General features: G+C 35.3%; 6 protein-coding genes across 8 annotated transcripts; 3 read left to right on the forward strand and 3 right to left on the reverse strand.

Moving 5' to 3' along the window:
• Window positions 1-3,202: 3,202 nt before the first annotated feature.
• On the forward strand, window positions 3,203-6,596 carry LOC138307616 (uncharacterized). The gene is made up of 5 exons (XM_069248421.1): window positions 3,203-4,219; window positions 4,662-4,893; window positions 5,105-5,573; window positions 5,783-5,930; window positions 6,301-6,596. Exons 3-5 carry the CDS (start codon window positions 5,318-5,320, stop codon window positions 6,344-6,346), a joined length of 450 nt encoding a protein of 149 aa, XP_069104522.1. The 5' UTR covers window positions 3,203-4,219; window positions 4,662-4,893; window positions 5,105-5,317; the 3' UTR covers window positions 6,347-6,596.
• A 5,621-nt stretch (window positions 6,597-12,217) lies between these two features.
• LOC138307656 (sodium-coupled monocarboxylate transporter 1-like) lies at window positions 12,218-39,066 on the reverse strand. 2 transcript variants are annotated; one of them, XM_069248474.1, is made up of 18 exons: window positions 39,027-39,066; window positions 37,085-37,156; window positions 35,065-35,210; window positions 33,952-34,020; window positions 30,299-30,350; window positions 29,544-29,611; window positions 28,396-28,476; window positions 27,762-27,835; window positions 27,431-27,568; window positions 24,600-24,735; window positions 23,406-23,494; window positions 22,983-23,095; window positions 22,630-22,700; window positions 22,091-22,177; window positions 20,642-20,898; window positions 19,935-20,035; window positions 18,799-18,917; window positions 12,218-12,979 (listed from the first exon to the last, which is right to left on the reverse strand). In XM_069248474.1, exons 1-18 carry the CDS (start codon window positions 39,028-39,030, stop codon window positions 12,800-12,802), a joined length of 1,857 nt encoding a protein of 618 aa, XP_069104575.1. In that variant the 5' UTR covers window positions 39,031-39,066; the 3' UTR covers window positions 12,218-12,799. The 2 variants fall into 2 exon arrangements, with proteins under 2 accessions (XP_069104575.1, XP_069104574.1); XM_069248473.1 differs by having other exon boundaries at window positions 34,945-35,210.
• Window positions 39,067-39,947: 881 nt separating this feature from the next.
• Window positions 39,948-45,139, forward strand: LOC138307785 (uncharacterized). The gene is made up of 2 exons (XM_069248668.1): window positions 39,948-40,894; window positions 42,391-45,139. The coding sequence occupies exons 1-2, from the start codon at window positions 40,793-40,795 to the stop codon at window positions 44,482-44,484; spliced, it is 2,196 nt and encodes a 731-aa protein (XP_069104769.1). The 5' UTR covers window positions 39,948-40,792; the 3' UTR covers window positions 44,485-45,139.
• Window positions 45,140-51,576: 6,437 nt separating this feature from the next.
• Window positions 51,577-72,881, reverse strand: LOC138307875 (WD repeat and FYVE domain-containing protein 2-like). The gene is made up of 12 exons (XM_069248793.1): window positions 72,715-72,881; window positions 71,195-71,262; window positions 70,070-70,143; window positions 69,214-69,268; window positions 68,548-68,698; window positions 67,779-67,891; window positions 67,029-67,155; window positions 63,561-63,666; window positions 62,966-63,067; window positions 60,179-60,309; window positions 58,711-58,819; window positions 51,577-57,839 (listed from the first exon to the last, which is right to left on the reverse strand). Exons 1-12 carry the CDS (start codon window positions 72,864-72,866, stop codon window positions 57,810-57,812), a joined length of 1,218 nt encoding a protein of 405 aa, XP_069104894.1. The 5' UTR covers window positions 72,867-72,881; the 3' UTR covers window positions 51,577-57,809.
• Window positions 72,882-99,218: 26,337 nt separating this feature from the next.
• LOC138307416 (kyphoscoliosis peptidase-like) lies at window positions 99,219-112,528 on the reverse strand. 2 transcript variants are annotated; one of them, XM_069248158.1, is made up of 6 exons: window positions 112,426-112,528; window positions 112,158-112,279; window positions 105,566-105,944; window positions 103,862-103,977; window positions 103,279-103,404; window positions 99,219-102,975 (listed from the first exon to the last, which is right to left on the reverse strand). In XM_069248158.1, the coding sequence occupies exons 3-6, from the start codon at window positions 105,920-105,922 to the stop codon at window positions 101,670-101,672; spliced, it is 1,905 nt and encodes a 634-aa protein (XP_069104259.1). In that variant the 5' UTR covers window positions 105,923-105,944; window positions 112,158-112,279; window positions 112,426-112,528; the 3' UTR covers window positions 99,219-101,669. The 2 variants fall into 2 exon arrangements, with proteins under 2 accessions (XP_069104259.1, XP_069104257.1); XM_069248156.1 differs by having other exon boundaries at window positions 112,158-112,499.
• Window positions 112,529-123,727: 11,199 nt separating this feature from the next.
• Window positions 123,728-134,254, forward strand: LOC138307549 (methionine--tRNA ligase, mitochondrial-like). Its single transcript, XM_069248350.1, has 12 exons — window positions 123,728-123,991; window positions 124,336-124,451; window positions 125,204-125,275; window positions 126,056-126,142; window positions 126,758-126,886; window positions 127,959-128,064; window positions 129,419-129,552; window positions 129,752-129,867; window positions 130,999-131,098; window positions 131,786-131,897; window positions 133,112-133,303; window positions 133,851-134,254. The coding sequence occupies exons 1-12, from the start codon at window positions 123,799-123,801 to the stop codon at window positions 134,219-134,221; spliced, it is 1,728 nt and encodes a 575-aa protein (XP_069104451.1). The 5' UTR covers window positions 123,728-123,798; the 3' UTR covers window positions 134,222-134,254.
• The last annotated feature ends 4,862 nt before the right edge of the window (window positions 134,255-139,116 follow it).

Consider the following 139,116-nt stretch of genomic DNA (forward strand, 5'->3'; position numbering starts at 1 on the left):
CTGGGTTCTGTCCCCTGGCCGAGACACACCAAAGGGCAAAAGTTCAACTATACAAGAAGACACAACATGAATATACCGCAGTCTCCCGAAACACGCACCTCGCACAACATACACACAACACACCGCATACATGGGATGCCGTCCTTACATGACCATAGCTGTTAATAGGACGTTAATTAATCAAACAAACAAACAAACAAAAGTCTGTAAAAGTGGTAGTTTCTGCTCCTGCTTAGCGCTCAGCAAAAAGGGAGTAGGACGACTGGTTCGCCCGTTGTCAGTATAATGTGACCGGGTGGGGTGTGTTGCTTGGTGTCTTCGGCGGCATGCTTCAGTGATATAGCACTATAAAAAGGGCAAAAGTTCCACTATACAAGAAGACACAACATGAATATACCGCAGTCTCCCAAAACACGCACCTCGCACAACATACACGCAACACATCGCATACATGGGAGGCCGTCCTTACATGACCATAGCTGTTAATAGGATGTTAATTAATCAAACAAACAAACAAACTGTTACGGCCCACCCTGTTGGGAAATGAAGTTTGGGATTCAGATGCACCATTTATAACCTTTTAATTCCCATTTACTCATATATATGAGACCCCTTAACATATTGTTACAATCCTTACCTTCCTCCGAGGATGTTTCTGGCCCAACTTAAAATCCATTCAGAACTTTTTCGTTTTTTCATAGTTTAGTTACTTCCCAGGCTGAAAGAGATCCTTAGTGTTGTCATTTTTTGGTAAGCAAAACTCAAATAACGTCACAACTAATACCTAAAAGTAAGAGCAGATAACTATGTAATAGGTCAGTGGCCATTTCAGAAGAATGATGATGAACATGTCATGAAATAATCTCACAATTTTATGTCATAAGTAACAATATGATCTTTAACTTAAAGATGCTCCACCGCTGACAAATGGTATTCTTTTACTATTAAAAACAGGAGCAGACGATTTAGTATTTTTCTTTAGTTACAAAAGTTACTTACGTTACACCATTACCACCATTGAAAAGTTTGAGCATATTATTTTACTTCAAGTTAAAAATATGAAAAATCATTTATTGCATCCCCAAAAAAATCCGTGGCACTATATCCTATATGGAATGAACTACTGAATGCACCAAAGGCAAAATGAATAATTTTATATTGTTTTTTGTGTAAATTATACTATTATATACACGATTACACACCAATTATTGTTCAAATGATTAATATCATTTATGCTCGGTCGGCGGTGGAGCATCTTTAAAATACAACAAAAATGAACTTTGACATAAACCGGATCCGTGCTGATCTTCAGTGAATATACTATAGGAAAAAATTTGAAACAGATTATTTAAAATATATTTAATCTCATTCGACCAAATTCAGTGGAACTGGAATAGTTTTGAATTTAAAATGTCAGGATCATTCGTTTTATATATAAATTTATTACATGTACATGTAATATAATATATCAATTTAATCAATGATATCAGCTATATAGTTAATATAAAAATAACAACAAAGAGAAATGAACCTAAACAGCTCAATGAGGAAGTCCAGGAGATCTGGGTTCCCAATTTGAAGTGGTAATATTTGCACTTTATGCATTAAAAATTTGATTCAATCTACACATTGAAAAACTTTGCATCTGTTGTCAGGATCATTATCATTCAATTTGTTTAGTGTTACATCAATGGAAACAACATAATTTGTATCAGTAAAATACAACAAAAACAAAAGTGGACCTAAAAATGGATCCCTGCTGAACTCCAAGAACAAAGTTGATTGTTTTCATAATTATGGTATGATTTAAACTACATAATGAAACCAAGTACAGGTAAATCAGCCAGTATTTAAATAATTATAAGCAATTCAATTTTGGACAATGAAAGACTGTGGCGGTATTCTTTGATGCTGGTCGAAAACAATAAAACCGGTCAACAAATCTGAAGGTCACCAGAAATGTCCTTGCAAAATTTCATTGCGATCCGACTTGAAGAATTCGAAGATAACACAATACGTTCCCAACTCCGTTGGATGAACTTAATTATGAAAGGCGATCAAAAGATAAAGAACTTCATATAGGATCTTGAGGGCATGGAAGGCAGGGCAAAAACTGTGTTTGATAAGAGGATTATGAGAAAATCCAATAGGGTCATGACTAGGTGACCTTTGAAAATGATCATGACCAATCAAATTGCTGCTTGCAAAATTTCGACAGTGAATTTTAGGGGACGAAATAGATTGAAAACGATGTCAGAATTATGTTCATCTCGCCCAAAGAGCACAACAAAAATAATTGTATATGTATACTGGGGCGAAATGACGTTTTCAGTTGATGTAGCAAGGTGCATAACTTCATTTGATCTGAAGCAAACATGATATATAGGTCATCGGAACGTGACCACCTATGTTAGATTCTCTATTGAACGGAGTGGTTATAAGGATCTGTGTTTTAATCAGATCGGGTAAAACAGGAATTAGCATGGACAGGACGTTACTTGATCACTGCTTAGTTAACAAATGTGACAATTACTATTCAAAGAGGACCCACAACTAGTTCAATAATAATGTTCACTTAGACCATCTGAAACCATATCCAGAGAGTTAGGTAGAAGACTCAGTGCATGAGTCTGGAAGAGGTTGTTCATAGACCAGGGTGTGGAAGACTCCGCACTTGAGTCTCAAGAGGTATTGGGGGGAAAGGCACCCTACAGATAGTAGTAGTGACCAAGACAAACCCAGAAACGATACTCCAGTCTCAGAAGTAGGGAATAGAGCTAGAGTGGGAAGAACAGTCGAGCCACAGCAGATTCAACACCCCCACCCTCCCATAACAAGGTCTAATCCAGCCTCGTTTTTTTACCGTTTATCGGTAAATTTCCCCTAGAGAAATAATTCCCCTCGCTCATGAAAATTCCCCTACAAGCTTCAAAACATTCCCCAAATAAAGCATTTCCCCCCTTCTACCACGTTTTATATTTTTGTGCAAATAAATGACGAGAAAACGATTGGAATCGGACAGAATTAATATGTCCAAGAACGAACGTTTTGTGGTATAAACATGGTCGCGTTCGATTAACTTTTTTCATTCCTCAGCTTATACAAAGTACTGTTTGTAAGCAGTAGGCTCATTCGAACGCACCCCGATCAAACGCATATGTGACCATACTTCAAGCGTGTAACTGACACCGAGTCAGCGTAGCAACATGTCGCACAAGGAAGTGTTTTAAGTGAAAAACTCAAAAAAGCGACGCAAAAGATTGAGTTATTTAGCACAGTTTCAAAACAAGAGTTGCATGCTTGCAATTTGGATCACGATCAACAACAGTTACAATCGCCCAGCGATCATGAGCCTGAGGCAAGACCCAGTATATCTTTTAGTAGCTCTGCCGACAGTCTCGGTGAGCAATCTCATCGTGTTCAGGATAGGAGAACTTTTCACACTGAACTTTATGAAAGCAAATATCAGTGGCTGTATTACAGCTATCCTCACAGGGGTTATATGTGTAAAGTATGTGAGCATTTTGGCCGGAATAACATATTTACAGAGGGTGCAGCATTAGGGGACCATCCATCTCGGACCTTAGAATTCTATGAAAATAGTAAAATGCATAAAGAAGCTGTTAAAAAACCCAGACTATATCAAAGAGTAAGCGTGTCGATGTCATGCAAATGATTGTAGACTTTAGTGAATCTACAGTTGCCTCTAAGGTAAAGACAAACAGAGAAGTTTTGAAAAAACTTATCAAATGTGCAAAACTTCATGATTCGTAGACGTTGGGCTCTTTCTGACAATTTTGAAAAGCTGGTAAAGTTTGTGGCTGATTAAGGTGTTGAAGATCTAAATCATCATATTACTCATGCCCCCAATAATGCCACATATCTTTCACCATATTCAGTGATTGACATTATAGATGTGATTAGCAACTTCCTTGAGAAAGATCTTTTTAGATTCGTTGAAAGATCAAGAATGTTTCACATTATTAGCTGATGAAAGTACTGATGAGAGCGGGAGGGAGCAGTTTTCTCTGTTTGCCAGATGGTGTCATCACGGGATTGTCGAAGATCATTTTTTAAGGCCTGGTACATGTCGAAAAGACGGATAGTTCAACACTTACAGAAGCTATACAACAGTTTTTCCTCGCAAAGGATGTCCTTCTAAGCAAAGTTAGATTTCTGGCCTTTGATGGCTCTACCGCCGTGAGTGGAGAAAAATCAGGTATTTTAGTATTATTATAACTGTCATATTATGCAGTAAACTGGTCAAAATGATGTTTGTGAATGATACAATCGATAATTCCAAATCAAATAATCATATCTAATTCTGATGGTGTCCTATCATGAATGAAAACTATATGAATTATGAGTTACAATTGAATCAAAGTTTATACATACCGAACTAAGTTAAAATTAAAATGAATTGAAATGTATTATGAATTACTAACTTACATTTCTCGCACAAATTGACTACGGGCCAATAAATGAAATAAGGCATCATAAATATAATCTCAAGGTCCTTGGCATGGACCAACAAAAGGTCAGTTATCTAATATATTTGAATGCAGTAATGTTAACTAGGATATTGTGATTTACTCATTAAAAAAATTCCTTAACCTTATGTGTTCTGCTATTAAGTAAACTTAACTTTGATTACTTTTTAGGTGTTCAACGCAGACTTCGGAATATTTACATGAATTGTAGGTGTCATAAGTTGGCACTATGTTTGGTTCATCTGATGAAATCCGGAAAGTACAATCTGCAGGAAGTGGATGCGGCACTGCTTAGGCTGTGGGAAATGTTCTAGTACAGCCCCCGGAAATTTGCTGTTCTAAGCAATCTACAACAGCTGTATGGGCAGACTCCTCTTCATCTTATCAAGGCAGTAACAACAAGGTATTTTTTTTTAAATCAAACCCGTGACTAAGTGACAGAGTGACAATGATTTTCACAATTAATCCACATTTACAATACTAAGGCCTTGATAATCAAATTTCGTAAATTAAGCCTTTAGTTTTAGCAGGTAATATGCATAAGTTTATTTATTTTTAACAATAAACTTAATCTTTCTATTATTTTAATCAAGTATTCACAATAAAATTTCTAGGTGGCTTTCCCATGGTGCAGCTTGTGATCGTGTTGTTGCGAGATATGAAACTATCATCGACTGTCTGGACACACTATATGAAGAAAGAAAGGAGCCAGAGACATATGGACTTCGTTCAGTTCTCTTAAGGAGAGATGTCACAGGAATGATATTCTTGCTAAGTGATGTATTATGAACTTAGCTTGTTCCTTCAGAAAGCCAATCTAAATTTCAATGATGTTCCACATAAGGTTTCCAAGACACTTTCTCACTTGGACAACATTGTTGAGATGTATGGAGAGAGAGCTTCAGCAGGATGCAAACCCACTGGACTCCCCTGAAACATTCCTGAGAACTATTGGGTTCCCCTTCATACATGCCTTGCGCAATGAAATTGAAGACCAGTTTGTGTGCTCACCAGTTCTGAAATCCTTTGCTGCTTTGGATCCAAGAAATTTGCCAGAAAACATCTGTGATATCACAGACTATGGTAAGGTAATTCAATTCAAAACTTATGATACCCTGTCCATCTTTTATACTGATGGACACTGAGCCAATCTGTACAAACAAATACTACCTAAGTCGTTAATGCCGAGTTCCAAGCCAAGCCATATTTGTGTATTTAATCTAAATGACAAACACAACCTAGTATTTGGTTTTGCAGTGATAATAATACACGTGTTGTTGTATTACTTTTAGGAAGATATGGAAAGACTTTCAGAGTTTATGACAGACAGCAGAGTGATACATTCCAAGGCCGCACTACTGTCTCACCTGGTGACCTTGACTCTGCAGAAGCAGTCCAGCTTGAGTACCAAGCTTTCAAATCCCACATGTTTGTAGAGAGGTATTATTTAAGTCCAATATTTAAATTTACAATTGGCATTTTACCTAAAACGAGTATTCACTTTTAGTTTTCTAGTTCAGTTTTACCTGTTTTGTTTTTAAATGAACCATTCTTTTAATGCAGTCAAACCTGTCTATGAATTTATGAAAGACACCTATTTAAGAGACAGAAAAAGCTGTCCTTTATGCAAGTTATGAACAGGTTTTCTTTATATAGAGATCATTTATATAGTAAAATGTATTCAGGGACTGGTGAGTTTGTCCTTTAAAGACAGGTTTGACTGTATATTTACTTATTTATTTTGTTTGTTTGTTTCTTAACATTATTCAATTGCATGATGTGTTACTTGTTTTTGTTTATTCTTCTTCAGTTCATCAAAAACTGCACAAGTCAGTGCTACCTGGCTGAAACATTGAGATTAATAACCAAAAAAATGTTTCAAAATAGTTTGACTAAACAGTAAGTTGCTTTCTGTTGTCATGGAGTTAGTAACCAAGTTAACCACACAAGGTGAGATTGAATAAAGATTTGATAAATGGTAGTGATATTTAAATTTCTTTTCTGTTGATTACAGTAATTGAATTCATTTCCTGATTCTTATTCACCAAAGAAATGGTTTTATACAGTTTCAAAATTAAAAGTTGTGAGGCCTTTTCACTAGACCTTAAGCTTGTCCATTCAGATTTAGATATGTCGTAATTTATTTATTTCATTTCTAAATATTTCAACCCAATAAGAACACAAGACAAACATACAAAAGCCATTGGGATTGTTACAATTTATAGCCGTTGATACACAGAAACATTGCATAGGAGATGATTATAATTCCAAGTTTTGCGAAACAGATAGTCTGTGAGGCAAATCATCTAAGACATAACCATCCTTAGTGAACTCTGATTTCCATCTACCGTGTACCTTAAACAACCGGAGAGTGACATCACAATTCGCTGCTTGAGTAGCACCTCCACACTCAAACTTACCTTTATCCAACCCAATACTAGAAATAACATCTAGAAAAAGTTCTCTCATATTTGTATATTGTATATGACAAAGGTGTTTTCGCCTTACAGAGGTAATGATGGTCTTTGATCTTAGAATTTTTCAGCGCCCGGAAGAAATATTTCTCTGTGCCACTTTCTAACTCAGCCAAATAAATCTATCAGTCCAAGTGCATGACAGGACAAGATAATGACCCTGTTCTGGAAATCAATACTTTTGATTTGCACAACATAAAATGATTGATAGTTCAGGATATTAACACTACAGATGGGACCGCCCAATAGTTGTTAGCGGATCAATCAAAAGCAAATAGGTTAACCACACTAGAACCTGGGCATGCGTACTTGGAAAATAACGTAGTGACTTTGTTATTTTAGTTGTAAACGAGCAAATAACGCGTTAGCGGGCCCCATTTACTATCAAATAGGTGAAAACTACTATCATGGACAGCCCAGTCATCAAAATCTATTAATGCTAAAGCGCTCTGATTGTCTGTGGAGACAACAACACTCTTATTAAATAGCTTCTGGTCAAGACTTTGGAGCGAATTACTATAGCTTTGAGTTCTCTCCGTGTGGAGCTTTTTCTAGCCTCCTCTAATGACTACGTATTGTAGACCATAGTGTCATTGAACTCGACACAGTAACCTGCTCCAGCATAAATACTAGCGTCAGTGAAAATGTGTAAATCAAAATCAGGATCAAAATGTTCTATTCTACGAGGAGGTAACTGTATTATATTGCCTAGCCAGAATCTAACATCGTTAAGCGCTTTGTCATTGAGCTGACCAACAGTGTCCCAGCTCCTCATTTGACAATTGTTAACGTCAAGTGATCTTGTTTTAAACCTACATACATTACCGATGCTCTCCATAACTGTTATTATCTTGCCAATAAACCTAGCTATATCCCAAGCTGTAGTCTTGGCCGCTCTGTCTACAAGCCCCAGTGCTACTACCTGACTATCTCGCCGTTTAACTATATCAATATCAAGAACTCCCTCCGTGGGATTCCATACAAAGCCTTCCCATTCAAACCATTGGACTAGTACTGGGTACCAAACAATTTTCTGTTAATTTGATATGAAACCGGCGGCTTTGAGATCTGCCTTTATGTGACAGGATATTCCTAGATTGTAGATGTCTAGTAATGTGTTAAATTATTTAATATCAGTATTGTGTTTAAATTAATAAAAGTGGTAAGAATGTTCCTTTAATGATTATGTAGAAATGTGCTGATGTCAGCAGGTAGGGCGTTAGAATTGTACCTGCTGCCCCCATTGCATGATCGTAAAAGGCGACTAAATTTAGGATCTTTTCTCTTCTTCCTATCGGACTTTATCTTTCCTAATGCCTCCCTTAATACCGCCTCACTTTTGGCCTTGAGTTGAGCGTTCGCCCCTGTGAGGAAGGCTCTGGGTTATGTCCCATGCAGGGTATATTGCAGGTAGGGCGTTAGAATTGTACCTGCTGCCCCTATTGCATGATCGTAAAAGGCGACTAAATTTAGGATCTTATCTTTTCTATTCTTCCAAACTGACTTTATCTTTCCTAATGCCTCCCTTGGCACCGCCTCACTTTAAGCCTTGAGATGAGCGTTCGCCCCTGTGAGGAAGGTTCTGGGTTCTGTCCCCTGGCTGAGACAGACCAAAGTCTATAAAAGTGGTAGTTTCTGCTCCTGCTTAGCTCTCGGCAAACAGAGAGTGGGACGACTGGTTCGCCCGTTGTCAGTATAATGTGACTGGGTGGGGTGTATTGCTTGGTGTCTTCGGTGGCATGCTTCAGTGATATAGCACTATAAAAAGGGCAACAGTTCCACTATACAAGAAGACATAAGATGAATATACCGCAGTCACCCAAAACACGCACCTCGCACAACATGCACGCAACACCGCATACATGGGAGGCCGTCCTTACATGACCATAGCTGTTAATAGGACGTTTATTAATCAAACAAACAAAAAGTATATCAGAATGCATACATAGCTACTACTTTCAAAGAATTTCAGTTTTTAATGAATATATATCATAATGGACACAAAAGGTAATTAAGTTTTGAACATAGCTACTACTTTCAAATACAGTTCATGTAGTTAAATGAATTTCATTTTTATTAAATACGTGTATAGCTCTTTACTTTAAATGCAGTAAATGAGATGCAGCATCAGCATGGACAAGCGCATCGATTTGTCCATTTCTGTATCTGTCATTCAGCTGACTTAACTCATATATACAAGTTTTAAGAACCATTAAATTATATATATATATTGTAGTATCTATAGCAGAAAGAGAGAGAGGGAGAGACAGAAAAAAAATTGGTCATAACCTGACAGCAATTTTTTTTTCTAAATCAAATATTTACCCAAATTATTTAATCCCTTTACATTTTGTTTATTTAATATTTGAATTAACTTTAAAATGCTACTATTTCTGAAATAATATGGTTTTATAAATTTTACTACGTATATTATTCTCTATATTCGAATCATTGGCAGATAACCGAAATTTAGATATGTTTCTCTTAACTTTAATGTCAAAAGATTTATTTAAATAAGGTTAACAAAAATAAGTTGTAATAAATGTTTGTATACATTTCTTTTAGATGTATCATTTATCAAACAAATACATTCCTGTCTAAAAAACTTTCTAACTTTGGTTTAAATAGATCAGAATCAGATTTAAGAAACGATTCCAAATCATGTATACAGCCCAAACCACAATTATTTAATTCCAATCTCAACTGTAAAATCCAGATATGATTATTTTCTTCCATTTCTAATTTTTCCGATAATAGATAAAGAAACTCTTCAAAGTTCAATATATACCATAGCATTAGTAGTGTTTTACTTCACACCAAGTACTCTTTCTAAGAAGCTGTTGTGTACCTTTTCAATGTCAGGAGCTTTATGAAATCCCCATATTTCACATCCATAATTCAAAACATTACTAACGTAAGAACTTACTACATGTATTTCGATTAATCAATTGTAACAACACTTGCATGTATCTCATATATCAGGCAAACATGTACCATTATTGTGCAAACAGCCTCATTCTCTATGCTAAAACAATATTGACAGAAATAAATACAAACAACATCTTATTATTTTCATTCTATAGAAAGGCTAACGAGCAATATTATAATGAACAGAAGACATCAAATTAAAATTAGAATTCATTAATGTTATTTGTTTTCTTTTCTAAATTGATCGTTTTGTAAAAAAAAAAAAAAAAAAAAAAAAATAGAAATAATTTACCATCTTGAAATGAAGGTTCGGTTATTCATAAATAAAAAAGAATGTAAAAGAATTATTAATACATTTTTTTCCTGAAAATGTAAGTTTACATTTCCTACACAAATCCATTTTAATCTTCAACTTGTCTTTTTCATAAATACATATTTCCTATCATAGAAAGTAAGAACAGACTATAGCTGAAACTCACTCAGGTGTAAAACTTGACATGTTGGCCAGGTAACAGGTAAATTTCAGAATGTTGGCTAAGTGAGAATGAATTGTGTAGACTGAAGGGAATCGCTAGTGCCCAAACCATCATCAAGGTAAACAGCCGTGCTAAATCCAGTAGACCTCCATTTTTTTTACTAGCGGCCCATGTAGTTTAGCAAAAATGTGTGGGACCGACGAAAGCCCAAACGGTAGACTAGTGAAAACATAAAATTTCGAGACCCCTTCTTCCAAAACACTCACCTCGCATAACATACACGCAACACACCGCATACATGGGAGGCCGTCCTTACATGACCATAGCTGTTAATAGGACGTTAATTAATCAAACAAACAAACAAACAAAAAACTCAGATCAGGAAAACCGAAGAAATTGAAAATGATCAGGATGCATGTCTTCGTGATGATAACCCGACTTCAGATCAAATTTGAACATGTAAACTTAAGAGGATACTAGATTTAGGGCCTCCTTAACCCCTTCAATTTTAAACGTTTTTCTGTCCAAGAAGGTATTCACATATCGAAGATCTAAAATTAATCTTTCTTTTCCTTTAGCGTTAACATATACGGATAACGGATTTACAACAAAAGGTGCGGGCTCGCACTAGAACTACACCAGATGTGACTGTAAATCAGTTATTGCAGAGGAAACAAAATCACCATGCATGAGTGCAGATTTGTTGTTCCTAGATTACGAAGTATTAGCTTCCCAAAAAGCTAAGTGAGCTACGCGGAAGCTTAACCATGGAAAGCCATTTTAAAATTTGTGAGAATTTGTTAGTGCAAGGTATACATACATGTATTGTTCCGCTTCCTTTGTTGATTTTATATTCGTAATTTGAGCTTAACCCGCGAAGGGCGTCAGAGCGCTTGTTTTCAACGGCAATAAACACCGTAGTAATAATGAACAACCAAGTAAGGCAACAGTAAATATTTGCATAATGGAAATAGGGACACAAAAAGTCGCTTTTTTTAAGTAAGTTACACTACATTAATTTTGCTGGAACACTTAAAAAATCGTTCTGATTTCAGAAGAATTGGAATTATGAAGATACCTCATACAGTATTTTCATTCTTATTATTATATATAATGTAAGTTAATTATTATTTTTATTCTTATTTTATTCCACTTTCTTCCGCCGCGCGGGTTTCCGCAGCTTTTCTCAGAAACTACTGGGCCGATTATCACGAAAATTCACATACATACTCATTAGGGTGTGGGATTGTGCTAAAGGTTTTTTTCCTAATCGGAAGTCCAAAGTTTGTCAGAGCCCATTTCTGGTTTGAGATTTTGGAGTTGGATTTCGATGAAAATTAGTATATAGTGGTTATTTCGGACACCGAATGACATGGCAGCATTTTCGAAAAGCGCAGTTGCCATGGTAACGAAATAAAGGCCTTTGATTGGTCAGAAATTTAGATATTGTCTTAAAATTGGTACACAGGGATTATGAGGTATGCTTATCGACATGGCAACAGGTTTGAAAAGCTGTGTTGTCATGGTTACCTAATGGAGGCCTCTGATTGGTTGAAATTTACATTTTGTCCGATTAAGCTGAAAATACGTACACGGGGTTTAAAGAGTATGCCGAATAACTTGGCAGCGTTTTCGAAAAGTTCAGTCGCCATGGTATCGAAATAAAGGCCTCTGATTGGTCGAAATTTAGATTTGTTCATATATCACACAACCTGATCTTTGTGATCATTTCCTACTGCACAGTTCGTTTGGGGGACATCTGTAATGGTCCTCCATTACAATCACTACTTGTTCATAATCATATTTACCTATATGGAAGATAAATATTAATAAAATAATGATACATCAATTGATATCCATCGGTTACTTTTATTTGCATTAGTTCCAATTGTATTATTTCATGTATGTTTATGAATGAAACATTCTATGTTATGAATATGTATCAAGAAAATGAAAAAGAACTTTTATTTGTATTACTATTGTTTCTTAAAGATGCTCCATCGCTGACAAATGGTATTTTTTCACTAACAAAAACTGGAGCAGACGATTTGGTATTTTTCTTCAGTTACAAAAGTTGACTTACTTTACACCATTACCATCATTGAAAAGTTTGAGGTTCTAATTTTTACTTCAAGTTAAAAATATTAAAGATAATTAATTGCATCCCGAAAAAAATCTGTAGCATCTTATATGGAACGAAGTACTGATTGCGCATGCACCAAAGGCAAAAGAAATTATTTTACATTATTTTTTGTGTTAATTAGACATATATATACACGATTAAACACAAATAATTATTAAATGATGAATATCATTTATGCTCTGTCGGCGGTGGAGCATCTTTAATTTAATACTTGTGTACATATGTTTACAAACATCGATCAGAAACAAATTAAGCTGTTACACAAGAAATCGATGGTTAATGATCATTTTATGTTTGTGATCCTTCCACATTTACGTCGCTTTCGTCAACGTCAGAAGGCTTAGTGTGCGAGTTCACTTCGGTTAATGGAATAGCATTGGAATTGACCTCTGGTTCGATACTAAATTCTCCAAACAGATCTGTGGGTTTTAATGTCTCCACATCTTGCTGTTCTAACCACCTTTTTCTCTGTAAATATAAATTGAAGAATGAAAATATTTCATGTCAAATATATAGTAAGTTACCCAAATACTACCTCGCAGTTCACACACGCAAGACACCTCATACACGAATACAGGAAGACGTCCTTAAATGTCCCTGGCTGTTAATGGCATGTGAGTTTAATAAACAATCCAAAGCCAAACCAAGCCAACTCAGACTAAGTCGAAATATGAACATGTATATCCGTACGTTGGTTGAATGGTAGAATGGTTTTATTTATGCCCTTTTAGGAGCTGGGTCATATAAGGACAACCTCTCATGTATGCGATGTGTACATATGAATGTCTGTATATCTTAGGACTGAGGTTGTGGTACGTTAATATAATCAAACAAACACTTAAGTATAAAACCAGATGTTGTAAAAGAGTAGGCACCAGATTATTTTACGTAAATCCAGGTAACAAACGGCGACAAAGGAAACCAAACGTATCCTTAATAGATAGCATGATGTCGACCGTCAAACATTTATTTAGTCTTCATCAACCATTATTTTTCTAATTTCTAATTAATCTCTCCCAACGGTAGCAATGATTGTTATTTATGATAAATGTATCTTTCATTCAAAGTTATAACTAAAAATTGGAGAAAGCGATGTAATAGCAAGATTCATTAACCATGCCCATGATGTGCTCGAAATATGTGTTATTATTAAATAGGTTGACAATACCTCTTGAACCAGGTTGCTTGATAATGCAGAAAACTAAATCAGAAATTTGGATACATGTTCACTTTAATGTGTCAAACATTTGCTTTCATCTTTGAATTGTATCTAAAAAGGAGCACCGGTTGCCTTTCACACTTACAATAGACAATTCTGCTATGCCTGTATATGCGTTTTTAGGTCACCTGAGACGAAGTCTCAAGTGACCTATTCTAATCGCCTTTTGTCCGTCGTCGTCCGTCGTCCGTCGTGCGTCGTATGTCCGTAAACAATTTACATTTTCGACTTCTTCTCCAAAACCGCTGAAGCATTTTCAATGAAATTTTGCACAAACCTTTTAAGGCATAATGCCAATCAAAATTGTGAATTATATGGTCCCCACACCCCAGGGAGCTATGGGAGGGGCCAAAAGGGGTAAAATTGACTAAAATTTCAAAAATCTTCTTCTCCACTCACAGATGTGATGGAATTAAATACTCTTCATAGATAGAAAGGTCCTAAGGTCCTTTACAAAAATTGTGAATTATATGACCCTGGGGTCTCAGGTTTCCCCCTGGGGAGGGGGTTAAAATTACTATAGTTTTATATAGAGAAAACACATTTTTGAGTATTATTTGATCATTTGTGATAGGAAATGATTCAAATATTGTCAGAATTATCAGTATGAGATGGCCATTGAATCCTATTAACCAATTTTCCATGACTGATCCCCAGGGGCTTTAGGGGCGGGATCAAAAGGGGTCAAATAGGCTATAATTTCAAAAATCTTCTTCTGAAATTCTGGAACTGATAGAATCACATACTCTTCATAGATGGAAAGGTCTTAAGGTGTTTTATGAAAATTGTGAATTATATGACCCTGGGGTCTCACGTTTCCCCCTGGGGAGGGGGTCAAGTTTAATATAGCTTGTATAGAGAAAACACATTTATGAGCATTTTTTGCTCAATTTTCATAGGAAATGAGTCAAACTTGTTTAGAATTATTAGTCTGAGATATCATTTTAATATTATATCTATGTTGGTCCTGGTCAACCCCCTCGGGGCAGAGGTGTGGGACCAAAAGGGGCAAATAGGCTAAAACTTTAAAAATCTTCTTCTTAAATACTGGAAATGGTAGAATCAAATACTCTTCATAGATGGACAGGTCTTAAGGTGTTTTATGAAAATTGTGAATTACATCATCCTTGGGTCTCAGGTTTCCCCCTGGGGAGGGGGTTAAGTTTACTGAGTTTATATAGGGAAAACACATTTTTGAGCATTATTTAGTCATTATAATAGGAAATTTATAGTCAATTGTTGTCAGAATTATCCCTATGTGATGGCCATTGAATCTTATTACCAAATTTTCCATGACTGATCCCCAGGGGCCTTAGGGACGGGGCCAAAACGGGTCAAATAGGCTAAAACTTCAAAAATCTTCTTCTGAAATTCTGGAACTGGTAGAATCAAATACTCTGCATAGATGGAAAGGTCTTAAAGTCCTTTACAAAATTGTGAATAATATTACCCTGGGGTCTCATGTTTCCCTTCTGGGGAGGGGGTCAAGTTTACTATAGTTTATATAGGAAAAACACATTTAGGAACATTATTTGGTTAGATTTCATAGGAAGTTAGTCAATCTGGGTTAGAATTATTAGCCTGAGATAGCATTTTAACATCATATCCAAATTGGTCCTGGCTGACCCCCAGGGGCCAGAGGGGTTGGCCAAAAGGGGTCAAAATGGATAACAATTTAAAAGTCTTACTTCTGAATTCACAGATTTGATGTTACCAAATAATCTTCATAGATTAAAAAGTCAAATTTATAAAATCACTGACTGACTTCAAGGGCCTGATGGGCAAATATATAGTGTTTATATGCATTTCTTTGTTTCATTCTGTATCTGATATCAGGTGACCGCGTTTCATTCTGTATCTGATATCAGGTGACCGCTAAGGCCCATGGGCCTCTTGTTGGGTCATCTGACCCGAAGGGTCAGGATGACCTATAGTCATCGTGATTCATCCGTCGCCGTCCGTCGTGTGTAAACTTTTTCCTTTAAAACGCTACTCCTCCTTAACCGCTAAGCGGATTTCATGCATATTTTGGTGTGAAACATCATTGGGGAAGAACAATCATATTTTATATAAATGAGCTTGGTCCGACCCCTAGGGGCTGAAGGGTGGGGCCTCAAAAGGGCAAATTTTCTTATTTTAAGCTTTAAAGTCCTACTCCTCCTTCATTTTTGGGTTGATTTCATCCATATTTGGTGTGAAACATCATTAGGGAAGGACAATCATAATTATATTATATATCATTATATAAATGAGCCTGGTCCGACCCATTGGGTCAGAGGACAGGGCCCCAAAAGGGCAAATTATCTTAATTTTAGCTTTAAAATCCTACTCCTCCTTCATCCTTGGATGGATTTCATCCATTTTTGGTGTGAAACATTATTGGGGAGGGACAATTTTTATATAAATGAGAAATGTCCGACCCCTAGGGCTGAGGGGTGGGGCCCCAAAAGGGCAAATTTTTTTAATTTTAGCTTAAAAATCCTACTCCTCCTTCATCCTTAGATGGATTTCATCCATATTTAGTTTGAAAGATCATTAGGGAAGGACGATTATTTTTTTTATAGATGAGATAGTTCCGACCGCTAGGGGCACAGGAGCGGGGCCCCAAAAGGGCAAATTTCTTAGTTTAAGCTTTAAAATCCTACTCCTCCTTCATCCTTGGAAGGATTTCATCCATATTTAGTTTGAAACATCATTTGGGAAGTACAATAATATTTTATATAAATGAAATAGATCCCACCCCTAGGGTCAGAGGGGCGTATCCCCAAAAGGGCAAATTTTCTAAATTTTAGCTTTAAAATCCTACTCCTCCTTCATCCTTAGATGGATTTCATCCATATTTGGTGTGAAACATCATTGGGAAGGACAAGCATTTTTTATATAAATGAGAAAGGTCCGACCCCTAGGGGCAGAGGGGTGGGGCCCCAAAAGGCAAATTTTCTTAATTTTAGCTTTAAAATCCTACTCCTCTTTTATCCTTAGATAGATTTCATCCATATCTGGTATGAAACATCATTGGCGATAAACAATCATTTTTATATAAATGAGCTTCTTCCGACCGTTAGGGTCAGAGGGGCAGGGCCCCAAAAGGGCAAATTTTCTTAATTTTAACTTTAAAATCCTACTCTTCCTTCTTTCTTGGATGGATTTCATCCATATTTAGTGTGAAACGTCATTGGGGAAGGACAATTATTTTTTATATAAATAAGATAGGTCCGACCCCTAGGGGCAGTGGGGCGGGGCCCCTAAAGGGCAAATATTCTTAATTTAAGCTTTAAAATCCTACTCCTCCTTCATCCTTGGATGGATTTCATCCATATTTGGTTTGAAACATCATTTGAGAAGTACAATCATATTTTATATAAATGAGATAGGTCCTACTCCTAGGGGCAGAGGGGCGGGGCCCCAAAAGGGTAAAAAAATTAATTTAAGCTTTAAAATCCTACTTCTCCTTCATCCTTAGATTGATTTCATCCATATTTGGTATGAAACATTATTGCGGAAAGACAATCATTTTTTATATAAATGAGTCTGATCCGACGCCTTTCAATGAAATTTAGTATAAAGGGTTATAAGGGAAGCTTATCAGTATGATAAAAATTTTGAAAGATTTTTTGTCAAACCTCCTGTTTTCAAATTTTCGTCTGCAATTCATTGAATGTAAAAGTACCTCAAAATTTCTTTCAAAATGTTCATTCACTGCAACTGCAATCTTAATTTGTTGCAGGTGGAGATGGGAAGGGGGAGGAAGAGGGTCATTTGGGGGATTATGTACTAGTGTCCATTACAATGAGTACATGTACTTGTTATAGCTTTAAAATTCTACTCCTCCTTAACCCTTCATATTTGAAGTGGATTTCATACATATTTTGTGTAATAGATCGTAGAGGAAGGACTGTCAGAATGGGGAATTTTGATTATATTTTGCTTTAAAAGCCTACTCCTTCTTAACCCTTGAGTTGATTAATGCATCCATATTTTGTGTAAATCATCACTGGGGAAGGACAATCATATTTTTGATAAAAACGAGTTAGGTCAGGCCCTAGGGGACAGAGGGGCAGGGCTCAGACGGGGGAACATATTTTATAAACAACGAGGTAAGACCCATGGGGATAGAACGTCAGGGGTCTAAAATGGGAGCTTTGCTGAAATTTGGCTTTAAAATCTGACTCCTCCTTCATCCTTGAATGGTTTTAAAACCATATATGGATGAAGAGCTACCAAGTGTTTTAACAAATGACCTTTACCTATTTCAGAAACTTATATATTCAAAAAAGCAGTTCCTTGTATTATATTAATTGTTAAACACTCCATTATACTGTGACTGTTATTTTGTGCCATGAGTCAGATGACCGTTAAGGCCCATGGGCCTCTTGTTAATTGATGCATTATAGGCCATGGGCTAGGAGGGTCCCACATGCACCCCCCCCCCCAAACCTCCGAACCAATATTTTTCTGAACCCTTATGACCCACTGATCACAAATCCAAATGTTAACATTGCATAAGTTGGGATGAACTTCCGGTTATGACGTCATCAAGATGGCTGCCATCTCGAATTTCACTAAAAATTGAAATATAGTCATAACATTAACATTTTTCAACCGAAGTAGACAAATGAGGTATCAAAATGACCACAATAGAACAACAAATACATATCAGGACCAAATAATCCAATATATGTAGTGATTTCTACGCAGGAAATGAAAAAATCGGATTTAAAGCTCAAAAATGGTGATTTTTCAGCAAATTTTTCATATTTTGTTTGACGCAGCAAAAATGTTTCCCAACAGCAATCTATTATTTCTAATAAGTTTTTTGACCACTTGTCAATCAGTTTAAGCAACAAAAACAACCAAAACCAATGTTAACATATTTTTCAATTTTTAGTGAAATTCGAGATGGCGGCCATCTTGATGACGTCATAACCGGAAGTTCATCCCAACTTATGCAATGTTAACATTTGGATTTGTGATCAGTGGGTCATAAGGGTTCAGAAAAATATTGGTTCAGAGGTTTGGGGGGGGGGTGCATGTGGGACCCTCCTAGCCCATGGCCTATTAAACTTACCTTTCCAAAATCAACACCAAACTCTAGAAATCGTCGAGCTTTCTTAGGTAGATAAGGGAATAATTGGTCCCCCAAAGGTAATACATATCTTACATCTACTTCCTCCTTAGATGGATGATCTGTAATAAAGATAAAAAATCTTCTTATTTATTACTTTTGTCAAATATTATAAAAGACTACAATGATATCTGTCTAATGTGACACCAGACTATGCAGACAGTCTGGAAATCTGAAACAGATCTAATAAGATACAGATTCTTATTATCACTACGTTTGATCAGAGGATCTGACAACATCCCGTTAGGGGTCGCGTTCTGGTGACCTTTTAACTAGTAGTTAAGCTGTTAGAATTATTCGTGTAGGTAGTCATCTCGTCCACAGAGCACAACAAAGGTAAATGTATATGTATACTGGGACGAAATGGCGTTTCAATGTAGCAAGGTAAAGTCATCCTAACATGACCCCTAATGGGATGTGGTCAGATCCTTTATTGACTGCCGTAGTTATCTGTATTTTAATCATATATGTACATATTCTCGTGATCAACAACAGTCAAGAACAATACCTGACTTTCCGACTTCTCTCTAATCCGACAAACAGGCCGACCCTCCCCCATGGAGCCTGATTAGACAGGTTTAACTGTAATACTACATGTATATCGTGTGTCATACATTTACGTCCTCAATAGATAGGATAGTTTTATATCTTGTTCGTTTATATAGCAATCCATATTCAGCTTTAAATCGTATCTTTAAAACTAATTAGTTCTATATTATGTAATATCACAATGCAATATGTCTCAATATAACTCCAAAGGTTTTACAACTTTTTATGATCCCGAGGTTTTTTGCGTTATTACTTATATGGGTATCCACCATTTCGGAAAAAAATCGAAATTCGCTAAAGAAAATCTTACGCGAAAGACTTAAGGTAGTTTCAAGACATAGATTTATGATTCTGTATTCCTTTAAGCATGAATGATGCATCAACCAATCAGTTTGTTTACTAGTTTCCTGTAATATATCTATAGTGTTTCTTGAAATGATTTAATGTTTTAGTATTTGATACTAAATGCCACTGAACAGATTAAGCTCATCACTACTTGAACTTGAAGGACATATTAATTTACTACGTACCTGTGAAATAACTGACAATGGCACCTGTAAGAATGGTCATAATGACGCCAATAGCTCCAAACCAACGGAAGGAGACTGAATACAGTTTATCGAGTCCTTGGCTGGATAACAAACAGAACATAAAAATGACGGAGCATAAACATGTCAAAAGGAACTCGGACAAGATTGAGTATGCCTACGATAATTACGGACTTTACATCTATGTTATCGGAAATACAGCATAAACAAAAATGAGACTGACTTCAATTTATAAACAACATATATAACACAAAACCCAAATACAACGTTGTATCCAGGCCTTGATATGGTTATTGAAAAAAAACTAAAAAAAACTATAAATTGTAATTAGGTGATCAAAGACAAGTACTCCACTGCGTCGATAATCAAAACGTTTTCTCATTGAATGGTTCGTTTACAAGGTGGACGTTACCGAATATTGAAGGGCACGTGGGTTTGGATGTTACAATTTGGTGTTTGTGCAAGATGGCGGACGCCGTAGAAAAATTAATGTCGATAATTTTTTGTGTCAATGACTCTTATAAGTGGTCAACAAAGAAGAACGATATCAGTTTTATGTTCTAAAAATGTAATGCAATTGTAGTGTTTTGCTTCAGAAATGTTATGTTTTGTTCTGTCCTTTTTCATTGAAAATAGCCGGTGTCAGCAACTCAATATCTAGTCATATAATAGCTATATAGCTCACTTACGGTTTGATTGCGTTGAAGTCTGCCATTTCTTTATGGTATACATCTATTCGTTCTGCAAGATCTCTAGTCGGTAAATCAGTAAAATAAGACGCATTCATCAACGTAGTAGTGTTGTTGAATATTGTGGAATTGAAATCACATTTGTCCGTTGGATTTGATGGTAACCATGGCTGACTTGGTGCGGACGTAACGAAGTTTAAACCCAGGGATAACCATAACACGAATAGCATTCCAATTATCCCACCAGCAAGAAAACCCTGTAAATAGTGTGGAATATAGTCCTTCTTTGCCGTCAACAAGTAATGTTACATGTAATATAACACCGAATTTTAATCTTAGTTTCCTGTAACATGTTTTGCACTAATATTTTTTCTGTATGACGCCAATTAAGCTATTTAGACGAATCCCTGAAGTCATCATTACGCTAAGTTATTGCAAATCGAGGTTGCGCTAAAACTTATTATTGTTAATCAACTAAATATATGAACAGTTTCAGTAGTTGTTTAGAGCTTCAGAGATATTTTTCACAAAGAATTTTAACAAAATCTTAATGAAATACTGATGCTTACAATTACTTAGAACGAATATACGTACCCGGCCTACTATACCTTTCGGCCGGGCACGAAATGGTGCCTATGTGTCGTAGTGGAGCACTGTCCTGACAACAATTTTTTTTATATACTTTTTTGAAGTTTTTATATATTATTTTTGTCCAAAACACCATAACGCCCATTCTTAATATCTACTTTACCACTAATAAGACGTAAAATTCATAACTTATAGACTTTACGTATTTATAATTTTCCACTATACCTTTCGGCCGGGCACGAAATGGTGCCTATGTGTCGTAGTGGAGCACTGTCCTGACAACAATTTTTTTATATACTTTTTTGAAGTTTTTATATATTATTTTTGTCCAAAACACCATAACGCCCATTCTTAATATCTACTTTACCACTAATAAGACGTAAAATTCATAACTTATAGACTTTACGTATTTATAATTTTCCTTCGAAAAAACCATCATATTTATATGTGAAAACAATTGTCTTGCTGTGAATTTGATGTTGTATACGATTCAGTTTTATCGCCTATTAGGAAAATGATATAAAACAAGTACGATAAAATAGATTCAGACGTTTAAAAATGGTTTGCACAATCATTCCTTTGCTGCATTAGCAGTTATAGGGATCAATTACAGCTCTAAAGACGACACCATTATCTGCATTAAAAGTCTTTTGAGCTACAATATCGCAGCTCATAATTACTTCGTTTAATAGAGGCGCTGGCAGCATCCCAAAAAGGGTCATGTTCCAGTGATCTTACGGATTGACCAATCAAATTACTACATCCATATGTCTTGACGGGGACGAAAAAGTTTGTAAAATATGTCATGATCTTTAAAAAAAAGAAATATTGAATGACAGGTATCCGTTAAATGACACTCACCTTTTTGGTAGCCCAAGGACAAAATATAGAAAGGAAAAACATGCCAGATAGTGGCCCTGCAAAACATGTTAATATGGACGCACTTATCTGAAAAAGAATCGGTCGATGGCATTAAAGTTCTGATCAAAAGACACATTTCGAGGCGGCACATTCAGATTGATAATTTGTTTTATAAAATATTTGATCACTAATAGATCTCTTAAATATAAGGACTCAATGAAAGGCACCGAGCTACAGTCAGTGTTTGCTACGCAAACGATCTGACCTCGCTATTCAATATACATAATTGATCTCATCTTGTTATCATTCAAGTATACTTAAAACTGAACATTTTAATAATTGGAACATGACTACTAAGCAAAATATGAAAGAAATTTTAATTTTAGAAGAACAAGCTAGAACGAAACGAACAGCTCCTATTGTCTTATTCCTTACATGCAGGTGGATCTTTGTTATCTATTTTTTTTCTTATTTCTTATTTATTTCTTATTTATTTATTTTATTAATTTATGTTTTTGAAATAACATATTCCCTTTTACCTGACTGAGTGATCCCGACACATTGGCTGTTAATGCTGTGATAGTAACAGATAGTGCACCGTAAAATATAACTGAAACAAGAAACACAAAGGACACGTTTGATACATATCTTTTGTCGAGGACCAGAATGATACTTACAATGTATGAGTTGAGAAGAAGCTAAAATCACAAAATATAATCTTAGCCTTCTATATTTCACGAATACAAATAACAAAGCATAGTTTACTTATAGTAATCGTTTGAAATGCAAAAATAAACGTGTAGAATTCTGTAACCAGTTTTTTTTCCAGACACAATAAAGTGATGTATAGTAGTTGAAGGTATAACACTTTGATCTCTAGAGGATAACCTACCTGATACCTTTGCTATGGCAGTTGCTTTTGCGTCAGACATATTCTTATAACGTGGTTTTATGAAGTCTTCTATGGTCTGGGCACTAAGACAACTAAGCCCCGAGGATATCGTACTGAAAATCAATGTTTTCGGGTCGGTTATTTCATTGTTGATTTATATATATGAATATAATGGTGAAGTGTGAGTGAGTAATGGTATAAATAAGACTAGCTCATCTTAAGTTATAATTTAGTTTAGTATTATTTTGCGTGAGTTATACCACTTTCCAAAACACAAAACTGTAACCATGGTAAATATTATAATGGCAAAAAGATTCAATATAAGGCTTCCTTACGTAACAGAAATATATTTTTCTTAGATAATATTTATTTCTTGTTCTTGAAAACAAATATTTAAAGGTTTCCTAAAACAAACATTCTAACCTTAAAGAAGCACTGAACAGAGATGCTAGAAATAACCCCGCAAGTCCGGGAAATCTATGGAACAACCGCACTACCATATATGGTAATAGCTAGAATGAGAGGAAAAGATACAGACTTTTAAAAGGATGTAAAAGGTAAAATTAATAAAAAAAAATATATTAGTTTTCAAACATATGCTTCAGCTAAAATGTTTTTTCGCGATATTGATTATAACATTTTTATCAAAGAAATTCTCGCATATTTGATGTATTTATCTCAGTATTCTGATATACAGTGCGTATAATTTATGAAATAATGTATGTCGTTACAGTAAGCAGTGAAGTGAATAATGTATCAAAGCAGGGATATCTATATAAAGTAATAAATAAAGTTAAAAACGTTTACATTCTGATATGTAACTAGGATCTCGAGCTACAGAAAAACTTTCTTATAACGAACATGCTTAATGAGAATTTCTGCTTCTTACTAATAAAATTCAAATTCCGGTTTTGGCCTCACTTTATTTATTCAATTAAGCATTGAAGTCACTATTTTCTAATTTCATCGGGGTATGAAAGAAATTTCGTTTGCAAACTGTGTGAATCCGCGTAGCGATTCTAACAAAAGTTTGCAAACAAAATTTCTTTCATACCCTGATGAAATAAAAAAAATAGTGACTTCAATGCTTATAATTAATTTTCCAAGCTACTTTATAAAATGAAATACGTTTACACGTACTATTTCCATTGATTTTTTCCAAGGGATTATTTTTTCCAAATCAATACGCAACGTCAATGTTTCTATTGTGACGTCACGATAACGTCGGGTTTCCGCGCCATTCTCGGGTTTTTTTCATCGTGGAATGAAAAATATGAATAGGCTTATCAGAAAGCCAGAAACAAAGAGAAAATTAATTATAAGTATTTATAGCGAATTTCCGTTAAAATGATTTATCAATACCATGGGATTCGGTATACCAAAGTTTTACTGCAGTATTCTGTATTTGCATATTACAGAGTTATCTGCCCTTGCGGATAGGCATTGATTGAGACGTCATGTGTTTGCGAGCATAACATCATATTTTCGGAGAAAACGACGTGAATTGCCCTCACAAAATAACAACGTAACAATTGATACCTACCCTAAAACAAAACAAAATAATCTAAGGAGCTGGTAGTTATAACTATTTCATGTCCGGTATATATATATATATACCTGGTTGGCATTCTTGATGGTGCCAGCCTCGAGCGGATCACATCCCACAAAATTGAAGTAAGCAAACATTACTAATCCTTCGATATTTACAAGTGCGCCAAACAGACAGAAAGCTGGGCCGGAAAAGTACAGAATCCTGAAACGACACGATAGCATTACTTAAAGTGAATAGTCGGGCAAAGAAAACCAGTCTAAATGCGTTCATTGGCCTTCCAAAAGTTCTCGCATATTAATACGACGGTCAAGTTCCGCTTAGTTTCCCAGTTCTGACCATTAAAGTAAAGAAAAGTTGAAAGCATTGAAAGCTAGACTGTGTGTTGAAATGTAACCACGGACATAGTGAGCCGGGAGGACGTTTTAGAATTCCCATACTTTAAATTAATTTCTTCGTACGCAGACAGATTTTGACGAGATATTTTATTTTTCCATTTCATAAGAAATTATACTGGATACATTCACACCATTTTTACCGACTTTAGCCATCCTTGCCCGACTGTTCACTTTAAGTAAATTATTCATATTAAACAACCCTATTTTTTGCATTGATAATAAATCCTTTTTTAACAAAAAATGGTTTGATAAGGGTGTTCGAAATGTTTGTGATTTATTAGACCAAGAGAATAATTTTCTTTCTTTTAATGATTTCAAACAAAGATTCGTTAAAGAGTCAGAATTTTTTTCCTTGTCGAAGTATATGCAGTTGTATCAAGAAAATATGTAAGAACCTAAATTTAAACCTTAGTATGTTAAATAAACGAGATAGACCATTCATACCTAGCCATATTCATATTTTATTTTAAAGTATTAAGGGATGTAAAGACATGTATTTTTGGTTTAATTAAAAAAGATAAATGTTTGATAACATCAGAGCAGTAATGGAAGCAACAAGCTGTCTTTAGAAACATACACTGGAAAAACAAATATAAAATACCATTTCTAATTACCAAAGATACATCATTACAATGGTTCCAGTATAGACTACAACACCGTATACTCCCTTTGAATAATTACTTAAAAATTATAAATATTTCTGAAAATAATATATGTAATATCTGTAATACAGAAGTTGAAACCATAGAACATGTTTTTTGGTATTGTCAAAAATCTTTTGAAATATGGCAAGATATGAAAAGAAAAATATATGAAAAAACTAATAATGTGGTAGAATTTAAATTAGAAACAATACTGTTTGGTGAGGCTGAAAATTTTTCAATACCTCTCAATTTTATTATTCTTTATATGAAGTTTTATATTTTTCCAGTATCAAGAAAAAAACAAAACATAAATATGCAAGGTTTGAGTGAGTTTTTGTTAACAAAATATGATGTTGAAAAAAAGCTATCAATTAAAAATGGATGTATTGAGAAATTTGATCAAATATGGGTCAATTGGAAATATATTTTTGAATAGTTCTTGAAATATGCCCATCATTGTTTGTATGATGTTTTTATGTTGTAGTACTTAAATATGTATGATTTGAATCTTTTTTGTTTTGTTAGTGTATTGTCTATAATTCTTTATATATGTGTGTGAGTGTGTGTGTCTTTTTGTGCCAGTTTTTGTTTGTATATACAAATATTTTTTTCACTTCACCACAAACATTAAACCAAAACAATTAAATTCCAAATCTTAATGTGAACAGAATACTCAATACACAAGTAATTTTCTTAAAAAGTTTTTCCTTTTTTTTCCCTTTAACTATAATGGCTCTAAAAATATTTATTGTTTAAATTGATGCATGCTGTGCGAGGACAGTATTGTTCGGGGAGTTGACCCCAGGGCACCCCAACCCTGGCAGCTCTCACCAAATTACTGATGTGTATATACATTTGTTGCTATGCCACGAATGTATATACACATCATATACAGCTGGGGGAATAAAATATTTGTACTGTGAAAAAAAAAAATTCATAGTAAACAAATTACCATTGGTGAAATGTTACTCGTATCATGTTATTACATGTAGTTACAGTCATTTGTGGCCGAATAAGGAAAACTATCGAATCTTAATGAAACTAATCTTAATCTTGATAGGTCCTTAACGGATTGTGTAGTGAATTGTTAAGAGTCCCAAAAATACGCAAAAAAAAAGACCAAGAAATTATCTGCTTTGGTGATTTTAAAGTCTCGTAATTCTTGCAAATATTGACTGATTTCTACCAGTATCAAACTCATCCTAGATCTCAATAATAAAAAGCAATCTACAAAATTTAATTGAAATCTGACAATACATATAAATATATGTACATTTGTACTAAAGTTATCGAGCGGAAACTGTGGAATTGTCTGTTTTGACGATTTCGAAGTCCAGTAACTCTTGAAAATACTTCTTTATTGACGGATTTTGACCATTATAAATCTCATCCGAGATATCATTGATATAAAGCAATACACCAAGTTTGGTTGAAATCAGACAATAAATACTAAAATTATCGCATGGAAACAGTTTTCCGGACGCCGACATAGTGATACCTAATTGTCGCACTTGCGTTGTTGGCGACACAATAAACCAATAAACAAAAGGAAAACAATATATTACATCATTTGTTTGCTTTTGTAGGGCAAGATATATGCACTTGTTCCCATTTCCCGATCCTTATGCATATTGGTTTATCTAAAGAGGCATTTAATTTGAAGTAAATGCAGTTTTAACAAATCTTATTACATTAAGATAGACTATTGCATCGAGGTAAAACCCAACATCGCAAGGAATGGGACGCGGTTGGACGAGATGAGACGGAACGACGTGATATATCTATACACTTTACCCCCTCCCCAAAACCATGGCAGGAACATGAAAAGAGTTTCATATATAATTTTTGTGAGCTTACTTTCGGGCTTCTGCCAGCGTCTTGACGGAACTAACTCGCTGTACTGTTGCTTGGTTGAACGTCATCCCGAAATAACCAATGAAAGATCCACCAAGAAGGGTCCAAAAAGTATGGCGAACTGTAGGGTCGGGGTCAAAGCTAAAATCAATTCAAAATCAGATTTTTTCAGAGTTATAAACATGTATATGTTCATGCAATACTTCCTCGAAAATAAAAATTTAAACAAAACGTATAAAACAAGTCATTTTGATCAATGAATGGCGCGGGATTCTGATATTGTATTTCGAATTAACTTTAATATTATTAATACCTTGATACCTATTATACTCACTTAAAATAGTTAATGCGTAAGTTGTCTTTGTTAATTTGTAATACTTTTCCAAAATCGCCAACGTCTATTGTTCCCTGTAAGATAAGAGGCACTGGCGAATTTAAGATAGAAAACCAACTGAATTAAAAAATAGGTTTTCCCAGGCGGAAAATTTGCTCCAAAATGTGATAGAATGACTTTATCTAATTAGGAGTTTAAAGATAAAACTTTTCGACCAAACCAGATGTAACTGCACATTAGTCCGCTAATCCGTATATTACACCAATTCTGTCACTATAGTGAAATTTTGAATAGTAGAAGCAACCGTAAAGAGTATTGTATTCAGTGGTTAGTTTTTCAACTAGAGAGACTATGTATCAATGATTGTTTTTGAGATTTTACATCTATCGTATAAATCCGAGAGGGCCAGAGAAGGTGAATACAGGAAGATTTGCGCATATATATCTGTCAGTTGATGTCGTCCAATTATTAAAGTATACAAGATGAATTTGCTGAAATGTAAAATAGATATCGCAGTGCTTTCAGTAAGATGCGATTATACAATTTTGTGCCTGATAGTGGATATGATTTGTCCTGAGATATTTCCCTGTCTATAACTTATAATATGAAATAATATACAAGTGATAATACATACCTTGATGATAACAACAACCATACCGATCGTCATAATGAGGCACTGTAATACGTCCGTCCACACTACTGCCTTTAGCCCACCCTGTACAAAATATAAATGTTAAAATACGGCCGTCCACAAACCACCACATACAGACCACCCTGTACAAAAATATAAATGTTAAAATACGGCCGTCCACAAACCACCGCATACAGATCACCCTGTATAAAAATATTTGATGTTAAAATACGGCCGTCCACAAACCATCGCCTTCAGGCCCACCTTGTACAAAAATATAAATGTTAAAATACGGTCGTCTACAAACAACCGCATACAGACCACCCTGTACAAAAATATAAATGTTAAAAACGGCGGTCCACAAACCACCACATACAGACCACCCTGTACAAAAATAAATGATGTTAAAAGACGGCCGTCCACAAACCATCTCCTTCAGGCCGCCCTGTACAAAAATAAACAATGTTAAAAATACGGCCGTCCACAAACCATCGCCTTCAGCCCATCCTGTACAAAAATATAAATGTCAAATTACGGCCGTCCACAAATCATCGCCTTGACTCCGCCCTGTACAAAAATATCCAGTGTTAAAATACGGCCGTCCACGCCACCGCCTTCAGCCCATTCTGTAAAAAAAATATAAAAAATAAAAAGGTATCCGTCCACACCATCGCTTTGCCTCCTCTCTGTATAAAAATGTAAATGTTAAAATATGTCCACATCGGCTTCAACACGCACTGCATAACCACTCTCTTATGTCCGCCCAGTACAAAAATATAAATTGTTAATATACGTTCGTCCATACCATCGTCTTGGTCCCACCCCGTACACAAATATGAAACATTGAATTACGTCAATTTTCAAAGTTCCAATATATCAATATGTCCGTCCTACATATCTGTTCAAGGATTTATTAATATATAATTCTAAAGTAAACATTGTTTTGATATTGGCAAGTTTTTATGATAATTGGCATTTCACACAACACAATACTTTTAGAATTTAAAACAAACCTTTCAATGAAAACGCTTTAGAAATAAAAGAAACTTTTAAAATAAATCGAAGAAAGAAAGTTATTCATTAATGTGTATAAATTCACATGCATAATAAAAAAAATTTTAAATGTGTAAAATAACTACAAACAAACTTACGATGGACGTGTAGATGATAGCTGTGCCTGCCACTATGAAGACGGAGGCCCAGAATGGAAAATCGGTCACTGAAAAGTATCAAACTGTGTTTTAGTATACCAGGAATCATCCTTCTTACGGTGTGAATCAAACATTCTTTCGCGGCAACTTAATTTCTCGGTTTTCATTTCAATTCAAGTCCGCGAACATAAACGTTTGCGGATTTAAAAAAATCAATTGGAATTCCTATCTATGTTAGTGATTTAGATATTAATTCGCAAATATAGTATTTCGCAAATCGGCTTGAATCCTGAAATTCTTAAAAATGTTTATGGTCTGTAACTTTAACAGTTTGTTTATTGATGGATTTGGTGCATTTCAAATATTATGAGGAAAATTGGAACGCAGTCATATTTGATCATTGCCGAAGTTATTTGAGCTATTTAACAAAATGTCGTTACATTAACTACGATAAATGAGAATAAGGAATATTATTTATACGGATGAAATATGGGGGCAAAAGATCTTCATTTCCAAAAATAATGCAAATCTTGCCCATGCTTCAATAAAGCTATGCTGGAAGGCAGTAACTGAGGCAAGCATTCCACTATTACAAGTAGACACAACACGAATATACCGCAGACTCCCAAAACACACACTTGCACTTCACACACCGTAACACTTCGCACACATGAAAGACCGTCCTTACCTGACCCAGACTGTTTATAGGATGTTACACCTAATAAAATAAACACATTCATGTACAGAGTACATACCTGCCTCCAGTGCAATAGCCGGCCCGTAAAGCACTATACCCATGTAAAATATCTAAAAATAAGAAAAAAAGTCATATCATGAGATATTGACGTAGAAAACGAATCGAATGTCCTCTTATTGACTATCATCATTAAGAAAGAATAAATCACATTTATTTCACAAAAATAAAGATGCATAAAGATGCCCCACCGCTGACGAATGAATGGTAGATCTATTTTTTTCTCTATCAAAAACGTTTTTTTCCCTGTATCACTATCTCTGCCACCGTATCACTGTCTGTGAGCAAATGATCAAGTATTTTTCTTCAGTTACAAAATTTACTTACTTTACACCATTATCATCATTGAAAATTTGAGCTTCTCGCTTTACTTCAAGATAAATATATGAAAAACTAATTAATTGCATCCGGAAGAAAATCCACAGCACAATGCCCTATATGGAATGAAGTACTTATTGCCCATGTAGGTAAAGCTAAATGAATGATTGCATATGCAGTTTTGTGTCAATTAGACTCATATATACACGAACAAACATCACGTATGTTCAAGTGATGTATATCGTTTATGCAATGTCAGTAATGGAGCATTTAACCAAGCAACAATCTTAGTGTCAAATAATTTTAAATATAAAAGATGGATATATCCTAAGCAAACAGGAAAAATATTTCAAAAATTTAAAACTGGTATTTTTATAGTGTAGGGAAAGTTTTTTGTGGTTTTTATTCAAAATATTTTGAATTCATCAAAAACATGTTGATCAATCATCAATTAAACAGAATCATGTTTTTAACTTTGAAAACAATGTTTAATATAAAGACTGAGATATTTACTTCCGTATTTCAATATCTTTTGCGATGATTTCATTTGACCTTGTATTAGTGTCATCTCACGTTTCAGTATAATGCCAACGGTTTTATAGTTACACACTTCACTACGTCATTATGCCCTATCACGGAAACATTATGAAGGTTGTACTGTATAATGGTTATACAATACATGACCTTTTTTACATTAACGTTTTGAATACAAAGCGGCTTTACACATAACCAGTATTCCATGAAATATGATGTTTAATGCATGCTCGTATAAATATTTCTTCATCATTTTCGGAGCGGGACAGTGGGATTTAGTTTTCTAAATCACGATCTAAAGGTCATTGAAAAAAATCGGTTCCACTCAGTTTATCATAAAGTCGAAGTTCATCATGATTTAATTTGCAAGGCTCTTAGATATATCTATATTTGAGGTTGCAACTTCAAATTAAATTTCCATTGAACCATTGCTATAGAAAACACACTAAGTCAGCGAGTAAAACATTTTGAATAATTTATAGTTTTCTCGCTTAGCATACTGGGACGACTGGTTCAGTATAATGTGACCGGGTGGGGGTTGTTTCTTGTGTCTACAGCAGCATGCGTCAGTGTTATAACACTAAAAAAGACAATAGAGCCTCTATTCTAGAAGACACAACATGAATATACCGCAGTCTCCAAAACACACATCACGCTACACATCGCATACATGGGAGGCATCCTTACATGACCCAGGGTGTTAATAGGACAGTCATTCAATCAAACAAAAGAGCAAACAAACTCTCTTTTCATTAAAGGCAAGGATTGTCTTTTCAGGTCATTTGACCCGGGTCAGGATGAACTATTGTCATCATGTTTCGTCTTTCGTCGTCTGCGGTGCGCAGTCCTCCGTGCGTAAACTTTTCTCATTTTGAACTTCTCAAGTTCTACCAGTGCGATTTGGTGGAAACTTGCATGAAATTATCCTGACATGGTCCCGACAAAGTGTTGTTTTTTCGGGTAAATTCGAAATCCAATATGGCAGCCATAGCCGCCGTCTTGAAAACACACATTGAGAACTTCTTCTCGAATTGTACCAGTGCGATTTGGCTTAAACTTGCATGGATTTATCCTGACATGTCCCGACAAAGCGCTGTTACATCTCTGGTTGATCCCAAATCGAAGATGGCTACCATGACATTGTGTCTATTTCCTATAAGATTATTGCCAAGGTACTCAAGTGACCGTTAAGGCCCTTGGGCCTCTTGTTTCATATATTGTCATATAACATGTACGTACGTAATACAGCATTCCAATCACCGTGCCCAATGTCCGCGGTGCTTTGCTTTTGTACCGACTGGTTCAGTATAATGTGACCGGGTGGGGGTTGTTTCTTGTGTCTACAGCAGCATGCTTCAGTGTTATAACACCAAAAAAGACAATAGAGTCTCTATTCTAGAAGACACAACATGAATATACCGCAGTCTCCAAAACACGCATCACGCTACACATCGCATACATGGGAGGCATCCTTACATGACCCAGGGTGTTAATAGGACAGTAATTCAATCAAACAAAAGAGCAAACACTCTCTTTTCATTAAAGACATGGATTGTCTTTTCGGGTCAGGATGACCTATTGTCATCATGTTTCGTCTTTCGTCGTCTGCGGTGCGCAGTCCGCCGTGCGTAAACTTTTCACATTTTGAACTTCTCAAGTTCTACTAGTGCGATTTGGTGGAAACTTGCATGAAATTATCCTGACATGGTCCCGACAAAGTGTTGTTTTTTTCGGGTCAATTCGAAATCCAATATGGCAGCCATAGCCGCCGTCTTGAAAACACACATTGAGAACTTCTTCTCGAATTGTACCAGTGCGATTTGGCTTAAACTTGCATGGATTTATCCTGACATGTCCCGACAAAGCGCTGTTACACCTCTGGTTGATCCCAAATCGAAGATGGCTACCATGACATTGTGTCTATTTCCTATAAGATTATTGCCAAGGTACTCAAGTGACCGTTAAGGCCCTTGGGCCTCTTGTTTCATATATTGTCATATAACATGTACGTACGTAATACAGCATTCCAATCACCGTGCCCAATGTCCGCGGTGCTTTGCTTTTGTACCGACTGGTTCAGTATAATGTGACCGGGTGGGGGTTGTTTCTTGTGTCTACAGCAGCATGCTTCAGTGTTATAACACCAAAAAAGACAATAGAGTCTCTATTCTAGAAGACACAACATGAATATACCGCAGTCTCCAAAACACGCATCACGCTACACATCGCATACATGGGAGGCATCCTTACATGACCCAGGGTGTTAATAGGACAGTCATTCAATCAAACAAAAGAGCAAACAAACTCTCTTTTCATTAAAGGCAAGGATTGTCTTTTCAGGTCATTTGACCCGGGTCAGGATGAACTATTGTCATCATGTTTCGTCTTTCGTCGTCTGCGGTGCGCAGTCCTCCGTGCGTAAACTTTTCTCATTTTGAACTTCTCAAGTTCTACCAGTGCGATTTGGTGGAAACTTGCATGAAATTATCCTGACATGGTCCCGACAAAGTGTTGTTTTTTCGGGTAAATTCGAAATCCAATATGGCAGCCATAGCCGCCGTCTTGAAAACACACATTGAGAACTTCTTCTCGAATTGTACCAGTGCGATTTGGCTTAAACTTGCATGGATTTATCCTGACATGTCCCGACAAAGCGCTGTTACATCTCTGGTTGATCCCAAATCGAAGATGGCTACCATGACATTGTGTCTATTTCCTATAAGATTATTGCCAAGGTACTCAAGTGACCGTTAAGGCCCTTGGGCCTCTTGTTTCATATATTGTCATATAACATGTACGTACGTAATACAGCATTCCAATCACCGTGCCCAATGTCCGCGGTGCTTTGCTTTTGTACCGAAGCTCGAAATACTAAAAAATAAGCAGATTTGTTCAATACATCAATATTTATATAAATAACTGTAACAATCTGTTCACAGGGTATGTACACCTTGCATGAGTATATAGTGAATAAATGCCAATCTAATTAAAATTCGATATTCACCATCAACTTTGAAAATATCCTCGCTTGAAATTCAACATCTGAAAATATTTGTGATTTCAAATTTTCTTCAAAAAATCTTTTATTATCAAAGCACAAAATGGCAATTTTAATTAATCATATTCATATAAAAAAAGAACGAAAATGCTCTAGATATTACTGACACGATTTACATAGCATACACACTTCAGCCAACATCGATAATATCGTGTGTGACATTTTACACAGTTCTATAGTCATTCTTGTATGTAAACGCATAAATTGTAACTAAAGCAAGTACCGAGAGGACAAATTCTCTGATGTCAAACGATTTCCGCAGAAATGTTGGGGGACTCCAAATTGAAAATCAGTTATAAGTCAGTGAAATATGTCAGTGGAATCGTCGCTTAAGTAATTTTAAAGCAACAATAACTACTGTATATATCGTTCCGATATTGTTTGTACAAGTGTACACTATATATATTTAAAAATCACCTTCAATGCATGTCATTTTATGGAAATATTATACAAAAGTAAGTGTGTACTTTGCATAACCAATGAATGTAGACCGTGATTATTGTGTTATAGTTCCATAACATAAAAGACCTTATTCAAGTTATAAATCAATATTATCCTGTGATATTCCAAATGTCTAAAATGATTTATGTATTCAGTCAGTAAGCTGTTGTGTCAGCCAGTCAGATGCGGCATTGCAAACAGTGTCTTCATATTTTTTACGTTATGAGATGATGACATAAAATTATGAGCCAATGAAAATGCTCGTAACAAACAACATTGAGTTTTATTCCATTTACCTCAAACACACTTGTAAGTTTGAGGGGATGGAACAATGGTACTACGACTCTCGTGGAGACCAGCATGGCAATCATCAAGCCAACACTCGCCCACATAAGGTCTCCTCCGTATATATAAACCTCGGCAGGAAATCCCAGGACCAAGATGGAAGACTCAAACGAGACCACGAGAGAGACAGCCACGGGTAGCATCTTCAGACGGCGGTTACCGAGCAGGTACTCCAGCGTAGTCTTCTGTCCGCCCCCAGAACATGCCGAGTACACACCTGGGAATGTAGACACCTGCCATATTTATCCATTTTTTGTTTTATCTTTTTTATTTGTTTTTATATCCAATGACACTTATATGAACTGCCTTATAAGAAGCGGAGTACTTGGCGTATCTGATTGTTAACAATGGCTGAGACATACCAATATTTCTCATCAGCCATAAGTCGAGTTAGTGACGTACACTTTATTAGTACAATGTACTCTATCACATGTCGAGTGACTTCGTCCATGTACCGCATTCTGATTGGCGGAGAGATATTTAGCATGTCACGCTGTCACACGGCAGTTATCATTAGAACAATAGAAGACAATAGCCACGTTCGTAGCAGACCCTAGCACTGGATGATAGTGTATTTTTGACAAAATTAACCGCACGAAAAATATGCGCACTCGCTTCGTTTTCGACGCCATGTTTGTTGTGTTGTTTATTTTGAAGCGACGCTTCCAAATCTTGCATGAAATTATTTATTACTAGCTTTTTTCAACAATAGTCTGTTTATCAGCATCATTTTTCAAATAAGGTCCGGAGCTTTCCGTTGATACCTTTTGGCTTACCGTCCAAACTACATGTTTTTTTTTATTATCCCGTCAGTGATTAGCAGAACGGAAGACAATAAGCGTCGTCTTCGTGGCATTGATGATGTTGTAAACAGACGACGGGACGAAACCAAAAATCATTGAGATTTACAAAAACGTTAAAATGATGACATAAAAGTGTATGCCAATGAAAATGCTCGTGCTCACAAGTGCATGAAAGAAGACAACAATAATATATTACTGAATGTTTATTGTGAGTAATGTATGTTCTTTTACTACCGACGGCGAGTTTCGACTTTTGCTAAAATAAGTAAAATGTGAATACAAATACCTTAAAACTAGTTTTGTTTCTAGACGTTTGGTATAATAAAATAATAGAATAAATACTACCTACATTACAGGGTCACAGTGCCTTGTGTCACCCCACGGCTTCGCATTGAGTGATATCCTCGGGCTGACACTAGGCACTGTCTGCCTCTAGTACAGGTTGTATTAGTATAGATGGAAATCAACTATAACGTCAGTGAATAGTGACATGACGACAGGCTCTTACGCGTCGTCACAAAATAGGCCTATCTGCTTCCGCTTGATTTTTGCAGCACATTGAGACGTTGAAAGTTTTGACAGGGCTTGCCAAAGCTTGCAAAAATATAACTTCTACAACTCATTTCATAAAACCTTATATGATATGGAAACTCTTTTAGGATCATATATTTATTAACCCTTTAAATTAAATTGATAACATGAATGCGTTGCTAGCGAGCCTGGGAATGGAAGTATGTGTCCTTTGGCGGAGTCACCAAAACGACTTTGTACTGTAACGTCCTGAGACATGATGTGGCATTTAAGAATGCTTAATCACAATCTGATTAAAATACAGATCCTTATTATCAATACGTTAGATAAGAGGATCTGAGAAAATCACATTAGGGGTCATGTCCAGGTGACCTTTGTAAATGGCCAATCAAATTGCTGCTGGCAAAATTTTGACAGTGAATTTCAGGGGACGAAATAGTTTGAAAATATGTCAAAATTATTTCCGTGTACGTAGTTATCTCGCCCAAAGAGCACAATAAAGTTAATCGTATTGATATGTTGGGGGAAATGGCGTGCAGAACAACGTGCAGAAAATGCATTTGATCTGAATTACACGTGGTATAAAGGTCATCCGAACATGACCCTTAATCGGATTTTCTCAGATCCTCCATTGAACGGAGTGGTTATAAGGATCTGTATTTCAATCAGATTGGCTTAATCATAAATATACAATATTGTAAAAACGTCAAACTATTGTACTACAAGTCGTTTAGAGGTGAACTACCCACTGACTTACCAATCCCAATAGAGAATGATATCATTCCAGCAAATATGACGTAATCAACCACGTGGAAACCGAACTCGGACGCTAGAAAGAAAGATGTCTTCATTACTTTAAATTATCTTTTCATATAGGTCAGAACATAATACTGATTGTATCGTCATTACTTCTTAAAAGAAACTTGCAATTTGGTTAAGTTAAGGAATTAAGAATAAAAAATGATGACATAGCTCTTTTATACAGTAAGAATACATGACACATAATTATCTCATCCAAATTTTTAAGATTATCAACAACATCGATAAAGTCGACAAAGATAAATTGTTTACAATGTCTCCCATCACCTTCACAAGAGGTCACTCTAAAAAGATCGTGAAGCCAGTATCCAGACTAGAAGTAACTAAACATCGATTTAACAGCAGAATTGTAGATATTTGGAACAATTTGCCAGAAAATGTAGTGTCTGCAAAGTCGGTGAACTCCTTTTAATCACGCCTTAACCAGCACTGGCACAATGAACCCTCCAAATTATCTCCTACTTGTTATAGTGCTACCTGATCAATTATTTGATCATATACAAGGATACGCCTCCAGAAGTCATAATGACTTAAATTGGTGTTTTAATTACATGATTACGTGATAATAAGTATAATTTACGAAACAATATTTATAGAAAAGCAAATATAACTTTATATTGAAATTTCCGTATGTTTACTGATATTGTAGCCTAGATATTACGATGATTGTCTAGAAAATGTCGTCTATGAATCCGTAAACGTCTGTTTCTGTGAACATCTGATTCTATTGATCTTTTCTAATCTTCCTCACCAACTTCTTCCTAACGTCTCCATTGACACCGCCTAACTTTTGGCCTTCAGTTAAGCACCCGATCCTGTGAGGTAGGCTCTGGGTTCTGTCCCCCGGCCGAGACACACCATAGTTTATAGCGCACAACATAACAGAAGTGGGAGGATTGGTTTGTCCGTTGCTAGTATAATGTGACTGCATGCGGTCTGTATTTTCGGTGCCATTTTTTCAGTGAGATACAATGTAGTACTATAAAATGGTTAATAGCCTCGCTATTACAAGGAGACACAATAATATACTGCAGCCACCCACAACATACATACATCCACACTCCCATCTATTTACATACAGGGGTGGCTCAGCTTAAACGTCAATAGCTGTTAAATCTTATCCATCCAATCAATTTTTTAAGCTTATCTCCGTTCATATTGCTGTTTTACTTATATTTTACCTGGTTTGAATTTTATACTTTTTGTGTTATACCATAACTGATATCTTCAGAAACGGTTGACGAGTTAAAATTATATGTGTTGTAACTGGATGAAAATTTTGATATGCAATGTTTTGTTCTGTAATGTATTGAAACCATCAAGTTTAACGAATTAAGCTGTGATAACCATTCAAATGGACTGACAAACATGACATGTGCCTTATGAATATAAGTTTCAACACAAAATGTATGCACTGTAAAATTCTTGTGTTTTATGCCTTTTGTATGTCTAGATGGAAACATATATACAGAAAAAAAGACATTTACATTTACTAACAGCACTGTTAAAATGTGCAATGCAAATGAAATAGTACTGCCAAAAATAATGTTCAGCTCTTATTTGTACTTGTAAAATTGAAATGTATGCAATAGAAGTATTTTAATTCTTCTCAAAATGTTGGTAATGTGGGCTACTTAAAAAACTCATTTTGATTTGTGAGTATTACGGCATATACAACTTCACAGTATTCATATAATACAACAATTATGTTTCTGAATGGTTCACGCAAATATATAGTAGTTATACTTATTATCGAAATAAACTGAAGTCGGATTACGTTAATCTTGTAAAACAAACAAAAGTCTATTACGTTTATGAAATCAAAATTGGATGCGTATCTAGAAATTAAAAATTAAAAATACATTATATAGTATACATACCCATGTCTGCTTGCCTGTTTCACAACAGAATGTAGGTAGGTACTAAACACCTCAGTAAAAATGTTTACCTTAATTCATTCCATCCCACGACTGTCATAATCTATGTATTATCATCAACTAGTATAGTTTGATGCATCAGCACATGTCACAGGGGATGAAATTCATGTATATGTTTTTTCTTTTGACCGTGATTTAATTCATGAAGTTTCATAGCTGTTAATAGGACGTTAATTAATCAAACAAACAAACAAACCAAGGTAGATGTAAAAAGTTGAAGTGTTAATGTAAAGTGGCCTTGTGCAACTCTTACACGTCTAGACGTTGATATGAAAAATATTCTTATTGCAAATTGTTGAGTCGACTATAAAAACAATGCATTTAACATCACTTTTCAACCCTATGTTTAAGACCATTTATTCGTTTTAATTCCACGAATCTCGGTAAAATGTGCATTGTTTACGCTCACCTATCTAAAAATGCAATATTTCCTTATTTATTTATTCTTTTGGTTAATTTCCACTACCATTAGTATGCTACGGATATGATAACTGCTGTACAATTTATGAGAAATAATGGACTATATAAGTAACAGTTTAGAGCACAAACTGGTAGATATGTTGCTTTATTTTAGTCTATATTGGGTACCATGATAAAGAGACACTAATTATAAGTATTACTTCAGGCACCAAAAGGCGTTGAAGATTTTTTAAATGAATTTAACTATGACTCTTTTAGTCCTGGTTAAGTATTCATGCTCTCCCATTTACATATATAAAGCGGAGTGTAGCTTTACTGAGTTGCTATCTGAGGCTAAACAGCAACTTAAATCATGTATTGTTGAGGAGATATATTTAGTAGTTATACTCGTTTCGCTCTGATAATCTTTAATAATCTGGGGTATGTTTACTTGTCGTATACCATCCTTTCTATCCATTACGTCTGTGTACGTAATACAGCCACAATTGTATGATTGTGTTTTGCGGAAAACTTACAAAGACCAGAAACTTGTTATGATGGACAATAATGGTGCTTGTATTATGACAGTTTAACAATGGTCATTATGTATTTGTAAACACGGTGTAAGCAGTAGGTAGTGCACAACGTTTATCTCCGAACCTTTGTATACGATTGCTTTATACGTTGGTGATAGTGCTACCCTGCAATGACGTTCAATGTCACTTATTGATTCAAACGTATGTTCAGTCATATTTCAAGTTTGGATGGAGAACCAACAAACATCAACAGATCACGGATTATATTTCTACGGACTTGTTCTAGTGGAGAATCGAAGGACAGCCTAACTAAGGCACATCGGACGTCATTCGCTCGCGTTCGTGGTCAACGGGTCACGTTACCGAGTTGTTTTAAATGACAGTAACCCGGAAGATAAACCTAACATTCTATAGTCTGCAATGCTGTGAAGATCCATGTAGTCGTATTTAAACCAGTTATCAAATCTATGAAGATGTGTTCTTACATTATTTAACCAAAATTACAGTTTATATAGAACATGGATATTTTATAGTCCGTAGAGTAGTTAATGCTACGGGGTACAACTGTTGTAGTGATAAATAATAACCAATGAAAATAATGTATTGGAGAGGAGAAATGTAGCGCCCAGGCCGGGATTCGAATCCGGGACCTCCGAACTTAAGCCGGTTGCTCTACCGATTTAACTATCTGATCACCGATCGTTGATCGCCCCAGTCCAGTTCCGCTAGCTAGTTGAAACTAAGTAATATTTTCTTCTAGGTGTGAACACCGAAATGGCTGCCGGCGGTGAACAGTTATATGAGATTAGTAAACTTAATTTTGAGCACATTAAATATGGTGAACCGTGTTCCTTAACGGAATCAGTTATACTTCAGGTAAGTAAATGTATTTTTCAGACATTCTCCTGTTTGTATAAATCTATGTTGATGACACGATTACATATGTATATATGTTGTTAAACCAGTCCACACGCATATTGTTGATAATGAATCGCTCACGACCGTGATATGCTGTTTCATAAGTAAACAAACACTATTATCTGTGCATATTGGTGATAAGAAGTGATTGTAAACAAGAGGCCCATGGGCCTTAACGGTCACTTGAGTTAGAATATAAAATGAAACAAATAATGAAACAAATTAAAAACATATAAAAACTATATGCTGGGCCTTGAATTTGGTCAGTGATTTATGAATTTGACTTTTTAGACAATGAAGAGTATATGTTTGCTTCCACCAAACCTGTGAACTACGGTATTTTTGAAATTTTAATCATTTTGACCCTGTTTGGTCCTGCCCCTCTGGTCCCCCAGGGGGTCATCGAGGACTGGTATGGATGTTAAAATGCTATATCTTAGGCTAATAATTCTAACTAAGTTTGACTCATTTCCTATGAAAATTTAGCAACAATTGCTCATTAATGTGTTTTCCTATATAAACTATAGTAAACTTGACCCCCTCCCCAAGGGGAAGCATGAGACCCCAGGGTCATATAATTCACATTTTTTATAAAACATACTTTAAGACCTATATGTGAATGTGCTTTCCCTGTATAAACTATAGTAAACTTGACCCCCACCCCAGGGGAAACGTGAGACCCCAGGGTCATATAATTCACAATTTTTGTACATGACCTTAAGACCTTTCTATCTATGAAAAGTATTTGATTCTACCATTTCCAGAATTTCAGAAGAAGATTTAGCCTCTTTAACCCCTTTTGACCTCGCCCCTAAGGCCCTTGGGGTCAGTCATAGAAAATGTGTTAATAGGATTTAATGACCATCTCATACTGATAATTCTGACAACATTTGCCTCATTTCCTATTTCAAATGACCAAATAATGCTAAAAAATGTGTTTCCCTATATAAACTATAGTAAATTTAACCCCCTCCCCAGGGGGAAACTAGATACCCCATGGTCATATAATTCACAATTTTTGTCAAGGACCTTAAGACCTTTCTATCTATGAAGAGTATTTGAGTCTACCACATCTGTGAGTAGAGAAGAAGATTTTTGAAATTTTACTCAATTTTACCCCTTTTGGCCCCTCCCACAGCCCCCTGGAAGGTGGGGACCATATAATTCACAATTTTGATTGGCCTTATGCCTTAGAAGGTTTGTACAAAATTTCATTGAAATTGCTTAAGCAGTTTTGGAGAAGAAGTCGAAAATGTAAATTGTTTACGGACATACGACGCACGACGGACGACGCCGGACAAAAGGCGATTATAATATGTCACTTGAGACTTCGTCTCAGGTGACCTAAAATCATAAAATGCAAACATTACGTCATTTCCAGGAAAATGTGACCAAACTGTAACGTAAAGAAACAAGGTGACACAAATAATGACTTCTAATTAATCACATTACAGATGTCGAAGGATGTGCGGTTTCAACGAGAACAGAAAGACATTTCACAACTGCTAGCACAGTGTTTGGATGTTTGTCATGGAACAGAAGAAATGGTGAAGAACAGACGAAAGGTTTTAACTATTAGAGATTACATACAAAATTATGACAACGAATCATTACACTGGATGAGTGGAGGCAGCGTTGGAGATGGTTTCCGATTCAAAACGTCCGATCATGATGCCATGCATACCATGAAGTATATAGTGGCCGTGTACGAAGAGCAGACACATCTGATTCCGGTAGAAGACCAAGGAAAGCAAGTTGTCTACGTCAGGGAGATGGATTGTAGACCTGGGTATGTCAATCTAGAAATACCAAGAATTTCACATGGATCTGGGTTCACGTCCGTATTTCTTAACGCAATCGTTCCTTTAAATGACTCAATGTATCTATCTAGTGATATATATAGACAAACTAAGGTAGATGCCTTTCAAAGAGTTTTGAATGTTGGCCATGTATCGCATGGGCCGTGCTCAACTGTCTATTCCAAACATTTCGGGCGCAGTGTAGACCTTACAGATGCATTTCATTGTATAAGTTGGCCGAAAGCAGCTACCGAATGGATACATCGACCTCGATTCTATGGCTGGCCAACTGAGTCAATGATTGAAAAGATTGTTAGGGGTGGATGCCATCTCGTCCCAGTCGGTGACAAATGTTCACCAGACACGTTACTACAGTGGAGGATTTCTTTTGCCAGTGCCGAACAGATGTTAGTCCATTCCCTCACACACCCACAGTTCCGGATGTATGGCTTACTGAAGCACTTGCTTGTTCAGATCGAAGACTTGCTTGAGTACATTATTGGAGACAGCGATATCGTGTGCTCATACTTCATAAAAACTCTTATCCTCCACGCTGTCGAAACTACTCCATATTTATTGTGCAGCGAAAACAACACGTACCTGTGTTTTCGATTCTGTCTCTCCATTCTGATTGAATGGGTCCGATCCGGTTACTGCCCAAACTATTTTATCCCAACTAATAACATGTTTTTGAGGAAAGTGCACGGGGAAGCCCGCCAAAAACTGCTGCATTTACTCAAGGATATGTATAACCTAAATTGGATGTGTCTTTGTGTGGAATCACCAAGGGAAATGTATATCGGGAAAATGCTTCAACAGAGCCAATGTAGTATTTCCACACAGCGGGCGGAATACATGAGAGACGTAGACTTATTTCACGAATGTTTGTTTTCGTTACATGGGCAAACCAACAACAAAGGTTTTCTCTCGTCCATGAACCGTCTACTTGTGTCTCAAACGGATGCGGATGACTTTATAGCCTACTTTGCCATGGCAACAGCACTGACTCGGATAGCCGGGGAATTATTGCTCGAGTATAACACTACTAGGAGTAATAAACAGAAGTATATTGTCATGAAGAAATGTAGAAACCTCTTAAGGCCATCAGCGTTGATGTGCGACAGTCCTGGAATGATGGTTTTAGCCACTTTCTACTATCTCACAGGGAATTACAGAATGGCCCTTCAGATGTGTGAACAGACAATGTCATCTTGTAAGATTTACATTGGCAAGTCAATACAAGCGACTAACGGTGCGGTGGAGTCGCTGGAAGACACTTCCAATACCAGAAAATATGTCTCAATGACACAGCATAGGAACTGCAAACAGGGCTACACATTCTACCACAGATTCAAAGACGTCTTTTACTCGTGTTTAGTATTTACCAAAAACAACAATGCATTCTGCTTGCCTCAGCTGCACCAAGAGGTCACTAGATACGCATATGGTGTTTATATACCACCACTACCGTACGCAGCGTTCTTATCTTTCTTGTGCTATCATGAACTGGGCGACTTTAGGAGACGGGACAATGAACTTCTAAACTTGCAGATAGCAAACTACGATCCGTTCCAAGGAGGACATAATTACTGGGTAGTTCATACACTACTGGGAATATGTTACCAGATTGTGGGAGACAAGAGCAGTGCCATAGCAGCGTTTACAGAATCTCTTCTTGTGATGCCTGAATTCAACCCCGCCATAGAGAGAATAGAAGATCTACGCAATACTCCTGATCCTGTAGACTGACTGAGAAATGGACAGCCGAACTAGAGGATCAATAACATGCATGTATTCAATAATTGCGGAATTACTTTGATTTTTTTTTTCAAAGGACATTTTAATCTAAGTGACCTGCACGGAAGTTGGGTTTATATCGGTAATAACCGGTTGGAATAACATTTTGCGTATTTGGTATCACTGTGACAATCTCGCATGCCTACTGTTGTCAGTGTGGTGTGTGGAATACGAGGAACAGCTTACAAGTTGATCGCCGTCATTACAAATTGATTGCACAAATGTTGCTACCGTGTTGTAGGACAAATTAAAACGCAGAGCACCTTATTATACCAAGAATTTCTGAAATCGCTTCCATAGTGTTGTAGACCGTCAACACAGTAAATATTACTAAACAAGCATTCGTTTTGTATTTCGTTACAAAGAGGATCGTATGATGGACCCAGTTTCATCAACATTCTTTAACTTTTAGTAACCCCTTAAGCTAAATAAGCCACACACAAAAAACAGCAGAAATAAGGAAAGTTCCTTAAGTTAAGATTTTTGTCCTTATGTTTCTCTTATGATCTTATATCAGGAATTTCGAGTTATGGAATTATTTGCCGTTAAGTAACGTTGGTGAAATTCGGACCGGCTGCAGCATCATTAAACACCTTTCACTAATGTTGCTTTTTGTTATGAATGTTAAAATATGTTAACATCAGCAATTTTGTTCTGATTTCCAACATTTGCCAAAAAAGTAAATAAATGTGCAGAATTATTTGTGTCATAAAAAAATTATTTAAAGATGCTCCACCGTCGACGAATGGGATATTTACTCTAATAAAGATAAGAGCAGAGGAATAAGTATTCTTCTTCAGTTTCAAAAGATAATTACTTTACACCATTACCATCACTGAAAATTTTGAGCTACTTATTTGAATTCAAGATTAAAATCTATAATTAATCAATTGCGTCCCGAAAAAAAAACATGGCAAATTGCCCTACATGGGATGAAAGACTTATTACACATGCAACAAAAGCAAAATAAATTATATACATTTTTATGTTAGATACATATATATACGATTATACATCAGTTATTGTCAAAGGATGGGTATCTTTTATGCTTTATTGGCGGTGGAGCATCTTTAATGAGGCTTTCAGCAACTAGCCATAAAAATATATATTTTTCCATTTGCTCGGGACTGACACTATATAAACTTACCAATCAAAAAGGGAATTTATGAGATCATAATTCTCCTATAACTCAAGTTGGTGTAGTATTCTGAACGATGTCATGACATAACGACGCAATGACGCAGTGCGCATTTTCATACGTACTTACATGCTACCTGAATGAAATACCCCATTTATTTGCAACAATTTCCATGGACTTTTTTTTTTTATCGCAAATGACATCTGGGATTTTTATGGCGTCGGAGGTAATTACGGCGTCACAAGAAGAGGCTCAACTGACGGGGGCATCAGCGATAACGTTGTGCATTACAGGTTGGCTTTAAAATAACAGAAAACGGAAATATAACCATTAAACTGCCTTCTTGGGAATTTATGGTCCTATAATTCTCCCAGGATTGCAGACAAATTAATCATAGCCATAACGCGCTAACGCACGTTATTCAATTTGTCTGCAATCTTTGGAGGGTCCTATATCTCCCAGGAATGCAATTTAATACTTAAACAATGTGAATGTTTAAGGAGCAATACAAATCAACATATACTCACATTTGAATCCTTTCGTTCTGGATCCAAATGTAATCAACACTGATATTGTCAACTAATAATACGGATTAGAGGAGCATTCGAAAGAAAAATCAAAGTACTGAAAGTACTGAAGGAGGCGTAGCTCAGATTCTAGACAGGGTAATAATATATTGAAATATTAAAGATAAATCATAATAGAGGTAAAAGTTCATGTTCAGGTTATTTTCAATCAATATGGATTGAAATAACAGATTGAAAATTCCGTGCTTTTGCAGAATGACTGTTGTTTATTATAGGATAATGTGGATCAAATATTTGCAAATTGGTTAAATCATGGAAATGTTTAATCTTATAAGGTTGTTAAAAATAAATGCCCCAAAGATCTTGAAAATATTGTATGGGAATACATATGGACAATGAATAATGATATATAGAAAAAAAATGATGCAAGACTAATGTATATTTATTTTGAAAGTTTGTGTTGGTTTTTACATTTTTAAATGTCAATCATGGTTTGAACTTTCTACCATCTGGGCAAAGTGTATGAAAGTGGTATTTATGTTCCTGCTGAGCTCAGCATATACTGGCAGTAGAACGACTGGCTGACCCATTGTCAGTTTAATGTGACCAGGTGTGTTGGGATGCTTAGATGTCTTCAGCGGCATGTTCCCGTGATATCATTATACATATAGCACAATGAAAGGGCAAGAGTTCCACTATACAAGAAGACCCAACAAATACAGCGCAGTCTGTGCATGCTACACACAACGTACATTGGACTCCGTCCATGCCATTATGAACCCAACAATCAATTATTGCCAAATCCAGTGTAAATCTGTCAATGTTAAAGGATTTGTGCAGTCAAAAATGATAATTTCAGTTTATGCTGGAAATGGCTTTATTAGCACGTGTAGAAACCTCTTCGTGCCGCGCGCGACCGGAATAATCTGTAAGCCGTCTATATCGAGGTCCAAAATTATGACCACCCGATTATGACCACCCGATTATGCATATTTTCTAGCTCTAAACCATGTGACGTCATAATAGTCCGTGGCTTATAGCTATACTATAACTGATGTTCCGGTTACAGGAAAAGCCGATCAACATTTTTTTATGAATACTTTTGAGTGAAGTTAATCGTACAATAACTTTGGCTCGAATTTATATAACTAAAAGCGTGAAATTCGATGTTTCAAATACTATAATTTATGCTCTAATAGCAGTTATCTTCGTGTAATTATGAAAGAAAATCCACATAGAAATAAAAGTTTCGGATTTTTTGTCGAGGAGTTCAGCAACGAATAAGCTTTAATTAGATAACATTTTCCTGTAGTCTGTATCTTTGATACACTGTGAATTACAAAGTTTGGGACTGTAAAATGAAATTTTACGTAACAATTTAAGAAATCCTTTATTAAAGTATTGACGTACGTATACACACCGATGATTGATCATTACAAACATTGTGTTGTGTGTTGCTAACCGAATAAATTGAGATACATTTATTACAATACCGTAAAACGTTTCAACATATGGTAGAAAGAATTTATTTTTGATATTATAAAAAATCTAAATATTGGGATATCAAGCAAAACAAACTAATTTTTTTAGACCGTGCGGTCGCTTTCAATTTTTTAATCGATATACGAGTAGATATTCCGATATAGATATATAATGTAATACCTGGACCAGGATGTTGTTTACCTGTACGCAACGCCATTCATCGAACTCACCTGTAATTACCTGGCCGCGGGCAATTGGCTATTCGGTGGACTATATCGAGTATTTGCTATTGTCTTGCTGTCAATCAGGTTAAGACATCCGTTAATTGGATTGTGATTTAAATTATGGAAACCAAGTACATCTATGTTCTAGGTTTTTTATTGTCACCTCTATTTTTAAAAAGAAGATGTAAAAGCAAATGGAAATAAAATATCCCTGATCATACCTAGGAATATATATTACATATATATATATGTCGTACACCGGTAACCTTAAAAATTATTCCAGTCTAGTACTGTAATTACGGAATCGTGGCTATAGCAATCTCCCATAAGGTATTAATAAAAATTCTAAGCATGTATTTCAACGTTTCGAATCTACCTGTATAGCCATACAAGAAGGGTTACAACATTACCACACTAAATATACTTATTCAAAATCACTAAGTATATTTTTGAAAAGGTACAAACTATTATATTATGTATATCTATTTATAATGCCTGTATACAAGTAATTTCATTTTTCATTTGAACACTATATGTGGTTACTTTTTGGATAATACGATAAATTTTCATATATCATACTATTAAATCTCGGTATGATATACAAAAGGATCGACAATGAATACACTATTTTAACGATTTAGTATAATTTGAAATAATGAATTTAAAGATGCTCCATCGCTGACAAATGGTATTTTTTCACTATCAAAAACATGAGCAGACGATTTAGTATTTTTCTTCAGTTACAAAAGTTACTTACTTTACACCATTACCACCATTGAAAAGTTTAAGGTTCTAAATTTACTTCAAGTTAAAAATATGAAAAATAATTAATTGCATCCCGAAAAAATTCCGTGTCACTATATCCTATATGGAATGAAGTACTGATTGCGCATGCACCAAAGGCGAAATAAATTAATTCAATTATTTTTTGTCTTAATTAGACATATATATATACGATTAAACGCCAATTATTATTCAAATGATGAATACCAATTATGCTCTGTCGGCGGTGGAGCATCTTTAAATCTACACTTATACTGTAATTTAGAATATATATAAGAAATATCATTGATGTATTTCTGCTTTTTAGTAAACGTTATGGATAAATTTTCAAAGGCAACAATATAGATATACATATTATTTTCAGTATAAGTTCGGTACTGTTACTCCAATATCACATAACTGATAACCGTCCACATTTTATTTTTACTCAAAAACTGCAGTGTTTCCATCGTTATGGCAGAAGTTTGAAATAAAAACACGGATTCTAGATATATTCATGCTAAATTTTGGGATTTTACTCGTAAAAAGATAGTTTTATATCATACTGTTTTGTTTTTTATTACAAAGAAATATACATACATTGTAATATGCTATCTAAATCTCAGTCCAGACTGATTCGAACATCATTTTGATATCGCTATCAAATTGGACTGATTATCTAATCTAAATTTAGATATATGCTTGTTTGAATGTTTGAAATGGAATGTTTTGAAACTGAAAATATATACATCATAAAGCTGGAACAACCATTTACACGAAAAACTAAAATTGTAGATCTAACGAATATACGTGTATGTGCTGTATAGATGTATAGTACTAGGCTTACCTTGTGTAGCCGCGGACTACTGTGGCATCACAAGACCACGTGACCGCCTAGCTCATTATCTCTGAACCGTAGTCGCCACTACTCGTAAATCACGACCAAAACCAACCGATAGCGCTAAAAGCTATGCGATTCGTTGGGTGGGACTTTTCATTCATCCAAAGCAATATCCTGATGTATTATCAAAAAACAAAAACCAAAAAATGGCTGCACAAATCCTTTAACAACAGTGTAAGGTGAAGTTGAAATCAATGTCCAACGATTTTCTCTAGGGATATTCCATTAAAACATCTAACCCAACTCAGGATATTAGGTATAAACATTGGTACCCCTGCTTTCAATTTACAGAAGTTAAAACTGGATTGGAATATTACATTTTGTTGCAATGAAAGTACTATGTATAGAATATACAACATCTGCAAATAAACAAGATATTGTCTTCAAAGTTTTACAGATCATGTGACTCTTTTAGACAGATAAAAGTTTTAACTTATCATATAACATTCAAGCATACCATGTATCTACATCAACTATCGAGTGAACACATCTGCAGATAACCCTTTACCACATGCAACCATGAGGAAATTATACAATGTTCAACACGAACATTACATCTGTCAAGTGTATGACCATCTCAATGGCACTTTGTGAAGTTTTCAGTCTGGATTGATAATACTTTTTAAAAGTTGGATTTATTTACTTTTGTGTTTATTTTTGAGAAATGTTTTGTTAATAATGTTGCTTCAGAATGAATCAAACTACACAGTGATGCTATCATTTCCAAATATTATTGGACATGAGGACGTTTACATGTCAGAAAATGGGCGATATTCTCTGTCGGAAATACTCAAAATATTGCCGATTTTTTATAACTTAAAAAACAATATATGCGCAAATTACCTGAATATCGTAAACAAACTAATTAATATCTGTATCGTGGCTCCATCAATACGCTTGCTCTGTAAAACACTTATTTCTGCTTTGTACGTGCCGATTCACCGTCCGTTCACCGCTTCTTTCAATTTCTATCGTTCCGAGTAGTGTGTTTATTGTAGGATGTTAGTACATTATTTGCCGTTGAAAAATGCACGAAAATAATCTTATCAACTTTAAATGAAGTATATTAAAGGTTTATTGAAGTTTTGACAACAAGTTTTTAACAAAATTATCAACACTCACGGCTGTAAACTTGCCAGTCATTCCAGGACCAACACGGCGTCAGGTAATGGCGATAGTACGGGACCTCGCCGTTCTTCATGAACGCGAGATTTTCGTTCGGTCAAATTGAATAAAACATCGTCTAAATCATTGTCATATTATATCCTTTTAGGCCTGTGATATTTAAATATCATGACATCGTACTTATAATTACAAATATATGCCGTTATATCAACAGCAGAAGCCATGATGGCGTCCCCGGTAACAGATTTTCTTGGTTAATTTATTCTGAGTTTATATATATATCTGTACACATAAACATTACAGTTGTCTCCCTTTGTACGGACTGTTCTTGTTGACATGTTTGTCTGTTTGGGGGAATTCTAGTTCATTTTTATAAAATATTAGTGGATAGGCCTAGCAATATTCGATTAAATACCCGTAATTGAAAAGGCATTTATTGTCAGTTGAATTATTTTTACTTACAAACAAGTTTATATGCAATTGCTGTTAGATTCGCGGTTTGTAAGTTAGTCTGCCGTAGGTTAGTAAGGCTAACATATGCAGCGTACTCACTAGTATAAGAACCGATATTGAAACACACTTTCGGTGAGAATAATTAATACCTTATTGTAACATTGAAAATAAGTCTGAAGTAATTAAGTGGGAAATTATAATGTGACTGAAACATGAATGTGACTGAAACATGTGATAAACGGAGAACCTCTGACTGCTGTATAATACACAACGTAGTTGCAATACACAGTGTAAAGTTGTCTCCCGTAGTTCCGGAAACTGTCGATAGGATTACCAAGGTATAGTGTTCCGGTGATAATTGAAAACCATGAGTGATTCCATAATGGCAGGCGTGTATTACACACGCCTCCATAAAAACAGTAAGAAATACAGTAACCATATAATAATCTTTATTGAGTCCAAGATAAGCACTAAATTTCAAAAGTACTTTAAGCACACAAACAAAAGTTCTAATGAAGTAAATCGATAATAAAAGCCCACTTAAAGCGTATCCAAGTAAAAGTATAATTCAATTCAAGGTATATTGCTAAATATACTGTTTCCAATGTCCAAAACCTTTTAGATACGAAACTTCTGTCTCCTTAGATTACAACTGCACATTAAATAACACTTATTTTCTTGATTCAATAAAATTTCAAAGTCAAACCCAATAATTATAGTAAAAAAATACTTCAAATGATTTGAAGATATAAATTTATTATAATTTGTTGAAACTGAAGGGAAAGCTAACGCAATCACTTCTTAGTTTACTTGTGATATCAAAAACTGAGCTCATATATTCTTCTACACTGTATCAGCCGGATAAGACATAAAACGTATGACTATTATTTTAACATGATTTAAAGAAGCAAACCTGTTAATTTTTAAACATGAATGAACATTTTGTAAAATGTTAACATATATAAGTAGATGCAAAAACATCTCTCATCTATAGTAGCAACTAGTATCCCATCGCTGCCACCAGATATGGCAAGCTCCAGAGATATAACATGGGAGCAGGGTAACCTAGCTATCTTCCAAAAACATCCTAAATTCTCTGTTAAAATCTTATTCTGTGCAATGTAAACTTTTTAAGCAAGAGGGCTAATATTTATTGTTTACTTGTTTACTGGAAAAAAACTATTTTTCAATTAAAACATATACATGTATTTGAAAAATTGTATACACCTATTTTCATTATTTTATTAATAACTTAACAAATCTAACACTTTCTAACAACTAATGCTAATAAACAATAAATTGGTGTGCTTAAACATAGAGCAAGGGCCAATGTTAAAGAAGTCGTTTTGGAACGTTGAAAAGTGCGTAATAACATTACCTCGAAAACATGAATTTAAATGAATATCTTTATCGCCACTGTACTTCTTTCTACATAAAAACAACTGTACACATAGAGCGTTATTTTTTTTGGTTTGATTAGTTTAACGTCCTATTAACAGCCAGGGTCATTTAAGTTTACTTGAGCGTTATCACCGTACATACATGTTAAACGCAATTAAACTACAGATTGTCCAATTTACTTTGAATATATTTATCAAAATTCTACATATAAGTCTGTCATTAATTCAAAACAGTTTATACACGAAAATATAATAATATTTTTAATACTCAAAACTATATTGACTAGATTTATATCTGCTTTCTCCATTCTTGAAATAATCTGTCACTTCCGACGTTAAATATCGGTCATTAAATTCAATTTTATCTAGGATTTTTTTTTAATTTTATCTAAGAGTTTTTCAAATACCCATATAAATAATTGTACAAAGTTTTTATCTGAAATACTTTCAAATCGATATTTACGCTTTCTATAAAGAATATATAATACAATGCAAAGTGATACTGTATAGGGGTAAACTAAACCTAGGCAATATAACCAAATTACATTTATCCTAAGAAGAATTATGTAGCTTACACACAACTGAAGCATTACAAAACATTGTAATTATATATAAGAAGCACATCAAAAAAGAATATCAGTTTGTCAAGAGATTCTCAACATATTTCACCCAGCTTAAATAAAAGTTTGTAGGATACACTTTCATTGAATCACATTGCTTAGACAGGCCATCCACTGATACTGACTTCTTGTTTACTAGAATAACAATAGATATACAGACAATTTGACCTATTTATGTAGATTGTATTACTGTAACAAGTGTCTGAGGAAATGAAAATCTATGGTAAAATTCTTATCCGACATGTTACTTAGTTCCAAATTGGTGAATGCAAAAGGATTGTAAGATAAACCAAATTCAAGACACTTCCATAAAACCTTCCACATAGAAGGTTGATCATGAGTCGCCTTATACATGTATAAGGATGCAACCTTTCTTAATATAAACGTACACATTATTCTTTTCTCAGAGTATCGTAACAATTTTGTGTTTCATTCTGATGAAATATCACCTCCAATTCTTAAACACTGATAGAATATCTGTCTTACATGTCCAAAAATTGATATTATTTCCCAATCTTCAGGAAGAATATACTAGACTAAGTGTAAGTTGTACTTTTGATTTGTGAATTAAGTCACAACCTGAATACAAGATTAATTATGCAAAATCAACATTCCATGCTGACATCAACAGAATTCACAAGAGAATAAATTAAAGAAGTTCAATACACTGCATTTCAAAAATTCAGCAAACAAGCGGTCCTAACAACGTGTGTTATGTCAATCTATTTATCAAATGAATGTAGTTTTCTGACACAACGTTCCAAGTGATAGAATTACATATACTATATACTATTTTAACACTCTATTTCAAATAGGCAACACATAATTACAATAATTCTGTATTTGCATAAAACAGAACTACATGTAGCTACCCTTGCGGTAGGTACTGATTGTGACATCATGTGTTTGCAAGTGTAACGTCAAATTCTTCTGAGGAAACAATGTCAATTGCACCCACAAAATTATGAGGTCACAACATCATGAATATCTACTCGCAAAGAATCTAAATCTGTAATATGCAAAGAAGGAATATGCACATAACAGTTAGCATTCAAAAACATGAAGTGTGACTATTCTCTACATAAATGTTACAGAGTTATCTGCCCTTGTGAGTAGGTACTGACGTCAATTTTTTTCAGAGAAAATGATGTCATATTTGCTCACAAAGCTCACATTTCACAATTGATACCTACAAAAAAGGGAGATAACTCTGTAAATTGCAAAGACGGAATAAATAATCAACCGTTAAGTGGTTAAATCGTTTCTTGTCACAAGGTTTTAAATATCATCTCTTTTCATCTCTTTAAGATGTATTTGAGGTAAAATTTCTTAAATATTTGACCAATGAGGGGGAAAAAAAACAAGCAACAAGAAAGAGCACCATAGTAAAAATCTCAACAACTGTGATAGTGATGTACAAAATGTACAGTCACATGATGAATATTGTCTTCTATGATATTCCAAAGTGTTTTTTACCTAGATGTGATAAAAAGTCACGACATTGAAGAATCCTCAACAATATTAAACATCAAAAACTCTTTTGTAATAATTTTATATTTTTTTTTTTTTCATTTTAAAGGATTATTTTAAAGAACCTTGACAGTGAAGAAATGAGATGTCCAGATTTAATGCCTGATCTAAGCATACAATAAATATAACCTGGCATATTCAAAAGGTGATATCTATATAATATACTTACCATAGTAACATATGCAAATATATTTTCTGCATGGGTTCACTGTTACAATATAACATGTCAAGTATTTTAAGGTTAAAAACATGATGAAGTGTAGATAAATTTATCATATCAAGGTGAAAACAATTTTACTGTACATAAATTATTCATGATTTAAAGAGAGAGTCTTCAAAATACATGTATGTTAGGTATAAACACCAAGAAATGTATATGTAATTCGGGTTTGTACAAGTTCGACCCAATAAGCGTCCATGTCCCTATATAAGCACCTCTCCCTCTGTTGAGGCTCCAATTTCAATTGCTCCACCATAAATAACGACCAAAGCTATTAAAACCATATAGGTTTATCATAATTTTTGTCTTATAATATTATGCATCATTTTATTTTTTTTTCTATTTTTCAAACGCTCCTAGCGCTTATTGGGTCGAATATTCTTTTAATAACTTTAGTAAACTATGACTTTAATACAGTACATGTAGACCTGGCTCCAATTTCTTAAAACAAAAGTGTACATAAGTCTCCTTGTAAAACTTATGTGAACATCTTTATTTAAGTCACTATTTTAGTTATTTTACTTACTTAAATTTGTTTCAAGAAATGGGGGCCAGATCTTGATGTTGCCATGAAGAAACACAACATTCTGTTGTTGTCCCCAAAAAGTGACTTGACTAACCACAGCCAAGACGGTTTGTATTTACATGTAACATTGTTATACTAAAATTATGTACCTCCAATACTCCAGGGGTTACTGTTGGTTATATCCAACCCTGTACTATATCACAGTAAAAGTGGAGGCACCAGAAAACACAGATTATCTGATCTTTTGATGTTCACCAAAAATTGTATAATGGTACACTGTGTTGCTGTGAAGTAAGTTGTCACTCTCTCTGTATTAAATCTTCAAATGAATCTTTGCAGGCCTGTGATTGGTCAGTTATTTTCTCCTAAACTGTCTCTAGTTTTACAATGAGATAGTCCATGGGTGGATATGACGTCAGTGATGGTAATCCCTGGAGTATCAAGGATGTCAATTTTGAAATTCTGGTCAATATTGATCTAATCATCATAAACAGTACTATGATATCACCTACCTAGTAATATATTCATTTTAATATGCATTGAAATGTTGCCATCTGAGTTATAAATGTGCTATCTAAACTTCTGTAAACTAACTCGTGTGCAATTTACTTTTGCGGCTTTTGCAATCCAAATGATTTCCCAAAAGTTTATCTCCATAAATAAATAATTTCCAAATGTATATTTAACTCAATTCTAATAAATTTCATTCCAATGAAATTTATCCACACGAACTTGTTTTGAATCTAAAATCGTGAAATTTCGTAGCCGCGAAATAAAGTTGGTTCACAGTAAGTTTGTGTTTGTCGTATATACAGTGAGGATTCCATATTTATTTCATAACGAGAGTATACTCTTCAGTCTTGTCAACAGTCCTCTATTGAGTGCATAATAAAGATCAATACAAAATAGTCAAAGTCCTATAAAATTTACATAACATTGCTCGTATTAACAAACTTCGCGTTTATTTAACAAACAATTTTCACCTGATTACATTTATGGCGTTTTTTGAGAAACAATTTGGTATTTAATAGTCATGTATTATTTAAGTGCAAAATCAAACATACCCTGTATATCACATATGCATCATGGGGAAAATCTTCCAGTTCAGCTGTTTTTGTATTTTACTGATAGGCTTAACTTATAATTACCCAAATGTTGGTTTCTTAAATCAAGTATGTGAAGAATGAAATATTATCTGTGTTTATGTAGATATGGGGCAGACACTTATTTCCAACCATTACCTTTTATACAAAAAATATGGATATTTCACAAAGCATTACTAGGTATCTGGCATGGGTTTTTACTAAAGACATTTATGACTTTTTCCAGAGAGATTTATAACTTTTGCCAGAGAGATTTATAACTTTTACCAGAGAGATTTATAACATCATACGAGCTTATCACTAGGCATGTTTTCACAAGAATCTAGCTTATTTTTACCAGACATAGATTTATTACTAGACATGATGATAATTATTTACACGAGACAAACAAGGACTTATTATTAAACATGGACTGTCTGATCACCTGACATGCATTCATACCAGTAGCGAGTATATATTTACCAAGTAGTTAATCTTAGTTTTATAATTATAGGTGTGCAACCAGGCTACCATAAATTAACACCAGGTAAATTATATACGCTTATTGCCAGTTCAAATTTGGATAAAAACTTTCCCACAATAAATCACAGCCTCTCTATGGCACAGGGGGTTATCTAATTACCATAATATATTATGATAATTAGACATCTCCTTGTATATATATATTGTGACAGTCCCCTATAGTCGTTAAGAAAATTCATATCATCTTGACACAGAATGGGAAGCGATGACAAAAAGAATAAGAGTCCATCAATAATATTAAATATGGTTTACACATATATGGTTAATTCAGACAATTTTTGGTTTAATGGAACAACTCTTAACTATAAAAGCTATCACGGTTTCTTCCTTAATCTCATTCATTTAAACATCATAACAACGCTCACCGTTACTTCAAAATGCCATGATTAAAGACATTCTGGATTTCCCAAAATAAGATGAGATTATTCTATTTGACTGATTTTCCCCGTCAAGCGGGGACTAAAAGTCAAGGGGTCATCTCGATGTCTTCTCATTACAACATAGGTCTTTAAATCTGAAGATATATAATATCAACAATTCTCTTCACCTTTCTTGTTTCCTCAGTCCTCATCATTCACAAGAATCCAATCACCACACAAATCCACAAATGTCACTTTCACAGCAGGCCACTCAAGTGGAAACCATTCCAACACAGAAAATGAAATGTCTTTGGACTCAGCCAATCAAATGTCTTTGGATTTGATCCAATCAGAGCTGGTTTCCATGGTAACAGCTGACAATATCTCAGTGCAGTACACTACTCACATCCCATATCTGTAGAAAAATATCATTTATCATACATTTACTACATACATGCATTGAGAAAAATAACAAATATTTTGGTCAGTTAATAATGCTAATTTCAAGTCAAATTAAGAACAAGACAATCTGACAAATAAGTCCCCATCATATGTCCAATGGGACTTTATTTGTTTAGATATACACTCAAGCCATTACCAAGCATGATATTCCAGTGCCTGATTTAGTAATGGACAGACTCAAGTTAGGTTTTTCCTGAATTTAGGTCAAAAATAAAATGTAGGTCACAGTGACTTGATTCTGTTAAAAGTCACACCATATCACCTAGATCATCCGATATATACCAATCACCATATGAAGTTTCTGTGCCTTATAACATAGAGCCCAGGCAAGATTTTTATCATGTTGAAATCAAAGGTCAATATATAGGTCATAGTGACCTTGTTTTGGTCAATAACACACTATCTCCTCAATTTTACCTATATACCAAGTATGAAATTAATACTAAAGTGAATTTATCATGATTTTAGCATACATTTTTTTTCTTATATACTTAGAACGAAAATATATATCCGACCTACTATACCTTTCAGCCGGGTACAAAATGGTGCCTATGTGTCCTAGTGGAGCACTGCCTCAGAAAATCACTTGGCATAATTTTCTAAACTTTTTTGTGGGTTTCCAATTATATCTCTCTTGTACTGTCACAAGACATTAAGTTCATCATTTCTTTCCAAAAGACCTTCATATTTACATGTAAAACAAATAATGTCTCGCTGTGAATTTGATATTGCATACAGTTCAGTTTTATTGCCTAGTGGGCTCTAAAAACAACAACAGTATCAGTCAAAAAGTCTTTTGAGCTACAATATTGTAGCTAACTTACTTTGACAACCTTATCTTTGCCGACTGTCAGTAGTCGTTTGCGATGTTCCTCCAAATGCATGTAAACAATACTATGTTTACTATCATGGAATGTTGCTAGGGGAGCCCGCCTGTAACAACAAACACATCATCAATCATTCATTAGGATCCCCTTGAGGAGACTACCTATATATGTCTGCTGTCTATAATAGTATCCTTTGACTTCCCAGGTGGTGCCCCTTTACTGTATCAATATCAGAGGTCAAATCCATACTTCTCAAACTACAATTAGTGTGCAATACACCTCCCACTGAAAACTGTATTGGGGTCACCTACAGGAGAGGATAGTACAGGACAGGCGGAGCTGGATTTATATACTGTATTGGGGTCACCTACAGGAGAGGATAGTACAGGACAGGCGGAGCTGGATTTATATAGGACAGGCGGAGCTGGATTTATACACTGTATTGGGGTCACCTACAGGAGAGGATAGTATAGGACAGGCGGAGCTGGATTTATACACTGTATTGGGGTCACCTACAGGAGAGGATAGTATAGGACAGGCGGAGCTGGATTTATACACTGTATTGGGGTCACCTACAGGAGAGGATAGTACAGGACAGGCGGAGCTGGATTTATATACTGTATTGGGGTCACCTACAGGAGAGGATAGTACAGGACAGGCGGAGCTGGATTTATATACTGTATTGGGGTCACCTACAGGAGAGGATAGTACAGGACAGGCGGAGCTGGATTTATACACTGTATTGGGGTCACCTACAGGAGAGGATAGTACAGGACAGGTGGAGCTGGATTTATACACTGTATGTCAACCGATGGGACTAATTCACATACCACGTTATACCTGATAACGTTTGTGTGGGACTATTGTTTCTATTAGTGATGGAATGTTGTCAAAAATGATATCCCACGCTAACGTCATTTCAGTGGGAAGATTACAAAGAGTTACGTTCCATCACCACTGGAGATACTAGTCCCCCACAAGCGTTATCAGGTATCACATGGTACGTGAATTAGTCCCATTAATCCCCCTAACTCATCCTTTGTCATGGCCCTGCATACAATAAAATTATTTGAAAGTCAATATTAATTTGATAGACATTATCCTTCAATCCTAAAGTCAATATTCTTACAGCAGAAACAGGAAAATAAAGCTATTTTTACATGATTTAACTTGGTATATCAAATCCATTAATTTTCCTGACAAAAATGAGATTCAAACTTTCTCCCAAATCAGCAAGCACATAATCACAGTTAGAAGGTAAAACCACCTTGTCTAGTTTTCGTAGCAGATATATATATGTCTTGTAAATACTAATGTTTTCAAAAACTGACCAAAGAGATAATTTGGCTGACTATATTACATATTACAGTGATTTCGGTCATGAATATAAATGAGATATTTTCATTTTTAGGTGAAATGATAAAGTGTACATCCTGACCTTGCATGTAAGCATTAGGATACTCACTCCTCATCCGTAATACTATCGTAGCACAGGTCACATACTCGGACCTCGTACTCAAACCCCATTGGAGGATACGTGGATCTTTTACTACTACACTTGGCACATATTGCTTTCCCACACTTCCTACAATGGTGCTGAAATACAAAACAGTAAATTGAAGTCACTGACTCATTCACTCAAACTGTTGCCTTGTCTTATAAACCTAGTAGGCATAGTTTTATATTGCCTTGTTACACTTTTTTTAACTTTGTTTTTTTTTTGATGGGGGAACGTCTTGAGTCTTGACAATGTTATTAATTAGATTAAAAATTTAAGAAATTTAAGTTTACTTAAATTATGAATAAGATTTCATCTCATAACTACATTAAGTGTATAACATAATTATGCAGGCTTTCTTTCAACTAATAAAAACATACACATATGCACATACATAATTCCAAAATAATGCAATAATCTGTATTCACATAAAAGCAAAATAACACATATTAATAAAGATAATCATTATGTTGTAACATCCCTGTCTAATGTTGGAACATACCTGTCTTATGTTATAACACACCTGTCTAATGTTGTAACATCCCTGTCTAATGTTGTAACATACCTGTCATTTAACATACCTGTCTATGTTATAACACACCTGTCTAATGTTGTAACATACCTGTCTATGTTTAACATACCTGTCTAATGTTGTAACATACCTGTCTAATGTTGTAACATACCTGTCTAATGTTGTAACATACCTGTCTAATGTTGTAACATACCTGTCTAATGTTGTAACACACTGTCTAATGTTGTAACATACCTGTCTAATGTTGTAACATACCTGTCTAATGTTGTAACATAATGTCTAATGTTGTAACATACCTGTCTAATGTTGTAACAACCTGTCTAATGTTGTAACATACCTGTCTAATGTTGTAACATACCTGTCTAATGTTGTATACACCTGTCTAATGTTGTAACATACCTGTCTAATGTTGTAACACACCTGTCTAATGTGTAACATCACCTGTCTAATGTTGTAACATACCTGTCTAATGTTCTAACACACCTGTCTAATGTTTAACATACCTGTCTAATGTTGTAACACACCTGTCTAATATTGTAACATGCCTGTTTTATGTTGTAACACATCTGTCTAATGTTGTTACACACCTGTCTTATGTTGTAACATACCTGTCTAATGTTGTAACATACCTGTCTAATGTTGTAACACACCTGTCTAATGTTGTACTGTCTAATGTTGTTACACACCTGTCTATGTTGTAAATACCTGTCTAATGTTGTAACACACTGTCTAATGGTGTAACAACTGTCTAATGTTGTAACACACCTGTCTAATATTGTAACATGTCTGTCTTATGTTGTAACACATCTGTCTAATGTTGTTACACACCTGTCTAATGTTGTAACATACCTGTCTAACGTTGTAACAGACCTGTCTAATGTTGTAACACACCTGTCTAATGTTGTAACATACCTGTCTAATGTTGTAACACACCTGTCTAATGTTGTAACATACCTGTCTAATGTTGTAACATACCTGTCTAATGTTGTAACACACCTGTCTAATGTTGTAACATACCTGTCTAATGTTGTAACACACCTGTCTAATGTTGTAACAATACCTGTCTAATGTTTAACACACCTGTCTAATGTTGTAACACACCTGTCTAATGTTGTAACATACCTGTCTAATGTTGTAACACACCTGTCTAATGTTGTAACATACCTGTCTAATGTTGTAACACACCTGTCTAATGTTGTAACATACCTATGTTGTCTAATGTTGTAACACACCTATCGTCTAATGTTGTAACACACCTGTCTAATGTTGTAACACACCTGTCTAAATGTTGTAACACATCTAATTTTAATCTGTCTAATGTTGTAACATACCTGTCTAATGTTGTAACACATCTGTCTAATGTTGTACACACCTGTCTAATGTTGTAACATACCTGTCTAATGTTGTAACACACCTGTCTAATGTTGTAACCTGTCTAATGTTACCTGTCTAATGTTGTAAACACCTGTCTAATTTGTAACAACCTGTCATGTTGTAACATACCTGTCTAATGTTGTAAACATACTGTCTAAGTTGTAACACACCTGTCTAATGTTGTAACATATGTGTAACACACCTGTCTAATGTTTAACACTTTAATTGTAACAAACCTGTCTAATGTTGTAACACACCTGTCTAATGTTGTAACACACCTGTCTAATGTTGTAACATACCTGTCTAATGTTGTAAACACACAAACCTGTCTAATGTTGTAACACCTAAACCTGTCTAATGTTGTAACACACTGTCTGTCTAATGTTGTAACATACCTGTCTAATGTATGTTAACTAATGTGTACCTGTCTAATGTTGTAACATACCTGTCTAATGTTGTAAACTAAGTGAACAACCTGTCTAATGTTGTAACATACCTGTCTAATGTTGTAACATACCTGTCTAATGTTTACACACCTGTCTAATGTTGTAACACACTGTCTAATGTTGTAACACACCTGTCTAATGTTGTAACACACCTGTCTAATGTTGTAACATACCTGTCTAATGTTGTAACACATCTATCTAATGTTGTAACATACCTGTCTAATGTTGTAACACACCTGTCTAATGTTGTAACATACCTGTCTAATGTTGTAACATACCTGTCTAATGTTGTAACATACTGTCTAATGTTGTAACATAACTGTCTAATGTTGTAACATACCTGTCTAATGTTGTAACACACCTGTCTAATGTTGTAACATACTGTCTAATGTTGTAACATACCTGTCTAATGCCTATTGTACGCTCTTCCCACATCTTTTTAACGTTCCAGAAAAATGGAGCATTACATTTCTGACAACAGTCAGTTTCTGTCCATGTTGGAGTCTAAAAACAGAAAAAGTTATCACAATTATATCACAAATTACAGTAAAGAATTCATGAAAATGCAACTAACTTCACAAATAAGGTATTCATACTAAGCTTAAAACTTATCCAACCCAGGAAAAATACAGAAAACAAAATACATTGGCAGAGAATGACAATGAAGCATAACCCATGTGAAACCCATCTTAAATATTGCACAAAGATCTGCAGGATGTGACTAGCTCTTTAGACTATTTGGATGACAACACATTCTTTGAAGTCATTTTAGGCATATCAATTTCATGTACATTTGTATATACAGTAAAATCTGCCACCTCTGTATAAGGACCATCAGTTTTCTTGGGGTTCTCAGTTGCCAATTTCAACTCAATTGGACTTGGACATTTACCATGGCTATAAGGACTATAATTTCTTTGTCCCATGGAAGGTCTTTATAGACAGATCTAAACAAAGTTACCTGTATGTCATATTTACAACATAAGCAATTTCATACCTCTATACGTTTGACATCCATAGTCCAGATACCGATCACTGTATCGTCCCCACCAGATATCAACTGTTTACAACCGGATGCATAAGCTAATGCCGCTACTTTGTCACTGAAACCATACAGTGAAAAGAGTAAACAAGACCGACAAAAATTATTTAAAGATGGTGCATATAGCATAAACGATACTCATCATTTGAACAATAATTGGTGTTTAATTATGTACATATATGTCTAATTAACACAAATAATAATATAAAAAGAAAAAAAAATCATGTTGCTTTTGGTGCATGTGCAATCATGATCAGTATTACATTCCATATAGGGAACAACCAACTAAATAAAAAAAAGACCTTCGAAATGGCCCCTGTGTATAAAAGATTGAGCCCAGGAAAGAATTTTAACCCGGCCGCTGATTGGCTGGCTAATTATGAATTTCAAAAGTAAAAATGTTTTCTGACAGGTAATTATTCCTAGATAACCATGATATGAATTTGGAAATTCATATTGATATTTAGGTTCAAAATATCAACTTTGATAATGAATAGGTAAAAACATTAAAATTTCAGGATTTTTTAGTGCAAAATGCGCCTGATTTCAATAAAGCTACCCTGGCTGGAGTTTGAGCAGAAGGACCCAAACTTTTTTTTCTATTTAGTGTTATATGAGAACCTAGACTTTAATTATAGAAGACAATAGCCAACTAATATTCCTTTGTTTTAATAATACAGTACAAAACTTTAACAAAGTTTAACACTGTGGTCTATGTAAAATCATTTAGTTGGTTGCTCTCTATAGCGAACGCAACCGGACGTATAAGAGTCAGTCACTGGAGCCGAGTGAGTCCATGGATACAAAGGTAAGTCGCCAAGTTTTAGAATAATACGTGTCACTGTGACTATGCATGCAGTTAGAATTGGCCAGTAAATTAATGGGTACATATAACATATATTCAGGTAATTAGCACGGCTGTAAACGTGTGACATGTGCGTTTAACATAAGATGGGTACGATCACATGGGTGCGCGGCGCATGGTCTCCTCAGATGTCAGAATTTAGTTCACGGAACTGTATGCATGTTCCGGTTTAGGTGAACCAGGAATTAGCGGTCAAATCAAGAAATTGGGGGGTCAGTCGTCTCTGCCATATTGGAGTGCCGAAAGCCATAAAGGTATAAAACATAAGTTACAGCTTATACATTTGAAATTGGTAACATTAAGGGGAGACAATTACATTGTATTACATAATGTCTAGTTTGGGGTGTGATATTTATACCTGCCAGGTATAATTGGTAGGAGGGTGGGGGGAGGGGTGTTCATCTCTGGTAATTTAACTAATTGTACTGATTAATTGTAATATTAGGGCTAATTAGTTTATTAAAAGTATGCATTTTATGTTATAATGATGAAAAATACCATTTTGTGAATATTTTTTCTGTTAATGAAACATATTAATGGTGTTTCAGGGTCATTCAAGATTTCCGGAAATATGTGTTGGTTGCACAGATTCCAGTCATGGACAAAGACATGCATCTTTTGTGCCCATTACAAGTTTGATCTTTGTTTTTTTTGTTTATTTTAAACAGAAAGGCTCTGGAACCATGTTCTTGGTAAATTTGAATATGTAAAAGGTTTGGTATATCTGGTTTTCTTCCAAAAATCTTGACATTTTCTATGTTATAGGGGTACCTGATTATGTAATGGATTATCTCCCCTTGGCTGGGACTTTTCCTATTTTTTCATTATATTCAGGAAGTTTAATAATGTAACCAATAATTAACTTAAACAACATTAATACTATTTCAAATTTTTAATACATAATTTGCAATTAATCAACACAGTGTGTAAGTTCAACATTTCATGTTTTCAGAATTACTCTGCGGGTGACTGTCCGAAGGTGAAGCCCTGTCCTGGACTAACCACTTGACCGATTAAGTTCATATTACAGATTTGACAAACAGCCGAAATACACTTTACATCATAGGTGAGTATTTGAATTTTAATATCTGCTATAGGGAATAACCAACTAAATAAAAAAAGACCTTCGAAATGGCCCCTGTGTATACAAGATTGAGCCCAGGATAGATTTTTAACCCGGCCGCTGATTGGCTGGCTAATTATGAATTTCAAAAGTAAAAATGTTTTCTGACAGGTAATTATTCCTAGATAACCATGATATGAATTTGAAAATTCATATTGATATTTAGGTTCAAAATATCAACTTGATAATGAATAGGTATATACATTAAAATTTCAGGATTTTTTTAGTGCAAAATGCGCCTGATTTCAATAAAGTTACCCTGGCTGGAGTTTGAGCAGAAGGACCCAAACTTTTTTTTCTATTTAGTGTTATGTGAGAACCTAGACTTTAATTATAGAAGACAATAGCCAACTAATATTCCTTTGTTTTAATAATACAGTACAAAACTTTAACAAAGTTTAACACTGTGGTTTATGTAAAATCATTTAGTTGGTTGCTCTCTATAGGACATAGCGCCACAGATTTTTTTCGGGATGCAATTAATTATTTTTGATATTTTTATCGTGTAGTAAAATTAGAAGCTCAAACTTTTCCATGGTGGTAATGGTGTAAAGTAAGTAACTTTTGCAACTCAAGAAAAATATTAAATCTTCTGCTTTTCTGCTCCTGTTTTCAATGGAGAAAAAAATACCATTCGTCAGCGGTGGAGCATCTTTAAAGACAACGGATAAAGATACCATTCTCATTGAAATATTCTTAACAATAAGCTGACATGGTATTCTGTATTTGCATATTATCTACCCTTATGGGTAGGTATCTATTGTAGCGTCATGTGTTTGCGAGCCTAATGTCCAATTTTTCAGAGAAAACAACAGGATTTTGCTCACTTAATAATGATGTTACAATGGATACCTCACTCCTGAGGGGGTTGGGTTTTGGATGTTATTAGTTTAATGTCCTATTAACAGCCAGGGTCAAGTAAGGATGAGCCAGGTTTGTTAGCGGAGGAAAGTGGGAGTACCCGGAGAAAAACCACCAACCAGCGGTCAGTACCTGGCAACTGCCCCACATGGGATTAGAACTCGTGACCCAGAGGTGGAGGGCTAGTGGTAATATATATGTCGGGACATCTTAACCACTTGGCCACCGCGACCAAACGAGGGAGGTAATTACTCTGTAACAGTTATATCTTGTCTTTTCATTTTTCATATCAAATAGTCATGTTCTTTATATACTGTATTGATTGTTATTTTGTACTGTCAAATTGACTTTGACAGCCATGAGTTTTACTATACATTTTACATTTAACCTCCCCAGTACACATTTTCAAATCAAGTTTGTTTTACATGTATAACTTGATATTTCATTTTTATTCTCTACTCATATCTACATAAATTTTTGAAGGAGGTTGACCAAGACATCCATGTGGCATTGAAATTCATGGTACTCTATATGCTATTAACTAAAAGGATGTATTAGTGATAATTAAACTTACTGGTGACCTTGAAGTTCGAAGGCAGTACCCTGTCTGCCACCTATATCCCAGACTATCACTGATTGGTCAAAACTTCCCGAGAACAGCAGACTCTTCTCCGCGTCCCAGGCTAGTGATCGTATACTTCCTGTAGGAGGAATTCAATACATGTAAACCTTTATATTTGTGTATTCATGAAATCATATTGATCTAACTAGAGAAATGATTGATCACATTGAAATCACTGCTGCTTCTATTTAGCCAGTAAATACAATCATGTGGTCATCGTGTATATACAATGTACTCCAAATTATTTGATACAAGTTGAAGATTCATTTATAGTTTTGGTTTTCTTATCGCTGGATGATAATGAAGAACTGTTGAAGATTCATTTTTTTTATTGCTTCCATAATACAAAAATAATATTGCTTCTTCAATTGCTATTTTTAAGCAGTGAAAAATTTACAGTACTTCTCTTGAAATTTGCATAATTCAAAGAGTTTTTCTTTATTTAGGAAAATATTTACATAAAATTGGGAAAATACAGCAAAATTTCTCTAGGGGAAGAGGACTTTATTCGGCCCCCTATGTACCGAAAAAAAAATCACCGTTAAGGGTCATATTTGAAAACATATCATAATATTGTTCACTGTTACAATATTTCATACTTGAATAAGACAATATTATAATAATACCACACTTATATGTACTTCAGTTCATATATCAATTTTTAAACATTTAATAGAAATATTTAAATCCTATAAAACTTACCTGAATGTCCTTTCAGTGTCACAATCAATTCAAAATTGCTGTTACTAATCTTTAGTACAGATATCTGTCCTGAATAATCACCAACAAATGCATATTTTGATTGTTCATCAAATCTTACAAAAGTTAAGGATCATTTCACTGAAAATACTATGAAATATAAGTTGCATTATAATCCTGCGATGCTTTGTCTATACCTCCTTATACAATGTACTAAGTTTATTCCAGGGAACTTGAGATTCACTTGACTTCAAACATAAATATCCACTCCAATCACTTCTATGTTACCTTGGTGATAATGTTTGGTAAGTTTATTAGATAAACATGCTATAAAGAGCCAGGTCATTTCATTTATGGACGGCCTCCCATCTGTGTTGTAGTGTGTAAATTAATGCCTGTTTGGAGGCTATGGTGCCAAGGACACTTAAAATAAATAATTGATTTAATGAGGAAGGGTTTAACACGGCCAAGTTTGTATACAGGTCTACCCTTTCACATGCATTGCAAAAAGTAAGCCATAAATCCATTTGCAAAAGATATAAAAAGAAACCATTGGTTTTCATATTTTCAATCTGAATTTGATAGACGTTAAGTGAAATTGAGGCTTCAAAAAGGACGACAAGATTAGAGACAGCAGTGCTTATTAGGGTCGATAGTAATAGAAATATTCACACAAAAAATAAACTGTTATATTTCATTATTATAGAACTTAAGTAACTAAACTGTTATATTTCATTATTATAGAACTTAAGTAACTAGTACTGAAGGATACTCTAAACAGAGACACCAGGCGTTGGCTAAGTATCCGCCTAATCTTCTTCCTGTCTCTGAACAATGCCACTGGAAGTATTTGTCTCGTCCACAACTCAACACCCACTCACAGTTCACAGAAAACTTCACGCCGTTTATACGACTCTGGTGAGCTACAAAATAAATCACAGAAATAAGACTCATATTTTTCCTTTGTTAAAATTACCAGGGCCTGATTATCATGATGCATATTGAAGGCACAGGACAAATAAATGAGATTTTATTTGATGTATTTTACAAAAGTATATTGCTTAAAATTAAGATCAATATTCATTTGAACAAACTTGCAATAATTGGTACCCCATCATTTTACAGCATACAGTATGTTATAGGGCAACAGGCTCAACATCAGACCTTCATTATAAATATATGTCTTTTAGAGCCAAAAAGTTGTTATTTATTTGAATAAAGGTCAAGGTCATTTATTTAATCAAACTTATTAACTTATTATCCCAGCATGCCACATACACAATATTTAGTTAGGCATCTTGTTCAAGTTATTAAAGACTTGAGCATATTTGACCTAAGTGACCTTGAATGAAAGTCAAGGTCATTCATCTGAACAAACTTGCATTGGAAGTCGATGTCCATGTGTGTATACCTGTCACATATGCTTTACAAACCTTACCTAAATAATCTCGTACATGTGTTGTCTTGTTAAAGTCATCAGCCATCAGAAACTCCTACAAATACAAGAAGACAATACTAAATATGTGTTTCTTTTGTGACATTTTAAAATGTTTATTTATCGGTCAATAAATCTATAATATTGTTTCTTTCGCAAATTACAATCAACTTAATGTTTTTCCTCCGTGCAATCCCAAGGCCATTCAATTCAAAATACTGGCAAATTAAACCTGACCCAATATTCTTCAAGCTATCAAGATTTTTTTTTATTCTATCATGTCTGTAAATTGAGAAGATTTTAAAATGACCTCTTTTGGCCCATGCCACACACCCTTAGGAGTAATGACTGTAATTCATAAATTTTATTGGCCTTAGATCAATGCTATGGTTACTACAAATATATTTTCATTGAATTTAATTCACAAGTTTTGAAGAAGTCAAACACTTTTTAACATGTAAATTGTTGACTGACACATAGTGCATAACGGCTGCATGGCGCATGGTGACAAGTAGATTAATTAGGTCACTTAGATTTCACAAGCTCCACACAATGTTTTTAGCATTTCGGTTATTCAATTTGTAAATTTATCTGCAATTATGTTACATATTTTAAGTTAAACATATACTGTGAATCAAATCCCTTTCACGTGCAATTTACTTTCGCAAATTTTGTGATCCAAGTAAATTCATGAAAAACACACAAATCAATATCTGCATCATCTATATGTATATTGATAGGAATTATCATTCATTGTTAAATCCTCGAATATCAATCTTTACACACTTGTTTTGAAACGAAAATCACGAAATTTAATAGCCATGAAAGTTTACAGTAAGAATTATTTAATAAAGTTTACCGTAATTGTTCCATTATCCAATCCTATAAATAATCGCCTTGTTTCACCATTGTAAGCAAGCGAGGAGGCTGCAGCTGGAATTAAATAAATCAAACCACATTTTTATAGTTTAAAATGAAATCAATTCTTATTTCAGAATTTCACAAGAGATCTAAGAGGGATATTGGCGTCCACCAAAAAATGATCTATGTCTGACAATTCAAAGATGGATCGATCGTTTCTCTGCTTTTCAAACTTAATTAATGAAATTTGAGAAAGACCCTTTCAGTACTTTCTGAGATATATAGCAGTAACGAACAATTATCAAAACCCAAGATTGCTACCTGTCTGTCATCTTGTTGACCCCTCGGTCCAAGAATGCATTATGCACAACTAAGGTCCTAGGGAAACTTGCACATGCAATTTGACACAGCTAGCTCCCTTCGTTGCTTTCTGAGAAATAGCGGTAACAAACTTTAATTATCAAAATTCAAGATGGCAGCCTGTCTGCCATCTTGTTCACCAATCAGGCTCAAAATGCAATATGCACGATGTTAACTAGGGGCAATGGGGAACCAACGTATGAAATTTGAAATTTATCCCTTCTGTACTTTCTAAGAAATAGTGATAACAAACTTTAATACCAAAATCCAAGATGACTGCCTGGTGGCCATCTTGCTGACTCGTTGGTCCCAAAATGCAATTGCTGACAAGTACGTTGGTCCCAAAATGCAATATGCACAAATAGCGCCCTATATTGTACTTACGGGAACATACATATAAAATTTGAGAAAGATTGCTTCAGCACTTTCTGAGAAATAGCGATAACAATTAAGAAGTATTAACGGACAGACCAAAGACAAAAAGGAATTTGAATATCTGATGATGTTGGGCTAAAATCCATGTCTGTAACTTTTTATCAGAAAGTGATAATTTTACATATTATGAAATAAGATAATTAATAATGTAAGGTTTTAATTGCTTTACAGTTATATGTACTTAATTGCTCATTGATTTTGATTTTTAGCCATTAAAGGTAAAATTACTAGAATTCAAAGATACATGTACAAAAACTATTTCATGTAAAAATTTTGGAAAATGTTACTTGTACATTTTACCAACTAAAATTCTGTGGATAGAGATTACCTGGCATGGTATGACAAATACTAGGCCAATATTGACCAGTGTCTCTTTTCAACCAAACACGAAGAGTCCTGTAAAGCAAACACATCATTATGGTATTTAACAAAAACATCAAAATTAATGAACATTAATAAATACTTTTGAACATTTACAGTGAAAAAATGTTTTTTAAAAGGAATTAAACTCTTTCTTAGAATTTATCTGATTGTACTACATCGTCGTACTGCTTAATTAGATAAATAATAATAAAATATAATACAAGTTATATACATGTACATTTAAGCTTAAATTCAGTATAATTTTACATTTTACAAGACTTTATATAACAAAACCATATCATTTCTGCTCCTTAATTGATCATGAATCAATTAATTCATTAATTTGTTCACGCACAATTACATATGGTAACAGATCTAAAAATATTTAATATGTTACAGGAGAGCTTGAGTAGCGCTGTAATAGTAATGGCCATGGCCAGACTGGAGTTTAATGAACCTATTATTGTAGAGAATGCATATGCTATCCTCAGAAACTTTAGATGCACATACAGCTGAGGTTTCAATATCAGGCTGTACCAGGTACTTTTTGGCAGTTATAGACCTAGCTGTGGCACTGCCTGATTTGGGCTAAATATTACATTAGATAACAGATAACAGATAGTTTACATGTAGATCATCGAAGATAACCGCTGAAATTGAAATTGTACCAAGTACTTCTCTCCTGAAAGATCATTATAATCCCCTGACATACATGTACTATATATATATATAGTACTACCTATATCGGTTTATATATATAGCTATGATTAAGCCACTTTATCTTCATGAATACTACTGATATATTTACATCATTTTATCAAAAATATGCAATCACAGTAAAATTGGTACATTGTTCATGGGCACATGCTACATGTACATATGAATCATCAGGTCAACCTTTGTGTGTAAAATAAATATATTGTACCAATAAAATAAGTACAATATATATTGAATCTATAAGTAAAATATATTGAATCTTCATGAGAATGCATATTAATTTCAGATTATTTTTGTAACTTTTTATATTTTCCAGATCCATTTTTATAATACAGCAGTAAGTAGTAAGATTATTTAATGTATAATAGCCTAGGTGTATCTAAAGAAGCTATTTAAGAGTTTATAAAAAAAATATCACACAAATGCGTAAAGCTTTTTCCAAGAATTCCGGATACAGATTCTAACTAACTGTTGAACCAGCGTCCGGTGAATTTTATCAAACAATCTAGCTCTGTACTAAAGAAAGAAATATTCCGATCAAATGTTTCTACTGTTCTCAAGAGTTTCTCAAAATGTCTATTGTTTAACGGTTATATATTTTATTCCCAAAAACGAATTGTTCGCTACAGCGTTAAGTATATAGAAGCAAAACAACATAAGTTAGAGATATAGGTCTAGAGAGAGGTAGGCGTAATCATTTGGATTCAGCTGCTTGCAACTTCCGGGATACGGAGAGAAAGAAAATGGATTTCGAGATGGGCAACTCACTTGTCATCGCTGACTGTTATTACACCATCCTCTCTGGGAATAATTACAGCCATATTCACGTCATCATTAAAACCCTCTAATTTACTTAGTAGCACTGGTTTCCGCACATTTCCCTGCTTATTTACGGGCACTGGCTTGATTTCTGCTGCCATCTTGTTATCATCACGTGATTTCTTACTTGCTTTTGTAAACTTCCGGTTCAGCGGTACAACCAGTTTCCGGTTAAGAATTTTGGCGGTAGTTTTTGAATTTGTAATGGTTTCCTGTATCACCGGATAGCACATCGACGACGATAGGCAGAATTATTTATAAAGATAACGTAAACACGTTTCTAGCAATCTTGTGCGTCCATCTCTTTATTCCGGGGTTCTTGTACAAGTCACTGAAGAGAAAGATCTAGGCGTTACTATTGACCAACAACTGAAATTCACAAGACATATCGAAGCGATCAGCTAAAAAAGCAAACCAAATTCTAGGAGTGTTTTAAAGAAGCTTCAAATACTTAAACAATAAAGATCGTTCTGTAACCTTTATAAAGCCATGGTGAGACCACATCTGGAATATGCATCTACATGTACCGTCTGGACAACAAATACAAAAAAAAAGATAAAATCACACTTGAGAAAGTACAGAGGCGTGCAACCAAACTCATCAAAAATATTCGAAACAAATCTTACCCAGAACGGCTACTAGATTTAGGACTGCCAACCCTAGAAAACAGACGTCTCAAGATTGATATGGTGGAAGTATACAAAATTCTGAACGACACAGACAAATGTAATAAAAATAAATTACTTCCCCGAAGTCATGCTCAAACAAGAGGTCATAATAAAAAAACTTGTGAAGGGACGTTCCAGAATTAACACCAGGAAAATAGTTTCTCACAAAGAGTAGTAAATAAATGGAACTCTCTACCTGAAAATGTCATATCATCAGAAACGTTAAACCAGTTTAAGTCCAGACTAAACAGCCATTGGAAATTCAAGGAAGAGAAGTTCAACCCTACATTGTACCTGCTATGAGAACACACAACCGCCAAACAATATGAACAATATTCAAATGGGTCAGAGATGCCAACGGCATATTTAAAGACCTCGACGACAGGTAACAAAAGAGCAAATGGGTGTTCGGAGTTTTTGAGGGTTCTATATGATCTGATTTAGGGAGTGTTTCAGGTTTAAGGTCATCAGAAATTGGGTTCTGGATTTTAGGAGTATCAGCTCTGTTGGGTGTTTCAGTAGAAAACTTAACTACGACTTTCTCATTGGTCTTAAGGAGGTGTTGTCGGCTACGGCGGTAAACACCACGATCAATTGTGCCTACTTTATATGAACGAGCATCGTTCTGTTTGATCACAGTAGCAAGTTCCCAATGAGTATGGCGTTTGATTCGAACAGTTTCTCCTATATCGAGATGAGATAAAGGTTATCAACCTTTGTCATACTGTAGTTTCAGACGTTCCTTCATCATTTCATGCGTTTTCTGAAACTTTGCATGATCGAGAAACATCGGTTTGAGCTGTGTAAGTGTAGACGGTAGAATGGATCGTAGGCGGCGACCCAGAAGCAACTATGAATGGGAGAACCCTGAATCCAAAGGTGTCGTACGGTATACCAGGATAGATAATAGTGGATCTTTCAAATCAGACCGTGCTATGGAGAACATCCGTTTGACGGTTTATACGGTCTTTTCGGCTAAACCGTTGGCTTTCGGATATAAAGGGCTCGAAGTTTGGTGGTCGAAGTCCCATGATTTCGCGAATTCGGAGAATTTCTCAGACGAATACTGTGGACCATTGTCGGAAATGACTAAATCTGGTATACCAAATCGACTGAATATCTCCTTCATCTTTGCGATCACAGTATAACTCTTTGTACTGGAGAGTTTGCTGACTTCGAAAAGCGACTATAATAATCGACTACGACTACGAAGTCTTGGTCATTCCATGAGAATAAATCTGTGGCTACAGTTTGCCATGGTCGAGATGGCAGTTCGCGAGACAAGAGCGGTTCTTTTGGATTCGAATTGCGCATCGATAGACAAGTGTCACAATTGAGCAATTGTCAGAAATATCTTTGTTCATATTTGGCCAAAACAATACATCTCTAGCCCTACTACGGCACTTTTCTACACTCATGTGTCCAACATGTATACTTTCAAGCATGGTTGATCTCATCTCTTTCGGTATAATTAACCTTTGAACAACAAACCATCCACTGTGGTAAGTTCATCGCGATAATCCAAAATTCCATGACAGACTCTGGACAGTCCTTCCTTCTGTCCGGCCAACCATTGCTGATTATCTTAGAAAGCGTTTTCATCTGAGGATCTGAATCACATACGCGTTTGATCTCGGTAAGACGGCTGCTACTGACTGATAGGTTCGACATAACCATATGCACATGAACCTACATGCCTTCTGAAAGGCTTGGTTATGTATCAGGTAGAAATTTCCGCGATAGAGTATCCGCGACGGGTATATCCTTTCCAGGAACATGTCGGACTGCCAAGTCATACTTTTGAAGTTGTAACATCATGCGCTGAAGTCTAGCCGGCGCGACACCTAGCAGCTTCTTAAAAATGGACTCCAGTGGTTTGTGGTCCGATTCCACATCCACTAGTCTCCCGTCAATATATTGGTGAAAACATTTGCATCCGAAGAGTATGGCGTACATCTCTTTTTCTATTTGGGCGTAATTCACCTGAGCAGTCGGCGTAAGCGACTTTGAAGCAAACGCGACGGGTCTCCCTTTCTGCAAAAAGATAGCCTCCAGACCATATTTGGAGGCGTCAACCTGTAGCGTTACAGGCTCATTAGCATCATAATAGGTCAAAACGGGACCTTGAGTCTTGGTAATCAACTCTTTGACTTCTTCAAAAGCCTTGTTTTGGGCATCGTCCCAAACAAACTCTACATTTTTTGGTAGTAGCTGACGTAGCGGATTTGTGACTTCTGACAAATTTGGCGCTAATTTAACTAGGTAATTGACCATGCCAAGTACGGTATCCAATTCAGCTTTGTCGCGAAGAGGCTCCATGTTCCTGATCAATTTGATTTTGGCAGGATGAGGTTTGAGTCCTTCGAACGTCAACAAATGACCAAAATACTGAACTTCACTCTGTCTAACTTCAAGCTTGTCATCATTAAGCTTAATTCCGACCTTACGAGAGCATTCTAGAACGGCGCGGAGGTTGGCGTCATGCTCTTCTACAGTCTTACCATACACTGAAAAACCTCTTGGGCGGATTTAACACCAAAGGGCATTCTCAAAATTCTGAACCGTCCGTATGGCGTGTTACATGTGGTAAGGAAAGACGACGGAGTACTAAGCTTTATAGTCCAATAGCCAGATCGAGCATTTAGTTTTGTGAAAAACTCTGCACCTGTGAGATCAGGTAAGATCTCCTCTAGAATCTTCATCGGGTAATGAGGACGCGTGATAGTTCGATTCAGGTCTTGTGGGTCTTGGCATACTCGAAGTTTGCCTGAGATTTTTTCTACTACAACGATCGGGTTGACCCACGGAGTCGGCTCGTTAACTTTGGCTATGACCTCAGACAATTCTATTCGGTCTAGTTCCTTTCTGAACTTATCGCGGAGCGCTATAGGAACTTTACGCGGTGGGTGCACAACAGGCGGTGCCTTAGAATCAATACGGATTTCGTGTTCGCCTGGTAAACAACCGATACATTTGAATATTGCACGTATTGCCAAATTTCTTATAGAAAATATCTTCTTTCTCTCTTCAGCAGTAAGTGTCCAAGTATTATATATATATCTCGGCCCTTCTGGCCGACCCAAAGTAATAGATATGAAATCTTGGATTCTTCATTCTTACCACTGAGTGGCCCAGTGAAAATCAAACCCACGTGTTGTTCAAACTTTTCCACGCTTCCGGCAAATTGTTTGAGTCCCAGTCCATTGACGGTGGGGTTATTCCGGAAAGAGCCATGGTTCGTAGTTTTCTGACACCATGTAATGTAGAGGTTTTCATTTGAGAATTTTCTCTAAACGGAAATCATTCAAGAGGATTTGAACTCCCTACAAGACACATTCCCTTAATCCGCAGCACGTTTAAGATATTTCCCATCAAGCTGACATCACACCATTTAGGCTATAAAAATGTACGTTCTGCTCACATATACTCTAGCCTATGTCTTGACTGAACATATACTGTACATGTACAGTTATACATGAAAAAAATGCAATAAAAAAACTTGCATACATTTTCAGATGAAATAAAGTAGATTTTAACAAGATAAATAGGTTTAATTACAATTATTTTTTGGAACACAACCACATGGGATAGTCTAATACGTAGACTTTATTTTACTACATGCAGATGTAGCTAGTATAGGCTGTCATTATAAACGGACCCTTGGAGATTATAAAGGTAACAATGAGGTATACCTACCTGCTGTGACGCTTGACTGATCATCATATCAGGTAAGGTGTTACATTTGGTATTTGGGTAGGGAATGGCTCCAGGGAATGAGTCGTATGAGGGTAACGTGGAAAAATTAAAGGTTTTAGCGTAATTTAGCGTAGTTTTATTTACCGCTGTAGATAGTAACTGTTCTTATATTCATGCACCCATTTTTTATCATCACAAAACTGGCTCATGCTGGTCTTCTTATCAGTTTTAACCCATACTTCGTTTATTATTCACCTACAAACTCCCGCCATTTTGTTCGCCATTGGGTTTTTTTCACCCAGGACTGTTCTTAGAGCTCAGCTTGTTTACTCCCTGTTTTAAAAACATTAACTTGTTGTTTTTAGCCCAACCGCTGAGCCTAGGGCATGGTAATTTCCCGGTAATACCTCAAATATCCCCGGTCTCGGCCAAAACTCTTTGTTCGGGCAGGTCTAGTATAATATCCATCCATAATGCCGATATGTGCCGCCCAACAAAATGTAAAGACCTCCGCTGTATCATCTGACAAAAAAACCTAAGTAAAACGATCTGCGAACACTGCTATAAACATGTCGATGAAGGTATCGCATGCGATTCATGCTCACGCTGGTACCACTTCCCATGTGAGCACCTAGGCGATAATTGGACCAACTTCTTCAGAGATGGTGACCAACCATATAGCTGCCTATCGTGTCGCCAGCTGACACAAATAATAACTGAACATGCGGATTGCTCATCTGATAACTAACAATCCCCATCCTTATGGATGATGAAAGAAAATCGGCATCATATACCACAGACCCGAATCATCAGATCACTTTACAGCCACCTCCACATAATATGGATGTACCAAATGATCTGGGTGAACCAGTGCGAGATATAATGCAAACACCTTCTGCGTCCCTCCCGACTGTACCACAAGTCGTCGAACCAATAAAAGTTTCCGATAAAACCTCCGACCCTCCAAACCCTACATCGGATACACACTCTTATAAGCCGCGTCCAAAATCTAAGCGTACAGAACCCCAACCGCCTCTTGACAATGAAAGTACCCAGCAACTAACACTAGCGAACTCGCTCATCGCTAAATTGGAGCATAAAATAGAGGACCTAGAATGGACAAATCGGCTTCTCAGGATGCAAAACCCAACAACCACTATTACTTGTACCGGAAGTCGCAGCCACGATGCCCTATCCTCGCTTCAAAATCAAATGAGAATTATCGGATTGAACAAATACGACTGCGCCTCTCTCATATCGAACAAAATATGTTACACCAGCAGCGACAGGTTCTCAACGAAACTGCACAACGGTTAAACAACCATCAGAACTATCACATGCCACCACCACCTGCTTACCCTGGACAACATTATCTATCGATCATGCCAACTGCGCCACACCACGTAAGGCTTGCCACGCATCAAATACAACCACAGTGTGTACCCAATTGGAACTACATGCCTCAATCTCTACAACCACCGACAATCTTATATCAACAAATACGGCTGGCAAACTCAGCTGTCAACAACTTCTCCACAGGACAGATACCCACCCAAACAGGCACCACGCTACTGCGCAAAACGACCAATCTTAATAATAAATCAACTCGACCGAAACAACAGGAGAAACAAACACCTGGCGTAACCACCAAAGATCGTGCATACCCATTTGAGACTGGGAAAGAGAAAATCACCAAAACATTCTACACAAAAGAAAGTAACCTTCCGTGACCATTCTAACAAGCGAAAAGTTACAATCTCCGCCCAACATCATCATCTGCGGACACAACAACACAGAGCGCAACCCCTACGGTTGACCGACTTGACCCCCATACAAACACCAGCAAAAACCCACTCAGGGAATCACCAAACTCATGTTTATGGCCAGGCCGATCAGCAGCCAAAACTGGCGACAGGGGATAAACCACTCCGCATAGGAACCATTAATGTCAAAAACATTCAATCTAACTTTGCTTGTGTCCAACAGTTACTGGAAAGGTGCGATATTCTGTGCATTCAAGAACATTGCTTGTTTGAATTTCAAAACAACATTCTGAAAGACCTATCTGCAGATCATGATATACATGCCAAACACTCTAACTCAAACGACCCGATTTCCCCAAGTACCAAGAGGATACGGGGCGTAGCAACCTTATTTTAAGAACAGTATGAAAATTAAATGTAACCCGCACCCATATGGCGGCAATCGTATTACGGTTGTAGAGCTATCAACGACCCCTCCACTTTGTGTCATCAATACTTACCTCCCCTGCAGAGGCAAATTAACAAAACAGAACTTTACAGCAACCCTCGACGAAATTGAAGAAGTTATAATTAAATTCAACAATACACATGCAGTAGTGGTATTTGACGATATGAACGCATCGCTGTACACACGTCAGGGAAATGAACGGGATACAGAGCTTGCTGCATTCTGCTCTAAAATGAACATCCCACATAAACAGCAATAGAAACCAACCTTCTTCCATGTGAACGGCAAAGATAGCGCTGAGCTTGGCTTGACTATATATTACTAAATACACTGGATACATTCTTCGTTATCGATATCCTATCAGACAATCCTACCAATCTGTCAAATCATATACCTGTTATCTGTGACCTGCAGATATGCATATCATCCAAAAATGAACCCTATTTCGACAAGTGCAAACCCAAATGGGATCACTGCGATCTAACCACTTACAAAAACTATATTGCAGAACATCTTAGACCACTGAAGGCAGCGGACAACAACAACATTCAAACAGAACTTGATATCACCTGGGCAATGAAACATACCTGAGGTTGTGCACAAAGCGGCTGTACAAAGCATTCCGAGATATGGACCAGAAATCCAGCTGAAACTGAAAAAACGTGTATGGAGTCAGGCGATCGAAAATTACGTACACGACAGCAAGAAGCAAATGTGGACCTGGAAAATGGCAGGAAAATAACGCAACAGCGACAACATCCTGTACATAAACATGAAGTCAGCTAGGCGACAACTGAAAAAGTACAACGCCAGGAAAGTGCGCGAAAACACCAAGCTTCAATAGAGGAAATTCTGCACTCTCAAGGGGACCAGAAAACCTTCAAGATCTAGGTATTGCATTCAAAATTATCGTATGATAAAAATTCATTATTCCAAACAAAGTCTCCAATAAACTATACACTTTTTTTAAAGAATTTTAGATCATCAGATCAAGTAAAAGACGTGTCATCTGCAAATTGGTCTATCAAGTATTCGGGGTTATTTATTTTGATACCATTTAAATTTATGTCTTTAAAAGTGGTAGTTTCTGCTCCTTCTGAGCGCTCAGCATGAAGGTAGTTGGACGAGTGGTTCGCCCTTTGTTAGTATAATGTGACTGAGTGCAGTGTGATGTTTGGTGTCTTCAAGACATCTTTTTGAAGTAAAATAAAAAGCTCATTTTTTTCAATAGTGATTATAATTTTGTAACTGAAGGAAAATACTAATTCGTTTGATAGATAAAAATGCCATTCGTCAGCGGTGTAGTATCTTTATTAAAGATATAGTTAGTATGCCAGACAAAAATAAGCACGTACCACTGATAATGCGTAAAAAGAAAATATAAAATATTAAACCTCTTGGATGGAGCACGACGATGGACGAAGCATGATGGCTATAGTCATCCTGAACCTCCGCTCAAGATAACCCAACATCTTTGAATCATTACCTGAATAAACACCCCAAAGGTTCCATCCTAGAGCTGGCAACAGTACAGTATTGTCTACGAATCCATTATAAAAATGATGACACTTTGCGGCATTGAAAAAGATGGACATACAGTTAATGTCTCTCTCACAGAATATCAAGCAGAGAATAACAGAGGTGTTTCCAGGAACTACAAGGCCAGGGGTAGTCTGGGGATATACTCTTGTTATACCGTAAGTTGCAAAACCGAGGAAAGACGAGACACGGACCGCCATTATAAGGTAAAGCACAACCTTGCCTATTTCTACAACAAAAATTGTAATATGTCATTCGTAGAACTGAATGACCCCATAGGTAGGACGTTAAAAATTGATCGAAAAAGGCAACTAAATTTAGATTCTTATTTTGTCTCCTTTTCTTAACCAACGGAGATCTCCCTAACGTCTCTCTTGACACCACCTCGCTTTCGGTTGAGCGCTCGCCCCTGTAAGGTATGCTCTGGGTTCTGTCCCCCGGCCGAGACAATTTAACTGGTAGTTTCTGCTCCTTCTTAGCACTCAGCATAAAATGTGATTTTATCATAAATAGCAAATATTATTGTCAAAAACTACGAATACACGAATTCCACAGAAGTAGTTGTGTCGAATGCACAGCAGATTAAAACATTACAAAAAATAGTCAATCTGATTAAAATACAGGTCCTTACTATCACTTCGTTAAATAAGAGGATCTGACATATCCCATCAGGGGTCATGTCTTTTTGACTTTGGCAGAAGGCCAATCAAATCACTGCCTACAAAATCTTAAAGGTGAATTTCAGCGGACGAAATTGTTAAAAAAAACCTGTCAGAATTATTTACATGTACGTAGTCATCTCGCCTAAAGAACACAACAAAGTTAATCGTATACGTATATTGGGGCGGCGAAATAGCGTTTTCATGTGATGTAAAAACGTGCAGAAAATGCATTTGATCTGAAGTACACGTGGTATAAAGGTAATCCGAACATGACCCCCAATGGGATGTTGTCAGATCCTCTATTCAACGGTGTTGTTATAAGGATCTGTATTTTTATCAGCTTGAAAAAAGAGTTACATTGTATTTACAGTTGAAAATATTGTTAATGATAAAGTGAATTTATCAAGTCCCGTAACTCTTGCAAATATTGACGGATTTTGATCAGTATCAAACCCATCCCAGATCTCATTTATATACAGCAATATACAAAGTTTGGTGAAAATCGGATAATATATATTAAAGATGCTCAACCGCCGACACAGCATAAATGATACTCTTCATTTGAATAATAATTGGGATTAATTTGTGTATAATATGTCTAATTAACATAAAAAAATCATATTTATTTTGCTTTTGGTGCATGTGCAAACAGTCCTTCATTCCATGTAGAAAATAGTGCCGCGGAATTGTTTCGTGATGCAATTAATCATTTTCAATATTTTTATTTTGAAGTGAAATAAGAAGCTTTTTAATGGTGTTAAGTAAGTAACTTTTGTAACTGCAGAAAAATACTGATTTTTCTGCTCGTGTTTTTGATAGAGAAAAATACCATTCATCAGCGGTGGAGCATATTTAGAGTTTTCGGAATCCCAGACGCTATCTGTTTTGACGATTTTTGAGTCCCATAACTCTTGCAGATATAAACGGATTTTAACCAAAATCGAACTATTTTGAGATCTCAATAATATAAAACAATTTGCTAAATTTGGTTGAAATCGTACGAAAACCTATGTGTCGCTCTTGCGTTGTACGCGACACGAAAATTTTATCACAAAAGATAACATACATTATAACGATTGCGAGATGTGTGTAGAGATGAATAATGGCCTTACACATTTATCATATATAGGATATTCCACCTATATGTAGAAAGACCTATTGTTTTTCATCTGTTTTAGGTCATCTGACCAAAGGGTAGGGATGACATTGTCAACACACACCGTCCGTCGTTATGCGCCGTGCGTAAACTTTTCATTCAAACTATATATGTATCTACTTCCATATAACCGAAAGGCCCGGGGTACTCATTAGGCAATCAAAGACGGGGGTACTCGTTACGCAATCACAGATGGGGATACTCATTAGGCAATCACAGATGGGGTATTAATTAGGCAATCATAGATGAAGGTACTCGTTACGCAATCACAGATGGAGGTACTCATTAGGCAATCACAAATTGGGATACTCATTTGGCAATCAATGATGGAGGTACTCATTAGCCAATCACAGATGGGAGTACTCATTAGACTATCACAGATGGAGGTACTCATTTGGCAATCACAGATGGGGGTACTCATTTGGCAATCACAGATGGAGGTACTCATTAGGCAATCACAAATTGGGATACTCATTTGGCAATCACAAATGAGGAAACTCATAACGCAATCACAGATGGAGGTACTCATTTGGCAATCACAGATGGGGGTACTCATTTGGCAATCACAGATGGGGGTACTCATTTGGCAATCACAGATGGGGGTACTCATTAGGCAATTGCAGAATTGGGTACTCAATCATTTACAGATGGGGGAACTCATTAGACAATCACAGATGGGGTACTAGTTAGGCAATCACAGATGGGGGTACTCGTTACGTAATCACAGATGGGGGTCCTCATTAGGCACTCACAGATGGGGGTACTCATAGACAATCACAGATTGGGTACTCATTAGGCAATCACAGATGGGGATACTCATTAGGCATTCACAGACGGGGATACTCATTAGGCAATCACAGACGGGGATACTCAATAGGCAATCACAGACGGGGATACTCATTAGGCAATCACAGATGGAGGTACTCATTTGGCAATCACAGATGGGGAACTCATTAGGCAATCACAGATGGAGGTACTCATTATGCATTCACAGATGGAGGTACTCATTATGCATTCACAGATAGGGATACTAATTAGGCAATCACAGATGGGGATACTCATTAGGCAATCACAGATAGGGATACTCATTAGACAATCACAGATGGGGTTACTTATAAGGCAATCAAAGATGGGGGTACTCATTTAGCAATCACATAATTGGGTACTCGTAAGGCAATCACATATGGGGGTACTCATTAGGCATTCACAGATGGGGGTACTCATTTATCAATCACAGAATTGGGTACTCGTAAGGCAATCGCAGATTGGGGTACTCATTACGCAATCACAGATGGGGTACTCATTAGGCAATCACAGATGGGGTACTCATAAGGGAATCACAGATGGGGTACTCATTTATCAATCACAGAATTGGGTACTCGTAAGGCAATCACAGTTGTGGTACTAGTTAGGCAATCAAAGATAGGGGTACTCGTTACGCAATCACAGATGGGGGTACTCATTAGGCATTCACAGATGGGATACTCGTTAGGAAATCACAGATGGGGATACTCATTTGGCAATCACAGATTGGGGTACTCGTTAGTCAATCACAGATTGGATACTCATTAGGCAATCACAGATGGGGATACTCATTAGGCATTCACAGACGGGGATACTCATTAGGCAATCACAGATGGAGGTACTCATTTGGCAATCACAGATGGGGAACTCATTAAGCAATCACAGATGGGGGTACTCGTTAGGTTATCACAGATGGAGGTACTCGTTAGGCAATCACAGACGGGGATACTCGTTAGGCAACAACAGATGCGGGTACTCATTAGGCAACCACAGATGGGAGTACTCGTTAGGCAATCACAAATGGGGTACTCATTTATCAATCACAGAATTGGTTACTCGTAAGGCAATCACAGATTGGGGTACTCATTAGACAATCACAGATGACATTACAAAAAGCTGTTCGCAAATGCACCTATATATTTCCCATGGTAGGTAAAAAGGAGTACACACTCATTCGGTTTAGTGATTGTATCTTTTCCATTTGTAATTTCTTTCTTCGAAAGAGCTCTTTGTAACAATAACTAAAATAATTAAGAGTGATATAGTGGTCTCCTAACTCAGTAGTGTCCGAACATAGTGTAAGCATTTTCCTGGACATACATATACGCATATTAATTGAATTTATAAGAGAAATTAGTTATTCTTTTCCTATCAACTTTTAGCTTGAATTAGACTCTTAAACACCGAAATTTTCAAAATTCTTTTGAATTAATTTTAATGTTTTAATACAGGTATATTAGTGTGACGTGGTAATCTGAATGGAATATGTGTATATCGTTTATTTACAAAGGAAAAGTAAAAGACACAGAACAGTGCCCTGAGGTACACAAGAGTCTACTGTATACAACACCTGTTTTCCTACTTACTGAGGAATCATATTATTGGTATGTTATAATGACCTTTGGCGGTACTGCTAACATTCATTATGAGCTCTTATCTGCCTTTGTAAAATTAAAACCTATCCATCGATAGTATTGTTATTCTCGAAATGTCGTTACCTTTTGGTGGTGAATAATACGTGAAAAACACTTCTTAACTCTTGAGTATGAAATTACGGCAGATATAACTTATTATTGAAACTATTAATAAATTGACGTTATTCTTTGAAGACTGTTATGAAACTGTGTTTCATCACAGTAATACTTGTGTAAACGTAGTTATCGATAGTTAATTGTATAAAGGTGATAATCAATTACATGTTTGTATTACCTTGAGCTAGTAGACATTGTCGGATAGTAGGGAAAAGATGTGTATCTGTTTCCCGGCAAAATTTGTCAGTTGTATCTTAGACTGGTTCCCTTCCCTTAGTTCTCTACTCTCCGCCAGGCTGCGCTCCGCTCACTAGGGACCGGTAGCGGGTAACCATGATGATTTTTTTGATTGGTCAATCTACATATCCGGTTCGCCTGCATCACATTTTTTTAGGCGTGGGAAACCCCTTTACGCACGAAGCGACGGATCTTAACGTAAAGAATAAATAATTTATTTGAACGATATATAAACAAAAGTCAATAAGATCTTAAGTTTTGAAATCATTTCGTGCTAACAGAATTTAGAGTGTTCATAGGAACGACGTTAATGACGTTATTTTCTCTTAACGGAAGTAGCCGTCTCCATGATGACATATCATGCGCAGAAATGATGCGCACTACTCTGGAGTTGGAATTCCCACTCAAGATGGCTACCCGCTACCGGTCCTCAGTGAAGCGTACGCAAGGGAGGTAACTGAGGCGGGAACCAGTCTAGTTGTATCTGTGGATATAGTAACGTCAACTTCCGGTATGTTCTCGGAGGCTATTTTTAGAAACAGTGAGTGTTTAGAGTTGAAACATTGAGTGTGACGTTTATATTGTAAATGGTAAATAATGATATATATAACTTCTATAGTTGTAATAAAGATAATATTGTATCTATGTTGTTACCAACGGAGCGCGTGAATAACAAGTTCCGTCGTATAAAAGGTGGAGTTTCCGGTATTTTCAAATACTTGGCAGCCGGGACGCAAACAGTCAGCTGAATACGGGACAAGCGAGGTAACTCTTGTTTTGGGTTGGGTTTAAATCGGGGAGTTTTGTATAACCTCTGATATTGCGAAATGCAGTATTAGTTGGAAAATAATTGTGTAAGTTAGGAAACGAAGTAAATATTTTTATAACCTGTGCATGTCTTGAATGAGATGGCCGGGAAATTAAACGACATAGTAAGGACTTTAATATAACTAAGCGTTATTGCATATATGTTCGGGTTGGGATAAAGTTATAATTGTAGAATGATAGGATTTTTGTAGAGTAGGGCTACTGAGCGTCACATATTTTTGTAATTATATATGGTCATTGTCCTATCTGTAAGATTTATGTATCTTTGACAAATGTGCTTTGTATGAACGTATATGTAGACTCAGTGTATATTAAACGTGTGGAATAGTTCTACTTATGTATTAATAAATGATACATCCAGAAGTTTATATTGGAGTTAGCATTGTTTCTGGTACCAGTTAGGTATTAACGTGTATCAACACGGAAAACATTACATTGGTGGCAGCGGAAACTTTTCCTTTTTTATTTGAATATATGTTAGGTTATAAATTTTTGATATTTATAGAATACAGATAGATATATTGCAGATAAATTTTTGAATATTTGGTAACGTCCATTGGTAGATTTTTTTTTTGGTATCAGAATTAGCGTAATTGTTATAGTGCATACTTAGAGGATGTATCTTAGGAATAGGAAGTTGCAATCTCCCACTTTAAGAGGGAGGGAAAATGTTGATAGGTCACATAGAGCACTTGACTCCAATTCTCCGTCATGCCGTGGTACGTCGCCAATTCCGAGCGTTATGGGAGTCAACGATCCAGTAGATAGGGCGCATAGCCAAGGATCAGAAGTAGCCGAAAGTCCAGTTCGAGATAACGAAACAGTGTTGGAGAGACACTGCAATGGAACGTTGGATAGCCATATTCAACAAAATACATCAGACAGCGTCGACAATAATCGCTGGGACGGCAACAGGGATAATTTCCGGAATGGAAATATTCCTCATACAGAAGTAAATTTTCATCATGGGAATATGGATAATTTCCGAAATGGAAATATCCAAAACACAGAACCAAATTTCCGAAATGGAAATATCGGAAATTTCCGTAATGGAAATATCCAAAATGTAGAAACAAATTTCCGAAATGGTAATATGGATAATTTCTGCAATGGAAATATCCAAAACAATAACACATATTTCCGAAATGGAAATACGGACAATTACCGAAATGGTAATATGGATAATTTCTGCAATGGAAATATCCAAAACAACAACACATATTTCCGAAATGGAAATACGGACAATTACCGAAATGGTAATATCCAAAATGTTGACTCAAATTTCCGAAATGGAAATATCGGAAATTTCCGTAATGGAAATAACCATTCTGTAGACGTAAATTTCCGGAATGGAAATGGTCAGTATCATAACAGAATCAATGATCAATGTATGGAACCAATCAATTCAAGGAGATCAGGATATTACAACCAGAACTGCATGCCGTATATGGAACCTCCATCATATTCGTCTAGTCGGACAGGCAGAGAACCAGAGACCAGACTACCAACATTTAATGGACGTGGAGACTGGCAGGCATTCATAACCACATTCAACATGATATCGAATAGGTTTGGATGGGAGGAAGGAAGGCAGTGTGAGGAACTGATGTTTTGTCTAAGAGAGGATGCATTGTCATTTGCAACCAGATTGCCAGCTTATAATAGACTTGATTATTACCAACTTTGCACGGACATGCAGCGTCGGTTTGGAGATAATTCTTTACCAGAGACGTATAGACGACGTTTGGCAAATATTAAGATGCACAGTGAGGAATCTATGCAGACTTACTCCTCTAGGGTGGAACAAATGGTTGGTAAAGCATATCCAGGCATTGGTAGTGTTCTATACAACAATCTCTGTGTAGAATATCTGCTTAATGGAATACACGATCAAAGCATAGCGTATGACGTGTTGACAAAGAGACCCCAAACAATGGAAGAAGCTATGGACCTTTTCACCTGGCATCAAACATGTAAAAACACTGTAAAACAACAGAAAAGTAACATAAGGGAGATATCCGTCGCAGAGGATCATGAAGTACGACGAGCAGGTCAAGGACGCTTCGTAACAGAAGAACGATTGCAACAGTTTGGAAGAGACTTGTCAACCCAAATAACGAAGGACATAAAAGATATGCTTCAGACGAAACAAGCTGAGGGGAAAAGAAACAGCAATAATACTTATCAGGAAAGATCATGCTTTCATTGTGAAAAGAAAGGTCATTTCCGGAAGAATTGTCCATTATTGAAGGATGGAGTTGATCCCAAGAAACACAACAAAGAAACACAGGAACGTAATGTTGTACGTAGTTCGTCAAACTAGGTCGGACTGTGTCTGTCGACCAAGGTACAGTCCATCGTGGAGATGATTTGGAGATGAAAAAGGTCGGAAAGCCTATATTGGAGAGAGTCAGTCGTAATGAGGAAAGAAAGGAGATTGGTAATTCAGCGGAGCAACAATTAGATCTGTTGGAAGGTATTCAAGATTTGTTTATGGAAAATTCTTCGAGTACCACTATGGAGTCTAAACCGACAAAGGACATTGAGGTCACAGGAAATCCAGTAAAGCAATCGGAGGACGCGACCAAAGAAATAAAGTTGAGAGAACTAGTTATTGATAGGGTTCGGGCTGTCACGATTAAGGCGTCTTTACTAGTGGGAAATGTGGAATGTCAGGCGGTAGTGGATACTGGAGCGGAGATCACAGTTATGAGTGAACAGAAGTTTGGACAAATTCCGGTGAATATCAGGCCAAAGATACGAAAGGCAGATGTCAGTTTGCTAGTTGCAGAGGCAGGAAAGAATTTGACAACCTGTGGAGTTGCTGCTGTGGAAATAAACCTGGGAGGGAAAGAGTTTACCTGGGATATTTACGTTGCGCCAATCAGAGATGATTTTCTTCTGGGTTGTGATATCATTGATGAGTTTGATATTACAGTGAATACGAGACGAGGACTCGAAGTGGATGGCAAATGGTTAGAGTGCGAGATTCGGAGAAAACATGACGACACGCCAAGATTAGTAGCTATGGAAACAACCACAATACCGGCGATGTCAGAAATAATTATAGCTGGGGAATCGAAGCAAGAGGAATTATTAAACACTAGATATTCTTCTATTGAACCTACAACTGAGGATGACAGGGAGTTCATCGTAGCAAGGGCGTTAGTAGATCCTTACAACAAAATAATACCAGTGCGGATAGTAAACACTGGCAAGTCGCCAATCAAACTTAAGAAAGGCTATAACCTAGGAGAATTACATGAGGTACAGAGCTTCGAAGAGATGTTTGAAGAAACTCGGGATCCTTGGGACATATACATACAGAGAGCGAAATGCGCCAGGGATGCTAATCAAGTGAGGAATGTTCCAATAACAGTTTTAGACACAAAAATCTCAGGACCTCAAATTCCTGAAGATTGGAGGAAGTCTGAAGAGACTAATACTTCATCGGTTATATCAAAGATACCAGACCATATAAAGGAATTATATGAGAAAAGCTGTGAGAATATTCAAGATGAAAGACATAAAGCTACCCTTGCAGATATACTTGTCAGGAACCAGGATTGCTTTGCAAAGAATAAACTTGAACTTGGGAACTTTTCTTTTATTGAACATAAAATAGCGACGGGTACAGCACCGCCTGTGCGTCAACCTTTGCGTAGGACACCTCGTGGTTTCGAGGCGGAGGAAGAAAAGTATTTAAAGGATCAGATTGAAAACGGCACTATTCGAGAAAGTAAATCAAGTTGGGCATCCAATATTGTTTTAATTCGGAAGAAAGATGGAACCGTAAGATGGTGTTGTGATTACAGGAAACTTAATGATGCTACAATTAAGGATGCATATCCATTACCCAGAATTGACACTTGTCTTGATTGTCTATCATCAGCATCTATATTTTCTACTATGGATCTACAAAGTGGATATTGGCAGATTAAGATGTCAGAGGAGGATCGACCAAAAACTGCATTTATAACAAAATATGGCTTGTACGAATACACAAAGATGCCTTTCGGACTTTGTAACGCGCCAATACTTTTCAACGTTGCATGGAACTAATCTTTCGTGGAATGCAATGGAAGACCATACTCATTTATTTGGATGATGTCATATTATATTCGTCAAATATGGACGAACACCTGGAAAAGCTTGAGGAAGTACTTAAACGATTCAAGGAGGCAGGATTGAAATTAAAGTCTTCTAAATGCGAATTCCTGAGAGAGGAAGTCTTGTACTTGGGACACATTGTTGGATCAGATGGGATTAAACCTAATCCAAAGATCATTGAGTCAGTAAAAAATTGGAAGGAACCAAAGTCAGCTAAAGAAGTTCAACAGTTTCTGGGATTATGCAATTACTATCGGCGTTTTGTGGAGAATTTTAGTGAGATCGCTACACCACTGACGGAATTAACGAAGAAGGATGTAGAATTTATCTGGACTAAAAGGTTGCGAGGAAACATTTCAGTTGTTGAAGACCAAACTCTGCAATTCAACTGTTCTAGCGATACCAAATAATGAGGATCTTATGATCTTAGACACAGACGCTTCAAATTTTGGGATAGGAGGAGTTTTGTCTCAACTGTCAAATGGTGTTGAAAGACCAGTTGCATACGCATCTAAGAAACTTGACAAATATCAACAAAGATACAGTGTAACCAGAAGGGAATTATTAGCTGTAGTAACCTTTATCAACCAGTTCAAACATTACCTTTTAGGAAGGAAATTTTTGTTGCGTACCGACCATGGATCTTTAAAATGGTTGTTTGGATTTAAAGACCCACAGGGACAAATAGCCAGATGGTTGGAATGCCTTGGCGAATACGATTTTGAAATTCAACATAGGGAAGGAAAATCACATCAAAATGCAGATGCTCTATCCAGATGCGACGTTGGAGAACTGTGCACTCATCAGAGAGATGAAATTTTTGACGAAAATTGTTCAATTTGTCAACAGTTGAAATCTGAATGGAAGGAGTTTAAGGATGAAGTCGATAATGTAACTTCCCTAGGCAAGACAACTAAAACAAAGATCTTAAGAACAATTCAAGAGACGAACACCACAAGTAGTAATTGGATGGATGGGTATACATCTAAAGAGGTATCCACATTTCAAAAAGAGGATGCAGATCTTCGTTATCTTCATGACTGGATACAGGAGACATTACCTTCAAGGGATGATATCGCAAAACACAGTTCTGCTGTGAGGAAATTATGGTTAAACTGGGATAATGTAGTCTACAAGGAGGGTGTACTCTACCAGAACTGGAAAACCACTTCACCTGAAAAAGACAAATTGCAGTTGTTAGTTCCAAGGGTACTACGTCAACAAATAATAATGATGAATCATGATTCATATTATGCGGGTCATTCAGGGGTACACAAAGGACAATGGATAAAATACGAGACAGATTTTATTGGTATAAAATGATTGAAGACGTGAAGTGTCATATACAAAAATGTGAAAGTTGCAGCCGATGGAAGTCAAATTCTCCAAAAACGAAGGCGCCATTGAGTGAATACAGAGTTGGATATCCGTTACACCGAGTTGGAGTGGACGTTATCGGACCTCTACCCCGAACCAAAAGACAAAACCAGTATATACTTGTAATTGGAGATTATTTCACACGATGGATGGAAGCGTTTCCAATACCTAATCAGACAGCCGAGAAAGTTGCTGATAAATTAGTAAAGGAATTCGTAGCAAGGTTCGGAACGCCTTTAGAATTACACACCGATATGGGATCAAATTTTCAAAGTGATTTATTTAAGGAGGTATGCCATCTTTTAGAGATAACCAAAACTCGTTCTACACCGTATAGACCAGAATCCAACGGATTAGTCGAACGTTTTAACAGGACACTTGGAACAATGATAAAAAGTTTCTTGCAAGAAAATCCTAAGGAATGGGACAATCATATAGAGATTCTTATGGCAGCATACAGGAGCACCCGACACCCAGCAACTGGATACAGCCCAAACGCTATGATGTTTGGACGCGAAGTCAACACTCCAATTAACATACTCTTTCCTTCAGCGACCAAAGAGCAAACTACAAACGAATATGTGGAACATTTGCGCGAACAATTGGAGACAATGTACCATACGGCAAGGGAGAAGTTGGAGTCATGTAAGTGTACCAAGGATAGATATTTGATTACGTCTATGTTGTATACCAACATCGGGGACGCAGTATGGATGATAACACTGTTGTGCCGTCGTATAACAAGTGATGGTTAGTTTACCAGGATACATTTATCGAAATACTTGAGGCATTCCTTGACTGTCGAATATCAGTGCACAGTGAACTACGGAAAAGTGCTCAAAACCAGAATAGAAATACTGATTCCAGAATTAAAGACAAAATGTATGAAATAGGGGATTTAGTTTATAAACTGAAGCCAAAGCACAAGAAACTAGAGTCACCCTGGGCAGGACCATATCTAATTACGAAAGTATTGAGTCCAGTAGTCTATCAAATAGAAGGCAAACGACATAGAGAAACTATACATTTCAACAAGTTAAAGCGCTGTAGCCTTACTACAAACCCAAAATGGGTAGAAAGTAAAATGAAATCTCTTTAAATTTTCAGAAAACCAAGATGTTTGGATGCAATAAGTGTGATTTTGAAGGCCAATCGAAAAAAGCGGCAACTGTACACTTCCTGGCTAATCACGTCAGTCCAGAAAATATTCCATTTTATTGCGAGCTCTGCAAATACGTCGGATTGACTGCCAAACAGTTATTGGGGCACACGAAGGGTTATCTCATCCATAAACGAAGAAGTGAGGGATTATCTCTAAAGGATGATGAATTTTTCAGGCACAGCGATTCCCCGTATCATGTTAAAGTAGGTACTGACATTTTTTATAAGAATACAAGTAGAGTGAAGACGGAGGAAAAGACAGAGGACAGAGAGGAGACAATGGACGGTGAGAACGTGAGAGAGAAGAATGATGTGAGGAAACAGGAAACGAAGATTGAGCCATTGGAGAGGAAAGAGACAGGGGAGACAACAAAGAAGAGGAAGGAAGAAATGATGCAAGAGACCGAGGAATTGATGAAAGATGTGTTGGAGTTATGTGATGATGAAGAAGAAGTGATGAAATTGAGAGAAGAGAATGTGAGATTGGGTGATTATATTGTTAGATTAGAGAATAAACTAGAAACGAGAAAGAGGAAGAGCGGAAGTTTTGGATTGTATGGGTTTGAGGAGATGTGGGAAAGTGAGAATGAATCTGTTAAAAGAATGAAAAGTGTTGTGAGTGTAGTTAGGAAGTAGATATTGGGGGTAGGATAATGCAAAGTTTTTTTATATATGTCGAAGATAAACATTTGATAATTATATGTGTGTATTGTTAAGGACACACCGTGTTATGTAAAAAAAAAAAAATAATAATAAATCTATCGCAATAGTTTGATAGAGGTTGATGAAATATGATGTTTATATTGTTGTTATTGTGAATATTGTACATAAGATGTACATTGTTATTTTGCTTCTTTTTGTATATTTCGGGGACGAAATGTTGTCCAAAAGGGGGAAAGTGTTATGAAACTGTGTTTCATCACAGTAATACTTGTGTAAACGTAGTTATCGATAGTTAATTGTATAAAGGTGATAATCAATTACATGTTTGTATTACCTTGAGCTAGTAGACATTGTCGGATAGTAGGGAAAAGATGTGTATCTGTTTCCCGGCAAAATTTGTCAGTTGTATCTGTGGATATAGTAACGTCAACTTCCGGTATGTTCTCGGAGGCTATTTTTAGAAACAGTGAGTGTTTAGAGTTGAAACATTGAGTGTGACGTTTATATTGTAAATGGTAAATAATGATATATATAACTTCTATAGTTGTAATAAAGATAATATTGTATCTATGTTGTTACCAACGGAGCGCGTGAATAACAAGTTCCGTCGTATAAAAGGTGGAGTTTCCGGTATTTTCAAATACTTGGCAGCCGGGACGCAAACAGTCAGCTGAATACGGGACAAGCGAGGTAACTCTTGTTTTGGGTTGGGTTTAAATCGGGGAGTTTTGTATAACCTCTGATATTGCGAAATGCAGTATTAGTTGGAAAATAATTGTGTAAGTTAGGAAACGAAGTAAATATTTTTATAACTTTAATATTACGGAATGTAATATTAGAGAAAATAACGTGGAAAATATAGACTGATTTATAAAGTTATTTTGTATAACCAAGATATTTGCGTAATGCAAATACTTGGAAAATAACTGTTGACAATTGTTTAGTATTTATAAAATATTATTATAACCCTTGTGTGTTGCGGAATGCAATATCGGGGAAACTAGAAGTTGGTTAGGGTTCGTTTAAACATATTTTTATAACCTGTGCATGTCTTGAATGAGATGGCCGGGAAAATAAACGACATAGTAAGGACTTTATTATAACTAAGCGTTATTGCATATATGTTCGGGTTGGGATAAAGTTATAATTGTAGAATGATAGGATTTTTGTAGAGTAGGGCTACTGAGCGTCACATATTTTTGTAATTATATATGGTCATTGTCCTATCTGTAAGATTTATGTATCTTTGACAAATGTGCTTTGTATGAACGTATATGTAGACTCAGTGTATATTAAACGTGTGGAATAGTTCTACTTATGTATTAATAAATGATACATCCAGAAGTTTATATTGGAGTTAGCATTGTTTCTGGTACCAGTTAGGTATTAACGTGTATCAACACGGAAAACATACAAAGACAAAGGGTTTCAATATGATAGTTTCCTTGAAGAAGAAGGTACTGGATCGTAAACCTTGGTAAGTGAAGATAAGGTAAGTAATAATAAACTTTTTATTTTACAAAAAATGTATGATTTATTAATTCATACTCGTGTTAAAATGGTAAATGGTTAATGAATTGGCATTATTTTTTTAAGTTTATGATTTTCATTTCAGCGAAAATAAAATAAACAACTCATCATTACAAAAAAATGTATGATTTATTAACTTTTCATTGCTGACTTAAAGACAGATGGTTAAATTTTATCAAAACCGCAAAACTTGCGAAGTTGTAAATTGCGTGACAATCGTAAACTAAATTGAATATAATCACTACAATGAATGATAACAAAAACACCTTTCCTGAAGATTCAGCACCAACACCTTACTTCTGCTTCACAATTGACGAACTATTCTTTTGATTGTACTGCATAATTGTTATTATGATATATCAGAGTTATTTCCCCCTGATAGACCAGGATGATTTATGGTTTGTGATATGAAAATTCCACATATAAACTACAGTTACATTACATATTTTACGAGGATGAAACATGCAAGATGTCTCGTACTATTAGGTAACGATGGTTATAATTGATGTGAAATATATATGTGTAATTTGTCTATTAGAGTCACATATAGATCGCAATGATAACGGTATAGAGAATATGTGTCTTTTTAACAAGGCAAATTTATGAATTCAAATTGCATGGTGTGGACATTAACAACATGTACATGTAAAATATGCCCTCGATATAACGTTTGTTTGTGCTTTTTTTAAACAAATATTGCAATAACATGGAATGTAAAATACATAGAATTATTATCCAACAATTTAAAAATTATCACGGTGGTAGTTTCTGCTCCTGCTGAGCGCTCAGCATACAGGGAGTGGGACAACTGGTTCGCCCGTTGTCAGTATAATGTGAACGGGTGGGGTGTGTTGCTTGGTGTCTTCGGCGGCATGCTTCAGTGATATAGCACTATAAAAAGGGCAACAGTTCCACTATACAATAAGACACAACATGAATATACCGCAGTCTCCCAAAACACACACCTCGTACTTCACACACGCTCAGACTCTGCATGCATGGGAGGCCGTTCTTACATGACCCTGGTTGTTATAAGGTATATCCATAGTACATGTAGTACACATAACAAGATTATCACAGTGACTAACTACTGGATACTATATAGCTATATCCATTAGTACATGTAGTACACATAACAAGATTATCACATTGACTAACTACTGGATACTATATAGCTATATCCATATAGTACATGTAGTACACATAACAAGATTATCACAGTGATTAACTACTCGATACTATATAGCTATATCCATGTAGTACATGTAGTACACATAACAAGATTATCACAGTGATTAACTACTGGATACTATATAGCTATATCCATGTACGTACATGTAGTACACATAACAAGATTATCACAGTGACTAACTACTCGATACTATATAGCTATATCCATGTAGTACATGTAGTACACATAACAAGATTATCACAGTGACTAACTACTGGATACTATATAGCTATATCCATGTAGTACATGTAGTACACATAACAAGATTATCACAGTGACTAACTACTGGATACTACATAGCTATATCCATGTAGTACATGTAGTACACATAACAAGATTATCACAGTGACTAACTACTGGATACTATATAGCTATATCCATGTAGTACATGTAGTACACATAACAAGATTATCACAGTGACTAACTACTGGATACTATATAGCTATATCCATGTAGTACATGTAGTACACATAACAAGATTATCACAGTGACTAACTACTGGATACTATATAGCTATATCCATGTAGTACATGTAGTACACATAACAAGATTATCACAGTGACTAACTACTGGATACTATATAGCTATATCCATGTAGTACATGTAGTACACATAACAAGATTATCACAGCGACTAACTACTGGATACTAGATAGTTATATCCATGATAGTACATGTAGTGCACATAACAAGATTATCACAGTGACTAACTACTCGATACTATATAGCTATATCCATGTAGTACATGTAGTACACATAACAAGATTATCACAGTGACTAACTACTGGATACTATATAGTTATATCCATATAGTACATGTAGTACACATAACAAGATTATCACAGTGACTAACTACTCGATACTATATAGCTATATCCATATAGTACATGTAGTGCACATAACAAGATTATCACAGTGACTAACTACTGGATACTATATAGCTATATCCATGTAGTACATGTAGTACACATAACAAGATTATCACAGTGACTAACTACTGGATACTATATAGCTATATCCATGTACGTACATGTAGTACACATAACAAGATTATCACAGTGACTAACTACTGGATACTATATAGCTATATCCATGTAGTACATGTAGTACACATAACAAGATTATCACAGTGACTAACTACTGGATACTATATAGCTATATCCATGTAGTACATGTAGTACACATAACAAGATTATCACAGTGACTCACTACTGGATACTAGATAGCTATATCCATGTAGTACATGTAGTACACATAACAAGATTATCACAGTGACTCACTACTGGATACTAGATAGCTATATCCATATAGTACATGTAGTGCACATAACAAGATTATCACAGTGATTAACTACTGGATACTATATAGTTATATCCATGTACGTACATGTAGTACACATAACAAGATTATCACAGTGACTAACTACTGGATACTATATAGCTATATCCATATAGTACATGTAGTACACATAACAAGATTATCACAGTGACTAACTACTGGATACTATATAGCTATATCCATGTAGTACATGTAGTACACATAACAAGATTATCACAGTGACTAACTACTGGATACTATATAGCTATATCCATATAGTACATGTAGTACACATAACAAGATTATCACAGTGATTAACTACTGGATACTATATAGCTATATCCATGTAGTACATGTAGTACACATAACAAGATTATCACAGTGACTAACTACTGGATACTATATAGCTATATCCATATAGTACATGTAGTACACATAACAAGATTATCACAGTGACTAACTACTGGATACTATATAGTTATATCCATATATAGTACATGTAGTACACATAACAAGATTATCACAGTGACTAACTACTGGATACTATATAGCTATATCCATGTAGTACATGTACTACACATAACAAGATTATCACAGTGACTAACTACTGGATACTATATAGCTATATCCATATAGTACATGTACTACACATAACAAGATTATCACAGTGACTAACTACTGGATACTATATAGCTATATCCATGTAGTACATGTAGTACACATAACAAGATTATCACAGTGACTAACTACTGGATACTATATAGCTATATCCATGTACGTACATGTAGTACACATAACAAGATTATCACAGTGACTAACTACTGGATACTATATAGCTATATCCATATAGTACATGTAGTACACATAACAAGATTATCACAGTGACTAACTACTGGATACTATATAGCTATATCCATGTACGTACATGTACTACACATAACAAGATTATCACAGTGACTAACTACTGGATACTATATAGCTATATCCATGTAGTACATGTAGTACACATAACAAGATTATCACAGTGACTAACTACTGGATACTATATAGCTATATCCATGTACGTACATGTACTACACATAACAAGATTATCACAGTGACTAACTACTGGATACTATATAGCTATATCCATGTACGTACATGTACTACACATAACAAGATTATCACAGTGACTAACTACTGGATACTATATAGCTATATCCATGTACGTACATGTAGTGCACATAACAAGATTATCACAGTGACTAACTACTGGATACTATATAGCTATATCCATGTAGTACATGTAGTACACATAACAAGATTATCACAGTGACTAACTACTGGATACTATATAGCTATATCCATGTAGTACATGTAGTACACATAACAAGATTATCACAGTGACTAACTACTGGATACTATATAGCTATATCCATGTAGTACATGTAGTGCACATAACAAGATTATCACAGTGACTAACTACTGGATACTATATAGCTATATCCATGTAGTACATGTAGTACACATAACAAGATTATCACAAGTGACTAACTACTGGATACTATATAGCTATATCCATGTAGTACATGTAGTGCACATAACAAGATTATCACAATGATTAACTACTGGATACTATATAGCTATATCGATCCTTGTAGTAGTTATATAATAACAAAAGGTCATATATATTTTAAACAGTTCTTTTGATAAATATGGTGTAAGTTATTGCCGTGCCACTTTAAATTTAATTCATGCTGCATTTAACAACAATTTCGTCACATTGTACAAATTTGATTCATGCTGCAATTTCTTATTATGATTGCAATATACCGACACTGCAATAATACATAATAATAAAAATAATAAAATAATGTTGTTTTAATTAAAGCAAAACGAATTATACAAAAAGTAGCATAGATCTGGAGGCCATGAATATGTTTTTTCCAACAGAATTGACTTCATATCAACTGTTTACATGTACCTCACGCAACGTCTCAGTTTATTGTTTATATTTTCATTCAAAACATTTGTAATAAAACACAGGAAAATAATGTTTGCATTTCGTACTTGCTGTTTTGTTGACGTCTCCATGTGCAATATATTGAATGGTGTATACTCCAACCCTCGCAATATAGTTTTATCCGATAATGTCTATCAACAGGCGATAAAAACAAAATAGCTATGAAAATAATTAACTAATCAGATTTTATATCTTGAAAACGTTGATAGTATTTCAATAACCAAAGCATCTCTATAAGGATGATTGTCAAGTAACGGCAGACGTTGGGCGCCCAGCCTACAGTATTGTTTTGTAAGCCGAATTAGAATATACTAGGTTATGAAAGTCCATCTGGTCACATAATTGGCTAGATGGGCATATATAGCCTAATATTTCGTCTTTGCATATTATATTGTGGCGTCATTATTTTGTAAGCGAAATCCACGTCGTTTTCTCCGGAAAGTATGACGTTACGTTCCAAACACATGATGTCACAATCAATACCTACCGCAAAGGCAGATAACTCTGTAATATGCAAATACAGAATGGTTTACATAGAGTAAATCGAAGACTAGAAGTAAATTGTAGAATGAAAATAAAATAACATAGTCAAAACATTATATATATGGTGCATTTGATATAAAGTAGAGAATGATTCTAGAAAACAGCAACATGACATGGGTACGAAAAATCATTTGTTTACAAACACAATGAATCCTCGGGGCAAACATCTCAGAATTACGCCGCCAGATTATAAAAGAATATAATAATTATTGTACTTTTCATCCATAACTAGGTTAAGTAGTGGAGATTATTATGCAGTAGATTGTCGTAACGGAAAACAACAGTAAAATATAGCTTCCTGATGCAAAAGATATTATACATGCATGTCTCTTTAACTTGTTTATCAATGAATTGAAAAAAGTTATGAAATAAGGAATATCAATATTGACCATGCCACAGAACCTCGATAATCTTTGATGTGAACTTATCTTTGCAAAAAAGTTATTTATAAAAAATTAAACCTACCATCATCAGATACATTTTGTACATTCGATCATTGAAATACAAGGCATAAAATATCATTGCATGCAAAGGTAATATTATCCTGCAACCATAATTATAATAGCTGTATTTTAGAATTTCAGCATGCGCGGCCATTCGACGACCTACTTCCGAGGCGAAACATTGTGCGAAAGACCAGACATATTTGCAACAGTGTTGACATCTTTCAGCTAAAATTTGTGTGTTTTGAATGGATGTTGCAGGATAAACAAATATTTGTCTCGAATAAGAAAAAAAAGTGGCTCGCCAAAGGCTAACTATTTTTGTCTTTCTTAACCCTCGTCAAAAATACAGCTTATATTTTAAGATATTCAACCAGCTTTAACATTCTTTTGATTTTGATTTAATATTGGTAATGAGCATAGATTATTTACAACAATGGTTTCGATATTGAGATATCAATTCCGGAATGAAAATCACTTTGTCAAATCTCAACTTTCAACTTTAAGTCATCAAAATAACTTTTTCTAATCTTTGCCAAACTTCAAATGGAAATTTATTATAGACTCAAAACACAAATATAAGTTTTGTCACAAACAGAAATACAAATATATGTTTTATACAACAGAGAACTGGTAGTATTTAGAGATACATAGTACTACGTATATGCTAGTTGATTAAAAACGAAATAAAAAGAATAGTTGCCATACATGGCTGGATTTGAAGCCGAAGAATTGTAAGTGATTTGTAGTGAAAATTCCCTTCTTCTAATTATTCCGGTATTGTCTTTAATCTAAGTTCAAAGAATCAATACGAATAGTTTGACCGGGATAGATATATCAGTAAAATCTGATAATAATGTGAGGATGGCGATATGAGGATCGCCTATATTTTAGACAGGCATTCACAGGTATATTCATACCGGGTTTACACTCTTAGGTAAGTATGAAAACTGTCATATTTCTATACAAATTTGTTCTATTCAATGTCAAATGTGAAAAGTGCCTTGTATGACTTATCTTCAGAATCACTGATACGTCCGAAAATATTCAGATTTTCTCCTGATGCTGGTGTGATCACATCGAAATTCCAGGTGTTGTTGTCTCCCCTTTCAAAGTTAGTATGACCCACTCTAGCAACGTCTATTATCGAAGACGTAAGACAGAAATGAACTTCAGTTTCTGCAGAAAGAAATTTTGTTTTTGGTTCAATTAGAGTCACCCGTCCCTCCAATGCTCCAGGGAAAACATGTGGGAAAGGTTGACAGTCTTTAAGTGGTTTCTTGCAGTGCACTAGATACTGCATTACCATGTCATAAGAAGATGACCCATTCTTATTCTGTGAAAAGATTTGCAACTTGTAATATCCACTTTTGTCCATTCGCACGTGAACTACTAGATCGCTTTGCCCTTGTTCCAGCATTACAAATTGGTCATCGCCTTTGTCGTCTTCCGAGAAAGCCAGGTGTCCGAGAGCTTTAACTGGCTCAGTGATCGGAAGACGAATTGCAAGTTCTCCTGTGTCTGATTCAAATAAAGATATTTCTGCTACTCCTTTATCGAACCCGTAATCTGCGTAATTAGAATTGGCTCCCCAAATACCGAAATGAGCTGGGAAAGGTTTGCTGGCTTTGTCTACAGTTTTACAATCGACCATGAAACTAAACAGACAATGTAAGTTATTCTCCTCCCCTTGGTTACCAAAAACCTGAAGTGTGTACTTTCCTGGTTTCTGTGGCCTCACAGTCACACAATAGCTACTTTTTCCTTCCTGCTGAACTAAAACACACTGGTCCTGACGTGTACCGTCCGAATCAGTAAGATAGGCACCAACTTTGACGAGGGGTTTACTTCTTGCAGCAAATTTGATGACTGCTTCCTTGTTTACAGGTAAAACTGCCTCTTTGTGTGAAGTAAGTTCAAGGTCATACTTAAAGGCGTGCTTGTCTACTTTAACCATTTTGCTGTAGGCTTCTATGTCAAGTGGCTTGCTCATTAGCTGCCATTGGAGACTAGCTACCATGTCCTTCTTGATATACGGGAAATGATCGTTGACGAAGACATGCGGGTCAGTCAGGAAGTAGAATTCCCCTTCGTGTCTTTGGAATTTTTTATCACTCACGTGACCAGCGTCCCATGTGCAGTCGATAAGGCGCCATTCGTTGTTAACAAAAACTGCGTTCCAAGCATGATTGGTGTCTGATTTGGTTGATATGACATCTCCAGTCTTGTGACTATATCCCTTTGCATATCCTGCTATAGTCTTAGCTGGAACATTGGCCTCTCTGAAATTGGGAAATGTAAGTGGTTTTGCACAATATGACATTATGATGAAAGATAATGATTAAATTAGTCATGATCGGCAACTCAACTTAGCAAGGTGTAATATCTTAAAATATACTGTTTAAGCATGAATAAATGTCGCGGAACAAACAATCCATATGATAATTAAACTATAAATGTGGATTGTTATCAATTTAATTATAAAGGTTAGCATAAATCTTAATACATTTTTGTACTTCAAAGGTGTAGAATATTCGTAAAATGACATCTCTTATATTTCCCCCTTGTTCACGTGTATAACGTACTTGCAGAGCGACAGAACTAGATCGGCGTAACCCTGACACACGCTGCTACGGTTACGGAGTACAGACTCGGGGTCACATGATTTCCGCTGGGCTCCTCCCAAATTCAGGTATCCAGCGACATCATAGCTAAAACATGCATTTCGTTGTACTCATGTGTTTGGAAAAAATGCTAGCTCTATTCATGCTGATGTGATACTAGTGGTATGATTTTGATATATCTTCAAATATATTTTTGGTATTCTTCAGATTACTGGGTTACTATCACGTTTTCATGTGTATGGCAAATCATTGTAAAACATTTGATAAATCAATCTAAAAAAGATTTGGTTTCTGATATTACAGGAAAATCTGACAGAAATTGCATTAGAAATCGGACAACCTGTCTAAAGCGTACTGCAAACCACATACTTTAGAACTAATATAATAAAACTTAATTATCAAACGATCCAGTGTTCTTACATGTTTAGCATTGCATTAACAATTTAAAATGTTCATGCGACATTTAAAGATTAATTTCAAGTTACAGTTGTTTAAAGCACAATCATTCATTTAAAGCACTATCTTCGTTTTTAGACATACTTACTCAATATTCTTGGAAACCCATTGATAAATTGCCCGAATCTTCTCCAGTTGGTTCTTTGCTGGTCGACAGAGATATGTTGCTAGTTCTGGGATGGAGGCCGTGGCTGAATTTGGCGTCTGAAAATAAGTCGACAAATATCATACCTATATATAGCCCTTGTGTGTGGAAGTACAGGATGGACTTATGTTACATGAATTTTTTCATATTAACCATTTTGGAATTAAAGACCGAGTGCTAGCTATTAGATGATACATGTGGTTATTTGGGTGCATTGTTCGAAAAATTATCATGCAATTGGCATACTGACTTTTGGACAGAAAACACACATAGAAAAGTTACCAAATATGTATTCCTTACCAAGGAAGACAGTTAATTTGTAAGGATTAAACAAAACTCAACTAGATCGATGTTAAACATTCTATCCATACAGCGCCAAATGTTGTTTCGTTTGACTGGGGCTTGTCATTGGCAAAAAGTCAAATGCATTGATATCGAGATTTAAAAATTATGCCAGATATTTATCTATTTATTTTCCATTTAAGATATTTAGATTGAGCGGTACTTTCGTTGACACACCAGTTCATAATTTGCGTTCCATAAAGTAATTATTCAGAATTATATCCATTAGCAACATAACCAGGTAGTCATCAGATGATAGGCTATTCAAGTCGCCTTTCGTCCGTTGTCCGTCTTCTGTCCGTCCGTCCGTTAACAATTCTTGTTACCGCTATTTTTCAGAAAATACTAAAGGGATCTTTCTTAAATTTCATTTGTAGGTTTCCCTAGGGCCTTTGTTGTGCATATTGCATTTTTGGACGGATCGGTCAACAAGATGGCCGCCAGGCTGCCATCTTGGATTTTGATAGTTAAAGTTTGTTACCGCTATTTCTCAGAAAGTACTGAAGGAATCTGTCTCAAATTTCATATCTAGGTTCCTCTAGGACCCTAGTTGTGCATATTGCATTTTGGGACTGATCGGTTATCAAGATGGCCAACAGGCCGCCATCCTGGATTCTGGTAGTTTAAGTTTGTTACTGTGTTATATATCAGAAAATAACTAAGGGATCTGTCTCAAATTTCATATGTAGTAAAAGTTTGAAAAGCAGAGAAAAGATCCATCTTTCCATTATCAGACGTAGATCATTCTTTGGTGGGCGCCAAGATCCCTCTGGGATCTCTTGTTCATAGATACAACCTATTCTCATATGTACGTGAATATTAACAGGTACCGACATAAATTACAAATATATGTAATCAAAGTTCTAATTGCATAATGGAATGCATTTGTGGTTATACCTGCGGTTGTGGACACTTCATCCTCGATAATCTAGGGGTTACTATCACTGATGTTTTATCCATCCATCTCATAGTAAAACTGGACACAGTTCAGGAGAAGAAAAAAACCTGACCAAATAACTGGTCTGCAAAGACTTCTTTTGATTATTACGTAAAGAGAGACTCCCAACTTCAAAGCCACACAATCATAGTGTGCCGTCATTCTTTTTATGTACACCAAAAGGCCACATTACCTGAGTGTTCTGTAGCCATCGGTGTTGTAATGACAAAGTTTAGGGATATAAAATCAGTGATAGTAACCCCTAAATTATCGAAAACTTGAACCTTGTGATATTGCAAAATCAAACACAAGGCGATCGAGGAACAAAGGAATGCACGTTCGGAGTCTACAAGATACATTGTACCTACCTTTGCTACATGGTCATCGATGTTTTTGAACATACTAACATCTGGTACAATATCAGTTTTCTTTAATCTACATGGCTTGGGTGGGTAATCCTCTTCGTCCAAAGCCTCTAACTCTATCCCCTCATCGACAGGAGTTGTGGTGGACTTCTTTGGATTCGGTCTGGAGGGCTGGGGCTTGTTTGTGGTGGCTGGTGTGACAGTTATGGAGGCGGCAGGCGCTTGCTTAGACGAGTTCCCCACATTTCTGTTTTTATGTGATTCATTAAAATTGTCATCGATATCCACATCACTTATAACAATATTATTATCGTCTCGACTCTTAGTCGGTTTGGTCTGGGTAGACGATCCACAACCCATGGTAACCTCAAATCTTTCTCACCTGAAAAAATAAATCCATGTAATATCATTTAAATAGCCTTACGTCCATAAAACCATGATGAATTTAATTGGCATTTCTTTGGCAAAGAAAAGAAAGTAAAAAGACGTTCCGAATAAAAAAATCCCCCTGTTCTATCGACAACTGAATATAAATCAAGTCGTAATAACAAATAAATATCGGGTAAGACGATGAATTAAATACACTGTAACGAGTTGGGTTTTTTTTCTTTCTTTTCAAAATAAGTCATGATAGTGTAGACCCAAGTGAAATAGACTAATAGAAGAGAAAATACATCATTATTTTCATTACAGATCAAAAAGGGTTGTGTTGGTTTTTTTTTGTTTTTTGGGGTTTTTTTTCATTGAAAATGCGCTTACTTTTATCAAGTTGATGTATGTTTAAAACTTTCAAATCTTTACAAAAAGCTTTAGTTATTCAAAAGCCTAGTCTAGTTTACGCTGCAAACCAATTGTAAGCATACATGTAAGAAAATTTGTACTTTTTTTACTGTTATAATTATACACCGAGCTTCAGAATCATTGAACAATCTTCCAGTTTCAGTTCGGACTTAGCCATTCAAATGACTGGTTTTTTAACATTATCTTTGGACGGCTTTGTCTAAGCTGAAGACGATTTAAGATTTTTAGTTTGTGATTTTGTGGCCTAAACAAAAGAAATGTGGAACGAAAAGGACTGCTAAGGTTAGCTTATCACATAAGATAATAATATGATTTATCTTTCTATTGCTTATTATACAACCATGTTTTGTGTCGAAATTTAAGAAGAAAATCTTTATTAAAATCACCTGTATATTACGACATATTTGTTGTTTTGTATAGTGTGCTCAAAAAGGCAGTTTAGCATTACTTGAAACTTTTGATTAAATAAAAAACAATAATTACTTCTTTGTTTGTTTCTAATGTCAAATAAGATCATATGTCATTAGAGTAATGATACAACAAAAACTAAACTCCCCATGTGGTGAGGAGTAATGTTTGTGTATGGTGGGTTAGTGTGCCGTGGGAGGCAACCTTTAAGTGTGTTGTCGTGAGAACAAAGGGAATTCGTGTCGACATAAAACAAACCGTTAAGTTGCTTGTCATGTGAAGATGACAAAAGGGAATTTTTGTGTCGACATAAAAAACAAAACCTTATCAGCAATTAGGCTTCAAAATACCAATAGTTCTTTTATCATTTATTTGATGAGTCACATGGTTTTTTAAGATTTAACACATTATCCGTGCATGAAAAGTATGCAGTGAATCTGTTAATGTTGAAAACCTTCAGAACCATTACATACAAAATACGAAAATCATGAATTGGACACAATATGCTCATGTCTGACTAATGTTGCATTTCATTACACTGGGAGATGTATATAATGATTTTTGGCAGTACTGCCAAAAATCATTTTCAGTGTACTTGTAAAATTAAAACCTAGCATTGAAGGTATTGTAATTCCACAAATGGTAACTTTTGGAGTTGAATAACATATTAAAAGCTCTTCTTGACGTGACTATGAAAAATACGGCATAAATAACTTTAATATTTATTATACACAAAGGAAATCAAATAAAAACGTGAATGATAAATAATCATTCTAAATTTTTTAAATGTTCTCATTCGAAAGATAAAACATGCGTATACTTAGCATAAAAGTGTGTCGGAATGTTAATTGCGTCATGTACATGTATATGTATTGTGTTAGAATATGCAATAGTATTTTACTTTAATATAATCAAGCCTGAAGTAAATAAGGTAACCTTGTATTGGCATTCAATATCTATAATCACACTTTGATGACTTCATGTTAGTATGAATGCATCATCATGTACAGAAATAGTGCCTAGTTCCGTTATACAGAATGTATATTGTGTGAACTAATAGAGCAGAAAATGGTACAAAAAGTATGTATATAGAACTACGTGTTGCCTGTATACATTTGAAAGGTTGGCACAGAAAGTGGTGCTCAAGTTCGTATTGACTTCCCTGTCAAAGTCGTGCTTCGACCAACTTTCAAGATTAAACAAAAAAACAGAATGGCGACCCGGAACAAATCAGTGTTGGATATTTAATTGGATAACGAACTAGGTGCGGTGCTCGATAAATATGTGCCGCAATGCTAATATCACATCGTGTTACGTTTAATGAACCGTGAATTATTTATCTTGTTAAATAGCGATAAGAGAATAGTCAAATTTTGGAGCTTTTCGCATAGATTAAGCGCTTGCTACCGTAATGGATACCTCTTGCACAAACTATCTCAGCAGTCCAAATATCAATTAACTTCAAACTCTTAATTATATCGATCGATTTACGGTATTGAATTCCGAATTCACCCCATCGATTGATCAACACATGAATTACTAGGTCTGAAACTGGTACAAAACATTGTATATATTGACTACGTGCTGCTTGTATATTTTGAATGATTGGCAGAAACGGACACCTCTAGAATAAACCATCTCAACAACCCAGATATCCTTTAACTTCGAACTCGAAAATGTCGATCGATATTTGGTATTGAATTACGAATTCGTCCCATCTATTGATTTACACATTTGACTTTAATCGATTTCTTTCGTTGTTGAATTCCAACTTTATGCTAATAACTTTTTTTTAATAATATAATGCTTGCAAAAATACTTGGTTCCGGTTTCAAATGAAACACCGTATAATAGCCACCATATCAGGCATAAACCGAAATCTGAAATTACCAATAATAATTCATTATACAGATACCATAGTGACTGTATATATGATATATATATATATATAATGCCCCTAAGTAAATATGTCACGATGTTTTTAATTGTGACCTGTACATGTGTGTCTTTCAATAAATCAATGTTTGCACCGATCAAGGTGAAACTTAAGTGATGTTGTTTATAGCAACTTTATCCAATACTTATTCTACAGTAAACAACCTACGAGATAAGTTCAAGATTAGTGCAAACAAGATCCGACTATAACCTCTTCAAATCGGACGCATAAAGCATCATTCCTGATTCAATTAAACATCGATATAGTGTATGTAAGTGTACCTTGGGTAATGATCCACAGGGAAGATGTATTCTATCCTCTCTACAATAATTACGTGTATTTCTGTCGATGCCATACGTAAAATGGAAGTCTCTCGTATGTTCACTTATATAGCCACCAACTACCATCTGAAAAACCTTTCCATTAGATAGTGTTACGCTGTCACGGGGGCCTTCACTTAAACCCTTAAACAGCAACCATGTACAGTACATGCCTACATCTCTTATTCTCTTTCAGCATCCCCTATCTACCTCTACCTGGTAGATATCAATTGCAAGCAATAAGCCAAACAATCCATGGTTTACGATCCTTTGTGGGAAATACATTGTTCTCCTCTTAGACAGACACGCACCGCATTAATTATTAAACACAATGCGTCCGTTAATTACCTACATAGCATATATACTATACAGCAATATCTAGTTTCTCAAAGCATTGTTAGCAAATCTAATGAAAACAAACTTTTATACCGCGTTTTAATAAAGTATTTATAAACTGATTATAATGCCAAAAAATTATTATATATTCTGATTAAGTTGATTTTAAGACTTTTTGTAGTTATTTTTATCAGTTTTATTCCATTTATTTTTAGAGTTTTCAGCATGCGTTAAATCAAGAGACAGGCTTTACTTGTTATTTGTAAAGTTAATTAACTTTCTGATAGATCTATCGGGTAAGCAGACCTTCGATCTTGGTCCAATGATTCCTTCCTCTTGTCTGGTAATGATTATGTATCACGGCTGATTTACTTTCAGGCCAAGGGTTACTAACGGTTAGGATTTCCAAAAGGGAACATTTACAATGGGAACGAATTTGTGCAGCGCCATTTTGCGACGTAAAACATGGTATAATTATAATTCTAAAACATTAATGGTTTCAGAAATATAGTATTGTTATGTTGTTCACGGATTTGTTCAATAATTTTTATTAAGTTATTGGCCTAGCGTCAGCATGTATTTTGTTTAAAATTCGTGAGAATGAATGGAAATTGGTGCGAAGTTCGAACAGTTTCCAACATCGTGAGGTTGAGTCTTACTGGTTTGAGAATGTCTTCGTGAAGACATCGTGGACTGAACTGTTGTTTCTTTACAGTTATGCTAACTAATTTTGTATACTTATTTTACCTACCCAAAATCTAATTTTGCAGTAACATAAACAATAATGAAGGTTTAGACGTAGTTATTTGGTTATGGCAGTGACCCAGTAATTCATAAATAAAAACATACCGTCACTAAAGGCGGTGTTTCTCTAGATGTCGTGAGTAGAATATCAAATAATGTTAAAATTTAATCAAAACATTTTTATTTAGTGGTGGAACATGTACAATACAATTAAATTAATTGATATTTTGATCTTTCCATGACATGAAAATATATACAACTTGATACAGACGTATACCGCTATTTGCACACTGTATTTACGTCTCATGGATCTAGTCTGCTGTTACGTTTAATTATATTTACTTTGGCTTAGATCTTATCGTAGGATTAATTCGACTGTTAGACCGTCACGGTAATTACAGTAAGTACTGATTCAATGGTTTATAATATTCCAGCCAAATGACATTTAAATTTGACGTTAATAATACAAAAGTATAACCAATTGTTCAGGTGCAAGGTCTTTACTCCATAAGCCTTTCATTCAACTCCATTGAAAACGCTATATAAAAGTAGCGAGAACACAACACATATTACAGATAGAACATTGAAGCATGTAACGAACACTTCGAAATTCATTTCAGAAATACAGGAATGTATGACGACTGCTAACCTTTCAGTTTATACCTTATGTAATGGTGTATATGTATATATAAATATACAGGTCAGACTTTACATTATATAGAAATCTCAAGTGTATATACTATTATGACCAATTGACACGCACTTATAACTTATTTAAAAGGTCCGGTCTGGACCAGCCATAATTAAATGGACATACGGAAAATCAATATAACGTGTGCGTTTACATTGGTATACTGTACTTTATTTGACATTCACTATGGTCAACTAATTTAAAACAATCAATGGATTTAATTATCCACGTTATATCCAACTACCGTCTGGAAACGGTTCCTGTCTTCATTTGATTCATGGAATTATATTTTAATTAAACTTACTATTAAAACGAGTTGTAGTCAATTCTATACATGAAGATACTGTGACTTCATTATGTTTACTGAAAAAAGTCTGTAGTATGCTGTCATTCTATCAGTGTTTTACATATGCTGTTGTTTTATTGCGTTCAACGGCTTGACGCTATTTAAAAAGGTATTAGAACCTCAGAATAACGAAGTATAGGCATACAATCATCACATACTGAAAATGAAACACTTGTTCATCACATGTAGAAACAGTTTGCGATACATCTCTGTGCAATACATTTGTATAAACACTTTTTAGGTTTGGGTTGTAGTAGAACACAAGAGACCAAAAATTGTGGGGTTTTTTTTCGCAAGACGCTGTGGGCGGGTAAGTATCCTTGTGTGACATGACAAAGAACTGATCAGGAATACATTGTATTGAGATATTATTACAGCATACATGTACCATGCCACATACATACGCCAAGCTATGCCTTGATTTAAAATGTGAATGGGGAACACGTAAAAGATTCTTCTGGCCCTATCACCAAACAGATCCATTATACCATTCTGCTATATCATTTAGTATCTAAATATTTAGTGTCAGTCAAGACTAGGGGAATGTGTAAGAAAACGACATGGGACCAGTTTTACGAATATTTCGTAACTTACAATTCCTCATAGAAAATTATTGTAAAACAAAGCACTTCAGAAGTTAAGGAAAATACAATGACTTACGATTTCCCTTACGCTACATATGTAGTTCTTTCCTTTTTAAGTTAATGTGTTTACTTAAGTTAAAGAATGTTCTTGAAACTGAGGCCTGGAAAATTCGTTTGATATCCTTTTTTGAGAATTTTTTATTCTAATATTAAAATGAAAAGGAACAGGTGGTAACGTTCAAAACAACTCTTATAAGCACCACAGCGTTAGCTCTAATTCAAGTTTTAATTTCGATATCATCATTTAACTAAGACCGTGTATGATGGACACAGTGTGAAATGGAATTCCTCTTGGTAAAATTAAAAAGGGGAAAGATTAAACAAATAGAACAAGAAATAAACAACCAAGCAAACAAAAAATAAACATACCTGTCAGTTAAAATCCTTCTTCATAATACCCATAAACTGATAACCATCAATGGTATATGTTCCTATATAGCGCCTTCCGTTATCTTCGTATAGCAACTATCTCCACAACATACTAAAACATACTAGAGAATGGTCACACTTCACACCACAATAACACACTCTACACAGAAAACGTGCTCCTTAGATATAAATAGCCTAGATAAATATGGTTAATACCCGCGTAGCCATTTAATTTTTACACCTGTACAATCCCTCAGATTATACCTACCGGTAAGTACTAAGTCAGAATTGAATTGGAATGAAAACTCTTCCCCTACCGTACTCAATATTAACCCGTTATCCTAAAAGTAAGTGGCGGGCAATTGTGAAATAGCTGACTAACTTGGTCCGATTTCTTATACCCTGAAAGGTTGGGGAAGTATTGATTGGCCTGACAATGACTTAGTACTATACACACTTATTTACATACTGGCCATGCATACTATACATTGTACGTTCACGGGTGGGTATGTAGGCCCCGTTTGGACTCACGTCGATATGAACTTTGATGGTATACCTATGTACATGTATCGATAACCTTTTTTGACAGAACTTTTTAGAAGTAAATACGATAGCCTATTGTATGGATTATATTATAACCCCGGGGCAATAAAGTTTAAACTGTACATAGGGTGTATAATTAACTGTTCTAACAGACACGAGCCAATTATCTACCTATCACATTACCTGGCAGATAGACATATATATCAAATAATCACAATGGTAGAATTCAATTTGGCATTTTGTGATAGGGGAGGAGAGGAAAAAAATGGGCACGATTTCATGAACATTCTTCACCTTCACATTTTTTTTCATATGAATGCATTACATAAATAAAAAAAAAGGTTCTTTAAAAAAATATTTTTCTTAACGTTTGTGCCATTTTGACACGATTTGCTATATTTTCTTCAGTAATCTATTGAAAAACATAAGGTTTGATGTCATTCAAAGACATAAAAAATATATATGATGCGTTATAAACATTAATTACAAAAAAAATTAATTAATTTGTGCAATGACAAAGTTTTTGTTCTAATTCATGCTTTTATTGTTTAGATGAAAACATATCTTTACAATTACAAATGTTAAATGAAATAGTAGACCACAACTGTACATTTCTGATCATATGTATTCATTTCACTGCAATGTATATACATGTATATGTAAATATGATTATTTTTGGCAGTAAAATTGAATCCTATGCATTGTAAGTATTGTATTTCTCAAAATATTGGTAACTTTTGATGGTGAATATTTATAATATTAATATATTATATTAATAATAATAATAAATAATATAAAAAACTGATCTTGCTTCGTCAGTATAACTATAACGACATGATATATTAGAGAAATTTGAGGTAAGTGGTCACTTAAAAAATAAACATTTTCACATACATTGACTTGGCAACCATTCTATGAAATAATCCATTTGCGACTACATGCATGTTTTTCAATACCTCTGGATATATGTATGCATACTATATACAAAAGTGTATGTACACACACATGAAATGTTAAATATTTACAAAGGTTTTAAGTAATTGTTAGGAATAGTACCTGGATGTAGCTGCTGCTGTTGCTGCCCAATTGCCCGTTGTCGCCGTCAGCCAGATCCATCACCCTTATCCTGGATATAGACTAAAAAGTCACTTGTCAGTTATTCGTGCACATTATGTATGCCGTACTTATAATTTAGATTGTTGGTCTGACTGTTACGTATCTAAACGACAGTGTTTTTTATTACTCTAGTTGGTCATCCAAGAAAAGTTTGGCTATTTTGTCCCATCCTTACACTACATACAGTATTATTATTATTCTCTTTATTGTCTGCAAAGACGAAGATTACAAAAGCATGAATAATAAATACATAAACAAAGCATTGTTGCAAAGAAAAGTCAATTTTATAACGAACATTACATTACTATTGTATTACTGGCTGAGTGGTAGTCCAAACATTAATATTGTATTAGTGGCCGAGTGGTAATCCAAACATTAATATTGTAATAGTGGCTGAGTGGTAGTCCAAACATTAATATTGTATAACTGGCTTGTGGTAGTCCATTATAATATTGTATTACTGGCTGAATGGTAGTTCCACACATTAATATTGTATGACTGGCTGAGTGGTAGTCCACGCATTAATAATGTATCACTGGCTGAGTGGTAGTCCACACATTAATATTGTATCACTGGCTGAGTGGTAGTCCACGCATTAATAATGTATCACTGGCTGAGTGGTAGTCCACGCATTAATAATGTATAACTGGCTGAGTGGTAGAACACACATTAATAATGTTATAACTGAGTGGTAGTACACACATTAATATTGTATTACTGGCTGAGTGGTAGTCCACACATTAATATTGTAATACTGGCTGAGTGGTAGTCCACACATTAATATTGTATTACTGGCTGAGTGGTAGTACACACATTAATAATGTATAACTGAGTGGTAGTCCACGCATTAATACTGTATCACTGGCTGAGTGGTAGTCCACGCATTAATACTGTATCACTGGCTAAGTGGTAGTCCACGCATTAATACTGTATCACTGGCTGAGTGGTAGTCCATGGATTAATACTGTATCACTGGCTGAGTGGTAGTCCACGCATTAATATTGTATTACTGGCTGAGTGGTAGTCCACACATTAATATTGTATAACTGGCTGAGTGGTAGTCCACACATTAATATTGTATTACTACTGAGTGGTAGTCCACGCATTAATACTGTATCACTGGCCGAGTGGTAGTCCACGCATTAATACTGTATCACTGGCTGAGTGGCATCCTCGATACTCCAGGGGTTCCGATCACTTACGATCTCTACACCCCTGGACTATCTCATCGTAAAACTGGAGGCAACAGAACAGAACAGGTAATTTAGTCCTTTGATGTACATCAAAAGAGCCGTATAACGGTACACTGTGGTTGACTATGTGGCTTTGAAGTTGGGAGTCGCTCTCTCTGTAGTCTTCAAAGGAAATCTTTGCTGGTCTGTGATTGGTCAAATATTTTCAGCTGAGCTGCCTTCAATTTCACTATGAGATAGTCCAGGGGTGTAGAGATCGTAGGTGATCGGAACCCCTGGAGTATCGAGGATGGCTGAGTGGTAGTTCAAGCATTAATACTGTATCACTGGCTGAGTGGTAGTCCACGCATTAATACTGTATCACTGGCTGAGTGGTAGTCCACGGATTAATACTGTATCACTGGCTGAGTGGTAGTCCACGCATTAATACTGTATCACTGGCTGAGTGGTAGTCCACGCATTAATACTGTATCACTGGCTGAGTGGTAGTCCACACATTAATAATGTATAACTGGCTGAGTGGTAGTCCACACATTAATATTGTATTACTTGCTGAGTGGTAGTCCACACATTAATATTGTATTACTTACTGAGGGGAAGTCCACATATTAATATTGTATTACTGGCTTTGTGGTAGTCCACATATCAATATTGTATTAATGACTGAGTGGTAGTCCAAACATTAATATTGTATTACTGACTGAATGGTAGTCCACGCATTAATTTCGTATTACTGACTGAGTGATATTCCACCCATTAATATCGTATCACTGGCTGAGTGGTAGTTCACACATTAATATTGTATTACTGACTGAATGGTAGTCCAAACATTAATATTGTATTACTTGCTGAGTGGTAGTCCACACATCAATATTGTATTACTGACTGAGTGGTAGTCCACACATTAACATTGTATTACTTGCTGAGTAGTAGTCCACACAGTAATATTGTATTACATACTTAGTGGAAGTACACACATTAATATTGTATTACTGGCTGAGTGGTAGTCCACACATTATATTGTATTACTGACTGAGTGGTAGTCCACACATTAATATTGTATTACTGACTGAGTAGTAGTCCACACATTAATATTGTATTACTTACTGAGTGGTAGTCCACACATTAATATTGTATTACTGACTGAGTGGTAGTCCACACATTAATATTGTATTACTGACTGAGTGGTAGTCCACACATTAATATTGTATTACTGACTGAGTGGTAGTCCACACATTAATATTGTATTACTGACTGAGTGGTAGTCCACACATTAATATTGTATTACTGACTGAGTGGTAGTCCACACATTAATATTGTATAACTGGCTGAGTGGTAGTTCACACATTAATATTGTATTACTGAGTGCTAGTCCACACATTAATATTGTATTACTGACTGAATGGTATACGTAGCCCACACATTAATATTGTATAACTGGCCGAGTGGTAGTCCACCTAATGACCATTTTATATTGTTATGTTTTTATATGTCTCATTCATTTGTTTATGTTGTATTGTATGTTTTCTATTCTGTTTTCTATAGGTTTCTTTTTGTCTTATATAGTCATGCTCTATGAACTTCCTTCATGAATGAGATAGACGAACTGGAAAATCAAAGTAGTGTCACTTTAGATCTAGGTACCTAGATCAGGTATTAGAGAATAAAAGGGACCTACAACTTTTTAGACCCCGTAGGAGGAAACGGGAGTCGGTATGGATTGACGAAGAAGTCAAACCTAAAAACTCCTTTTATTAAATAGAGGACAGACATTTTACTTAAAAAAATTATTCCAAAATTAGAATTCGAAAATGGTGAAGTACAACTAAGCAAGAGGACATTTTAAGTGAAATAAAATCATTTTAGACGATTTTGATGTTCGTAGGCTAAATTCAGAAGATCAGATCACTTAGAAGGTGTTGTTAATTTAAAAGAAGCCTCTCTTACATATAAAAATGAAAAATAATAATAGACCTTAATTTTGTAACTTTTTGCAATTGCTAAGTGGTTAACGTTAAGAGCACATTGACGAGCACAATGGACCTGATCTTAATTTCGTACAAACATTTGATGTTCTATGTATCAAAATAATTTTGTTTAGAATCTAATAATATACAAATAAGTGTAAGATCTTCAGCCTGTGGCATAATACAGGTAAGCATTATTGTACACAGTCCAAGTGTGCTGAATCCTTTGCTTTTCCACTATAACCTTCACAAATTAAGATCAGATTCTGAAGACTTTTAAAACTGGTACTAACTAAACAGATATCATCTGCTTGTATAGGGACATTAACGTTCAAATCTACAATCACTGCGCCTAGACATGAATTCTCTATTTCATTCAGTAAATTACATCAAATAATAAATACTAAATACATTTTGGCAGACATTGCCCCTCATTGTAATATTGCATGTTCCATTTTGAGCATTGGAAACTATAAAGATGCTCCACAGAGCATAATCGATACTCATCATTTGAACAATAATTGGTGTATAATCGTATATATATATCTAACTAATACAAAAAAAAATAATATAAAATAATTAATTTTGCTTTTTGTGCATGTGAAATCCATATTTCATTCCATATAGGACTTAGTGCCACGGAGTTTGATCGAGATGCAATTAATTATTATTGATATTTTTATGGTGAAGTAAAATTAGAAGCTCAAACTTTTCCATGGTGGTAATGGTGTAAAGTTAGTAACTTTTGCAACTCAAAATAAAAATACTTATTCGTCTGTTCCTGTTTTCGCTATAGAAAAAATACCACTCGTCAGCGGTGGAGCATCTTTAACTCATTATTAACACAACGTGCAACATTTGTACATGTATACATTCATTTTAGTGAGTTCCACGTTTTTAAATTCAGAAACGATTCATAAAATGTGTACAGCAATCCAGCATGCTACACAGTGTCAAACGCTTTATTGCTATCTAAAAATCGACATGAACATTTGAACTATATTCAATATTGTGACTAAAACATGCTTACTGACTGAAGGGTGTGCATGTGCATAAAGTGCAGAAATTCTTGTGATAAGCAACCTGTTGTTTATTTGGAAACAAATTAGAATTCAAATTTTATTATTTTCTTACTCAATCATTTTAAACACGTTGAAAAATAATCGCAGCAATGCAATCTCCTGTAACTATCTGGGTCTTCTTTTTTTTACCTTGACCTTTGACCTTTTTTTTTACCTTGTTATAATTGTCACTCTGATTAGACTGAACGATGGATAAAAGTGTACAACTAATTACCTGACTGGGCCAAAAGGTACGAATAGGTTATAATATTATTGTACAGTTACAGGTGTATTCTGTCAAAAAATAACTGAAATGCAATTGATCTCTGGTCGACTTTACAATGATAACGATGGCCATTTATCTTTATATTTAAATCACCTTAAACCGCTACTGGTCCCCTTTTTAAGTACACAGAGATAAGCGAATCTAATAGATCAATATAGTTAAAAAAAATAGTTCAATTGACATCGAGGAAGTTGACATAAACAAAAAAATATATATACTTTAGTATGTGGTTCACATTTTCGGTTTGAATTTCACATCCATTAATTTTAGGGATATCGACAGGCTAGAGGTCTCTTAGATAATCAATGATGTTTATCTGAACAAAATACGCACCCTACCTCTAATACTACATTTATAACAGAGTGTATCATTTTTCATAGACAAAGGATTTAGCTATAAATGTGATTAATTATTTCAATGCAGAGACATTATGCTCAGTTTTTGATACATACTTGGCTAGTGTTTTAGGCTATGCTAGTGAAATATGGGGATTTCACAAGGCACAAGACGTCGAGAGGGTACACTCGAACTTTTGCAAAAATATTTTAGGGGTAGGTAAAAAGACTTGTCATGATATGGTATATTGTGAACTAGGAAGTTTATCATTACAAAATAAAATAAAATTAAAAATTTTGAAATATTGGGTTAAAGTCAAAAACACTGAAAACTGCATTCTGAAAGCCTGTTACGAAAATAGACAGTCTAGCAACGACAATTGGATTGTATATTTATATAAAAATCAGAATAAGATAGTTTAGGCTTAGGATACCTCTATAATAGTTATTTAGATGGGAAAACAATATACAAGATGATTGAAAACAAATTTTATCTTATATATTTTCAAGACCTGACAAGTGATATCAGTAATTTCTCTAGGGGCTTTTTATATCAGCATTTAGTAGATAATTTTGATCTACAGTATTATCTTAAGAAACCTATTGAACAACGATATAAGAAGTGTATTTCTAGAATAAGAATGTCATCACATAATCTAAAAATTGAAAGCGGAAGATATATCAACACTCCGAGAGAAAAAAGAACATGTACTTTTTGTAACAAAAACGAAGTGGAAGACGAGTTTCATTTTATATTAAGATGTACATTTTATTCAAATATTCGGAAAAAATAGTTTAAACCATACTACTTGCGTAAATCTAGTGTTTTTAAACTTGTTCAATTATTATCCGTGAATAATGTCAAAGGACTTCATAATCTTGGCAAATATTTACACTTAGCATTTTAGCGCCGGGAAAATGTTTTATGAAATTGTGAGTATTACAATATTGATAGTTAGATTAAATACTATCTTAAAGTTTGTAACTTTAATTTGCCATTGCTGTTATAATTGTTTAAGTGAACAGTCCTTTTCACTCTCCTACCAATTAAATGATTTTCGTAGTAGACAATTCATTCAGACATGTACATTGATAATTATTAATTAAGAATTAGAAACTAGAGAGAGTAATTATAAGCCATGATGCTGTATAAGGATGAGTGAGAGAGTGTGAGACTGTGCATGTATGAGAAGGCGTGTAAGGGTGCGCGTGTGTGCGTGCGTGTGTGAGGGTGCGTGTGTGCGTGCGTACGTCCGTACGTGTTAAAATGGGTGTATGTATGTGTGTGTGAATGTGCAATGTAGTATTAGTGTATGAGCGTTTACATGTTACACTATTACATAATATGATAACAGAATTGTGTTTTATATAAACTAATAAAGATATTGAATAGTCACATCCATTAATTTTAGGGATATCGACAGGCTAGAGGTCTCTTAGATAATCAATTATGTTTATCTGAACAAAATACGCAACCCACCTCTAATACTACATTTATAACAGAGTGGATCATTTTTCATAGACAAAGGATTTAGCTATAAATGTGAGTTACTACTACTGCCTTCAAATGTATCAAAGAATGACATGTTATATATTCTCTCAGCCAGTGTTCTAAAATGACACATATATCAAATCAATATCATGTGTATTTAAGGATGTATTCTTCTGAGGTTTCAGTCCCGTTGAAGTCTCGTTTCGACATAGATCAAAGAAGTTATGAGATTTTTAAATAAAATCTATCAATATCTGTAGCAAGTTGCCAGTTGCAAATTTTGTCCAAAAAAAATCATTTCTATTTTCAGTAGATTTTTTATACGGGAATTTTAAGAAATGGCCCATTTGGCGGCCATTTTAAAATTATGTCTTTCTCCGCTTTGAGTAGAGACACAATTTTACCATTTCTAATTGAAATTTGTATTTACTTAAATCATCACTGCGCCAGTATCATTAGCTGTATCGAGCTTTTTGCTTTAAATCTTGACTAGGTTCGTGGTAATTACGATATTGAACATTAATGTGTGAAATAATACACTAGCTTTAGTCACTTTATTTTTACATTTAATGTTAATTTGAGCACTTTTAATTTTTACTCTAAAATACTGAAAAATAAGAAATATTCAAATGGAGCAAAAACGTAAGCACACGAACCCCCATTTTTTTTAGAAAGAACAAACCTTTCCCTGTTGATATGCAAAATATTAACAAAAGTTTAATACCAGAACTTTTTCTATAAAGGGTTAAATTTGGCAAAAATGGCTGAAAATGGTGCATTGTGTAGCTCAAAATTAAGGGGAAGGGGTAGCATATGTTGTTATTTTGAGAAAAAATATTAGTCTTATTTATTAATCAAAACTGGTCTATTTTTAAAGAAGACTACTGGAAAATAAATTCTACAAACATCCATACATATTAAACACCTCATTAGGAAATTATGTCTTTAATCTCTTGTGTGTATGGTCAAAACGGGAAAATTCCCATAAAATCCAATATTTTGTCGACTAGGTATCTTTGAGTGACAATAGCTCAAAAAAGAGCACACTGACATTTGTTTTTTCTTCCATTTTTTTTATGGCATTAACTCCTATTTTCAAAAATCTATATGAGAAAAAAAATTTAATACAAGAAAATTTTGACTTCTCAGAGGAGTACATCCTTAAGAAGATATGACGGACATGTACCGGCCATTATCCCGTCAATCTTACAGCACGTGATGTTCAGCTTTTCACTCGTGTCAATTATCATTGTAAACACCTCGCGAGGTAACCACGGACGCGCCTACATGTATCTTCTGGCAAGAAGGATACACATGTTACCTAAATATGTATCAAACAGTTATCGTCATCAACCACGATAAGTTTTGTCGAGATTGTTTGAGATACTGTCTCATTAGTTTCCCAGACGTAGTGACTTTGTTGATTCCATGTACATACAATCTTAACCTGCGCCAATTTACAGGTTTAAACCAATAAATTCTGTCTGTTGAATAGGTTAAGGTTCACTTTGGTAATGGAAACTGCGGACTTTCCTTGAGACTGACTTTGTGAAAATTAAGAACAGTGATCATGAGCTAGTATGGGTTTCGGCTTCTCGGTCTGTGTTGTATAACACTTCTAATCTATTAGATTATTCTCTTTATTGCCTCCAAATCTGAAGATTACAAAAGCATGAATAATAAACACAAATATACAAAGCATTTTTAAACATAAGAAAAATACTAATTAAACATTACATTAATAAATATATGCAAAATATCTTATGAAAATTCATTTATTCGTTAAATATAGGATGGCATAACAAAATGTGCAACCCGATGCTTTTTATTATCTTAATTATTATTCATTACCCATTATTCTTTTATTATATGAAATTTATAACAAAATCATACAACTAACAGTAGGGGTGGGCAGAGCCCTACAAGTACCAGCGAGGCGTTACGGGCTGCACATCTATTCTATAATTTTAAGGACACGTCATGTAATTCACATTAAATTGTTATACTTTAAAATATATCAACTCCTCTTTTTTCAGTTAATACATGCATGATTAAGCATAATATAATTTACACATCTTGTACATACATGTATAGACAACAGATTTTATTCTAAAATCATTCAGTTCTTCTTCACTAACTTTTCCATCGCTTCGTCAAGGTCTTTGTACGTTTAACGTTGCTTCATTTTCTGATCTATTTGTAAGTCTTATTGTGTAGTTCGTTATCGTATCTTTGTGCTATGTTTAGACAGTCTGATATCTTCTCCTTAGTTTCAGAAATGCCCGACTTTACCACATTAAGTTTCTTCTCGGTATTGACGCTGAGTTTTTGTATTTGTATTGCATTGTTGTGAACATTAGTATACACCTAATTGTTATTTACGTTTATCTCGAGTTTTTTTGTTTTCCCTCATTAATTTCTCGATTTTCTGGTGTGTGTCAGTCTCCATTAATTCTAGTTTTCGTTTAACACTTTCATTTTCTTTTACTCAGTTTTCTAGTTGATGTTTTATTGTCTTAATTTCAGCCTGAAACTTTTTGGCTCTTGTGCACTTTCCTTTTCTTTCGTGATTTTGTTAATTGGGTTTTGGGGTTCATCTAGCTGTTCTGTGTTTATAAGTATTTGTCATCGAAGTAATCTCTCGTTGAATCATTGCCAATGTTTCTATCAATAACTGTACTCCCACTGCACCGCCGGCTTGTGACTGTGATTTTGAATCAGTGACATTATATTCACACTCAATCATTACTTCCTTGTCGGTGCAACTTTCACAATATCATCAGAAAACTGAAGTAACAAGCAGAAGCAATCTTTTGACCGTATTTTTTTTTTGTAATTACGCTGGAACCACTTTGTCAAACTTTCGCGTTTCGAACCGTTTTCTATACTAGTCGTTTTTCAAGGAAAAGTCATCGCATAAAACGGTTTTTTGATAAAGACCAGTCCTGATCATTTCTAAATCCGGGACAGCGTCTCTAGTCAGTTTTCGAATGTGGTCAATTACGATTGGCCTTGGTTGATTTTATGTTTCCAGTTCTATATTATTTGTTATATAAAGAAACAGATTATATCAACTGCATGGTAACTACATGTATTGATTTCATTAATCTTCTTTAAAAACTATAATTTGTGGAAAGGGTCTCACTTCCATAGTCATTTCAATTTTTATGTATTCATTTTTTCCTTATTTTTCACTTTTTAAAATGACTTATAAATTATTACTGAATTTGAAAAAATTAAAAAAAAAATCCTTTATAAAATCAGACAATCGCGGTAATTTGATAGATATCAAACAATATTTTTTACATATTTCATGCATCTAATATCACTAGAAAGTATTATTACATCCGTTTGTCCGCGAGTTGTCGTTCTTGGTATGCTCGATTCAAGTATTCATGCAGAGATTTAGTTAGATACACTATCCTAATTTCTGATACAAGTAAACTTTTTTGAACGTATAAATAATATCTTTAATGATGATATTATATCTATTTTAATTGTACACATTTGATATTCGTTTCCATCCGGAATAATTTATGCAGTGGGTTGGCTATAAAATTAGTACAATAACATTACTTCCGGTTTCGCTTTCTGTTTATGATTTCCGGTTCTAAATAACATATTGAGTTTTGCTGTCTTATAACCGAAATGGTCATACGTTTGACTAACCCATCTAAAATGGCCACATCTATGAGCTCATGGCGCGGGTATGCACGTGTATTTATGCGAAGGCGACAAAAGATTTTAGAAAGATGTCTACAGACGACGTCAAATTCGTCATTATCAAAGCCAGAAAAATCAACATTTTATGTATCGACGCCTATCTTCTATGTTAATGCAGGTAAAATCAACATTTTATGTATCGACGTTTATCTTCTATGTTAATGCAGGTAAAATCAACATATTATGTATCGACGCCTATATCTTCTATGTAAATGCAGGTAAAAATCAACATTTTATGTATCGACGCCTATATCTTCTATGTAAATGCAGGTAATTTATATATATATAAATAGATAACTTGTTTGTTAATATAATTTGCACATTAATAATAGTGTTGTAGCGAAAAAGATATTTCACTTCTAACTGACTTCTGGTTATATCTTTTCCTTTACAACAGTACTAACAGTTAGTCCCAATAATTTCACATCTTTTGAGTTATCTAATATTTGAACTTTCTTTCAGCTCCTCACATAGGTCATCTATACACTGCACTTGTAGCAGACTCTCTGACTAGGTGGAAACAACTGAAAGGCATCCCGACATTCTTCGCTACTGGAACAGATGAACATGGGTTGAAGGTATGTCGTAGAAATACATGTAGATATGTACTTAAAAAATATATTTTAATGTTTTCAGTACCAAGCCAATATTGGCTAATTCAGATATCCAATATCAGATATCGATATCCAATATCAGATATCCTCATCACTAGCTGCCAATGGGACTAATTCACTTACAACGTGATACTCGCTAATGGATATGTTAGACAAGTATCTCCAGTAGTGATGGAAAGTAGCCTAACTATTTGTAATCTTCCTGCTGAAATGATGTTAGCGTGGGATATCATATTTTGACATCATTCAATCACCAATAAAAACAATAGTCCCGCACGAATGTTATCGGATATCACATGGTACGTAAATTATTCCCAATGACATACATGTATTTATCTCTTACTACATGCAGATAATAATTATTGGTTGTTGTAAATGTTTGAACTCCCATGGAGCAGTTGCAAGGTCCTCTTTTAGGTCAAAGACTTTTCTTCATGCACTCTGACTTTCATTATCATCTTAAACTTTGCACATCCTTGTTTATTTAATAAAACTGACTGTTAGTAGTGCACGTAAGTAAATCGAATGAAATAAAAACAAAAACAAAAAACCCAATGATACTAATTAACAAATGAGGGCCTGGTTAGGAAAAAGCTTCATAGCTTTGGAATTTGGAGATTTACGGAGTTACTGTTTTATAATATTACATTTACAATTTAACATATTTTGCTTGGTGCAACCTTTGTCACATAGAAATTTTACTCTTTTACTTACAGGTTCAACAGGCAGCTGAAAAAGGCGGCGTGCCACCTAAAGTATTCTGTGATGAAATCTCCAATAAATTTCGGGTAAAAGCAAAATAAGGAAATATGAAAATGAGATAAAGATTGGGATGCATACTTAGACTTTATTTTTTTTTAATCTGCATTTTTTGCATTAAATCACTGTGCATTATTCAGAAAGCATTTCATTTTTCTCATTAAGCCAATTGCAATAGACCATTTTTAAAGTTGACAAGTTATCATCCTTATGGTTTTGTGTTAAAGGGTATTATTTAAAGTTTATGATGTATGACAGAACTTCTTACTTACTTGCAAAATAAATGTTAATTTTGCAATCAGTATGTTACAATAGAACACTAACTACAACATAGTTGAACCTATTCTACAGGTCCAGGTAAACTAATACAGTGAAAGCTACTGATGGGCTAAGAACTTGGGCAATATTAGTCCAAATAAAGCACTGGTGACAATATACAAATGTAGTCCTATTTTATCACAGTCAGAGAAACATCTCAAACTGTAGATTAGTCAAGATAATTAATGAACAACTATATGCCCTTCAGGCCTCAAATTGTTCATTGATTTCAGGCCTTAAATTATCTTGACTTTTTGATCCGCCAATCTCATAAACCTAATTTACTGTTAGTACAGTTGTATACCAATTGCATGTAACTTTTGTTTTTTTCCCTCTAGGAACTTTTGTTTTTTTCCCTCTAGGAACTGTTAAAGAAGTATGATATAAACTACTCCACATTTGTGAGGACAACAGACTTTTAAATCAGCCAATCTTGTAAACCTATTTACTATAAGTGTATACCAATTAACTTTTGTTGTTTTTTCCTATAGGAACTGTTTAAGAAGTATGATATTAACTACTCCACATTTGTGAGGACAACAGACGAGGCTCATGTGGACACAGTTCATTATATATGGGTATGTAATGTAACAGATACAGTCAGACAGTATTAACTCAAACTGGGAGTCACATGGTAAAATGTTGATAGTGGGTGAAATGTTAGTGTAAATCAGAGACTTTTGAGATAATGTGCATTCAGATCCTCTACTTATCCGTTAAACAGAAGACTAGACAACATCACGTTTTGGTTATGTTTAAGATTGACCAAGCAAATTAAAAATGTACTACTTGTACTTTCCTTTTTCTTTATGAGGAGGAAAAAGTATGCAATAGCTGACAGAATCATTTGTGTTTATATCTTGACCAATGAGCACACAACTTACATTTGTATGTGTACATAATGTATGCATGCTGGAATGAAATGTTAATTGTTTTCAGTCGATGTCCAGCTAGGTGGAGAAAATGCATTTGAATTGAAGCTACATGTATAAAGGCCATCAGAATGTGAGCGGTAATGCGATGTTATTAGATCCTCTATGTGACCGGTAATGCAATGTTATTAGATCCTCTGTGAAACGGATGGACTGAGATGAGAATGGCTTGATTTTTATCTCTGATATGATTTTTTGTTTGCTATTTTAAAATATTGTAAATGAGATTGACTGTATAACTATGTGTTTTCTTTACAATAGAATTTGCTGAATGAGAAAGGTTTCATATATAAAGATGTGTACAAAGGCTGGTACGCTGTGTCAGATGAGGCATTTGTATCGGATAAAGATGTTAAAGAGGTGACTACCAAGGCAGGAGAAATACAGAAGGTAGGAAATAACAACTTGATATTTTATTGGACAATTGCACTCACTGCTATAAAACATTCAAAAAGATATCAAGTATCAAGTAAATAAATGGAGCATAGAATTAAAGTTTAAAACATGATATATAGCTTTCTTTATTAGGTCATCTGACCAAAAGCACAGGTGATATTGGCCAAACGTTTAAATCTTTATTTCTAAGTCTCAGGAATTAGCCTACAACCTGTGACCTGAAGGGGCCAAAAAGGCTAAAATCTTTAAACAACTTCTTCTCAAAGACTGAAAGGCCCAGGGTACTCATATTGAGCCAGTGACATGCTGGAATGAATTGCTACCAATTTTGTTCAAATGAATGACCTTGACCTTCATTCAGGGTCACAGGGATCAAATAGGCTAAAATCTTAAAATGACTTCTTTTGAATAACTAAGAGGCCTAGAGACTTGATATTGAGATTGTGTCATACTGGGGTGAAGGGCTACCAAGTTTGTTCAAATGAATGACCTTGACCTCCATTCCAGGTCACAGGGGTAAGAAATGCTACAATTTTGAAACAACTTCTTATGAATAGTTAAGAGCTTAGGCTTGGGGGTAACATGCTGATATTGGGGCTTGTAACATGCTGGGATTAAGGGGCTATGTAAACATCTTTAAATGACTTACTGTGTACTTCAGTTCTACTGTATGAGCATGATGTATTGTCTACTTAATAGTCAGATGATCGTTAAGGCCCATTGGGCCTCTTGTTCTTAATTATAAATTGAATATAGTTTTGTTCACCATATATAAACATACACGTGGATATACATAATTCATGAGATGGAAATGGTTGCTCCTGTTTAAATTTAAATTCTGTCATTTTTGTTGAAATGATTGCAATGGCTTATGATTACAATTACAGGTGAACTTCTTTGAATTTTTCAATATTTCTATGATCCAAGTCAAACTTTTTACTGAACATCTAAATTCATTTCATTAAGTTTTCAATTTTCTAAAAAGTTACATGTTACATTAACCATCTGCATTGTTAGTTAAGCTCCTACACTTTATTACTAATTTTCTTTGTTTCTGTGAAAAAAGGTTTCAGCAGAGAGTGGTCAGCCTGTCGTGTGGATGGAAGAAGAGAATTATATGTTCAGACTGTCCCAGTTTAAACCTCAACTCCAGGAATGGATTGACACAGAAGGTAGTTTAGCACCATATTCTTACAGTGAACTTGTTACATTGGCTTATGGAAGAATTTTAGGAATTTTTGTTGTAACAGGGAAAATGTTTCAGTCATACTTTACACAGCAAGCTTTAAATTGATGTCGACATCTTGATTGTGGTGTCATTATTTGAGCGGAATTCACCTTTTTTTCTGCTGTAAAATATGATGTTACGCTAGCAACTATATGACATTACAATTGTGGGAATATAGGTCACTCGCCTTACATATGATGTTGATTATTTTAGTGTGTGTGCCATAGTTGATGTGGTCCCTTTCATCTGTTTGATATGACACCGGTAGGGTAGGGCTATGTATATAAACATTCCGCGTGCGTTTCCGGTTGAGTATTATTATAGCGGCTATGATTTGTATCCTTGGGCAGTCTAGGTTAACTTGGTGTTTACCCTCGAGACTACAGGATATTTGGGAGTTGCCGGAAGAGTTTCCGAGCTCACTGCGCATATGCTATAGGGTTGGACCAATCAGAATGGGTGTGCGACATCGCAAATAGGACCATGGGAAGGGGATTATAAAAGGGGCTGCACAGCTAAATTGTACGACTTGCATGGCCGGATAACCGGCCAACACCCAGGGGGAGATACCTCCCCTACCAGGCGCTGACAACAGTTGCCACACAGTGCTGATAACAGCACACGTACCTACATGTATGTACGTACTTGCGTTAGGACACTTAGGGTGTTAAACGTAGATTTGGGAGTGGGGCTGTTGTGGTGTTAGCTGGAAGGAGGGTGGGATTAGGAAGGGGTGTTGGTCATCAGCTAGGCTCTTGGCAGGAACTAGTGGGGGCTAGTGTTATCGTTAGGTACTCTCTGTAAATACTTCTATTCTCTATGCTTACTTTGTTATTGTTTACCTGTATATTATCTATTACTTAGTATAATAAATCTCTATTCAACCTTATACAATATGTTTGTTGACATGTAATTCAATTGCTCCGCCACATCCTTATGAACTTGGGATTGAGCTGTCTGTAATCAGCTCAGCGTGTGTGCGTGTCTCTACCCTCGGGATTCGTCTGCTGACCGGTGTCGTGGGGATTGTAAATCAAAACTATACGATCACAACATTTGGGAACTGACGTCCCCTCGACGCTGGTCCCGGGAGTGGGGACGCGCTATTACACAATCAATACATACTTGCAAGGGCAGGTAATTCTATAATATGTAAAGACGAAATCAAATATACATTATCATATGCGACTCTCGAGAATAATATCTGCCTCTCTCTTTAAATCTCAAATTTCAGAAAGACACTCTGTTCTTCACTGTTGATTAGAGCCATAAAAATACATATTTTATTTTTTTTACAGTAATACAGCCATCTCATCCTTTCTTTAAGAAAATAGTACAGAGTACACTAGACAATTTGACTGATTTGTCTGTGACCAGGAGTAGTGACCGTGTGTCCTGGGGGATCTCAGTACCTAATGATCCCAGCCAAAAGGTCAGTAACACTGTGGTCATTAGATTTATCATGATTGTACATTTGTATGTAAATACGCTTGTTCTAATCAATAGGTCTCTTGGCCACATCTTTATGTTATAAATTTACATCACATCAGCAGACTTTCTAATTATCAAATATGAAGTATCAGTATTCTGATTTTTCACATCAAATCAACTTTCTAATTGCCTATTTACAGATCTATGTATGGCTAGACGCCCTGACCAACTACCTCACAGTTACAGGGTACCCTGGTAAAGACTATCACAGCTATTGGCCGGCTGATTATCATGTGGTGGGCAAAGATATTCTTAAGTAAGTTACTCCACTTTTAGGGCAAAGATATTCTAAAGTAAGCTAATACTCCGTTTGTACTTTTTTCAAAACAAGATTACATAGAAATTGATATTTCCCCTATTCCTTATTCCATATTTGCATATCAAAAAGTTATCTACACCTGCTGGTAGATATTGATTGTGATGTGATGACGTGTTTACAAAGACGTCTTATAAAAGAAGAACATCAAAATTGATTCTTATGCAAAAAGGCAGATAATTCTGTAAAATGTTAAGAAAGAACATGCAGTTTAATAATGTGTAAGAATTTCGTACTGACCACAATTTATTTATAACTCAACATACTATTATAGTGCACCTCAGAATTATGTATTGTTTACAAGGAAACTTGGTCAATATATTTGATGCTTATTCAAGAAAGTAGCCCTTTGGATTTACTTTTAAGATGCCCAATCCTTGATATTCCAGGGGTTACTATCACTGTCATTATATTCACATAGCGACAGTGATGGTAACCCCTGGAATATTAAAGGGACAATTCATTCTACGAGAACATTAAAATTTGTATATATATCGGAAAACCCCCAGTTCTAATGGAAATTAGATCAGTCGGTTTTACTGTGATATTGCAGAAAATCCCATGGTGGTGAAACGCGTGTGAAATGTTCAAACTCACTCGCTGTCCGCCATTACACATTGTGGTCGAATATCTTGTATGCCGAACCCAGTCCCTTGCTCGTATAGAGTAATGCTACTTTTGTCTAGAACTGCTCAAATCGCTCTGACAGAAGTGTGTTTACCTTATTAGGTGAATTGTTTTGCCTAAAAAATCATTATATCACCTCCACAGTGGTTATGTAGTTCATTTGTTTAACGTGCGTGACTTTGGCTCGGGTATGGGTACAGCGTACATATTGTACCTGCTTAATCGTATTGATCAACGATTTGTAATTACAACGGTATCAATTAAAATACTAAATAATGACGTGGAATTTGTCAATATCTTATGTTATATGTTTCATAAGAAATGTAGAACAATACATTTATGCCATATTTTGCTTCTTGGTTATGTAGCGACAGTGATGGTAACCACTGGAATATTAAGGATGTTAGATGTCCATTCATTGTTAATGATGAAGTGTTTTGACAGGTTCCATGCTGTGTACTGGCCAGCATTTCTAATCGCTGCAGACCTTTCCCTGCCAAAGAAAATCCTCTGTCACTCACACTGGAAAGTTGACGGAGTGAAGGTAAGCATTAAATCATCTCCAAAAATAGATCTTCACCCAACACATCCAGCTGGAACAACTTGTAATGACACTGAATAAAAGACGTGACGATATAAACTTAACTGAATTTTCCTTTTTGGGATACCATTGTACAAAATAAGATTTATAATCTTTGATATACAAACTTGTGTTCCCTGCAAGATATGATTGGCTTTACATTTCACCCACGCCTGTCCTGTTGTTTCTTTACAAGTTCAGGTGCCTGGTCATTTCTATGCAAATTTCAGTATCCTCATAGCATGAGAGAATTGTTCTTGTGCAGAAGGATGCCTATGTAAAGTTTAATTTGGTATGGTATAGAATATGATTAAAAACCAAAGAATATCATTTTTTCTGGTCGCTGAAGGCAAAAATATCTTCTTGTATTGTTTCACTATCAATTCAGCATGCTTAATAATTCCTGTGTCTAATAAAAAAGCTTGTTATAAAAAGTGGATAGCAATGTCGAGTGGTTAAGATATCTCAATATATTACCGTAAACCCCTGTCTCCTGTGTGGAGTAGTCGTAGGTACTGAACACAGGTCATTGTTTTTATGTATGAGTATTCTGGCTTTCCTCCATCAATAAGCCTTGAATGTCTGGTTTTTAATAGGAAGTTGAACTAATCAAATCAAACTGTCCAACACAGTATTTGTTTTAACTTTCAGATGTCTAAGAGCCTGGGTAACATTGTGGACCCCGTGGACTGTATGTCTAAGTATACTATGGATGGTGTAAGGTACTTCTTACTGAGGCAGGGAACACCACAGAATGATGCAGGTGAATGATGTTTGATATTACATAGATTATACTATAATCTTAAAGATTCTCTTACATGTGTAAGTTGTTTTAATCCTTTTGGTAAGTGTAGAAAATACAATGGGCTCACGATAATCCAAATGCAAATTATCTGGTATATTCTATCACAATTGGAAACAAATTTGATTATTGACTAAGTAACTGTAATCTGGTATTTTGTAAAATTTGCGATCCAGCCAGTTTGACTTTGTAACACAAGTATAAGAATTATTGAGAGTCCACTGTATATGAAAAACAAAATGCAAAAACTTCGATAGTATTTATAAGTGAAATGATTGTCTTCTGTTTAATGTGCAGAAACAAACAAATCGAAATGTTTTAAAAGACGGATAAAAAGTGTTTGGTTTCTTCTTGGTTTTCCACAATATAAAATGAACATTAAAAGGAATCTTGATGATAGAATCATAGAATTGTGAAAAATTTAATTATTATCTTTGATACATTCACTCACATATATGACAATTATGTGTAATGGTAAAATTAATTGAAAGGACTTTTTAAAGAAAATTTAATGATTCTTTGTTAGGGTTGTAGCATGTCATGTTATGATTAAAGGGACAATTCATTCTACAAGAACATTAAAATTTGTACATATATCGGAAAAACTCAGTTCTAATGGAATTTAGATCAGTCAGTTTTACTGTGATGTGCCTGAAAAGCCCATGGTGGTGACATGTGTGTGAAATTTTCAAACTCGCTCGCTGTCCGCCATTACACATTGTGGTCGAACTTCTTGTATGCCGAACCCTGTCCCTTGCTCGTAGAGTAATGCAACTTTTGTCTATAACTGCTCAAATCGCTCTGACTATAGTTTGTTTACCTTATTAGGTGAATTATCTTGCCTCAAAATCATTTTATCACCTTCGCAGTGGTTATGTAGTTCATTTGTTTAACGTGCGTGACTTTGGCTTGGGTATAGGTACAGCGCCCATATTCTACCTGCTTAATCGTATTGATCAACGATTTGATATTTCAACGATATTAATTAAAATACTTAACAATGACGTGGAATTTGTCAATGTTTAACGTTATTTGTTTCATAAGAAATATAGAACAATACATTTATACCATATTTCACTTCTTGGTTATGTAAAAGAATTAGCCTGAGTGAATTGTCCCTTTAAAGATATAATAAATACAGACTTTAAAATACCTGATAAATATTTTATCCCTAGATTTCAATGAGAAGAGGATTGTGGAGGTAATCAATAATGAAATGGTAAACACTGTCGGTAATGCATTGAACCGGATATCTAGTAAAGCTATCAACCCAGAACAACTCTTCCCAAACCCATCAACTGATGTTTTACTGACCAAATTTACTGAAGAGGATCGACAGAAGCTAGAGGAGCTGTACACACTGGCAGGTTAGTATCAGTTGGTTTTTCGCTCCTGATATTTCATAATGGACTGCTCTATTCTTTGATTTAGAAGATCCTAACAGTGGTTGTAGGGTGAATGAGTTAATAAGTTCTTATTAGCAACTTATGTATTTTGGGAGACTGTGGTATGTTCATGATGTGTTTCTTTATAAAAATGGAACTCATGCCCATTTTGTAGTACAACAATATCTCGATAAAGCATACTTTTAGCCATCAAACAGCACACTCCATTGGGAAACGGGCAAAATAGTTGTCCAACTCCCTTTATGCTGTAAGATAAGCAGGAGTAGAAACTACCACTTTATAGCTTTGGTGTGTCTCTTTGGTAAAACATCTTACTACAATTCAGCAATCTGGCAGACATGTGTCCTTTTATTCTCATTGGTTGAAATTTGGTGCGTTCAAGCATGTAATTTTAGGATAGTCAATGTCATGGAGTAAAATATGTTGCTTAAAATTATTTGTGATGAGATGTAGTCAAAGCAGCATGTATACTGATATTATTGCATTAATTTCATTTTGACCTTGACAGATCAAGTGGATAGGTTCTATGAGGATGGAAATGTATACTTAGCTTTAGAGACCTTGATGAAGTATCTATTCTGGGCAAACAAGATCGTCAATGATCATGAACCGTGGATTTTAGTGAAGGATGCTGCGGCAAAAGAACATTTAGATACAGTGATCTATGTTGTCATGGAGACATTAAGAGTTTGTGGGATTCTGATCCAGCCCGTGGTGCCATCCTTCTCCTCCAGACTACTGACCCGGTTAGGGGTACCAGACACAGAAAGACTGATAACTCACTCACAGGTTAAAATTCATCCAACATCACCAAACTATGTACAAACTCTTAATCCATTGGATTCTGTACTGATGCAGAGGCTGAAATATAAACGATGAGAGTTTGATTTAAAGAATAAAATACTTATTGCAGCTGTGAAAATTGATATTTTTATTTAAAAACACTGGTCTATATACATACAATGTATAGTTAAGACATTGTGAACTGAAAGTAGGATGGACAATGGCAAACTCTCAAAGAACGTTAACCAGCCATGATCATTTGAGTCAAGTATAGAAAACTTTTGAAGGGACCAATAGAATACTTTAAATGAAACTATGATCAACTGTTTGTATATCTTTGTGAAATCTCCAGTTACTCTCTAATAGACATCCTTTGAAAGGGTTTGCTTATCTGGTAAGTCTTGTCTCATTGTTTGCCACTTTGTTTGTATTTTTTCTGAAAGTGAAAAGATAATTTATCTCAGTTCCATTACGCATGAAGAATTATAAGATGGATCAAGGTAATATAATGGTGGACAGACGACTAAGTAGAATGTTTGAAGTAATTCCAGTTTACAGTTATAAAGCTGACAATGCATCAGCGTCGGAATGTAGAACAAGAATTGCTGTCCTCGACAAGTGAATGTCTCATAAACGATTCTTGAATTACGTTTATACTTATTTTTTCAATCATTTGAATATTTCTAACTTCCATTGTCAGCTTTAATGCAGAATTAAGATTATTTGTAAATTTGTTCTTTGTAGAGTAAATTGACTGTATTTTTTTGTTGATATACAAAGTACACTGTCCGAATATTTTTCATGTTTTTGGATGACCGAAGTTTAATGGATATAATTTCTTAAATACATGTTGCACAAAGTTAACTAATGCGGTTCATTTGTTTCCACAAATCAAAACTACACACAAGTATACCAAGCAGGGCATTTCAGAATATATTTACTATGTAAACTATTAACTTATTATTTGTGGTATACAGTCATTCACATAGTCTTTAGCATATTCGTGAATACATAGTAGTTAACAGTAATTTAAGATATATGTGCCGTAATTTTCTTACTCACGAATCAATATAAGCTTATGATATTTTATTTGCCTTTAAAAATTACCAACATTTTGGGAATAACAATACTTACAATGCATAATTGTTTTAATTTTACAAGACTTAGTACAAGTAAGGGCTGAAAATTATATTTCGACCAAAACACTGTTATGTTTATACATTACCCGCTATCGTGCAATTTTGTCTGCCCATATGAATGATTTTCACATATTTTAAAATTCATCAAACCTGGTATTTTTCATTAGGTTACTAATTTAAAGGCCCATTACCTTTCCGGAGCAAAATATAAAGGTTTCTTAAAAAACATTAATAACATCAGAAAATGCATACCGATGACCTAAATTAAGGTTACGACACCAAACATATGCAAGATTTACTGCGTAATATATGAAAACAGTGGAGAATCATTCGCTGTTTTGCCGTCTGGCGCAGTGATAGTCAACTACTGCCCGGTATTTAGGACGACGGCGGGAAACATAATACGACCCGCGTTATGAAAATAAACATTTTATTTATTTTAATCAAATCGTTCAGAAGGTGACGATAAATGTAGTATTAACGGTAAGTTAATAAGTTTTAGAGACTACAAAATTATCGATCTTGTTTTACATTCCCATTTTAAAAATTAAAAGCCGTTTCGGAAAGGTAGTGGGCCTTTAAAAGAACAAAAATAACATGTCAAAATTTCCACCCTATTACGGCACATATAACTACTACCTTTAGTTAAGGTTTATCTAATAAGCCCACTGTCTATAGCCATGGAAGCTGGAAGTATGTAAAAAGATATTTTCTTTGGGTTTGACTTTGTCCTATTAAAAAATTCGGTAGTTTAAAGACATGTTAGATTTGGTGGAAACCACCATCTTCAAATCATTGTCAATTCCCGTCAGCGTATATATATATAGATTCGTGTAGCCATATCTTGTTTACTTACACAAATGTAGTTATATAGTGGGACTGGTGTAATCAATGATTCACTATACTACTATAATAGTAGAGTTGTTAGACACCATCCTATTTTAACATGTACATTTTCAGACATTGGATATTTGTTATATGGCCTCTGAAACTGAAGAACCTGATTTGAATCTACTTAGTACAGTAAACGTGGATAGTGGATTTGTTAAGCGCAGCTTGAATTCGAACTATTCTCGTTAATCTTCCCGTTGTAATATATGTAAAATGACATTATTTAAATTTATATTTTGCGCTTATTGATATAAATGTTTGCGCGTGGATATATTGCACATATTTAAATACAGTAAACTAAGCAATATACTGTTACAGTATCGGTATTTCAACACAATATCTTATTGAAAATTATGTCACAAACAACTGTCAATATAACTGAAATAAAATGTAGTTATGGAAAAATTTAAATCCTAAATTTTGAAAAACAAATTGCAGTAACAGTATTTGAAAATTAACATTCTCCTGAAATACCAAAGTTGTAGTAGTACTTTCAATACTTTAACAATTACTTTTCAAATTCTACGTCAGAATTATTAAACCATCTGTTTACTTATTAAGAGATAGGAGATCTGGTAAGGAATGGAAATTAATAATTAAACTAATCGCGTTAATATAACTCGATCGTGCGTAAACAAGGATGCGTATTTTTACTCATGTAAATAACGATGACGCACGCATGAGATATTGGTTGTTTTACTTATGTAACGATGACGCACGCATGAGATATTGGTTGGTTGGTTAGCTGAGTATATTAAACGTTTTACTAACAGCCAGGACCATTAAAGAACACTGCATTAGTGGAACTCTAGACCATTTTATTATGCTATTCCTCTAAAACATGTCACAAAGACACCAAACAAGAACACGCCACCCGTCAACATTAATATTATACTAACAACGGGCAAAACAGTCGTTCCACTCAATCCCTTTATGCTGATCGCTAAGCAGGAGCAGAAACTGACACTTTAATAGACTATGGTGATCCGTTTCCCGTCCAGGGGACAGAACCCAAAGCCTTCCTCGCGGGGACGAGCGCTGTTTGATCCATGCTTTGTTCGTAGCTTTTATGTTATCTTTGGGAATTGATCAACGATAAAAAAAAATAAAAATGAGTTATACATCTTCCATTATTATTTCTTTTTTTTCAGGTTAATTTTGTTGACTGAATCGGAAAAATAGCTAAAACAATATCAAAAATCAGAGACATGGCCATATTGGAGAATTCTTTCAAGTATTGTAGCTATACTGACTCCATTGTATGATCGTAAAATGCGACTTCTCCCTAGCTGACTTACTCTATGTCCCGTGTAACCGCCTCACATTTGGTCTAAGAATTGACTGTTCGTCTCTGTGAGGAAGCCTAAAAAAGGCTATGAATTCTGTCCCCTGGCCCACATTCTGAAGTGTATCGTTCTCTCTTAAGGTTCAAAATAACGGCCGTCCTGAAATGACCAACACATCCAGATATAGACTATTTGCATTCTTTTACATTCATACCTGAATCTGTGGCATGGTTCTTTTGACCATTATTTTCAGGGCCTAGTTTCATCAACATGCCTTATTTGTAAGGGATTCCTTAACTTAAACAATATGTATAGGAATGTGTTGCAGAAGTCAAGAATAGATCCTCAGTTAAGGAGCTCTCATTAGAGTAGGATATGTTCAACTGCAATCACCATTTGATGAAGAGCAATTCGAGTTCAAGATATCCATATTATACCCAAGTTATACATTAAAGATTGGAATCATATCTAATATATCTCAACATTGGGGAATGAAGAAACATTGAATCTTGGCTATTCCGTCTTTGCATATTACAGAGTTAGCTCCCTTGCGGGTAGGTATCGGTCATTATTTTGTGAGCGCAATTCACGTCGTTTTCTCCGAAAAGTATGACGTGACCGTCGCAAACACATGACGTCACAATCAAACCTACCCGCAAGGGCAGATAACTCTTTAATATGCAAATATATAATACACGTTTGTTTGGTGATTGCCACTGCCCGTGCTATTCCCCGATTATCCTTCACATACCTATACGTAGACTTACCTAAGATAACGACTTGATGATACTCAATTAGTACATTGTATGTATGCACCTATTGGTTGTGTGATTTACCTACTTACATGTACATACTGATACCATCAGTACGATAACACACCACGACCTATAAGTTGATGTTGAGTCTATCTCATGGCGTGAAGATAAAGGACAATATGTAACTTGGTCAGTAACCTTTTACAGGGAAAGCGACCTGTTCGAATCATCATATCAGGTTCGTAAAAAAACTTTGGTTTCAAGTTATATTGAAATGTCGATGCTATCTATTTCCGGGCTTTATTATAATCTAGTAAATGATTGCAGTTTAAGTAAGATAAATATCGTACAGTACCTACGAAACAGCCCGTTGAGTTCAGAATGATGTACGAGTTCCATAACAAATGTACTGAAAAGTAACCCATGTAGAAAACAATGCACACGTATAGTCGGTTTGTTATTGCATAAAGTCATATCGTTATTATCGAAAGCATAATGTGATAATTACTCCAACGAAAATCTTAAACTGCAATGATGGTTTGTTTTCAGCAATTAATACAACGCCATTTGACAAAAAGTGTTTCTAGGCAATGTGATCAATTTCTCATTCAACAATCCAAATTATTTCCCACGCTTTACACCTTTTTCATTGCGATTTGATTGCGTGATTTTGAGTGTTCTCTGACTGTGCTCAGAGCATTTTCACGACGATTTGATTGTTTTTTAGTGTACTGTCTGTGTTCAAAGCAGTTTCATTGATTGCGCAACTTTGAATCTATTCTGTCTGTGCTCAGATAACATTTTCACGGCGATTTGATTGCGCGTTTTTAAGTCTACTCTGTCTATGCTCAGAGCATTTTTGCGACGATTTGATTGTGCTGTTTTGAATTTAATCTACTTATGCTCAGAGCATTTTTGCG

This window comes from Argopecten irradians, chromosome 14 (assembly GCF_041381155.1).
Source record: "Argopecten irradians isolate NY chromosome 14, Ai_NY, whole genome shotgun sequence".
Classification (NCBI taxonomy): domain Eukaryota; kingdom Metazoa; phylum Mollusca; class Bivalvia; order Pectinida; family Pectinidae; genus Argopecten; species Argopecten irradians.

Coding starts and splice junctions, on each gene's coding strand:
- LOC138307785 (XM_069248668.1), top strand. CDS start 40,793: ATGGCTGCCGGCGGTGAACAGTTATATGAGATTAGTAAACTTAATTTT. Junction 40,895..42,390: donor CGGAATCAGTTATACTTCAG/GTAAGTAAATGT, acceptor ATCACATTACAG/ATGTCGAAGGATGTGCGGTT.
- LOC138307549 (XM_069248350.1), top strand. CDS start 123,799: ATGGTCATACGTTTGACTAACCCATCTAAAATGGCCACATCTATGAGC. Junction 124,452..125,203: donor CAGATGAACATGGGTTGAAG/GTATGTCGTAGA, acceptor TTTTACTTACAG/GTTCAACAGGCAGCTGAAAA. Junction 131,898..133,111: donor AACACCACAGAATGATGCAG/GTGAATGATGTT, acceptor TTTTATCCCTAG/ATTTCAATGAGAAGAGGATT.
- LOC138307616 (XM_069248421.1), top strand. CDS start 5,318: ATGATGTTCCACATAAGGTTTCCAAGACACTTTCTCACTTGGACAACA. Junction 5,574..5,782: donor CTGTGATATCACAGACTATG/GTAAGGTAATTC, acceptor TATTACTTTTAG/GAAGATATGGAAAGACTTTC. Junction 5,931..6,300: donor TCCCACATGTTTGTAGAGAG/GTATTATTTAAG, acceptor ATTCTTCTTCAG/TTCATCAAAAACTGCACAAG.
- LOC138307875 (XM_069248793.1), bottom strand. CDS start 72,866: ATGGCAGCAGAAATCAAGCCAGTGCCCGTAAATAAGCAGGGAAATGTG. Junction 70,144..71,194: donor TATTTGTCATACCATGCCAG/GTAATCTCTATC, acceptor ATTTAATTCCAG/CTGCAGCCTCCTCGCTTGCT. Junction 67,156..67,778: donor GACACTGAAAGGACATTCAG/GTAAGTTTTATA, acceptor TTCCTCCTACAG/GAAGTATACGATCACTAGCC.
- LOC138307656 (XM_069248473.1), bottom strand. Junction 30,351..33,951: donor TGATTGGAATGCTGTATTAC/GTACGTACATGT, acceptor TCTTATTTTTAG/ATATTTTACATGGGTATAGT. Junction 27,569..27,761: donor TTACGCATTAACTATTTTAA/GTGAGTATAATA, acceptor AATTGATTTTAG/CTTTGACCCCGACCCTACAG.
- LOC138307416 (XM_069248158.1), bottom strand. CDS start 105,922: ATGGGTTGTGGATCGTCTACCCAGACCAAACCGACTAAGAGTCGAGAC. Junction 103,978..105,565: donor TCGATGACCATGTAGCAAAG/GTAGGTACAATG, acceptor ACTTATTTTCAG/ACGCCAAATTCAGCCACGGC. Junction 102,976..103,278: donor CTAGTTCTGTCGCTCTGCAA/GTACGTTATACA, acceptor TCCCAATTTCAG/AGAGGCCAATGTTCCAGCTA.